A 144,179-nucleotide genomic window follows, 5' to 3' on the forward strand; every position below is an offset into this window, starting at 1 on the left:
CTGAATTTGAATATGGACATCATCCTTTTTATGACCATGTTGGGAATAGTGGTTGGGAACGCCATCCTTTGGAAGGATATGGGTCATACCTTGGTGAGCTCAATTACTATCCACACATGCATCAGTCTTACGAGAAAGAAGATTATAGTACTAGTTCTTCGTCTCTAGAGGATACAATTAAACTATTGAAAGCTAGTCCCTATTATGATCCTTATGAACCTGTTCTTCCTCTAGAAGAGTCTCTCAAACAATTAACTGAGAATACAAATAGGTTTGTGTTAGAAGTGAATAAACAAAATGCACCCATGAGTGAACCTTCTATGCACGATACCATAAGGAATTCATGTGAGTCGGCCCAAAATCTTTTGTTAGAGACCTAGAATAGAACTTCTCTAAAAGATCTAAATTTCCAAAATAGTGTTTCCAATTTTACCCTTGATGTAAATAGTGAATATTTGCCTAATTTAGAGGACGAGGTTAGAATAAAAGACACTACTTATTTAAATAAGGTTCAATCATCTTCGTACTATGATGATGAGGATAGCAGTAATGAAGAATCTGAAATATGTAGGCATAGTGATTATATTATTTTTAGTTCAAATCCAAATAATTTTTATGATTATTCACCTATTCAAAAGGACGAGGATTTGATTAGGGATACCACCGTTTTAGACGATGTAGATTTTCCTTTTGATTACGAAGCCGATAGTGGTTTAGAGGAACGGGTTCATTTCGAAAATACTGTTTTAGAGTCTAACGACTTAGAAACAATAGTGTTGGAAGAACAAGATAGACCCGTAGAGATGAGTAAAGATGCACTACCTGATAATAACTTAGAAGAATCTCTTGAATATTTTAAGGACTCTGAAGATACGGAAATTCAAGAAATAATTAGAGGTCTATCTAGAGACACTGAAAACTCTAAGTTTGGGGGTGATTATCACTTCCATAGTGCCTTACCTGTAACTCTCAGAAAGTCCCTACACTTAGGACTTGATATTTGTGCCTCGACCATTTTACAAGATTTCCTTCATACTCGTTTTACCGAGCCTAATGATGTCCATGAAGGAGTTCAGTCGTTAGAAACCCATCCTCTGGTTGATGTGGTTTGCCCAGGCTATGATCCCCAGATTGACTTTTTTTTCCCACCAAATATTTTTCTTCCAACTGTGGGAACGTTTATATTCCAAATGTGTCGAATATTAAGTTGTGAGACTAGACCTAAATTCCTTAGGAAATTAGAATCGACACATTTGCTTAAGAATGACCACTACTCTCATTGTGGTCAATTATGTAAGTCAAACCTGATTGACTTAGAGGATCCTCAGTTATTTAGGTTATTATTATTTTGTGATTCTAAGTTCTTATTTGAGTTTTTCCAGACTCTAGGACCTAATAATTTGGATCCAATCTATGAAGAAACGAAGCCAATGAAAATATTTTATTTAGACCCTTTCATAGAACCTGAACCTGAACCACAATTAGCAATAGTTATCAGGAAACTAGGTAAGGGCATGCTAGTGTTGTTCATTTCGTTGGTTCACTGCAGTTTCCTTTTGTCATCACTTTTTGGTTTTAAAGACCCACAGTTATTCCGGCTACTGTTATACGGTTCGAGTTGACTAAACCTTTCCTACGTCTGGCTGAAGACTTTAAACTTAGCACTTCTTGGGAGGTAACCCAATATTCTTGCGACACGGTAATATTTTTTCTTATCTCTTTTGCTTCAAGTGGTAACAGTTTCTCCTTGTTCATGCTTTTAATTTTATCTTTAGAACATTGAGGACAATGTTAGATTTAAGTTTGGGGGTATGGGAGAAACATTTTAATCGCATCTTTGAAACTTCTAGCGTCACATAGTACCCGGTTAGCTAAGTTTACATACTGTTTCTCACCGAAAAGATAGAAATTGGAATGCTAGAGATAACAACCTATTGAGACATTAGAGAAAAAGACATTGAGATCCTTGAAATTCAGGAGAGAACTTGTTCCTTTTTAGAGGGTAACCGTGATGGACCTAACCATCCATGATGGAAAGGCAAGTAGGTCAGAAGGAAATGCCAGAAAGACAGAGCAACCTCACAATGTAGTCTTAGTTACTGGATTACGACTCTCTCTCAGTAGAAACTTATCATCATCAACAAGCGGAGTGACATCAAAATTTATGAAAAAGTTGAAGACGTTTAAGGTTTAGAAGCAACAATAGAAAAGAATAATTCAAAAATCAAAGTTGAAGACTTAGTTACAAGAAGTTACAAGAGCAAATGATAAGTTGTTGAAGTTCATGATACCAAGACATCACAAGTTATGAAGATCCAAGTTGTAAAGTCCTTCTCTCATGGCCATGTAAATTTTTGTCTTGTAAAAAAAAAAAAAAAAAAAAAAATGAAAAAAAAATAAAATAAAAAACATCATTACGTTCTTTTTGTTCAATAACGCCATAGGGAAGAAGAAATTTATAAGTCAAGCAAGAAATCGAAGAGAAGAGTTAATTGTCAAGGTTCTATGAGGTTCGAGAGTTTATCATCAACAGTTGAAGACCGAAGAAGACGTTATTTCTACTGAGCATTGTGAGAGAATCGAAGAAAGATGCATTTTGGTTGCTTTGTTAGTCTGCTTTCAATCTGGCACAAGATCTTTCTAGCACTGGTTTAACTCATCACACGTAATTAGTCCAGCTGTGTAGCAGATGTCCCTCTCATCTTTATCTCTCTCCTAATGTTATCCAGCTGTAAAGCAGCGGACACATCTTACAATGTTTATCTAGCTGTGTAGCGGATATCTCTTTATCTAGCAGTCGTGCGGATGTGTCTCCCCTTTTCTTCAGTCAGCTTTAGAGCTGACACCTTTAATTTCTCTGGCATTCTAATTACTTGGAGATAGGTTGAGAATATGTATGTCCTCATAGCTTTTTGGATACTTGTGACCAATTAGAAGTCATGGTTTTTGTGGGTACACCTCTGTTAAACCTACCCGAGATTAACTCGGTTTTATTTTAGTTTTGCTCGAGGACAAGAAAATAATAAGTTTGGGGGTATTTGATAGACACATTTATGTGTCTATTTTCATCTCTTTTGTGTATTTTGTTAGTACCCATTTGTTCTTATTACGGTGTTTTTATGTTTGTTTAGGTGTTTTTGGAGAAAATACCCTTCTGTGGAAAGAGTTGCTCAAAAAGTGATGATTTACACCCCGGAGAAAAGTACTAAAGGCACCCCAGAAATGCACCGGAAACGTCCCAGAAATGTCCCGGAGGAACCCAGAAAAATTACTATTTCCACCCAAGAATTACTATTTCAGCCCAAATTGCTAAAGGGACACCCGTGCAGGATTAGGGGGAGGACATTTTGTTCTCAAAAAATTCAAATTTTGAGAAATGGCGGGAAACCAAGAACAGGTTCTTGCAGATTTTTGTTTCGATTTTTGAACGATCTACAAAGAGATTCAATGGCTAAAACTTGGTGGGATTGTTCCTGGGACATGTATAAATCTATTGGTTGCGCTCTGGTCGATCGAATTTGTCCAGGATTAGATAGGGAAGTCACGGGCAGAAAACAGAGTTGCACGTGCAGGAAAGGGATAATCGTGAGTTCTAGAGGATCAATGTGTGTTATGATGATGTGTGAGGGTTCGAGCAACATGTTGGGTGATGAATAGATGATTTGGAACGTGCTGGGGGATATCTAACGCGTGAAGAATCTAATTCAGAAAACTTTTGCTCAAGAAAATAAAAAAAAAAACATTCCGAGTTATGAAGATTTATACGAGTTAATGAGAGGGATTAAAGGCTTCTGGAGGGTATAAAAGGACCCCTTGGGTCGAGTAGAAGGGGGTCGAGAGTTTTGGGAGCTGGGGAGAGAGTTAGAGACGTAAAAATCAAAGAACCAGACGCTGTGAAGAAGTTCCTGCTGCTGCTGGAACTGAAGAACACGAAGAACATTGGACGAGGAAAGAAAGTCGTTAAAAACTGTCGCTTTATTGCGACACTTTTCCACTCCTTTCCGCGACTGAGTCGTTGTACCAACATCACTATCTCTGTGTCGTTGATTCTGGACTCCTTCTGTGGGTCGCAGAATCCTGTTTTATACTATTTACTTATCTTTCTCTTCATTGTAAAACACTTTTGATCATCAATGAAATTCTTTGAGAGGTTTTCCAATATGATGAGCGACTAATTCCCTCGTAACCAAGGCAATGGAGGAAGTTATTCACGCAACAGAAATGGGTAACTATTTCATTTAATTATATAATTCACCTAATCGCTGCTTTTGCAGAGTTTTAAATTATTTGAATGATTGTCTTAATTATTTGTTATTCAGTTTGATAGGTTATGCTTGGTTTAATCTCTTGATAATCTATGCTTAAGGTTTACAAATAATGTTTGAAAAATCTGTATGATTGATAGTGAATTAAAGATAAAAGAGGACTTAAGAATTAAATAGAGTTTTGAAATATTTATCATTCAATTTTGCATAATAGTGGAATCTAGTGTCTTGGTTACCTCTCGCCCAAACTGTTAATATTTTTGTATATATATTTTTAAATCTAAAAATCCATCACCTTCACAAGTTCGAGTTTGAACGATACCCCTTACCACTACAACTACAACCCCCACGAAAAATTTATAATCAGTGGATAGCCTGGTTTGACCAGTTATTAATTCCCTCATCCTTTTTTAGAATCTTTTTAACTTTATCTTCTTCTCTCCCTTTTACTGTCTTCTGCAAATTCCGGACTTGCTTCATTCTGCTTCAATGGCTCCCAAGAAGGTCCCTTCTCCTACCACATTTAAGACTTATGAGGAATTCAAAGCAGATCTTGAAGGGAGGGGTTTCTCTCTGAATCCAGCAGTCGATTCTTCAGTTTCTCCCCTCGTTACGAAAACCAAATCCATCGAATTGAATTATCGATGGATTAAAGCGGAAACCTGGACTCCTACTAGGATGCTGGTTACCGTTGTTCAGTTGAAGGCTGGCTTCTCCTTTCCTTTATACGATCCAAAGAATCCTCTTTTCTACGAGATATTAAATAAGCTTCAACGAGGTGTTTACCAATTTTCTGGGAATGCGATTCGTATTTCTAATGAGTTTGTTGTTTGATCCAAGGGGGTACTTCCCAAATCCCTCTTATGGCGCAAGAATTCGATCTCGTGGATTATAATATTGATTCTTTCTCCGCGAATTATATAGGTAGAGCTATGTCCACGAGAGCTTATCAGGAATGGGGTGTTAGGCTTTCTCGCAAGCCTCCGAATGATTCCACCAAGGTCCTCCTTTTGGACGTGGATCCTACAGGTAAGACACGAAATAACAGTCTTCTCTTTTCTAACGACGAGGACTGGATGATGTTTCCCTTGGTGATTGAGGGTCCCTTGGTGTGGGGTTTTGACGAGGATGGTAATGCTCGATCTGGTCCTCTCCCTGAGTATGCTCATCTCGCAGCATATGAACATGGTAGGCTTCACTGGCCGGAAAGAAGAGGCGAGTTTATTTCTGTTCCCTTCCAATTCCTTACCCTTAGCTCATGTTATTTCCTAACTTTTCCATCCTAATTGCAGTATCCGATGCCCCCTCCTGGTCTTCCAAAGGATCGTTCAAGGATGCATGTGGTTACCACAGATCCAACTCCTAATCAAGCACAAGTTCATATCTCGTAGCTTGGATGCATGTGGTTACCACAGATCCAACTCCTAATCAAGCAAAAGTTCATATCTCGTAGCTTCTTTTTTACCACTAATGTATTTTCTCCTAAATTTTCATTTCGCATGAACTTTCGAATCCTCAAGCCGCGACGGGCCCTTCCGGGAATTTGAGACAACGCAATCGCTCGACGTCCTCCTCTGCTGCCAATCAGGTATTTCTTTCTTTCTAGGTTTGCCTTCCTCCTTCTCGCATTGTTCTTGACTTATTGGGTTTCAGGGCGGTCCTTCCGTACCCCCTCCTGCTCAAGGTCCCTCGAAGCGTCAACGCAGAGTTCTTGACTTGGATGGTTTTACTCAATCCAACCATCCTACCCAGCCTGCTTTTCCTCAACACCAGCAACCTTCCATTTCTCGCGAGGTTACTCCTTCTCATATTGCCCCAAGTACCTCGTCAGATGAGCTTCCCAAGGATAAAATCCAAAACAAAGCTTACGAGGTGGAGGATCCATGTTACATCCCTGACATGGATTTCTTAAGGGAGATCTTCATCTCTACTCGTCAGAACCCTGCACTAAGGTCAGCTGCCGCTGAGTCTTTGACTTCTTTCAGTTCTGATACCTTCTTGGCTGAGGATCAATCCTTCATAGTGAATGCTTCTTTGAACCTCTCACTGCAGCAGCACGCCTCCATTATGGGTTTGGTGAGTTTAAAAACGTTAAGCCTGAATTTTTTTTCCTCTTCCATATTTCTCAGAATTTATTGATATGTCTTCAATTTAGGGGCACAGTCGGGACGTGGCTCATCTCGTGGAACTTCGCGCGTCCCGCGAATTACTAGAGAAGGCTAGTGTTCAGGTCTCCCAACTGAGGAGACAACTCGCAGATGAGAGAAGGAACTCGTCCAACTTGGAGAAGCAGATAAGTGAGCTTCTTGGTAGGTTCTATTTCTTGAATTGCTTTAATGTTTCCTTAGTTATTTCAAAAGTAACGTGCCCATTCTCCCATTTGGTTTGTACCTTCCTATGCTTCTTTAGGGTCTGAGCAAGGGCTTAAGGAGCAGGTTTCTCTTCTGTCTCGCGAGATAGACAATCTCTCAGAGAAGATTTATACACTTCAAGACGATGTTCGATATTTGAACGAGGATCTCACTAACATGGAAAAGGACGCAGCTAAGATTTCCAAGATAATTCGCAAAAATGCCCAAGATGACAAGGTCAAACTCTCTGTTGAGTTATGTGATTCCCGCGGCATTCCTAGCGTACCTCTGGTGCTCGAAGTATTTTCCGATGATGAACCTGCCGCAAATGAGCCAATTTCTACTGATGAGGAGACAGAAACGGATGAAGATCTTCAAGTTAATGACTCTGAAGGCAAGACCCCTTTAATTCAGAAAGTTGGCAATGTCAGGACTGGTCTTCGCCAATGTTCCCAAGATTCGGGTGGTGATGACGAGGAAGAAGACTAATGTTGTAACCTTTTCTAACTTTATTTTGACTGGGCGCTCCCAAGCTTGGGGGAAAGGATATTCTCTTTGTAAATAATGTAATTTCCTTTACTTCATGCCTCCATTGTGTCATTGTAAATAATGCTATTGTCCTTATTTTAATTGTTTTTTTTGTCAAGTATATACTTGAAAATGTTGAGTCTTGTGAAGATAACGTTAAAGAAGAACACAAAATATAAAAGTATATACTTGCCTCTTGTTCTTGTTAAGCATTAGATGACCAAAACAGAGTCATACCAGTCAGATTATCATTTGTTGTTAGCTGATCCTGGTAGTTTTTCCTTTATTGCTTTCTGGTTTACCTTCCTCGCCGGGTCCTTTATTTGTTGCTCTAATTGTCTTCCTCGCTGGGTCTGTTAAATCGATTTTTCTTAGGTAATATTTTGTTACTTGTTGCTCTACGAGGCCTTATTACGCCTCCCAGTTTAGGTATTATGGTGCCTCATCCTTTTTGAAGGATCTTAATTCGACGAAGTGTCAGGCACTTATTATTCTTTCGAATAATAATCCATCTACCTCGTCTTAACACTTATTATGAACCCCATTTCCCTACAATGTGACAGGCCTAGCCATTCCCATGAATGTTAGCCCCATGACATTGCCGTCTTTTTTGGTCACGTAGCTCCTTAATCTGGAGGGTGTCATCCCTTTATATCCCCCCTGATTTCCCCTTCAAGGAGGTTAACCCTAACATGCATGTTGGTCTCCTCCCATCCATTTATTACGACATTCAGTTGTTTTCGTGACTTCTTATCCCTTTGACGATATGGATTGGGGTTACGAAGTCACACCCTAAGGGAGGTTTATTTGGGATCGAGTGCTTTGTAGCCAAGACTTTCCATACAGAAATTGCCAGTAACGATCCAAACGTCCCAGGCACCCGCAGCTCAACCGAATACGTCGGCTCCTTGGTCATACTCCGCACTCCTTACCGAAGGCCATCATAAAAGAGACCCTCAGCGGATAGGTATTATCATTGCCCCTAGATTCCTTTCTTAGAGTTTTTCACGACATGCGTTAGGTCTTTCCTCTTGCACTTTCATGCGAACTAGGGTGCATGCCGTGGATTCTCAGCCTTCCTAGGCGAAGGGTTTAAGTTTCCCTAGAAACCATTCATTTCGTGGATCTTATTCTCCTCCTAATCTGAGGTCTTACTTGTCTGTTTCTTATGTCCTACTTCGCCGATATGTAAATTAAACACGAAAGATATTCTATTAATAATCTTTGTTCAATTACAAATTTTCTTTTGGCATTACAAATTCATCCATGGATAATACTTCTTGATATACACATGGTTCCAAGGGTGATCCAGCTTTCGATCTTGCCTTTCGATCTCGCCGTATATTATCTTCCCTTCCGTGTCCGTGCCTTTCCCCTCGCAGTCTTCCAATTCGTATGCCCCATTTCCAACTACTCTTTTCACGATGTACGGGCCTTCTCATGTGGGTTCAAACTTTCCTACCGATCCCCTTTGGTATGGTGGGATCACTCGCAGCACAAGTTCTCCTGCCATGAAACTTCGTTCCTTCACCCTCTTGTTATATTCTCTTGACAGTATTTGGTGATAGTTCGTCATATGTTGTAACGCAGTTTCTCTGTTTTCTTAGAGGTCATCTAATTTTGCGAGTATTAAATCCGTGTTTAGCCCCTTTTCCCACGCTTCTCTCCTGGTTGTCGGGAGAATGGCCTCGGCGGGAAAGACTGTGTCCATTCCATATGTCAAACAAAAGGGAGACATTCCTGTGGCGTCACGTCTAGTGTTCTATAGGACCATAACACATTTGGGATCTTCTCACACCATCTTTTATGGTGTCCTTCTAACTTTTTCTTCAGTGTGGATGCTAATGTCTTGTTCGTGGCCTCTGCTTGCCCGTTACTATGCGGGTATATCGGAGTTGACTTCCCAGCTTAGATCTTAAAGGCGTTGAATAACATTCTCACATTGTCCTCTTCGAATTGCTTTCCATTGTCCGAAACAATTAGGACCGGTAGACCGAATCTACATATAATATGCTCAAGGATGAAATCGTATACATCTCCATCTCTCGTGTGTTGCAGTGCTTTGGCTTCAACCCATTTCGTAAAATAGTCCGTTGCCACTACTAGGTATCGTCTCTGCTTAGTTCCTGTTACGAATGGTTCTACAATATCTATCCCCCACATGGAAAATGGCCAGACACTCAATACAGAGTTCAAGATAGTGGACGGGGCATGCATCCTTTTCCCATACCTTAGGCATGCTTCGCATCTCGTGGAGATGTCTTTTGCGTCCTTGTGCATGTATGGCCATAAGTAAACTTGTGTCCTCGTATTGTGAGCTAAGGATCTGGTCCCGCTGTGGTTTCCAGCTTCTCCATAATGAATCGATTTCATAATCTCGATTCCTTCTTTTTGCGACAAGCATCTCATCAAAGGGCCCATATACGACCTTCTGTACAGTATCCCTTCTCGTACCTCGTAATTCTTGGCTTTTCTTTTAACCTTGTTTACCTCTTGCCTATCTCGCGGGAGATCTCCTTTCGTCAAGTAGTTGTAGATAGGGGCTCGCCAATCATTGTCATCTATCTCCATGTCCCCTTCTTCAATGATCATAACCCACAGTTCCTTCTCTTCCTTGCTTACTGATGGCTGCATCAACCGTTCAATCCGGATATGCCCAATTTTCGGATCTTCAATCATTGAAGCTATAAAGGCTAGAATATCTGCGTGTCTGTTATTGTCTCGGCCTATGTTCCTCCAAATTATGCTTCTTATCTCGGCAGAATACTCCTTCACGAGTTGTAAGTACTTTTGCATCACTTGATCAACCGCATTATACCTTCCTTAAATTTGGCGAACTACCAGCTGCGAATCACTGGTAATTCTTACGTCGTCCAACCCCATTTCGATCGCGATTCTGAAAGCTTGTACCACCACTTCATATTCGGCATCATTATTAGTTGCCTTATATTCTAAGCGGAAGAAAAATAAAATTCTGGCCCCTGCCGACGAAGTGAATACTATCCCCATACCTCCACCGGAGCTATTTGAAGACCCATCAACGAATATCTCCCATCTTCGAGGGTGGCTTTCTTGTAGCAGATCCTCTGGGTCCGGGCATCCCTCATCTATGTCCATCATCTCCTCTACCCCTTCATCTTCTGCTGACGGGAATTCATCTAGGAATTCTGCAATGATGTGTGACTTCGTGGATGTCTGAACTTCGTATTTTAACCCAACAAATCAATCTGGGTATTCCATCTCTCGACTCTTCCCACCAAATTCGATCTCTTCAAGAATGATTCTATAGGTACCTTTGTCAAAACTTTGATTTTGTGAGTGTGAAAATAAGTTCGTAACTTTCGAGACGCGTATACTAGTGCTAATATCAATTTTTCGATCTTCGGGTAATTCCTTTCTGCTGAGTTGAACGTTTTTCTTACGTAAAATATCGGCTTCTCTACCCCTTCATCTGTTCGAAGTAGGACTGCACTAAGGCATTTGGTGTTGCTGCGAGACGAATAAGTAATTCTTCTCCCGGTTCAGGCTTTTGTAGTATTGACAAGTTGATTAAATACTCTTTGATGTTTTGCAACACTTGCTCACATTTTTGTGTCCAAGAAAATTTTGCACCTTTTTTCAAAATGTCGAAGAAGTGTTTACATTTATCTGAAGATCTCGAAATAAACCTTCATAGAGCTGCTAACTGCCCATTTAGTTTCTGCACATCTTTTATAGTGGCAGGTGACGGCATTTACAGTATGGCTTGTACTTTAGCTGGGTCTACCTCGATTCCTTTTCTCAAAACTATATGACCCAAGAACTTCGCTGATTCAACTCCAAAAATGCATTTCGCCGGATTAATCTTCATTTTGTACTTCTTCATTTGCTCAAATATTTCCTTTAAATCTTTCACCTGATCCCCTGAGTTCTTCATTTTCACGAGCATGTCGTCCACATACGCCTCCAATGTTGTATATACCCATTTGGAAAAAAAAAATCCTACCATCCGTTGGTATGTGGCTCTCGCATTCTTTAATCCGAATGGCATTCTTGTGTAACAATACAACCCTCTTGGAGCGAAGAATGTTGTATGTTCTTGATCTTCTTCGTCTAAAGGTATCTGGTTGTACCCTGAGTAACCATCCGTCGAGCAGAGTCTTTTATATCCTGCCGCTGATTCCATCATTTGTGGGATATTGGGTAAAGGGAAGCTGTCCTTTGGACATGCAGTGTTTAAATCACTAAAATCAATACATATCCTTATTCCATTATTCTTCTTTGGTATTATCACCATATTCGCAATCCACTTCGGATATTTTGCTGGTCTTATGTTACCTGCATCCATCATCTTATGAATTTCCTTTTAAATTTGTTCATGATAGGTGGTCGCGATCTTCCTTATTCGCTGTCTTACTGGTTTAATTGCTGGATCCAGAGCCAACTTATGACATGCTAATCGCAGGTCAATTCCCGGCATTTCGTCCATGCCCCACGCGAATACTTCGCGGTTGTCACATAGAAGCTGGATTAACCTCATTTCTTCGTCGGTTTCCATCTTCGTCCCGATCTTCATTATTTTCGGCTCTTCGTTAGTACCCAAATTTATATCCTCCGTTGGTTCTAAAGCTGCAAAATTCATAATTGGCTCGTTTAGCGCGGTTGGTTCCTTCAATTTTAGTATCGTGTCATCCTCCTTTTCTAGTATTTCACTGGGTATCGCCCATCCTTCCTTTGGCTTGGACATGTATACCATTATTTCTCTTTCCTTCTTTGACTCGAATACGCTCTTCCTTCTTTCCTTCCTCCTTTTCAGTCTTTCCTCATTGTTTTCAATGTCCTTTTCGTCGCAGTCCTTCGCGTCTCCCCAATTTCCTTTTATCTCGCCAATCCCACTCGGCATTGGGAATCGTATCGCCTGGTGGTAAGTATATACAACCCCTTTTATTCCATGGATCCATGTCCTTCCCATAAGGGCATTATATGGCGACTCCACGTCCACCACAATGACAGTAACTTCCGTCTCTAGTTCACCTGCAAAGATCTTCACGCATATTTCACCCTTTGGTTTTGTTACCACCCTATTTAATCCGTATAGATTGTACGCCGAGGGCACCATGTCAGAATCTGCATATCCCAAAGCTTTAAACGCATGGTAGAAAAGGACGTCCACCGAGCTTCCCATGTCCACTAAGACCTTGTCCATAACCCAGATCTTTCCCTTACCGCTTCGATCCTCTTTTCCTCGTGAGTTTTGGTAGGTTTCTAAAAAGACCTACAAACTATAACTGCAAGTGCACAGTGTCACAATGTAACACAGGGCAAGCACAGGTCGATCCTCAGGGACAAGGTGGGTGTAAGTTGATGCTTCTAATGGTCTTTACTAACTGATTCTATGTGACAAAGTGACAGATAATGAATTTTTTGTTGTGTTGAAACACAACTGAGCTGTTTTGGTATGTGACTGAAATAGTGACAGAAAGTAAAGGTAACAGTGGCAGGGTACTAAGGCTTCAAATCCACCATTTTACCTATGGTAAGGAAATCTCAGTTCAATACTGCTCTTGTCCCTTGTTAGTTATCAGTCAGCTTCTAGGCTTTCTGACTAACTAGATGGCAGTGGAGGTTCTATGCCTGCTTCTCATCAAAGGGTTGGGTTAGAAAGGAGGCTAAAGGCACTAAGATAATTCTAAACCTTGTGATAGTTGGGGCTCTCACACTGCAACTACCCGCAGAGAAGCCACTTAGGTGTTTTAACAACCTAAAGGATGTTCTTTGATTAAGACTATTCTAAACATTTCAGCACAACAAGCACAATATCTAGCTTGGATTGAATTATCAGAAGCATCATGATTTCATCTCCCCCTTAGCAATTAAACTAGAACATGATGAATTGAACAACTGAAATTTAAAATGAACTGATATTGAAAACAAAATTAACAGTTGAGGTCCTGGCTATTCCAAGCCTCTTGGTGGTGCTCTGGCTAGTCCAGGCATAACCCATTACAACACCCAAAGACCCCTATTTATACATACAATGGAAATCCCAAAAAATCCCCAATTAACAGCAAAATTAGGGTTTGTAAAAAAATACAATTAAACCCAAAATTGGTTCACCTAACCTACTGATAACAACCCAATCAACCAAACCATGCTTCAATTAGACGTACAATCATGTTCCCCCAATTATCCCCAAATTATGAAATTAGGGTTTATAAGAAATAGAAATTAGGTTTACCTAATCACTGCAAACTCTTGATAGCTCTCACCCATGCTTCCTTACGGTCTTCTGATGCTTCCCACGCCTCCAATTGATCTATATCATCAACTAATTTCACCAACTCACTCCTAGGGTTCAGAGGTGAGAGAATAGGCGAAATTAGTTGTTTGAGAGAGATTAGAACGTGATATAGGTGATGGGTCGAGTGTGTATGATGATTTGAGAAGAGATGGTGGTGGTTGAGAAGGAGTTGGTGGCGGAGCAGGTGGTGGTCGTGGAGTTGCAGAGGAGAAGAAAGGGGGAGAAGAAGGAGAAGCCGATAGTTTTAGGGTTAGGGTGTGTTTGGGTTAGGGTATATGTATTGGGTACTCGGGTGTTGAGCGGGTGTAGCAAATGTTGATGCGCAGCAAGGATGAGACGTTGGATGCGAAGATGATGGATCGATCTAACGGCGAGACAGAGGCAGATCTTGAGAGACCGTTGGATTCAAGATGCAACAATTCTGACGTTCCAGATGAGAGTTAGGTGCTATGATGTTTGACAGGAGCTTCAGAATTTGATGCACTGTGATGAAGCGACCGTTGGATGCATCTGTGGATCCAATCTGACGACTACGAGCTTAGGCAGGCTTTGGGCTTGGGATTGGACTTAGGTTAGGGTTTGGGCTTAGAAAATTCTGAGCCCGCTTCTTCTTTAAGAACAAATTCTTTCTTCCAAGCCCACTTCTAGTTGGTCCGGCTCTTGCAAACATCATTCTTCGCTGGCTTTCTGCGGGAGTCTTTGTCGTTTCTTTGCTCTTTTCACTCCATGAGTTAACCAGGCTTTATTTAGTACCTAAAAATGCAAAATTAATTAAGAAAAGTATTTATTCTTGAAAACAATGAAAATACAGAATATGGGTTAAAATGGAGAATTAGAACACAAAAGATGAGTTAATTGCCAAGAAAAATATATAGAAACATGCACTTTTTAGCACTCATCAAATACCCCCAAACCTGAATTTTACTTGTCCTCAAGTAAAACAAAACTAAGGAAATCCTACCTATACCACTGTCGCTGGTTTCTCGAATGCATTTAGCGTATGCACTAAGCCTTTTAAACCACTAAGTGTCCCTAGTGGACGAGTGAAGTCTCGTGAAGGTTTGCTTAGAACGTACCTACAAAGTTCTAGGTCAAAATATAAGCTCAGATTCCATGAAATGTGACATGTGCAAGACAGTTTAAGCTCACAGCAAAATGGAGATGTCAATCTAGCTATCAAAGGCACAATCCTAGCACTGATAACAAATAAAGACATGTGATAAGAGTGTAAAGTGTATCTACACATGTGTAAAGAAAGATCGAATGTTATGACTACTAATCACCAAGAGAGAGTTTCTCAGGCTAAGAACCAAGGTCGAAATCTAGCTAGCTGTCCGGACTTTACAAGAATTGTGAATGAGTTGGAGGTATTTCACAATTACTCGCGTTGTACATCAATGGCATGCACCCTTCCTTGCTTATTACAAAAAAAACACAAAAGATGACTCTTATTTACATTGACTACTCTCTTTTTATTTTTGGAACAAGAGAGGATGGAATTGATAAATACTTGATTCTTTTTTTTTTTTTTTTTGAATCTATAACATCGTTTTTTTTTTTTTTTTTTTTTGATTTTTTTTTTTCTGAACAAGGTAACACTTTGATACATATACAAAGGAAACAAAAAATTACATGACTCTTAGCAAGAGGTAGCCCTTTTTGATGCACCCAGTTAAATTCGATGGTTGTCTTTCTTAATGTAACCTCCACCTTCTATCCCAACCAACCAAAGAACAAGCTAGTCAAGTTTCGTTCAGTATTCTAAAGTGATTGGCAACTAAAACTTCCGATAGAACACCTCAAGGATGAGGCTATACATGTATTGGTAGATCGTGCGCGTGCAAGTTTCTTATCACTATGTGAAATGTGCTAGAATCAGGGTGCCTAAATATCTAGACTAAGACTCCTAATAAAAATACATATTTGCACAAGAGTCAACATTTCAAGGTAAATGAGCTCCATTTTTATGATTTTTTAACTTTTAATTTTTTTTGGAATTTTTAAATTTTTACAAAAGGAGTTTTTTTTTTTTTTTTTTTTTTTTTTTTTTTTTCAATTATGGCAAATTATCAAAGTATCTACTTTTCACCCCCAAACCTAAACTAAACATTGTCCTCAATGTTTCAAAATATGAACAATATTATAATACAACATATGAAGAGGATCATGCTGAGTAGACAAAAAGGAAAGAGAATACCCGATTTCGGCGAAAGCAAGATTAGAACTCCGTTATTCAAGGCAAGAATCCAACATATGTCAGCCGAGATCATATTGGATTAGCAAAATATATACAAAAGGAACAAAAGTTTTTTTTTTTTTTTTTAATCTTTTTTTTTTTTTTAAAAAAAAATTTTATCTACTGGATTATGTACAAAAAATTCACCATACACCAATAATCTAAAGAGTTGAGGATCAACCCAAAAGACGAAGTGTAGAGGTTTCAACAGCTTCACACAAATATAACAGGAAAGAAACGCAAGTGAAACTGTGAAACAAAATGAGCTACCCCCAAACCTGGATTTTTCAACGGACAAAATTTTGGAAACAAAATCTCGCACTTTTGGGGGTTCATCATGCACAAGGTCTAGCTCGAAATGAACTGTGCTAGGGACGGGCAAACATGCTAATTCCAACTGTGGTTCCTCAAATGTATTATACTTAGAAGCAAAATAGTCCAAGAGGACTTGGGAAGTACACAGTTCCAAACCTGGATTAGGGACTCTCAGAAAAGTCGGTTTGACAATATGGGTACAAACCAAATCTAGGTTGGGTGGAAGGCCATCCGATTGTGACTTATGTAGGACGATAGGCACATCATTATTAATCACATCAACATCTCCTAAGTCTTCTACACGTGTCACAACATGCTCACAATCATCAAACAAATTATCAAGTCCACAATCAGAATCATCATCATCATAAGAATTATTCTCATGCATCATCAAATCAGGAGAAATATCACAATGTGACCTAGGTAGAGAATCAGACACATCAATTATATTTTCATGCATAATAACATTAGTGTCTGCAGAAGATTCAACTATTCCTATGTCATGCTCATCTTCACAGAATAATTGTACGAATCCCATGTCAATATCAAAATCATATGAATTACAATGAGTATTAGAAAAAACAACATTCATGAAGGTCGAGGGCGAGAAGCCATATGTTATTGAACCAACAGGTTCCACAATATTTTCATGTTCTTCTAACATATCATCGTAATCATCATAATCATCATCATGGTAGCATGCATATTGGTCCTCATTAACAGTGGTCGTGTCATTAGTCGATTCATGTTCCTCTAAATTAGGTTCATATTCAACATCATTTACATGAATGGGACTAGACACTTCATTAGGGACAACATACATTTCCTCATGAATTTCCTCCTTTTGTAGGTGAAGCAAAATCTGATCTAAATATGCCTGAATTCGTGATGTAGATCTATCGAAGTTTTGCTCACTGAGTGCTTCTATGGTGGAGTCTAAATTCATGGGAGTACAAAATTCTTCATGTTCAAATTGTGGTGAATGGTACATGTGTGCATGGTCATTAGGGTTTACAAAATATTGATCGCAACCCTCAAATGATTGATTATGGTCCCAATGACTACCATTCTCACAATTTATGGGCATTTCATACATTGGATTTTCTCTAGATTGCCTAAAATTATGCAAAATATGACAATTCTCAACAGGGTGGTCTAAACTACCACATGCGGGACATGCATAGATTTCAGGTTGCCTAAGAAAATTAGATATGACAGATTCCTCATGTGATTGCATTTCTAAAGCTGCGATTCGAGCTTCTAATTGATCGATCAGTGATGATTGTGTGAGTGAGGCACTAGCAAAATGTTCATTTTCACGTTGTGATGAATGATGCATGTGTGAATAGTTATTAGGGTTCATGGATTGAGTCTCGGGACTTTGAAAATGTCCATAATAATTCCTATAACTATTGACATCATGGTCTATGGGAGGTTCATAACGTGGAGTATGTCCATACGCAAGTTCTCTAAGGGATTTGTTGTATTCCCCAACTGTAGACCAAGATCTAGACATGATTTGGCTCAAAAGCTAAGTAACTATGTTACAAAGCCCAAAATTTGGTTTTTAATAGGTTTGGATTTTTGGGAAAAATTTGGTTTTTATGGGTAACATTTGGTTTTGTCGGGTTTGAAAAAGAAATTTGGTTTTCAATGGGTTTTAGAAAATTTGGACTTAATGGGAAAAGAAAACACTTTGGTTTATTGGGTTTTGAAAACTTTGGTTTTATGGGATAAAAGGCCAAGCCCACTGTTGGGTTTTGGAAAAATTGTTGTGAAACAGAGCCCAACTTTCGGCCTAGAGTTTGGGTACACGGCCCACTAACGACTTCAGCAAGCCCAGAAACTAACGAAGCCCAGCTGAGTTGGTAGGTTCAGTTAAACTTGTTTAGGTTGTTTGTTGGGTTTTTTTGAAACCCAAAATTTTGATAGGGACAATCCCACAGTTAAGCTCAAATACAAACCCAAAAGTTAACTTAAATTACAAGCCCAACAAAAAAATGGAAAAAATTATTACAAGCCCACAAATTAAAAATGGAAGACCACAGGTTGGGTTCTCTGAATGGGTTTAGGCTTACTTGCTTAAGCACAGCCCAGCTGCTCAGTTTGGTTGCAAAAGCCCAGTTGGGCTTTGGATCATCCTAAGCTTTGGCTTCAACATTCAAGGCCCAGTTGGGCTTTGGTCTTTCTTCTTTGGCTTGTATTACAGACCAGTTTGGCTTGGTACAAATCAGCAGCCCAGTTGAGTTTGGGTTCTAGCTGCAGCTTTGGTTCAGCAAGTTTCAGCCTTAGCAGCACAGCAACAGGTGCAGAAGGCAGCAGCAGTTAGCAGCAACAGGCAGCAACAGGGGAAAGTAACAGCCTCAGTTCCACCAGTTCACCAGCAACAGCAGAGGCAGTGCAAGCAGCAGCAGCACCAGGGGCAGATTCAGCAACAAAGGTGCAAATGGGCTAAGCAGTTCACAGCAGTGCACTAAAGCAACAGGCAAGAAGATGCTCTGATGCTGTGCAAGAACAACAAGCAAACAACTAGATGAAGATGCAAACATCAAGAATGCAATGTAAACAGCAAATGATGCAAGTGCAGCTGCAAGCTAAGAGCAACAGCAAGCAAATGAGCAAGGAAAGAAAAACAACAGAAGCTGTTAAGAACATCAAGAACAGCAAGGGAAAATGATGCAAAGATGAAAAATTATGCAAATATGAAAATGCAAGTTATGATGATCTAAATGATTATACTAAATGCAAGATATGCAAGTGAAAGAAAGCAAGGAAAAACAGCAACCACACAATGCCAAGTCCCCGGAAGCGGCGCCAAAAACTTGGGGAGGATCGTTGTGAGGATCAATCCCCAGTGTAGGAGTCTCCATGACAGGACCGCTCACATCTGATGTCATCTGGATGAGGATATATCGTTTATCGCTTCTTTGATCAGGTCCATGTAGGCCCGCGCCGCTGAAGTACCTGCTCCGGGTGCGTTGAATGCGTTCCTTGTTGGCTCCAGGGGCTGTCTTGTCTCTTGTGGCAACCGATCAGTTAATATCTTGAGAAAAGTGAGTACCTCTTTCTGAGTTGCAGCCATGTACGTCTGTGCCTTAGCAAGGACTTCTTGTCTCTCCATCAAATCCACCATATTAATAGGGGGTTGTCCTCCTTTGGATCCTCCGGGATCTCGTCCTGAGGCAGGAGTGGTAGTTTCCCTGGTGACGGACGGAGGCGTTATACTCAATGAGACGCCGGGATTTGCAGCTGCTCTGTCTCTGGTGATAGGAGGCGTCACACCCAAAGGAATATCTCCTCCTGCTCCGCTGGTGCTGGTGGTAGATGACGTAATTCCACGAGATACATTGATTGCATTGACAGGTAACACCACCAATCGGGATATCAACGCCGAGAGTGTTGTCAGCGCTGGCTCCGTCGGGATTGGTTGCTGATTCAGACCTAAGATCCACCATTTTGCAATATGAACAAATTAACATGAAATTGAAAATTGATTTTGCAACCGAGAGATTAATCTCCCACTGTGGTCGCCAGTTGTTTAAGGGTGAAAACTATTTCTTCCGGTTTTGGTAATTTGGGGTGTGTGGATGAGAAATGAATATAAACCCTAAAAAAATGCATTGCACGGGAGTGCTTTTGATTCGAGAAATCAATCTTTACAATTCAGGCCTAAACCAAGAAATGGCCGTTCCAGACTTGCTTCGGTCACAAAGTGAAGGAGATAGGGTTGATCTTAGGGAGGTAAGCGAAGAAGGTGTTGATATTGTGAAGGTGTTGGCTATGTATGACTTGTATCAGAAAGCTGAAATGGCTTGCAGAATGAAAGCTATCAGTTCTAGTGTTGGAATACGTTGTATCCACACTTGATTTATGTTTCGTCTTTTTTCTTGTTCTTTGGAAATAGGGAGGAGAACCTATTTATACAAGTCATTGATCCTAACCCACGTCTCTCATGGGAAGTGGAGGAAGTGGAGTGATGGAGTAGTGGAGTTGTGTGTTAGTGTCACACGACCAGTCTTGCCCACTTCTCTCATCATCACTAACCGTCCATGTCTTCCTGACACGTTCTTTTGATGGCGCGTTGCACGCTGTAAACCGCCATACCAATACCCCAGTATGTATCCCCCGGTTTTTGACATGCTTGATGTCTCGAATGTGTGGATATGAGACCCACAGAAAGTAGCATGTGATGCTAGATTAAATAACTAAGTTATTTAGGAAGTCGATATTTATGAAATGTCGTGTGTATTCAATGCAGGTAATGCATCGAATATATTCAGCATGTATAAAGCATCGTTGTTTTAAGGATTAACGGAGTAAGTCACGAATTTAAGCGTCTTAAAATAACATCACGTCCTGCCATCTTCGAGTGGTCGTTTGGAGGCTATACATGCAAGCACTGATTCGGCCGATCACCCCATGTGGAAGAGTGGTGTACGGTGATCGTGGTGATGCCTCACTGGTTGCCTAAATCCTGTCTTAGGCTGTCCGTCCAATCCGGAGAAGTTGGACGGACGAGATGACTTGCAACCCACATCTGCGACGGTCAGATTAGGGTTTAGCAGGTGTGTAAGTACGTTCTTTCAGCTTGGTCGAATCCGTGCATGGGAGATGTTTTTGGCAAGACCGACCGGGCATGCGTGTAGACGGTTTGCCGGTGTACACGTCCGTACCTCACTGTCCCATGGAGATGTGATCTAAGCCACTCGATTTTTCCGGCAAAGTTGGCGGGTCGAGATCGGTTTGCAATTGGAACTGCGCGACCATTCCTAGTTTGGGCGCACGAATCAAGGCATCTAGCCATGGTCGGCCTTGGATTGGTCACGCATGTAGACGGGCCCACGGTGATTGTGTTGACATGCTTGGGGCCCTTTGAGTCTACATCTACACCCTCCATCTATGCCTGCAAAGATGGATGGTCGCGACTGATTTGCGACACATGTGATATGCCGCAAAGCCTAATTACGGTTTCATGTCCACGCTACTTTGGCTGGACGAATTGGAAAGCTACGCTCCTCTTTTGGGGAGGCCGACCATGTGGGGCCCACATTGGGCAGGTGGTGAACATGCCAATACCTGCCTGACGGCTATGGGTCTGATCTAAGCCATCCAAACATGCTGGTGAGGTTGGATGGTCGTGATCAATTTAAGACCTTTAGTGGAATTTCCTGCGACCCTTAAAGCATCACGTCGGCCGAACTTTGGGCGAGCATTTGCTTCTCCCTGGCTAGGTCATGAGGTGGTCGATTATGCAGGCGTGAAGGGGGCCCGCCGGTATGCAGGACAACGCTTGTCCAACCGTCCATGGGATGATCTATGCCGTCCAACCATGCTGGTGAAGTTGGACGGTCGCGATTTATTTGAGACCGACATTGGCAGTCTTGTGCGTACATGTTTTCCAAGATGCTCCATACCAGCCCAACCATCCTACTCTAGGCTGGTGTTCGGTGGTTGTTTGGGAGGCGTGGTATGTATTCGACCGACCAGGGAATAAACGGGCCCGTTGTTGATCAATAATATGGTAGCCTGCTCCTGTTGAGGATCGTCTAGGCTGGTTAAATCATGCGTCCAACTTGTGTGGTCGTGATTGTTTCTGAGACTATCAGTCCAGATACAAATATGCTCAATCGGGATAATATAACACACCGAGAGATGTATGCTCAATCGGGCTAGTATAACACACCGAGAGATGTGGCTTGTACGGGTATTTCGTGCATGCCTCACTATTAACACTTGGAGATTCGTGTTACTCTGCTGAGAGAAACACTCAGTCGTCATGCCGCACTAATAATGAGAGTTCTGCGGGAACAACACAGGAAATACAAGGCTAGTCATGCATTAATTAATAATGCTGTAAATTCACAGGGTATATGGGATTGTTGATACATGCTCCAACCTGGATGACTTTTGTGTATTTAGTTCACAAAATACTGGGATTGTTTCCATATGCTCCATTCTAGGTGAATTAGTAAAGTGAAGAAGTATTCATTACTTATCAGTGGCTTTATCCTTTGCAGGATGTCATCGCATAAATTTGGTTTTACAATTTTAGCCCTGAACTAAAATCCACCATCAACAGAATAGACACCCTCCGTCAGGACTGACGATGAGACAAGCCAAGGCACAACTGCGCATGTGTCAATACTCGGATCCTCAGAGTGATAGCTCCATTCATGAGGCAGTAAGAAAAAGTAAGATATCCCCTATAGAGATACCTTATCGAAGTAAAGAAGCCTTCGCGCTGAACGCGTAGGGTTACAGGAAAATTATTACCCACGTAGGAGCCTTCGCCACCACGGTACCTTCTGGCCATAGGATACTTTGGTAGGATGATGAATGTTCCACCAAAGGTTAAAAATAGCTTAGCACCTTGTGATAACTCGAATGTGCAAATAACTAAACGTAACACGTCTAAATATATATATATATATATATATTCATGCAATACTAAAAGTACCATAATAGTGTTACCAAAATACGACTAACACGTCTTAAAAGTTGCAGATGACAAAGGTTTAAACCGTAACAAAATATTGTTTCAAGGAAAGGAGACAACAAAGGCCCCTCAGCTGGGGGCATAACACAATAAAGAGTTCAGTTAAAGAGAGACGGAACACATCAAGGATAAGGAAGACGAGGAAAGACAACTCCTTCGGCTTGGAGCTCAGCCTCTGCAAAGGCATTGTTAATATAATAAATGGTCGAACGCTCGAACTGCACCTTCATCTGAGAAGCTTGAACCTCTAGATCCGAAGACGACTTTTTGATGAAGCTCCACCATCTGAGCACTAAGCTGATCGTTAGCTTGCTGAAGCGCCTCGACCTTAAACTTAGCAGCAACATCAAATTGGCGAGATATCTCCAACGAAGATGTTTCACCCTCAAGACGAGTAATCTTGGCATTTGCACCCACTAGCTGCTCCTGGAGACCTGCAGAAATGGAAGGTATTAGCATTAAGAAAAGGGCAATTAAAGACACGAAGGGTGCTGCGGAAAAATAAGTATCCTAAGCTACCTCATGTATGGCTAAGGGATTCTTCTAAACTATATTGAGACTCAGCAAGATCCACCTCAGCGGCATCGAGATATTCCACGAGGGTATCCCGTTCCGTCTGGAGATCATCAACATCAATCTGGAGAGAAGCATTCTCAGAGAATAAAGCTTGGTAAACATTCTCTAACTCTTCCAACCATTTTACTAAAGATGCATGAGACATGGAAGAAGACACGGAGCCATCCTCGATAAGTTTGTTCTTAAGATAACAAACCTCAGAAGATAGGACATTTCATTCTGCAGTAACCTTAGCTAAGGAAGCACAGGAATCTTTGAAGTCTGTGTGATACTTCTTGCGGATAACTTCCTGGGATGAGAGGCGTCTCTCAACTAAGGCAATATCCTCCTTTTTTTTTAATAAGACTTTCTTTCCACTTAAGGGTTTCATCACACTCCTTGTGAAACAAAGCCATCTGCTTCACTAGATCTGCATTATGCGCAGACTCTAGGGAAAGTTGGGCCTCGTTGTGAACGGTCACATTCATCAACCTATCCGATTTCTTCTGATAATACCAAACATCAGAGGATAACGTGGATACTTGTTCCCGAAGATGCCTAAGTTCGTCAGAACCACCAACTGGCAGGGATAGGTCATCTCAGGACTATACAGCCAAGCAACAATATAGATAAGGTTAAAGAAAGAGGAAAACAAACTTGTGGCTTTAGAAGACTCAGCATCTAAGGCAGAAGCGGCAGCTTTTCACCCATCTTCAGCAACCTTGGAAGCATTATTATCTCTCTCAAGAGCCAGCAGACAAGCCTCCAAGGATCTCTGAGTCTTCCTCAGATCGTCCTCCAACGAGGATATCTTAGCAACAGAAGCAGCATTACTCGACGAAGGTTTTTGCGCGATAGCAAGCGCATATTCTTTACAGGCACGTTCCAACAGAGCACCCAAGTGAGTACACTTAGCTCTATAGACCTTGAATAAGGAATAGCCAATATCGATTTGCTTGCAAAGCTTCCAACAAAGAAGTATAAGAGCAGAATGAAGGACCAAAAACATGAAGCAAAACAGTAAGGAAGGAATTACTTACTGAGAATGCTGAGAGACGAGGAAGGAAACCGGCGTTGGTTTCCATAAAAGCCTCCATCTCTTGGATACTACCCCTACGGATCTCACCAAAGCTCTGACTAGAACGAAGGCAATTCGGGTCAAAGAACAAGTCCTTAGCCGCATGGTACTGAGCAGATAGCACATCTAGCTGCGAAGCTACCTCAAAGGAACTTCCCAGATGATGGTGATCAACCCCAACAGAAAAAGGACCCTTAGAGTCCCACAGAATGGCTTAGAGGATAGCATCATTATAACTACCAAGACTCAAGTTCTCAGCAGCTTACCCTGACTATGATCAACAACAACTCCCTCAATCGCTTGAGAACGAACGTGGGGGACAACTGTTGAGACCTCACCACGACGAAGAGACGGCATGGTGGATGAGCTAGGAACTGAAGGAAAGGCTTGATAACCACCTAAGTCCATGTCACCAGCGGAAGGAAGATTACCCAGTCTGGTCTAATCTGGTGACGAAGGCTGAGGTCCAATAGCTTTGCTAACAGGGGCAATAGAAACAGACTGAGCGCTCCCTAACGAGGTCAGCGTAGCATTGAAGGAGAAGCTAGCAAGTGAAATCACAACCTTCTTCTTCGGCTGAGAGTATGAACTTCTAACCCTCACCGCTAGGGTAACAACCTTAGCAAACGAACCACTTGATTGAAGCGAGGTAGAAAGAAATGAAGGAAGACTCTTGGAAGCCACAACAACAGCTTCAGCAGTAGCCGAGACAGCAGGCAATGCTCCGCCAGGAGCAGAAAACGAAGGCATCTTCAAAGACAAAGTAGGAGTTGGAGCTTGAACACTAGCAGGCTCGACCAACTGAGCACCAGTACCAGCAAGGAGATTCTCAACCTCGACTGAGCCAGCTCGAACGGGACTGGGGGTATCCTTGGAAAAATATTCCTCAATATCATTTAAATGAGGGTTGAGGCTAGTCTCCTCGATATCCTACATGTCTTCATCATCTGGTACCTCTCCAACAGCCTTGGGATCCTCATACAAAGCCTCAAGATCAATAACAGTCTTCATCTTACCCTTTCTCTTGGAATACTATGAAAGAACACATGCGTTAGCTAAGAATCAGGGGCAAGATACTAAAGAACTTACAAACACAAAGGTATGGTAATGATCCTTACCTCTGCAGGTGTTGGTGTAGTTGTTTCAACTGAAGCTTTCCTCTTCCTAGTCCTGGTAGCCACAGAGTTACTAGCAGAGCCCGGACCAATTCCAGCAGAAGAAGCAGGGGCAGATTACAAAATAAAGCCATCAGAATATCAAACAAAGATACTAAAGTGAAAACATTCAAAGAAAAAACCTTTAAGGAAAAACGAAGGTTACCTCATGAGAAGCAGCAGGGTTGAAAATCCAAGGATTATATCCATCATACTTCTCAGGCAAAGAAAAAGTTGTGCGGGGAACGTGGGGCCCAGAGATCATCATGGTAAAAGCCGAAGCGATCAGAATTTGGCAAAGACAGCTTAGCAGAATAAGGGATGACAGTCAAAACGGTCTTATCGATCTCTTCCAACATACGAAGGCTATTACCTTCCCTGATTTGCTTAGAAGTAACATGGATACGACGAGGGCCAACACTCCAAGGAAGAAGATTACTCTTCTGAATAGCATTAGCATACGTAGCATTGAAGTTGGCGGGGGTATAATCCTCTCGCTTAGACCTCCCCTCAGCAAAGGGATCAAAAGACTCTAGAGTTGTTTTACCCTTGCTACGGTACTAGCTCTCACGAAGGATACGCCAGAAGTTACCAGTATACTGCATAACTCCTCGGACCTGAGTCTTGTTCACCGGGTCATTCCTGATAGACAAAACGTCATAGTATAAAGGATCCTTTCTACTAAACAAAGGGAGGAGCAAAACTGCAGCCAATTGGCCAACACTAATCAGGAGGTTATTCTCATCGTAAATAAAATCTCGGATAAAGGACTCGGTGAGAACATCAGGACCATTGAAGAAGGAGATCTCGAATTTATGGAGGCGAAAAAACTTGGTTATCTCAGCAATGGACAGATGATAGAAGTTATCTTTGTCACGCAATTGAAGCCTATGAAGCTCATAGTGATGAGGAGGAGGTGGAAGGTCCTCAACAGCAACTTCTTCAACCTCAGGGTCCACAACATCGTCAGGAACCATAGTCATCTCAGTGCCAGTAGGTATCTCAGGGGGCGGGGATGGCGTAGCATCAGGATGATCCATCCGCGGAGGTGGATCAGTTAACGAAGAGGTCCTCGGACCCTTACGCGCAGGCTTCTTCGGGAGTCTCATAATTCCTAACACCAACAGGGAGAACATCCCATCAACAATGGCGGAAGAAAATCACAATCCACTTCAAAAGCAAATAAAGGGCAAAAACCAGTATACTTTGGGCATGGGTTTTATTGAACCAACCAAAGAGAGGGCTTAAACTCATCTTAAGGCAGAATCAAGGATCATTCACCACCAAAATCAAGGTTGTATACGAAGAAAAATCATGGCAAAATCGTCATCAAAACGCGAAATGGGATAAAACCCAAGTTCTCATACAACATGAACAAGCGAAAAAGAGAGGGTTTAAACTCATCGTAATGCAGAATCCAGGATCATTCACCACCAAAATCAAGGTTGCAGACGAAGAATAATCATGGCAGAATCGTCATCAAAACGCGAAATGGGATAAAACCCAAGTTCTCATACAACATGAACAAGCGAAAAAGAACTATAATTCTCACATGCAAGTACAACATCAGCACCAAGCAATCAAAGAAGGAAATACGGGATTGAGCATGGAGAAATATGAAAACAACGGAAACGAGTAAGAACCACTTACTTGTACAACCAAGTGTTGAACCAGAGCCTTGAGGAATCGAAGGAGAAAGGGAACAGTTAGCAGCAGGAGAAAAATCTCTATGAAAGATATGGAGAGCGACAGTTCGAAGAAGAAAAGGAGTTAATGAAAATTCCTTCTCTTTATTCCCTTCTTATAGGCAGCTGGAGAATCCAAAAATTTGGATGTCCCGAAATTCAAGGGGAAGTTATTGCATGAAAGGACATGTAGGGACCACCCAATCGGTACGTGCAAACATGGCGGCGTAACGGAAGTTTTCTTCCAATCCTACCAAACGGTTGAATACGAAAGAAAATGGACAAACTGTGAATACAAATATTTTGCGGAGCACGTTTCACGATTTTAGTGGCCGCATACAAATATTTAATTTCTGGGTTTTATTGGTATCCACCACTATTTCTATTTAATTTCTGCAAAGAGCCAATTCTAAAAATATTTATTTGTTCTTCGTTTTTATTGACATCACCTATTATTTATATAGAGTTGCAAACACCACTGGGACACCCTAAGCATGGAACATCAAAAGACTAAACTCAAGCTTGCACCATCAAATTGTATCAGTGAGAAAATTAACGAAACTAAATATAGATTCACGAATGATATTTGATTATTCTAAGCATAACCCATCAAAGACATTTACCCAAGCATAGATTATCAAACAATGAAACAAATATATTCGCAATACTCTATCGATTATGCGCATGAGGTTTTGTGCAAACCGGCGAAGCAACAACTAATATCATCATTTATTGAATAAACAAAATTATAGAATCGATCAAATCAATGCATTATAGCCTCCAAAACATGTGTTTCAATTTAAAGTGGTCTAATGCTCAAAATGATTTCTACCATAAACCCTAGTTACAAAGTTTAGCAAAACATGGCTTTCTCAAAAGCCATAAACATATATTAACGATAATGAATTGCTAAACAAAAAGGAATCGAAAGAATAAAAACTCCAAACCCTCGAAGCTTTGTCGCCGCACTCCAGTCCAGTGTTGGCCTCTGTCTCTTCTCCTCCAATTCTCGGCTGTGCGGCCGGCCTCTAATCACCTCCAGAATCCTTTATATACCCATCAGTTCCAGAATCTCACGAAATTAAATCAACAATCTTCATGCAGTTATGATAATTTTCTCGGGAATATTTTATTTATTCTCTGCCATGCCACGAGATTTCCTCTCCTCTTCACGCGTCAACTGGTGATGATATACTTCATACACATCGATTTCTTTCCCTGGATTGATTCAATCCCCTGTTTATTCACACTCCAACTTCAGATATCTACTCGGATAACATAAGAATACACGAGATACTATCTTCTCAGTTTTCAACTTTCACACGCCTTTGGGCTGTCAAAAATCTTCTTAATCAATGTGAATTCTTGGAGAATATCTTCTTTTTCTACAGCTCACTTATCTTCCCAAAATAACACCAACAGAGAGTAACGGAAATATTTCTTCCCTGTTTTATCAAATTCATGTACATCTCCCTGTGTGCTGAAATCCCCAACGATGTATCCCAAATCTTTCGAATCCGAAGGACTTACCAGTCCTATTTTAGATTAACAGGCCCAAAACAAGCTAAATATTTGATTGAATCTCACCAGAAGCACTCCAAACCGAATCCATAAAATCTCGTGTAATATTTTTCCCGTGAATCTTTGTTTCCTTCCGACGGACATTCCAACCAATTTTAATCGATTCCAAACTCGTTACCAGGCCTGTTAAGCTCAATCGAATCCTCCCAAACAAATTCAGCCATTGAGTCTCCTTGAATCATCTCCAAATGCAAACCCTAAAATCTGTTTTTCTGAAGAACTCATTTTCCCGCCAAAAACCAGAATTTAAAAGGTAGGGGATGACCTCCCCCTAACAGAGATGAGGGGTGCGAATAACAGTTGCCAACCTGGGGGTGCAAATAGTAATTGAGGTGCACCTTAGTAATTGAGTTCCCCTTATAAACTGGGCGCCCCTTAGTAATTGAGGTGCCCCTTAACCAACACTGAGAGTCCGAATAACACGTTTCCTCTGGGGTGCAAAAACCACTTTTCGAGCAACTTTCTGCATAAGAGCTTATTTCCTTAAAAAGACTTAAAACAAGTTTATTAGTGATAAAATGAGTCCCAACTAATATATTTATGGGTGAAAATGTGTCGCACTTTCGTTCTTATCAGCTGGCGAGGGGACAAAGTTAGATGATGCATCTAATCAGCATTAAATGCACAAATCTCTTATTTACACGCATAATCAAAGCACGTGAAGAGAGATGATGTGGCGGTACCTGATTGGCGGAGGCTGGCGGTGAACGAAGGTACAACCTGTACTAAGGTTCGGAAGTTCGCGAAGGAACGTGGGTCAGCTGAGATGGCAGAATACGACTGGAGAAAGCACGCGGTGAACGAAGGTACCATTGGTACGAAAGGTATATCAGCAAACGATGGACCCAGAGGCAGCAAAAATATACCTGGAGCAGAAGGGGCTATAAATACCAAGTCTCACTAACAAACTAAGGGCATTCAAGATCGAGGAGAGAAGATCTAGTCTTAAGCTTATACCTCTTTAATGTTTAGAACTTAAGTATTTACTTCAACTTGAGTTCTCTCTATTACTTTGGGAAGCATTTAAGATCTTTGTAACCACCATACTTAATACAAAACAATCACTCATTACCTCGTGGACGTAGACAAAAGTCGAACCACGTAATCTCTTGTGTCTCATGATAACTTAGAAGCTTTTACATTATATTGTGTTCTTAGTTATTATTGTGATCTTTCATATCTTTTATTACTTAGTATTATCAGTTCAACAGAGGTATCGATACTACTTAGCATCTGATTCTCTGAGCTATATACATTACGTAGACTACGGAAAAACGAGTAGTCACAGTACCATCAGTTTATTAGAACCAGAATAATCCTTTGTTAAAAGATGAGAATCCTTTGTTAAATGACTTGTAGCACCTGAGTCAGATAACCATACTGAAGATATCTTTGGATCTGAATTAGTAAATTCTGCAGAATTAATGTGAATTGCAGCAAAGGCTTCTTGTAAAGTATTAAATGCTCCAAAGCCATCAGAAATAGATGATGAAGGTGCAAAAGTAGATTTAGAAGCAGTAACTAGGAATGTACCTAAAATGACACTTGTTTACTGTATGACCCTTCTTCTTACGAATCTGGCACTCAACTTTACTAAGATATCATTCACAGTAGTATTATGCTTATTATCAGGCTTGGATATTAATGTAGATGCACTATTATTCTTAGCATAATAAGCTGAACTATGAGAATCAATAACAGATGCAGTTTCAGCCTCTTCAGCTTTAAGCCACTGTTCATGATGCAAAAGTCTTGACATAACATCACTAAGAGAGAAATCATTATCTCTATTCTGAGCAGATATAACAAATTTCCTATACACTTTACCTAATACCATTAAGGCATACATTACTACATCATATTCATCAACTCTTTCTCCCATAGCTTCTAATGAACTAGTGATGACTTTTAATTCAAATAAGCAGAGATACTTTTATTACCTCTCTTGATGGAATGAAGTTGACTACGCAATAAAGATTTCCTTGCAAAGAATTTATGAATAAACTGTCTTTCTAGGTAAATCCAAATCTGTCTTGCAGTCGAAAATCCAATAATCCCCCTTGAAATTGTTTCATCCAAAGTGGCGTTCAAACAATACATAACAAATCGATACCTCTTTTACCAATGAAGAAATAAGGGTTTGGTAAAGTTTCACCATCAAGGTAAATTGTTTCAAACGGTTGAACACTAGAACCATCAACCATCTCATACAATTCTGTAGTAATCAAAATCGACTCAAACTGATTCTTCCAGGTCAAGTAATTAGAGCCATATTCTCTGAGTGTGACAGATACAAAATTTGTGATGTTCTGGAAAGGCAATGCAGAATTATTGTCAGCCATTGGAAAGAAATAACAAGAACTCAGAGAATTGAAAAGATATGAGAAATTCTTGTGATGAACAGAGAAACTTGCAAGAATTGAAATAATGAAACCTAATTCTTGATTTAGAATTTGAGTACTGATAAAAACAAGAATGTAGATCTAGAAATATCAGTAGAACCGATGAAGAGATACTGAAGATTTTAAGAAATCGTGGAGATAACTCGTAGAGATCAGAAGAAATTGTAGAAGCATCGGAAATTGTTTTTAGCGATTTTACAATCGAGGATGAAAGAATCAAAATCTTTCTTAGAAAACTGATACCATGAAAGAAATGTTGAACATATTTTTTTATTAAGTTTTTCATCACATGATTCAATAAAGACAAACTTTGTTAAATACAGAGACAGTTCAGACATGACAGTTTGTTATTAATGCTGTGACAGACAGCTACATGACTTGTAATATCATACACTTACATGATTCATGTGTTACACACACACAGAGACTGACGCATAAACTAACTCACTTACTGACTGAATCTGAATCCTTACAGAAAATGAACTTGGTAAACTTTTTACACGTTTGAATAACCCTCGAAGAAAAAGTCTTATTGAGACCTCCGGCTCTTAGAGGAAGGGGTTACGAGAGTTCTACTAACATTTCCACGACGGAAGTCGAACTGTCACCAAGTTAAGGCGCATAAGTTTCACGGCACTTCAACGAGGTTTAGAAATTAGATCGATTTGTTTTCTGAAATTAGATAAATGGGAAGGCATATAAATCTCTTTATGAAATAAGAAGAGAACAATGTCAAGCTACTTCAAGATGCCATCCTCCGGGATACAAGAGAACAATGTCAAGCTTTACGTATCAAACAGAATTACCCCTTTAGAAGCCAACATTTTCAATCTCAAACCCAAAAACCATTTATTCAACCTGAAAAACATCAGAGTCAGTGTTGTCAGTTGTCGCACGTACAAAAAATATCTTAATGCGCGGATCAAATAGTACTCCCTAAAATTTGTTGCATAAAATTTAATGTGCAAGTGTACGTAGTTTCATAAGATTATTAACAAAGTGACATGAGTTTTACAGAACATTTTTACAACCAAGGTCAAGGGATTTGTTAATAGCATCAATCACTATTTGTTTGTTTCTACTACTCTCAGACCATTTATCATCTGGAAAGCTCCCAAGGTTTTTAATACTCCCCACCAATCTAACAAACTCTCGCACCATTGTCGTTTCTTGAGGAACCTCCGAAACAACGTCAATCTTCTTTGGTTCCACAGTCCATCCCAAATGAAGTTCTGTAAACTGTGTACCCGATGTGAACTCAAATGAAGCATAACTTTCTTTACAAGGAATGATGTGATCCTTGAGATGAATAGTTCCATTTGTGCCATGTAAAGATAAGTCAAGACACACGTTAGAGAGGAATGAGCACTACAACGATGCCACTTTTTCCTCTTGATCATCTCCAGCCAACCAAGTTAAGGAACCTCCACAAGCCAAAAGGACACCGGCTTCATTACGAATGGGTCATGGTAGAGCAGTTACAGTGTTTGGTCGTTGGTTGCCCATAAGATGGCCCCGATGCAGTACCATCCCACATCTCCGAGTATTCCAAGAGCATCTAGTTCTGGCTTTACTCTAATGTTGTTCTCTAAGAAAGCAAGAGTTTCATTGTAGAATGTGCATGTCGAGTGTATCTAAACCAAACAAAGACAAGATGAAGTTAATTCTATCATTTGGGCCGGAGATAGTAGGTGTGCTATGAAAAATGCAAACAAGTCATCTAATTTAAGAATTTATTATGATTTTGCAGTAATTATCAACAGTTAAACATCAATTGAGGTACTAGCACACTATGTCGTCCACTACGGGAAAAACAATGATCAACTACTCGCAAAAAGAGTTGTCGTACGTCTACGATGACGTTTATCGATAGGTTGCACAGGGGTTGTAGAAAGTTCTCAAATTTATACAACTCTTCGGATGGAGTCGTAAACATAGTTGTAGTTTAGTTTTGTACAATGCTTTTGTCAGTTGTCAAAGTCTTTCGAAATTTCCTCTTAATGCCTAACACAACTCTTACTTGGGTTGTGAAAATCACTCCTACAATACACTTGTTGGGGTTGTAGAAAATTCACTGACAACTATGGTTAGAGTAGTATGTGAACTCTTTGATAATTGTGATTAGAGTTGTATGTCATTTCCTTTGACAACTTTTGTTAGAGTTGTATGTCACATCTTTGACAGCTTTTCACAGCAGTTGTGGTTGTTTTTAATTTATGAAAAAAAAAATGAAATTGGACACAACATTCATTGACAAAAATTGATTCTTAGAACAAAGTTTTCAAATTTCATAAATATAAGCATGTTACAGAGTATAGTGATCCCAACTTTCACGTAATATATAAGAAGAGATGAACCAAATTTACACAATCTCAGACTTTAATATCATGCTAAAATAGACAAGACTTGATACTTCAAATTAGACCTATACTATGCTAAATCCACGCCAGCAGTCCATTCCCAGGCCACAAAATCCTGCTAAACAATCAAAACAAACACGACCATATGCCATGTGCTTTATCTTCAAGCTTTTCTTTTCTGCCTTGGGACGCAGCAGGTTTCGATTGCACAAGAGTAAGGTCAAAAGAAAGAATCTGTGTAAATATTCCATCTTCTCTGAAGAAGAGAGTACAAAACAGAACATGAAGGAACAATTCTTCAAAGAAATGAAGGAACAAAAGTGATAAATGGAAACACTGGCCGAATGTTCTCTTTAGAACATGTCAATGCAAAGCCATCAAAAACTTCAGTCTTTATGGCCAAATCTCTGAATAAGAAACAAACTATGAAAAAGTCAAGAACTTAATGTGCTATTTGAATTTACAGACCTGATTTATTTCCCATGTAGAGGAACATTCAAGCAAACTCTGGGAGCAACAATTTGTAAAGCAAAAACCCGTACAACTGCATGTCAATAACTTCTTGATACAAATAGATATGGGCCCTCTTAACTTGTATATCCGTATACATGTTAAGGTGCATTAAATTAACATTTTTTTGCATTGGAAACAAGATTTGTTTGTTTTATTGCAATTAAAACAACAATTCTTTGCATTGGGAACATGATTTGTTGTTTTTAGTGCAAGAATTACCAATTTCTAGTAGAATAAGACAAAAAAACACAATTTCCAATACCATTAAACAATTATTTATTAAACCTTAACATGTATACGGGTATACAAGTTAACAAAACCCAATAAATTGAAAGATAAAAGAGGATTGTACTCTTACATAGCACAATCTTCAGACATACCCATCCAGTCTCTTGTAAGACCTCCAAGAGTTTCACTTGTCTACAAATATTCAACCATTAGCTTTCAAATTCCTGGAAAAAAAAAAAGCAAAATTCTTACATAGGCCATTGCACAGGCCAGAACTATTGTTGCCCTCATGGTCCTTTACAACTTCAGTTCCCTGTTCCTGCTGCACTGCACAACATTCTAGCTATTTCAGCAACAGCTTCTTAAACTTTTACCAATCAACTCAACCAAAGACAATCAATCCTCTTCTCGACTGAAATCAAACCCTTCAGTCCAGCTAAGTCTTTTGTAGCTGCACCCATTGAATCAACAGCAACACCACCAACTCCATTTAAGCTGCAACAAACACCATCTCAGCCTTGCAATCTCCCATAACTTCACTGCAACCAACATGGCACCACTTCCAACTGCAATCCCATCTAACCATAGTCACAGTACTTCTCCATCTAACCATATTCACAGTACTTCTCCATCTAACCATTTGTACTAGCCATTTATGCAGCATCCATGCAACTCAGTTTCATTTGCGCAACAACAACAGAAATGTTAGAAATGAACATTTCATTACACATACTAAAAGAGAAAGAGATAAATTGAAATTGGTCTATAAAGATCTAAAAATCAAGTAAATATGGAAGATATTGACCCACACACCCTGCATAATACCCAATATAGTCCTGCCTTTCCCTTTTCCCCTCCTCCTTTATCTGAATCCAAGCTTCTTACAACACTTGACTCTTGAATACTCTCCATTCCATCCCATAACCACTGCCATAGAATCAAGTTCGTCAATAACAACATTCTACATAAAAAAAACACACCACAAATTCAATCAAATAAGCACATCTACAACAAAAATCAAACTCATTCACCCGTTCTTATATAAAACTCATTCACCCGTTCGCAAAAAAACTAACAGGGTGTTAGTCCTCAAGGGAGTTGGGTGTAGTTGTGTTTTTTCCCGTTAGTTATTCGTGAGGGAGTTCGAGGGAGTCTCTCAAAATCCCCGTTAGTGGAGTCTCTCAAAATCCCCGTTAGTCGTGGGAGAGTTTAGAAGAGTCTCCCAAACTCCCTAGAAAACCCCGTTAGTCATGGAGGAGTTTGAAAGAAACTCTTAAACTCCCTGTTAGTGGTAAAAATTAGAATGATAGGGAGTTTGTTTTTTTTTGGGAGTTCTAGGGAGTTTATAGTATATTTTTGCCTCTCTCCAAATCTCTCAAAAAAGTAGAGATTTTGGGAGAGTCTCTCAAACTCTCTACACTCAACACACCAAACTCCCTATACTCTCTTACACTCCCTCAAAATCCCCAAAATTCAAAATACATTAAACCCCCTCCAACTCACTCGTGGACTAACCCCCTATAAAGCTCCACTGGAAAGAGATTTTTAGATAGTGAAAACTGCATGTTTAGATGGTGCCATTTTTTATTTTTATTTTGTAAATTCCGCTAGCAGCAGAAGCTCCTCTAGTTTCAGACAACATGAACTAATATTTCTAGCTTCAGTTATTCATCATCTGAAACCAATTTCACTAGCCTCAACACGTCCATCTTCAATCGACCCCATTACAACTCAAATACTGTCTTAATCTCCTCCATTGACCACGGCAAAAAACCACCAGAACCCATATCAATTCCTTGTTTTCTGTAATCGATTCCACCTACAGTGCAGTCAAAATTTTCATCTCCAATTTCTTGTTCAGACCCTAACTGTAACTCATCATCGAACTTGATTTCTAGCAGCAGCAACACCAAATCCACAAATTGAACCCATGATTAAATAAAACTTTGATCAGAGATGGAGGAGATAATGAATTTTCTGTTGTTAATTCGATGTTCAGGGATGGAGAGGTTTGGTTCAAGTTATGGATAGGTTAGATGTTGAATGAAGAACTGAAAGGGGTTCTGATATTTAATCAGTGAAAGAAGAAATCGGTAGCAGATTACGAATTGAAGTTGGGTTTCATTTGATTTAGGGTTTCATTATTAAACACCCCATCTTCGATTCAGCCAAATTTTGCCATCTAAAACAGCAAAATCCCCTTCTTATTCTTGGTTGCAACACAGATCCAGATTTGAACCAAAACACTAATCAACCACCATCAGTGGTTCGAATCAAACAAAACCCCTTCTTATTAAGATGAAAATCAAACCCAATCTAGTAGATTAGGTTTTCACTGAACGGAAATGAAACGAAAAAAAATGGTTTGCAGCTGCTTCATATTTTGGAATTTAAGATTCTAGATTTAGGGTTCTTAATACAAATCGAAGCAGATAATGATTTCAGTTGAAGTCATGGCTGATCTGTAAGTGGAAGAAGAAAAAGCAGAGAAATTTTTTTGAACTAGGGTTTTCTTCTCAGGAGGAAGATTCGAGAGATTAGAAGAGGAAAAGGAAGCTAAGTGAGGGAAATTTGTTTTGGTATTTAATATAAAAAATATTGAACGGTAGAGATTTAGTTAGGGAATATCATTTGGAAAAAAAAGGAGCTGTTTTGGATAAAGGTGAAAGAAGAATTTATAGGCAATGTCCTAATTTTATTACAGGATTTGTAGTTGTAGGATATCCTACACTACACCCCTCATATGATTTCATTAACATTTAACTCATTTTAGATTAACAATCTTAATTTTATTGATGAATCTTTTGAGCAATCTTACAAGAAAAGATAGAGGAATCAAGAATAACCACTGCTCTAGATTTTCTCTCTCCTATTTACTTGCTTCTCACCCCGAAAATATCTCTCTTTTCCTTTACAACTGAACGACTATTTATAGGGAAGTACATAGTGGATGACAGCTAATCTGTCCTTTATTTTCGGATATGGCTTGCGATATTCTCGCAACCTTACAAATGTTAATCTCGCAAACTCTCTAATTTTTGCAGGACCATCATATTTTTCTCATGATTTTAGTTGACGTCGTTTATTATGTCATTTCTGAAGTTATTCTGTGACACTGTCGTGTTGTGTTGTTAATAATTTCGCTGAGATATTATTACTGCGAGATTCTGATCCTACATCTTGCCTCTTCTCATATCTTCTCTGCGAAGTAGAGAGTGATGTGAGAAATGCCGCAGTTATCCATCATTTCATATTATGCATTTATCACACGTATCCTTTTTCCCATCTGTTTCTTGACACGTCTTTTGTAACTGCTGCTTTTTAACCGCTCACATCTTTTCGCATTAATCGTGTTTATCTTCTCGAGAAAAAATTTCCTCTTTCTCACTCTTTTTTTTGTAGGATCAGAATCTCGCAGCAATAATGCATTAGCGAAATTATCAACAACACAACACAACAGCGTCGCAGAACAATTCCAGAAATGACATAATAAATGACGTCAGCTAAAATCATGAGAAAGATGTGATAGTCCTGCGAAAATTAGAGAGTTTGCGAGATTAACATTCGTAAGGTTGCGAGAATTTCGCAAGCCATATCCGAAAATAAAGGACAGATTAGCTGTCATCCACTATGTATTTCCCTATAAATAGTCGTTCAGTTGTAAAGGAAGGAGAGAGATCTTTTTCTGAGTGAAAAGCAGTGGTTATTCTTGATTTCTTTATCTTTTCTTGTAAGATTGTTCAAAGATTCATCAATAAAATTAAGATTGTTGATCTAAAATGAGTTGAATGTTAATAAAATCATATGAGGGGTGTAGTTTAGGATTTCCTGCAACTACATAATGGCGCTAGAAACAGGGACGAATTGAAGATTATTCTAGAAAAAATTGAAGATTAATATTGAGATTTGTGAAGATTTGGTGTGATTAAGAATTTTACATAATTTCTTGCAATTTTAAATGAAGAAATGGCTAGAAGAAGAAATACATCAGAACAACCAACTACTGTTAGAAGAAGCAAGAGAATTGCTGGAAGGGAAAGAAGTGAAATGGGAGAATCTACTAGAATGAAAATAATGGAGAAAATCAAATTCAACCACCAGTTCAACAAACACTAGTACAAGGAAGGAATACAGATTATGATAGGGTGAGTATACACACTTGGCAATCAAATTCAGCAGAAGAAGTAGAAGAAGAGCAGCAAACCAGAAACCATAGACAGGTAGAGAGAAATCAAGAAGCAGATGAAGGAATAATTCATGGAGATGAGGAAATTGGAGCGTTAGAAGTTAGAAATTGAGACGAAGAATACACGAAGAAAGAAGAGCTGAGGCAGAAGAACGTGCGAATTAACAAGGCAAAATCACGAATTGAGGATGGAAAATATGAGACTACAGAGTAGAAGATCGAGAAGTATTACAAAATCATATTCAAGATCGACTAGAAGAGAATGAGGCGAAACTCACCCACAATTAATGCTGGAAACAATATTCAAGAAGAAATATCAAATCCTAATGAAGAATATCGCGAAATAGAGAAAGAACTGATGATCGTTACGTTCCACAAAATGAAACTTTTGATGATAGGAAAAATGGTAGAAATCAAGAGAATGGACAACGTCAGGGACGAAATGATCAAGATGGCGAAGGAATCGAGAGGAAGGAAGGAGAATTTTACATGAGAGAGAAACTCAAAGAAATCAACAAACGATTGAAGAAGAAATTGAAAGACATTATGCTGAACAAGCACGTTTAATTTGCGAACGTGAAAGATTGAGAGCGGAAATGGAAGAACAAGAGCTTCAGGAGACAATTCGCCAGAACAATCACGACAATCGAGAAAGAAGGCGTACACAAAACCGGAATAACGGTAATATCAATGAAGAGTATGATATGATAGAATACAGAGGATGGCTGAAAGACAGCGAATGGAATTAATAAGAAATGAACAAAATCATGAAGGGGAAAATGAGAGACATCATCATATGCGAATTCAAGATAGAGATGAAGAAGAGACTCGCAGAAGAAGACGAGATGAGGATAATGAAGAAGAAATGCAAAATTTCGCGAGAGAAGAAAGACATGAACGCAGAAGAAGGGAGGCGAAATTAAAAAGACCAATGGATCAAAATTCAGGTGTAAATAAACAAATCTTGAAAGATTAGAAGAAATGAGAGGAATGCTAAATAATAGAGAGGTAGGCAGAAGACAATTGGATGAAGCTATAGAAGAAGCTGCGAAAACTCCATTTACAAGGGAAGTACAACTAGGAGGAATACCTCCGAAATGCAATTTGCCCGCATTAACCAGCATTTTTGATGGAACAACTTGTGCAATTCAACACATTAAAGCCTACGTGAGGTGCATGTTGCAATGGGAAAATCATGATGCCGTATTATGCAAGTATTTCGCATCCAGCTTAACAGGGGAGGCGTTAAAATGGTTCGAAGGTCTACCAAAGAATACAATAACATCCTTTCATTTGCAGACTACATTCCTGGGGGCATATATAAGTAATAATTCTTCGCGACCTGGTATTGAAGACGTGTTTGGATTAAAACAAAGGATTGGCGAAAGTTTGAAGCACCTAACTAAAAGATGGAGGACTATGTGTAGCGAAATGGCTGGCCGTGTAGATGAGAGATATCTTATCTTATCATTTATCAATGCTATGTTTGCAACCAACCTATTGTATATCCAAATTTTCAGAGTCAAGAATACGATCACAATGACTGAATTGCGAGAACTTCAAGAAGAATATATTGCTCTAGAGGAAAGGCAAAATGAAATGGAATCATACCACGCAGTTGCGAACACCAGTTCACAAACAGCGAATGCAAGCTTATTACCCAAGCTAATAAACACAGTGGCGAATACTTCGCAAGTACAACAAGAGAAGGTGACGGTAACAATCAACAGAAACTGGTGGCTATGGGAAGCCGAGATCAAGAGGAGTATGAAGAGAAAGAAATTTCTACAATCGTGGTGGAAATAAAATTCAAAGACTCGATCAGCCACAAGAAACTTATGGAGGTCAAAGACAAAACTATAATAGAGGACAAGGAGGTCACAAGGTAGTATGGGAAGAAATCAAGATGCCACCTCTAAATGCAAGTGTGGAGAAAATATGGGAAGCTATAATTTTGATGGAGAATATACCAACACCATGGAACATGGGAACGGAACCACCTCCAAACCACAGAAGTCATGAGTTTTGTTCTTATCATCATTTTCATGGACATACTACAAATGATTGCAGAAATGTAAAAAGAATTATTCTGAGAATGATAGATAAAACTAAACCACTTTTTGGTAGGGCACCCACAATCTCAACCATTGCCACCACCACCAGACATCACAAAGTAAACACGATGAAAAAGAAGGAAACATTCTTCATAGAAGTTGGTGCAAAAGCAAAGAATCTATTCTGTCACTCTATCGTACATTCATACAAGACAATTGAAGATTTTCATGACAATGTTTTGAGTAGAGTGTTCGCAAGAGATAATGATGGAAGAGAAATTATGAATATTGCGAAAATCTCGCCACTAGAGGAATGGCAGAAACAGATTATTTCTTTTACCGCAGAAGAAATCCCGAAGGTGAAGAGGTACATGATAATCCATTGGTAGTAAAATTAGAAATTAATCCAAAACCGAAAGAAGATGAGGATGATGAAGCTGAAGATTCATGGGCAATTAATAGGATTCTAATCGATACTGGAAGCTCTGTGAACATCTTATTTTATCATACTTATAAAACTATGGGAGGAAGAGATGATGATCTTATACCATCAACATATAAGATATATGGTTTTAATGGTACTGCCAACAAGCCTAAAGGGGAGGTTACTATGCGAATTCCATTGAAGGGAATATCTTCTGAAATCCTATTCTGTGTCGTTGATGTAGAATCACCCTACAATGCATTAATTGGTCGACCTTGGCTACATGGGATTCTAGGTGTAGCTTCAACTTTCCACCAGTGCATCAAATTCCCTCACCCCAGCGTGTGTAGGAATCATAAAGGGAGATTGGGTTGAAGGAAAGAGGTGTTACGAAACTGAGATAGAATCTGCGAAGGAGGAGAGCAAACAAGAAGGAAAATTGGCGACACAAAATCAAAGAGACACAAAGAAGTGAGAGGTTGATGGTGGATGCAATCGAAAGAAAGAAGAAGAGATGTTGCGAAACTAATGCTAGCTCAGAATAAAAAATGGGAACATACCACTACCAAGGAACAGTACAAAAATAAAAAGAAGCAGAGGATGGCAAAGGTAATGTATGAATGATTAATTTGTTGCGACACTCTCGCAATAAATAAAATTCTCAAAAATACATTTTATTGAATGACAAAATTGAGATTGCGAAATGCAAATACAATATGATGATGTGCAAGAATCTCGCAGAGATAATGAATTCTACAAAAGACAATCAGAGAACAATGACAAAAGAGAAAGGGGCGAACCTTTATGGCGTACACCCTAGTTCGCGAATACAATTTCGCAAGAGGCAAATGTAAGACCTAAAGTACGTCATATAAGGGGGTACCTGTTGCATGGCTCAGGGAAAGGCTACACCGCCACCGGAACCTGAGTCATGGAGATTTGGGGTCAATAAAGCCCATCCGGGAGAGGCACCTTGGATTCTCAGCTTAAGCATATGACTTAGGTTGGGCGACTAAGGTAATAAGGACTCTCCCAAGGAGTGCAGAATCTGATCAAGGCGCCGAGGTACACGGTTGAGTCAAGAGTGCCAGGGGCGTTTGAAGCGTACCTTGCCATTCTTGACAAGTCTTGGCTTATACTGCACTCGGCCCGAAGAAAACCCCACTTAGGGTGCAGTCTCGTAACCAAACCCTATAGGTAAAAGGGATAAGAGGCTGCGAAAACAACTGGTTGTTGTTAAGACTGGATGGGAGGAGCTAACCTTGTATGGTAGAAGTACGCCTCCTTGAAGGGGCAACCAGGGGGAAGATAAGGGCGGCACCCTCCATTAGGGAGCTGATAAGTGTCTTAAGACGCAAATGTCATGAGGCTTTTTACTCGCAAGGGTATTAAGGCTTGTCATATTTGTGCAACAATCCTGAAGAGGCAATAATACAAAAGAAAAAGATAAGACGAGATCAATGGGTTTTCGCATGAAAGTGCGAAGACGTCCTGCGATTTCGTCGCAAGACGGCAATGTCATGGGGCTTTATTTTCGCAAGAATATTTAGGCCTGTCATATTGTCGCAACATTCCTGAAGAGGCCATAATACAAAAGAAAAAGTTAAGGCAAGATCAATGGGTTTTTGCATGAAAGTGCAAGAACGTCCTGCGATTTTGTCGCAATGACAAGAGGTGGCATAATAAGACCTTTAATTAGGAAGGCAAAATAAGACCACACAGGAATGAGATTTTGAAAAGAATCAAAATTCACTTCGCATAAGATTGCGAAATTATAAATAAACAACTGCGAAAATGAGGCACAAAACAAGAAAGATCTGCAATGTCTCTCATTTGGATACAAATAACAGAGGCAAGTGCGGGAATGAATGAAATTAGAAAATGTTATTTGCCTCCACATGATAGATTTATGCAAAAATTAAAAAATTAATGATTATATTGATTAACCATATTGTAATGAAGAATTGTTTTAATGAATGCAGGTCAAAACGAAAGAAACTCATATATTAAAGAATACTGAAAACCAAAAGAATTTACAAATATACAGAAAGGAGGGATAAATGTATAAGTATTACAGAAGATTGAAGAAATAAACAAAGACTACTTATTAGTTGATCCTTCATCATCTTTATCAGACTTGTTCCCTTGTTCGTCTGCATCAGAACCTTCATCACCATCAGAACCTTCATCACCATCAGAACCTTCATCACTATCAGATTCTTCATCATCAGCTTCGCTATCAGAAATAATCAGACTGGGAATGTTCTGTGGGATCTCCTCCAAGAGACAAGGATAATCAGAATGAGGAATACTATGGTCATCGCAAACCATTTGAATAGTTTGATTGCAAAAATGCATAGCATCATTCTTAAAGTTCGCAACAGTGATCTTGATTTGATTCTTTAATCTAGAATACTTGTCGTTGCGAGAAGAAAGATTCTTTGCGAGTTCCACTTTTTCACCTTCAAGTTCCTCAATCCTTTTGCGATGTCTACTTTCAGAATCTTTGAGCAAAAGTCAATCAATTAATAACTTGATGAAAATTCATAAGAAACAGAAGATTAGTATTGGAGAACAGTTAATAACTTTCTCTGTCAGAAATCATATCTCTAATCAAGGCTGTATGCTCAACTTGGAGACTAACATTTACACCTAAATCTTTTCTGGCATCATCTAAGATTTTCCCATCCCAAGCGAATTCATCCTCATTACTTATAAGAAGGCGAGAACGAATTTGGTTTTCTCTGTCACAGAGCTCGGTATTCTTGCGGTTAGCTTCATATCGTTCAAGTTGAACTTCAAGAAGGGTCTCTTGGAATTTCGCCAAAGCCTTAGCAACTTGATCAGAGATGCGATCCTTATCATCTATGAGACTGCTAATTTTGGTTCTCAACTCATTGATTTTCTCTTTAGAATTAAGAAAGAGACGCTTAAATCGGTTGGCTAAACCTAAACTAGATCTGTGGTCAATTTCTAAGAGGCGAAATTTGGATCTTAGTTCATTCAGGGAAAGAGATGAAATTTTATCATTTGAGAAACTATTTAAAGATTTATTAAGACGCTCAAGAAGGGTATCATTATCCAAGGCATTAGGAAATGAACGAAGAATGGTAGCTTCATCAGAAAGACCATAAATGTCTGCAAAAAGGATCAATTAAATAAGATAAAACAACAGGATGAATGAATGAAAGGAAAGGAGAAAAGTAACATACCATAGAGCTGATTATTAGCTTGTTGAAGACTAGAGATTTTGTTCTTATACGAAGAAGAATAAATTTCTGGTTGTTTGTTTTTCTCGCGAAGACATTTGACTTCATCCTCCAATTCCTCATTCTTTGTACGAAATTGAAGATTCTTCTTTCTAAGATTTTCGCATCTCCTCTCTAGATCTGAAGGAACAGCGAAATAAGCTTTTCCAGCCTGCGAGAAAATATAAAAAGTATTAAAATAGAGAGAGATTTTGAATTACAACAATGAAGAAATAAAAGGATGAAAGCATACCAGACTATTAAGAGAATGCAGGAAATTGGGAGTCACTGATCTAGAAACTCCACGAAGAGAATTATCACCAGGAACACCGCAAATTGTAGCGAGAGCTTTACAGGTGTTAGCAAATTGACTATCTCCTATTCCTTGCAAAGAATCGGAAAAGAGGCCAGAGAGCTTAGCCATAGAAGATTCAGATGGAGAATCTTCATTTGCAGCAGGGTCATCATTATCTTCATCATCCTCATCATTCTCGGAATTTTCATGAGAAGGAATATTTGAAGGAGAGGAAGAACGGACTTTTATTTTCTTTGGAGGAGGAGCAGTCGGTCTTTCCCTGCAAAGATCACCTTTGCCTTTATCACCAATCTTCGCAACATTGGCAGACTCTTCTATTTCAGCAATAATCTTCACACAACAGATATAAATAAGAAATGGAGGCAATAGTATATTGTTCAAAATCATAAGAGAATATTTCTTACCTCGTATGTGTATGAGCGAAGACCTAACAGGGTACTAGCTTTCCCAGTCCTGTTATAACTATCTTTCAGTTTTTGGATCTGTAAAATGTCGCAAGAGTCAGCGAACAAAAGAATAAAGACAAATAAAGAAATATAAAGTGAGCAAAGCTGGAAGAAACATACCTATTTCTCCTTCTCAGGCCAAGAGAATACCCAAGGTTGATAGGTAGTGATAGACACATTTATGTGTCTATTTTCATCTCTTTTGTGTATTTTTTTAGTACCCATTTGTTCTTATTACGGTGTTTTTATGTTTGTTTAGGTGTTTTTGTAGAAAATACCCTTCTGTGGAAAGAGTTGCTCAAAAAGTGATGATTTACACCCCGGAGAAAAGTACTAAAGGCACCCCAGAAATGCACCGGAAACGGCCCAGAAATATCCCGGAGGAACCCAGAAAAAAAATTACTATTTCCACCCAAGAATTACTATTTCAGCCCAAATTGCTAAAGGGACACCCGTACAGGATTAGGGGGAGGCCAGTTTTCTTCCCAAATTCAAATTCCAAAATTGGCGGGAAACTTAATTATCGTCTGCATGAGTTGGAGTTGAATTTTTGGACGTGTTTTTGCGAGATTCAACACCTGAAATCAATTGGGCTGGGCTTGAATTCACAGGACAGAGTTTGTACAAGCATTTTGATCGAGCAAAATGGGCCAAGTAAGCCTGGGAGGAAATCAAAGTTAAACAGGGGAAGATATTATCGGGTGCACTGTGAGCTAAATTTGGAAAGTTTGTGGACAAACAGGGGAAGATATCTTCTCTTATAAAGTTTGTATGTGGCTTATGGAAGTATTACAACTCATTTGCGCAGGCAGAAGAGGTGGAAAAGATCGTATCTTGGCTGACAGTGAAGAAAATAAAAAAATATTTTCCCGAGTAAATGAGAATTATATGGAGTTATTGCGAGGGATTAAATTCTGTTGTTGGGTATAAATTAACTCCTTGGGTCGAGTAGAAGGGCGGTCGAGAGTCTGGGGGGGCTGAGGAGAGCCAGAGAAGAAGAAATTCGAGTTTTCCCAAACTCGGTTTCTGCTGCTGCTGCTGCTGATGAACACGAAGAACACGAAGAACGGACTGGCAGAAACAGTCGTTTATCAACAGTGAAAGAGACTCACAGGCGTGGGTCGTAGGTGTGGGTCTTAGGGATTCAGTAACAATAGCACCTCTTCTGTGTCGTTTATGTTGGACGCCTTCTGTGGGTCGCAGAATCCTGTTTAATACTTTTTATTTATCTTTTCTCTTCATTGTAAAACACTTTTGAGCATCAATGAAATTCTTTGAGAGGTTTTCCAACATGATGAGCGACTAATTCCCTCGTAACCAAGGCAATGGAGGAAGATATTCACGCAACATAAATGGGTAACTATTTCATTTAATTATATAATTCACCTAATCGCTGCTTTTGCAGAGTTTTAAATTATTTGAATGATTGTCTTAATTATTTGTTATTCAGTTTGATAGGTTATGCTTGGTTTAATCTCTTGATAATATATGCTTAAGGTTTACAAATAATGTTTGAGAATCTGTATGATTGATAGTGAATTAAAGATAAAAGAGGACTTAAGAATTGAATAGAGTTTTGAAATATTTATCATTCAATTTTGCATAATAATGGAATCTAGTGTTTTGGTTACCTCTCGCCCAAACTGTTAATATTTTTGTATAATTATTTATTAAGTATAAAAAATTATCCTTCACAAGTCCGAGAGTTTGAACCTCATTACTACAACCACGAAAAATCAATAATAATTTTGGCGCCGCCGACGCGGATTTGTGCTTAGGTAGAATTTTTTTTTTTTAGGTTTATTATTTTTTTTAGAATTGTTTGTTCCTTTTTACGTTTCTTTTTGTCTTTATTTTGCAGGTTAAAGTGAAAACTAAGGACTTGGAGAGGAAAAAGCTTAAAGCGAAAAGAGAAGAAAAAAAAGGACAAATTTAGGATTTAATTTTTAATTTTTAATTTTTTTGAGTGTGTGAGGAAAACTGTAATTTTTTTTTATTTATTTTGGACTTTGGACTTTAAACAATTGGACTTTATTTTTTTAACCCTACGGAAGGGTATTATTATTAAAAAAAAAAAAAAATTATTATATAAACTGTGTGCAGGGAAGGACGACGATTATTATATCGTCTCGGCCCCTCGAGTTCGCACACGGCATAGGAGTCGTGGCCCGAGTCGACGACAACGGTTCATCGCCCGTCTGGTACGGGAGGTAAGTCCAATCGAAACACCCGCGAATCTCCTGCAAGCGGGTTACTGTCTGCCTTAAGGTGATAATTGTTTGAGGACGAACCGGACTGTCTTTATTTTCCTAGTAAAGGGCAAGGCCTGGCCTAAACAAGATAAGGGTTCGGATTTCATCACCGTTCCCTTCTTGCCCGCCTTAGGAAAACAAAACCTAACGCGAACCCAAGCTTAAAATTTGGAATAGAACGAGACCGATATGGTAACGAGCTTAATAGGAAACTCGTTCGAAAAATATTGGTTGCTCTTTAAGCACACTCCAAAGTTCATGATGGTTTCTGTGAGTTGAATGCGTGACTGCGCCGCCTTGTGATAGCGGTGAGGCCTTGGGTATCAAAGCTCCACTGAGCTTCCCTCGCCTCAATTCAACTTACTTTGACTCGGATTGATTCCAGAGGGGTTTGCTCAAATTGCAACGAATTCCCTTTTGAAAGATAGAAGCTGGTCTAGAAACAATCTAAGTGGAGCCATCATGCTTTTTGTTTGCTAGAAATATTTAGGTTTTCTTTGGTAGAGTCGAGTCGGCCTTGTTTGTGATTGTATAGAATCCCTCTGTAGTTTATATTTCTTCGGTGATGAATCCTTTTGAAGAGACGCCACCTGCGATGACGTTGCGAGAATATATGTCTAGAAATTCTCGTTATCAAGAGACGTCTTCGGAAATGACTCTTGGTGAATATATGCGTGGCAGCGATATATGGATACTCCAACTTTTATTCAGGAATCACCTCTAACGATCTATGAGAAATATTATAAACATAGACCATGTAGTTTGGAACAAAGATTGAGAATTCTTGAATTTCAAAAATTGTATCATGATGATGAGGATAGTGATGATGAAGAATCTGAAATATGTGGGAATAGTGATCAGGAATTTGTTACCCCAGTTGAGCCTTATAATGATTATATTATTTCTGGTTCAGATCCTAATAATTTTAAAAATTATTCACCTATTCAAAAGGACGAGGATTTGACTAGAGATACCCCGTTTCAGACGATGTAGTATATCCTGTTTACGAAACCGATGATGGTTTAGAGGAACCAGTTTATCTTGAGATCGAGTCAAACGATTTAGAAACAATAGTCTTAGATGAACTCGTAGAGATTATCGAGGATGAACCTGACTTAGAAAAATCAATTGCCGACCTAGAAATTAGGGAGGTTATGACCAGTCTATCTAGAGACGCCGAAAACTCTAAGTTTGGGGGTGAGTATCATTCTCCATGTTCTTTAACTCTTAGTAAGGTCCCTCACTTGGGACTTGACATCAATGCCTCAACCATCTTACAAGATTATCTTCATAATCGTTTTCCAGAACCTAATGATATCCAACAAGAGTCTCAAATGTTAGAAACCCATCCTCTGGTTGATGTGGTTAACCCAGGAAATAATACCAAGATTGATTTTGTTTTCCCACCAAATAGTTTTCTTCCAATTGTGGGAACGTATAGATTTCAAATGTGTCACTTATTAAGTTGTGAGACTAAACCTAAATGCCTTATAAAATTAGAATCGACACATTTGCTTAAGAATGACCACAATTCTCACTGTGGTCAACTTTGTAAGTCATATATGACTGACTTAGAGGATCCGCAATTATTTAGGTTATTACTTCGTGATTCTAAGTTCGTATTTGAGTTTTTACAGACTCTAAGACCTAGTGATTCGGATCCCATCTATGAAGAAACGCAGCCAATGAAAATATTCTATTTAGACCCTTTCATAGAACCTGAACCTGAACCACAATTAGATATAAATATCTTAATCAGGAAACTAGATAAGGGCATGTTATTCTTGTTCACTTTCTTGGGTTATTATAGTTTCCTCTGGTCAGCTCTTTTTCGTTTTGAAGACCCACAGTTATTTCGACTGTTACTTTATGGTTCGAGTTGACTAATCCTTTACTAAGTCTGGCTGAAGACTTTAAACTTAGCACTTCTTGGGAGGTAACCCAATCTCATGCAACCCGGTAATATCCTTCCTTCACTCTTTTGATTCAAATAGTAACTGTCTCTCCTTGTTCATGCTTTTAATTTCATCTTTAGAACATTGAGGACAATGTTAGATTTAAGTTTGGGGGTATGGGAGAAACTTTTTAGTTGCAATAAATAAACTCCAGAGCCTAGAAATTTATGCGTATTTAGGATAGCACTAACCAATCTAAGTGGATGGAAACATTTTTGTTTTAGGAGTTGAGGAACCAATATGACTAGATGGAAACATCTATAGAGTCTATTCATAAAAGCACAAAGCTCAGGTGTTAGAAATAACATGATAGTTTCGCCATATCTTGTCGAGTCCTTTTCACTTTCTATTTTTAGTTTTCTTTTGTTTCAAGTGATTTGGTGGGGCACACGATTCAAGTTGTTACCTTTGCTAGGGTGAAATAGAGTGACTGAGTTACCTTATCCAAAAAAAAAAAAAAAGACCGGACCAGTTAGACCAATCGGAATAAGTATTAACACTTGGATAGCAATATGCGTGTGTTCTCCCTGTTTCCGTCGCCTAAGCAAGCGTGGAATGCAGGACCCGTGAGAACTATCGTGTAATCTGCTGACAAGAAGCATGCGCTTGGATCAAAAAGATCTATTCATGCCGTTAAGTTAAAAAAAATAATAAAAAAAAATGGTTATTGTTATGTGTAGTCAACTGCTGGTTCCCTTGTATTTTCCAGTTTGTTGACCTAGAGTTAGGATTATTGTCCACTTGTTCCCTTGTATATGCCAGTGTGTTAATATTAGTCAGACCGGTATCTCAGTCATTTAGGTTAGGTTCACCTTGGCAGAGGCCTTCAGACAGATATGGGAAACACCGTTCACTTTTCAACCATCTACATTTTTCTTTTTCCATCTTCTTAATCTTTTCATGTGATTAGTCTGACTCCGAGTATGATGTCCATCGTGAAACTATCTTAGTAGAGCTCTGTCACTTATATAAATTTTAGTATGCTTGAGTGCAAACTCGTATACAGCAATTGGAATTTCGCGTCAGGGTACTTCCTCCTGTAATTAATAAGTATGCCAACCAAGGAGGTTCTTTAGTGCTTGCCAAGATTTTTCGTAGATAGCTAGGGTCTGGAGTATTGGTTTTTGTGGGTACACCTCTGATAAACCCACCCGAGATTAATTCGGTCACTTTTCAAGAATAAAATTTGCTCGAGGACTAGCAAATAATAAGTTTGGGGGTATTTGATAGACACATTTATGTGTCTATTTTCATCTCTTTTGTGTATTTTGTTAGTACCCATTTGTTCTTATTACGGTGTTTTTATGTTTTTTTAGGTGTTTTTGGAGAAAATACCCTTCTGTGGAAAGAGTTGCTCAAAAAGTGATGATTTACACCCCGGAGAAAAGTACTAAAGGCACCCCAGAAATGCACCGGAAACGGCCCAGAAATGTCCCGGAGGAACCTAGAAAAATTACTATTTCCACCCAAGAATTACTATTTCAGCCCAAATTGCTAAAGGGACACCCGTACAGGATTAGGGGGAGGCCAGTTTTCTTCCCAAATTCAAATTCCAAAATTGGCGGGAAACTTAATTATCGTCTGCATGATTTGGAGTTGAATTTTTGGACGTGTTTTTGCGAGATTCAACACCTGAAATCAATTGGGCTGGCCTTGAATTCACAGGACAGAGTTAGTACAAGCATTTTGATCGAGCAAAATGGGCCAAGTAAGTCGTGGGAGGAAATCAAAGTTAAACAGGGGAAGATATTATCGGGTGCACTGTGAGCTAAATTTGGAAAGTTTGTGGACAAACAGGGGAAGAGATGAACAGCTGCGGCATTTCTCACATCATTCTCTACTTTGCAGAGAAGATATGAGAAGAGGCAAGATGTAGGATCAGTATCCCGCAGCAATAATGCATCAGCGAAATTATCAACAACACAACACAACAGCGTCGCAGAACAATTCCAGAAATGACATAATAAATGACGTCAGCTAAAATCATGAGAAAGATGTGATAGTCCTGCGAAAATTAGAGAGTCTGCAAGATTAACATTCGTAAGGTTGCGAGAATGTCGCAAGCCATATCCGAAAATAAAGGACAGATTAGCTGTCATCCACTATGTATTTCCCTATAAATAGTCGTTCAGTTGTAAAACAAGGAGAGAGATCTTTTTCTGAGTGAGAAGCAAGTAAAGAGGAGAGAGAAAATCTAGAGCAGTGGTTATTCTTGATTTTTTTATCTTTTCTTGTAAGATTGTTCAAAGATTCATCAATAAAATTAAGATTGTTGATCTAAAATGAGTTGAATGTTAATGAAATCATATGAGGGGTGTAGTGTAGGATTTCCTGCAACTACATTTTTCTCTCTTTTTATTTTCTGTGCAACTTCATCGTTCTTCTGCAAATTCCGTTATTGCAACTTTTTCTTCTTTCTTATTCTTTCAATCTTTTTAAGTTTTTCTTCATCTCCATACTGTTCCCTCTGTAGATCTTCATCATTCGTAATTTTCTTCGAAATAATCTTCCTTCTAGTGTTTTCCATGGATTCATCAAGGTTAGTTTTCTTTTTTCTTCCTTATGGGTTTTTCTGAAATTGATCTTGCTCACTGCCTTATTTGATGTTGTTTATGTGATTCCCATACTGTTGTTATTTCAGCAAAAAACGCCTCCAACACAAAATTTACGGTTCAGAACCCTAATATTCCCAAGCCGCAGCATAAGATTGTTGTACACAAAAGAAAGTCTGTGGATCATAAGGTAGTAAGAAACATTATTCTTTTCTAATGACAATATTGTTTCCTATGTTTCTTATCTGGATTGTGATTCGCAGGGTGATAAGAATGCCAACAAACCTCTCAAGAAATCTCGCCACCTCAAAACCGTTGAAACCTCTGTTCCCTTTCACTTACTTATCCCTTTGAAATCTCATGCGACATCTTCGCAAGTTAAACCATTATCTCCAATTTGCGAAAAGGTTTCCTCGGATTTCATCCCTTCAACTGACCTTCCAATGATTGAAACTCCCCTTATTAATCCTTTTGTGAATGAAACTTCTTCTCCTCCTATTGATAATGTTTCCCAATCTTCTATTATTACCAGTTCTCTACCTGAGCCTCTTCCTTTAAATATTGCTTTCAAAGTCTTGTCTGAGGTTTTGGATGATGTTAAGAAGTCTTCCATTGATCCTGTCAAGTCTGGTGTTTGCGAAATTCTGAGTAAGTATTTTGGCCCTGATAGAGCTGCTTCGCAAACAGCTTTGGAAAAAGAGGTCGACATCTTGAATAAAGATCTCCAGATGATGACTTTAGAGTGTAATGCTCTTCGTCTCGAAAATCAAAAAGTCCAGAATGTTTCGTTGGATCGCGACAATCTTCGCAAGAAGAATGATGAACTCATAGGTATGATTTCCTTATCTGTGTCTTCAATTTGCCTCTTTAATGATTTTATCTTTTTCATATGTAATTGTCCTTGAAATCCCTTTTTCGCATGTTAAGCTTTAAACCAGAAACGAATAATGGAGATATCTCAAGAGAAGCGAACTTGTTTAAACAAGATGGAGATATCTTCGCAACAACTTAGCATTCTTCAGAAAGTATGTGATGACCAAGAAAAATCTCTTCTCTCTTTGAGAAATGAACTTAAAGAAGTAACAGAGTCATCTATCGCTGAAAGAGATACACTCATTCAAGGTAGAATAATTTTAAGTGTAAAGGCGAATCAACTTAAAGAACAATATTCCAAATTAGAAGAATCTTATTCTTCTCTTGCGAAGAAAAATTCCTTTTTTATTTCTAAAGAGAAAAATCTTCAGTCTCGACTTAAAGGTTTAGTTGGAGATAAATTTGATGACGCAATGGACCGTTGGGAGAATAGTTGTCTGACCTTGATTCAACACCTTATTTCGAAAAAGGAAGGTAGTCATAATAGTTTGACTGCCTTAACTATCTTTTCTTTGTCATGTCTTTCTGAGTTCTTCATCTTACTGAAATTTTGTATTTTACTTTTCGCAGAGTCTGAGAAAAATCTTCATTCCTCCATTTCTATTTTGGAGGCTAAATATGCCAAAATTCGCAAAGAAAATGCACTACTCGTCTTTGTCCTTACTGGTTCTCGCGACCGAGAAGAAAGAAGACTTGATTATCTTGCTTACTTTAAGGATATTCAAGATAGGAATCATCAGAGAGCACTTCTTTGTCAAATTCATCTCCGGGCTGAAGTCATTGTAAATGATATTTTATTGTCTAAATCTCTTCCTCCTACATCAATCGAACCTTTGGAAGTAGATGATGATGAATTTCCTCGTCCTGCTGACAGTGATTATGATTATGAAAGTAGTGCAGTGGATAGTCTTTATGAAGATGAAGAATAGATTCCTTCTAAGGAAGCAACTGCCGGTGCTAATCAAGATGAAAACGAAAAATAAATCTCTTCTGAAGAAGTAATTGCTGGCGATAATCAAGGTATTAATCAAGGTGAAGATCATAATCGAAATAAAGGAGAGGTTGGCGATAATGAGAACATTGGCGAAGAACGTCTATTATCTCCTTCTACTGGAATTAATACTGAAGCATGAGCTTCTTATCTAGTTCTATCTTCTTGAATTGTCTCATTTTTATTATTTTTTGCGAATAATATTCTTCAACCAACTTTGGAATCAATTTTCCCTTTTAGTATTTTGCTGGTGAGAAAGATAATGCCTCTTGTTTGATGATTCCCATACTTGCCTCTCATTATCTTTCTTACGAGAAACGATCTGTTATGAATACTTATAAATATTTTTTTTTGTCATGTGGTCTTATTTTGCCTTCCTAATTAAAGGTCTTATTATGCCACCTCTTATCATTGCGACAAAATCGCAGGACGTTCTTGCACTTTCATGCAAGAACCCATTGATCTTTCCTTAAAATTTTCTTTTGTATTATGGCCTCTTCAGGATTGTTGCGACAATATGATAGGCCTAAATATTCTTGCGAAAATAAAGCCCCATGACATTCCCATCTTGCGACGAAATCGCAGGACGTCTTCGCACTTTCATGCGAAAACCCATTGATCTCGTCTTATATTTTTCTTTTGTATTATTGCCTCTTCAGGATTGTTGCACAAATATGACAATCCTTAATACCCTTGCGAGTAAAAAGCCTCATGACATTTGCGTCTTAAGACACTTATCAGCTCCCTAATGGAGGGTGCCGCCCTTATATCCCCCCTGGTTGCCCCTTCAAGTAGGCGTACTTCTACCATACAAGGTTAGCTCCTCCCATCCAGTCTTAACAAAAACCAATTGTTTTCGCAGCCTCTTGTCCCTTTTACCTATAAGGCTTATGGTTACAAGACTGCACCCTAAGTGGGGTTTTCTTCGGGCCGAGTGCAGTATAAGCCAAGACTTGTCAAGAATGGCAAGGTACGCTTCAAACGCCCCTGGAACTCTTGACTCAACCGTGTACCTCGGCGCCTTGATCAGATTTTTCACTCCTTGGGAGAATCCTTATTACCTTAGTCGCCCAACCTAAGTCATATGCTTAAGCTGAGAATCCAAGGTGCCTCTCCCGGATGGGCTTTATTGACCCCAAATCTCCATGACTCAGGTTCCGGTGGCGGTGTATCCTTTCCCTGAGCCATACAACATGTACCCCCTTATACGACGTACTTTAGGTCTTACATTTTCCTCTTGCGAAATTTTATTCGCGAACTAGGGTGTACGCCATAAAGGTTCGCCCCTTTCTTTTATGTCATTGTTCTATGATTATATCTGGGAAAGTTTCGCACATCATGATCTTGTCTTGATATGAATAATCTCGCAATTATTCTTTCAGAATCCATTACTTCTCAAAGCTTCTTACGAATAATATATTTTTAAGTACAACCTGTTCCATGGCCTGTCAAGTCTAAGACCAACATCTCTACCTTCTGGATCCATTAATTTATAAGCTCATGTTCCAACTATCTCCTTAATGATGTAAGGTCCATCCCATTTTTTCGCTAATTTTCCACCATTTTCTCGCTGATATATTGGTGTCTCTCGCAGAACTAAATCTCCTGGTTGGAATTCGCGTACTTTGACACGTTTATTATATTCTCGGGCTAATCTTCGCTGATAATTCTCCATATGTTGTAAATCTCTTTCTCTTTTTTCTTCTAATTCATCAAGTTTGTTTAAGATCAAACCCGCACTAAGATTTTTCTCCCAAGCTTCTCTCTTTGTTGTTGGAATAACAACTTCTGTTGGTAACACCGCTTCAACTCTGTATGTTAAACAAAAAGGTGACATTCCAGTAGCTTCTCTTCTAGTTGTATTATAAGCCCATACTGCATTATGTACTTGTTCGCACCATGCTCTATGATGTCCTTCCAATTTCTTATTTAATATATCTTCCATTTTTTTGTTTGTTGCCTCTACCTACCCATTAGCTTGTGGATACAAAGGAGTAGACTTTCCACATTTTATCTTAAATGCATTAAGTAACATTTCTATCTTTTGTCCTTCAAAATGTTTCCCATTATCAGATACCAACTGCGCAGGAATTTTGAATCTTCAAATGATATTTTCGAATATGAATGTAAAAATATCTTTGTCGCGAATATGTTGTACTGCCTTCACTTCTGTCCATTTTGTGAAATAATTTGTTGCGACTATTAAGTATTTTTTTTGTCCTGAACCTGGTAAAAATGGCCCCACAATATCTAAGCCCCACTTTCCAAAAGGCCACACACTGGTTGAAGATGAAAATGGTGCTCTAGGTGCATGTATTTTCTTTCCATGCCGCTGAAAATCTTCGCAACGTCTTGATATTTGTTTTGCATCTTCGTGCATGTATGGCCAGTATTAGCCTTGCATTTTTGCTCTATGTGCCAAAGATCTTCCCCCGCTATGATTTCCAGTATCCCCACTATGTAACATTTTTAGCACTTTTTCTCTTTCTTCTCGTGTCAAACATCTGAGTGATGGTCCATTAAAGGATTTTCGGTATAGCAGCCCATCTCTTAATTCATAATTCGTTGCCCGGCTTTTTAACTTGTGTGCTTCCAATCTATTTCTTGGTGTTTCTCCTTTCGCCAAATATGCATGAAGTTCTGTTCTCCAACCTGCGATATTTGTCGTTTGTTCTTCTTCTTCACCGTCTATTATCATCACGTTCACTTCTTCTTCTTTTTTATTGATTGATGGTGACAGAAGTGTTTGTATTTTTATGCATCTCGCAGTTGGATATGTCATCATGCTTGAGATGAAAGCAAAAGCGTCTGCGAGTCTGTTATCCTTCCTTGAAATGTGCCTCCATTTTATTTTTAGGATTTTCGCTGACAATTCTTCAACGAGCTTCTTGTATTTCTTCAAGGATGGTTCATTTGTAGTGTACTCTCCCTTTATTTGGCGAATAACTAGCTGCTAATCACTAGTGATCCTGGCATTTTCTAGTTTCATTTATATTGCGAATTTTAAGGCATGTATCACAAGTTCATATTCCGTTTCGTTATTAGTGGATATGAATTCCAATCTGAATGAAAAATCCATCTTCACTCCTTCTAGAGAAATTAAAACAATTCCAACTCCATTGCCTTCTCCATTGGATGATCCATCTACCAATATCTCCTATCTATTTGGTTCTGTTAATAAGTATTTTGGATCTCCGTGTTCTTCTTCTTTATCCATCATTTCTTCTACCGCTTCATCTTCTTCTAATGGAAATTCTACCAAGAAATCTGCAACAACTTGTGATTTTGGTGAAGACAAAATTTCATATTTAATATCAAAGTGGCCTACTTGTGCATTCCATCTCTCCACTCTTCCTGATCTTTTTGAATTCTGCATCACTGATTCAATTGGTACTTTCGTTAATACCTTTATCTTGTGCGCTTGAAAATATATTCGGAGCTTAAATGATGCATAAACTAATGCTAAGATTAGATTCTCAATCTTTGAGTAATTTTTCTCGGCAATATTAAAGTTTTACTAATGTAATAGATGGGTTTCTCCACTCCTGCGTCTATTCGCAATAACAGGGCACTTAATGCATGCGACGTCGTCGCAAAATATATCAATAATTCTTCTCCTGATTCCGCTTTTTGTAAAATAGTTGTATTCATAAGATGTTCTTTGATCCCTTGAAAAGCTTTTTCACATTCATCAGTCCATTTGAATTTCGCACCCTTCTTGAGTATATTGAATAAATATTTGCATCTGTTTGATGATCGCGAAATAAATCTCCCCAGCGAAGCTAGAAGTCCTTTCAACTTTTGTACATCTTTTATTGTTGCTGGTGTTGGCATGTCACGAACTGCTTGCACTTTTTCTGGATGAACCTGTATTCCTTCCTTTGATACAATGTAGCCTAAAAATTTTCCCGATGCAACTCCAATAGTACACTTTTCAGGATTCAGTTTAATGTTATACTGCCGCATTTGTTCAAAAATATCCCTTAGGTCCTGTACATGGTCTTTGGATTCTTTACTCTTTACTAACATGTCGTCCACGTATACTTCTAATGTTTTGTGTATCCATTTCGCGAACACCTTCTCTACCATTCTTTGGTATGTCGCTCCCGCATTTCGCAAACCAAATGGCATTTTCGTGTAACAATATAAACCTCTTGGGGCGAAGAAAGCAGTATGCTCTTGATCTTCTTCAGCGAGAGGGATCTGGTTATATCCTTTGTACCCATCTAAATACGATACCCTATCATTTCCCGCTGCTAGGGCTGTTCATGGTCGGTTTTGGTTCGGTTTCTAGCCAAACCAAAACCGAAACCAATACTATTGGTTTCTAAAAATCTAAACCAAACCAATCCATTAACCATTTGTTTGGATTCCAAATGGTTCCAGTTGGTTTCGGTTTGTCCCAGTGGTTTTTGGTTAACCAATAATTATGTCAAACCAAAAAAAAAAAAAAACACACAAATCTACAGATAAAAAATCGTAGTTGCCGATAGTATTGGTTTACACAAATTTACAGAGAAAAAAAATACAAAAAATATCAAGAATAGTTAAAGCTTACTCTAATTCTAGAGATCAAAAGAAGATATATAATATATCTTAATTTAGTTATTGACAAATAAAAAAGAAGGAAGACGGGAAGAAAAAAGTCGAGTAGCAGCGGCTGTAGTTGGGGGTGGAGAAGGGAGGCGACTGAGAGAAGGAGAAAGAGAAAGAGGGAGAGTATCATAATGAAATATTAGTTTTAGGGTTTTTATTTATCCTCTAAATCAATGGGTAGAATCTAATACTTGTAAATTAAAGGTAGAAACTAAGTTTAAAAATTAATCGGTTTTCTAATGGTTTTTGGTTCGGTTTTAGAGGTCAAACCAAACCAAAACCAACACTATCGGTTTTCCACTTTCTACACCGTAACCAATCCATTAGTAAATGGTTCGGTTTGGTTTCTTCCTAATTGGTCTGGTTTGGTCCGATTCCAGCGAAAAACCGAAATTATGTTCAGCCCTACCCGCTGCTGATTCCACCATTTGAGGAATATCTGGTAACGGAAAGCTATCTTTAGGGCAGGCTTTGTTTAAATCAGTGAAATTTATGCAAATCCTTATTCCTTTGTTTTTCTTTGGAACAATGACCATGTTCGCTATCCACTCTGGGTATTTAGCTTCTCTTATAATTCCTACATCAAGCATCTTATGTAGTTCTTCTTCTATTTGGGAATCGTAGTCTGTTGTGATTTTTCTTATTATTTGTATAAATGGTATCACATTCTTGTTAATCTCCAGTTTGTGACATGCAATTGATGGATCTATTCCCGGTATCTCATCCATGCTCCCTGCGAAAATGTCTTTATATTCTCGCAAAAGGTTAACAGTTCATTCTTATTCTTCTACGTCCATCTGGGTTCCAATTCTCAATATTAGAGGTTCTTCTATAGTCCCAATGTTTACCTATTTTGTTGGTTCTGCGGCAGTGTAACTGGATTTGGGTTCTCCCATTGGTGTTGGTTCTTTTATTGTTTTCACAGGTCCTTCTCCTTCTTCCGAAATTTCGCTGGGTATTCCCCTGCCTTCTTTTGCCCTTATCGTGTACACTCTAAATTCTTCTTCTTTCTTTGCCTCTTTTGCCAACTTTCTGGGAAATTTTTTCTTTTTTGCTCGTCCTTCATAATGCTTTACTTCAATTTGATGACATAATTTCGCATTATCAACATCTCCTCTGATTTCACCTATTCCATTTGGTGTGGGGAATTTAATACATTGATGAAACGTTGATACTACATCTTTTATCGCATGTATCCATGGTCTTCTTAGCAACATATTATATGGTGATTCCATATCCACCACGCATAGCGTTACGTGTGTTTCGATCTCTCCTAGTGGAATTCGTACCACTATTCTCCTTTAGGTTTTGTTGTGGATTTTCCAAAGCCATGAACAAGATATATTGAACTTGACATTTCTTCATCTTTAAATCCCATTCCCCTGAACGCATGATAAAATATTATATCCTCTGAACTTCCTGTATCGGTTAAAGTTCTGTTCAATATCCATTCTTCCGTGGATTTTGTTGTTGTCCCCTTCTCTTTTCGCGTAATAGGTACTGTAATAACCAATGGAGATGTGTGGTTCAAATTTTCTTTTGGTATTTCTGCCGCCATGAATGTGATTTTTTGCTTTTCCCAATCTTTCAAGGGTAATGTCTTTTCTACCGCCATAACCTTCCTTCCTTCAAAATTTCGTTTATATATTCTTCCTTTGATGTTTTCATGGAATTCATTAACCATTGTTTTTGTTATCATATTACACTCCAATCTTTTGTCATCTTCATTGACTCTAATCATTTTTCTTTTAACTGGTTCACTGATTTATTTAATCACTTTCTTGATTTGAACAATCTCCAACTTTCGATCTTCAGCCTCCCTGTTTCTAGCGCCATTATGTAGTTGCAGGAAATCCTACACTACACCCCTCATATGATTTCATTAACATTTAACTCATTTTAGATTAACAATCTTAACTTTATTGATGAATCTTTGAACAATCTTACAAGAAAATATAGAGGAATCAAGAATAACCACTGCTCTAGATTTTCTCTCTCCTATTTACTTGCTTCTCACCCCGAAAAAGATCTCTCTTTTCCTTTACAACTGAACGACTATTTATAGGGAAGTACATAGTGGATGACAGCTAATCTGTCCTTTATTTTAGGATATGGCTTGTGACATTCTCATAACCTTACAATTGTTAATCTCGCAAACTCTCTAATTTTCGCATGACCATCATATTTTTCTCATGATTTTAATTGACGTTGTTTATTATGTCATTTCTGAAGCTATCCTGCGACACTGTCGTGTTGTGTTGTTAATAATTTCGCTGAGATATAATTGCTGCGAGATTCTGATCCTACAGGATTGGAAATTCCAGATTTTCCGTTAGCTCTATTTTTCCTTTCTTTTTTTACTCTTTGTTTCCCTTATGCAAGGTTAAAAATGTAATTTTGTAAACATTTTGTGTTCTTAATGAAATTTTGAGTATTATCAAGCCAAAAAAAAAAAGTTAGGAATATCATACGGATTAGGGATATCTTTGGACGGTAGATATTTGACTAGGGATTGTCATACGAATCAAGGTAAGTGTATTTTCTTTGTGTTTTCTTTGTGCTTCCGGTTTGAATTTCGACTAGTTAGGTCATGAAGTAATTTTGACTAGTCATACAGGTCATGAAGTAGCTTTAGTTCACACTGGTAGACTCAAGAAGCATACAAACTATGAACCAAGAAGCTCCAGGACGGTTTGGACTTCAAACTTAGCAGGATAAATCATCATAATCGATAAACATGGAACTTAAGTATTGATTCGAACGTTAAATATGGTATAATGGCATACAAAATATGAACCAAGAAGCTCCATGAGGGTTCAGACTTCAAACTTAGCATGATAAATCATCAAAATCGATTAATATGAAGCTCGGTGTCGATTCGAACATCAAATGTGGTATAAAACTATAAACCAAAAAGCTCCCATAGGGTTCTGACTTCAAACTTAGCAGGATACATCATCGAAATCGATAAATATGAAACTTAAGTGTTGATTCGAACTTCAAATATGGTATAACATACAAAATATGAACCAAGAAGCTCCAGGAGGGTTCATACTTCAAACATAGCATGAAACATCATCGAAATCGATAAATATGAAGCTCGGTATCGATTCGAACTTCAAATGTGGTATAACGACATTCAAACTATAAACCAAGAAGCTCCGGGAGGGTTCAGACTTCAAACTTAGCATGATACATCATCGAAATCGATAAATATGAAGCTCCGTGTGGATTCGAACTTCAAATATGGTATAACGACATATAAACTATGAACCAAGAAGCTCCGGGAGGGTTCATACTTCAAACTTAGCAGGATACATCATCGAAATCGATAAATATGAAGCTTAGTGTCGATTCGAACTTCAAATGTTATATAAAGACACATAAACTATGAACCAAGAAACTCCGGGAGAGTTCATACTACAAACTTAGCAGGATACATCATCGAAATCGATAAATATGAAGCTCAGTATTGATTCGAACTTCAAATATGGTATAACGACATTCAAACTATGAACCAAGAATCTCCGAGAGGGTTCTGACTTCAAACTTAGTCGGAAACTTGGTAAGAACGATGAATCCAACCATTCATAGGTAAGATTCCATCGGAATATTATCTGAAACCTTAAACAAACGCTTTTCTGGCGACTTCGGGAAAGAAAGTGGCTCCGATCTTGAAACGTGAGCCCGAGTTGACTATTATAAGTCGAAAAATTAATTAGAACGATAAATCTAACCATTCATTGGTAAGATCCCATGGAATATTCTCCGAAACCTAAAACAAACCCTTTTCTGGCGACTTCGAGAAAGAAAGTGCCTCCGAGCTCGAAACTTGGCCGCGAGTTGACTACTATAAGTCGCGAAATTCGAAAGAACGATGAATCCAACCATTCATAGGTAAGATTCAATGGAATATTCTCTGAAACCTTAAACAAACCCTTTTCTGGCAACTTTGGGAAAGAAAGTGGCTTCGATCTCGAAACTTGTCCCTGAATTGACTACTATAAGTCGGAAACTTCTTAAAAACGATGAATGCAACCATTCATAAGTAAGATTTTATCAGAATATTCTCTAAAACCTTAAAAAAACCTTTTCTGGCGACTTCGAGAAAGAAAGTGGCTCCGATCTCGAAGCCTGGCCCCGAGTTGACTATTATAAGTCCGAAATTTCGTTAGAACGATGAATCTAACCATTCATAGAGGTAAGATTCCAAGGAACATTCTCCGAAACCTTAAACAAACCCTTTTCTGGCGACTTCGAGAAAGAAAGTGGCTCCGAGCTCGAAACCTGGATGGGAGTTGACTACTATAAGTCGGAAACTTCTTTAGAACGATGAATCTAACCATTCATAGGTAAAATTCCATGGAATATTTTCCGAAACCTTAAACAAGCCCTTTTCTGGCGACTTCGAAAAAAAAAGTGGCTCCGAGCTCGAAACCTGGCGGGGAGTTGACTAATTTAAGTTGGAAACTTCGTAAGAATGATGAATCCAACCATTCATAGGTAAGATTCCATCGGAATATTCTCCTAAACCTTAAACAAAACCCTTTTCTGGCGACTTCGGGAAAGAAAGTAGCTCCGATATCGAAACCTGGCCCCGAGTTGACTACTATAAGTCGTAAACTTCGTAAGATTGATGAATCTAGCCATTCATAGGTAAGATTCCATCATAATATTCTCTGAAACCTTAACAAACTATTTTTCGGCGACTTCAAGAAAGAAAGTGGCTCCGAGCTTGAAACCTGACCGCGAGTAGGCTAATATAAGTTGGAAACTTCGTAAGAACGATGAATTCAACCACTCATAGTCAAGATTCCATGGAATATTCTCTGAAACCTTAAACAGGCCCTTTTCTGGCAACATCGAGAAAGAAAGTGGCTCCGAGCTCGAAACCTGGTTGGGAGTTTACTACTATAAGTCGGAAACTTCGTAAGCCCGATGAATCCAACCATTCATAGGTAAGATTCCATCGGAATATTCTCCGAAACCTTAAACAAACCCTTTCCTGGGGACTTCGGGAAAGAAAGTGGCTTCGATCTCGAAACATGTCCCCGAATTGGCTACTATAAGTCGGAAACTTCGTAAGAACGATGAATCTAGCCATTCATAGGTAAGATTCCATCGGAATTTTCTCTGAAACATTAAACAAACCCTTTTCTGGCGACATCGAGAAAGTGACTCGGAGCTCGAAACTTGGCCGCGAGTTGACTACTATAAGTCGGAAAATCGTAAGAACGATAAATCCAACCATTCATAGGTAAGATTCCATGGAATATTATCTGAAACCTTAAACAAATCCTTTTCTGGGAACTTTGGGAAAGAAAGTGGTTGCGATCTCGAAACCTGGCCCCGAATTGACTACTATAAGACGAAAACTTAGTAAAAAACGATGAATCCAACCATTCACAGGTAACATTCCATCAGAATATTCTCTGAAACCTTAAAAAAAACTTTTCTGGCGATTTCAGGAAAGAAAGTGGCTCCAATCTCGAAGCCTGGCCCCGAGTTGACTGTTATAAGTCGGAAACTTCGTTAGTAAGATAAATCCAACCACTCATAATTAAGATTCCATGGAATATTCTCCAAAACTTTAAACATGCCCTTTTCTGGTAACTTCGAGAAAGAAAGTGGCTCCGAGCTCGAAACTTGGCCGCGAGTTGACTATTATAAGTCGGAAAATTCGTAAGAACGATGAATCCAACCATTCATAGGTAAGATTCCATGGAATATTCTCCAAAACCATAAACAAACCCTTTTTTGGTAACTTCGGGAAAGAAAATGGCTTCGATCTCGAAACCTGGCGCCGAATTGACTACTATAAGTCAGAAACTTAGTAAGAACGATGAACCCAACTATTCATAGGTAAGATTCCATCAGAATATTCTCTGAGACCTTAAAAAAACCTATTCTGGCGATTTCGGGAAAGAAAGTGGCTCTTTTCTCGAAGCCTGGCCCCGAGTTGACTGTTATAAGTCGGAAACTTCGTTAGAACAATGAATCCAACCACTCATAATTAAGATTCCATGGAATATTCTCTGAAACCTTAAACAAGCCCTTTTCTGGTAACTTCGAGAAAGAAAGTAGTTCCGAGCTCGAAACCTGGATGGGAGTTGACTACTATAAGTCAGAAACTTCGTAAGAAAGATGAATCCAACAATTCATAGGTGAGATTCCATCGGCATATTCTCCGAAACCTTAAAAAAACCCTTTTCTGTTGACTTAGGGAAAGAAAGTAGCTTCGATCTCGAAACCTGCCCCCGAATTGACTTCTATAAGTCGGAAATTTCGTAAGAACGATGAATATAGCCATTCATAGGTAAATTCCATCAGAATATTCTCTGAAACCTTAAACAAACCTTTTTCTGGCGACTTCGAGAAAGAAAGTGGCTCTGAGCTCGAAACCTGGCCAAGAGACGACTACTATAAGTTGGAAATTTCGTAAGAACGATGAATTCAACCACTCATAGTTAAGATTCCATGGAATATTCTCTGAAACCTTAAACATGCCCTTTTCTGGCAACTTCGAGAAAGAAAGTGGCTCCGAGCTCGAAACCTGGCTGGGAGTTGACTATTATAAATCGGAAACTTCGTAAGAACGATGAATCCAACCATTCATAGGTAAGATTCCATCAGAATATTCTCCAAAACCTTAAACAAACCCTTTTCTGGGGACTTCGGGAAAGAAAGTGGCTTCGATCTCGAAACCTGTCCCCGAATTGACTACTATAAGCCGGAAACTTCGTAAGAACGATGAATCTAGCCAGTCATAGGTAAGATTCCATCGGAATTTTCTCTGAAACCTTAAATAAACCCTTTTCTGGCGACTTCGAGAAAAAAAGCGGCTCTGAGCTAGAAATTTGGCCGCGAGTTGACTACTATAACTCGGAAACTTCGTAAGAACGATGAATCCAACCATTCATAGGTAAGATTCCATTAGAATATTCTCTGAAACCTTAAACAAACCCTTTTCTGGCAACTTCGGGAAAGAAAGTGGCTTCGACATCGAAACCTGGCCCCGAATTGACTACTATAAGTCGGAAACTTAGTAAGAACGATGAATCTAACCATTCATAGGTAAGATTCCATCAGAATATTCTCTGAAAACTTAAAAAACCTTTTCTGGCGATTTCAGGAAATAAAGTGGCTCCGATCTCGAAGCCTGGCCCCGAGTTGACTGTTATAAGTCGGAAAATTCGTTAGAACGATGAATCCAACCACTCATAGTTAATATTCCATGGAATATTCTATGAAACCTTAAACATGCCCTTTTCTGGTAACTTCGAGAAAAAATGTGGCTCCGAAATCGAAATCAGGTTGGGAGTTGACTACTATAAGTCGGAAACTTTGTTAGAACGATGAATCTAACCATACATAGTTAAGATTCTATGAAATATTTTCTGAAACCTTAAACAAACCCTTTTCTGGCGACTTCGAAAAAAGAAAGTGGCTCCGAGCTCGAAACCTGGCTGGGAGGTGACTACTATAAGTCGGAAACTTCGTAAGAACGATGAATTCTACCATTCATAGGTAAGATTCCAACGGAATATTCTCCGAAACCTTAAACAAACCCTTTTTTGGCGACTTCGGGAAAGAAAGTGGCTCCGATTTCGAAACCTGGCCCCGAGTTGACTAGTATAAGTCGTAAACTTCGTAAGAACGATGAATCTAGCCATTCATAGGTAAGATTCCATCGGAATATTCTCTGAAACCTTAAACAAACCATTTTCTGGCGACTTCGAGAAAGAAAGTGGCTCCGAGATTGAAACCTGGCGGCGAGTAGACTACTATAAGTTGGAAACTTCGTAAGAACGATGAATCTAACCACTCATAGTTAATATTCCATGGAATATTCTCTGAAACCTTAACACATGCCCTTTTCTAGCAACTTCGAGAAAGAAAGTATTTCCGAGACCGAAACCTGGCTGAGAGTTGACTACTATAAGTCGGAAACTTCGTAAGAACGATGAATCCAACCATTCATAGGTAAGATTCCATCGGAATATTCTCCGAAACCTTAAACAAACCCTTTACTAGCGACTTCGGGAAAGAAAGTAGTTTCGATCTCGAAACATGTCCCCAAATTGACTACTATAAGTCGGAAACTTCGTAAGAACGATGAATCTAGCAATTCATATGTAAAATTCCACTGGAATATTCTCTGAAACATTAAAAAAATCCTTTTCTGGCGACTTCGAAAAGAAAGTGGTACCGAGATCGAAATTTGGCCCCGAGTTGACTACTATAAATCATAAAGTTCGTAAGCACGATGAATCCAACCATTCATAGGTAAGATTCCATGGAATATTCTCTGAAACCTAAAACAAAACCTTTTCTGGCAACTTCGGGAAATAAAGTGGCTTCGATCTCGAAACCTGGCCCCGAATTGACTACTATAAGTCGGAAACTTAGTAAGAACGATGAATCCAACCAATCATAGGTAAGATTCCATTAGAATATTCTTTGAAACCTTAAAAAAACCTTTTCTGGCGATTTCGGGAAAGAATGTGGCTCCGATCTCGAAGCCTGGTCCCGAGTTGACTGTTAGAAGTCGGAAACTTCTTTAGAACGATGAATCCAACCACTCATAGTTAAGATTCCATGGAATATTCTACGAAACCTTAAACAAACCCTTTTCTGGCGACTTCGAAAAAAGAAAGTGGCTGCGAGCTTGAAACCTGGATGGGAGTTGACTACTATAAGTCGGAAACTTCGTAAGAACGATGAATCCAACCACTCATAGGTAAGATTCCATCGGAATATTCTCCGAAACCTTAAACAAACCCTTTTCTGGCGACTTCGGGAAAGAAAGCGGCTCCGAGATCGAAACATGGCCGCGAGTTGACTACTATAAGTCGTAAACTTCGTAAGAACGATGAATCTAGCCATTCACAGGTAAGATTCTATCGGAATATTCTCTAAAACCTTAAACAAACCCTTTCGAGAAAGAAAGTGGATCCGAGATGGAAACCTGACCGCGGGTAGACTACTATAAGTTGGAAACTTCTTAAGAACGATGAATCCAACCACTCATAGTTTAAGATTCCATGGAATATTCTTTGAAACCTTAAACATGCCCTTTTCTGGTAACTTCGAGAAAGAAAGTGGCTCCAAGCTCAAAACCTGTCTGGGAGTGGACTACTATAAGTCGAAAACTTCGTAAGAACGATGAATCCAACCATTCATAGGTAAGATTCCATCGGAATATTCTCCGAAACCTTAAATATACCCTTTTCTGGGGACTTCAGGAAAGAAAGTGGCATCGATCTCGAAACCTGTCTCCGAATTGACTACTATAAGTCGGAAACTTCGTAAGAACGATGAATCTAGCCATTCATAAGTAATATTCCATCGGAATATTCTCTGAAACCTTAAACAAACCCTTTTCTGGCGACCTCGAGAAAGAAAGTGGCTCCGAGCTCGAAGCCTGGTCCCGAGTTGACTGTTAGAAGTCGGAAACTTCGTTAGAACGATGAATCCAACCACTCATAGTTAAGATTCCATGAAATATTCTCTGAAACCTTAAACAGGCCCTTTTTCTGGTATCTTCAAGAAACAATGTGGCTCCGAGCTCGAAACCAGGCTGGGAGTTGGCTACTATAAGTCGGAAACTTCATTAGAACGATCAATCTAACAGGTACGATTCCATGGAATATTTTCTGTAACCTTAAACAAACCCTTTTCTGGCGACTTCGAGAAAGAAAGTGGCTCCGATCTCGAAACCTGGATGGAAGTTGACTACTATAAGTCGGAAACTTCGTAAGAACGATGAATCCAACCATTCATAGGTAAGATTCCATCGGAATATTCTCCGAAACCTTAAACAAACCCTTTTCTGGCGACTTCGGGAAAGAAAGCGGCTCCGAGATCTAAACATGGCCGCGAGTAGACTATTATAAGTTGGAAACTTCGTAAGAACGACGAATCCAACCACTCATAGTTAAGATTCCATGGATTATTCTCTGAAACCTTAAACATGCCCTTTTCTGGAAACTTCGAGAAAGAAAGTGGCTTTGAACTTGAAACCTGGCTGGGAGTTGACTACTATAAGTCGGAACGATGAATCCAACCATTCATAGGTAAGATTCCATCGGAATATTCTCCGAAATCTTAAACAGACCCTTTTCTGGCAACTTCGGGAAAGAAAGTGGCTCCAATCTCGAAACTTGTCCCCGAGTTGACTACTATAAGTCGTAAACTTCGTAAGAACGATGAATCTAGCCATTCACAGGTAAGATTCTATAGGAATATTCTCTAAAACCTTAAACAAACCCTTTCGAGAAAGAAAGTGGCTCCGAGATGGAAACCTGACCGCGAGTAGACTACTATAAGTTGGAAACTTCTTAAGAACGATAAATCCAACCACTCGTAGTTAAGATTCCATGAAATATTCTACGAAACCTTAAACAGGCCCTTTTCTGGTAACTTTAAGAAAGAAAGTGGCTCCGAGCTCGAAACCTGGAATGGAGTTGACTACTATAAGTCGGAAACTTCGTAAGAACGATGAATCCAACCATTCATAGGTAAGATTTCATCGGAATATTCTCCGAAACCTTAAACAAACCCTTTTCTGGCGACTTCGGGTAAGAAAGCATCTTCGATCTCGAAGCATGTCCCCGAATTGACTACTATAAGTCAGAAACCTCGTAAGAACGATGAATCTAACTATTCATAGGTAAAATTCCATCGGATTATTCTCTGAAACCTTAAATAAACTCTTTTCTGGCGACTTCGAGAAAGAAAGTGGCTCCGAGATTGAAATCTGGCCGCGAGTAGACTACTTAAAGTTGGAAACTTCGTAAGAACTTTGAATCCAACCACTCATAGTTTAAGATTCCATGGAATATTCTTTGAAACCTTAAACATGCCTTTTTTTGGTAACTTCGATAAAGAAAGTGGCTCCAAGCTCAAAACCTGTCTGGGAGTTGACTACTATAAGTCGAAAACTTCGTAAGAACGATGAATCCAACCATTCATAGGTAAGATTTCATCGGAATATTCTCCGAAACCTTAAACAAACCCTTTTCTGGGGACTTCAGGAAAGAAAGTGGCATCGATCTCGAAACCTGTCCCCGAATTGACTACTATAAGTCGGAAACTTCGTAAGAACGATGAATCTAGCCATTCATAGGTAATATTCCATCGGAATATTCTCTGAAACCTTAAACAAACCCTTTTCTGGCGACCTCGAGAAAGAAAGTGGCTCCGAGCTCGAAGCCTGGTCCCGAGTTGACTGTTAGAAGTCGGAAACTTCGTTAGAACGATGAATCCAACCACTCATAGTTAAGATTCCATGAAATATTCTCTGAAACCTTAAACATGCCCTTTTCTGGTAACTTCGAGAAACAATGTGGCTCCGAGCTCGAAACCAGGCTGGGAGTTGGGTACTATAAGTCGGAAACTTCATTAGAACGATCAATATAACCACTCACGGGTAAGATTCCATGGAATATTTTCTGTAACCTTAAACAAACCCTTTTATGTCGACTTCGAGAAAGAAAGTGGCTCCGAGCTAGAAACCTGGATGGGAGTTGACTACTATAAGTCGGAAACTTCGTTAGAACGATGAATCTAACCATTCATAGGTAAAATTCCATGGAATATTTTCCGAAACCTTAAACAAACCCTTTTCTGGCGACTTCGAAAAAAGAAAGTGGCTCCGAGCTCGAAACCTGGCTGGGAGTTGACTAATATAAGTCGGAAACTTCGTAAGAACGACGAATCCAACCATTCATAGGTAAGATTCCATTAGAATATTCTCCGAAACCTTAAACAAACCCTTTTCTGGCGACTTCGGGAAAGAAAGTGGCTCCGACCTCGAAACCTGGTCCCGAGTTGACTACTATAAGTCGTATACTTCGTAAGAATGATGAATCTAGCCATTCATAGGTAAGATTCCATCGGAATATTCTTTGAAACCTTAAACAAACCCTTTTATGGCGACTTCGAGAAAGAAAGTGGCTCCGAGATCGAAACATGGCCGCGAGTAGACTACTATAAGTTGGAAACTTTGTAAGAACGATGAACTCAACCACTTATAGTTAAGATTCCATGGAATATTCTCTGAAACCTTAAACATGCCCTTTTCTGGCAACTTCGAGAAATAAAGTGGTTTCGAGCTCGAAACCTGGCTGGGAGTCGACTACTATAAGTCTGAACGATTAATCCAACCATTCATATGTAAGATTCCATCAGAATATTGTCCGAAATATTAAACAAACCCTTTTCTGGCGACTTCGGGAAGGAAAGTGGCTCCAATCTCGAAACATGTCCCCGAGATGACTACTATAAGTCGTAAACTTCGTAAGAAAGATGAATCTAGCCATTCATAGGTAAGATTCCATCGGAATATTCTCTAAAACCTTAAACAAACCCTTTCGAGAAAGAAAGTGGCTCCGAGATCGAAACCTGACCGTGAGTAGAATACTATAAGTTGGAAACTTCTTAAGAACGATGAATTCAACCACTCGTAGTTAAGATTCCATGGAATATTCTCCGAAACCTTAAACAAGCCCTTTTCTGGTAACTTCAAGAAAAAAAGTGGCTCCGAGCTCGAAACCTGGCTGGGAGTTGACTACTATAAGTCGGAAACTTCGTAAGAACGATGAATCCAACCATTCATAGGTAAGATTCCATCGGAATATTCTCTGAAACTTTAAACAAACCCTTTTCTAGCGACTTCGGGAAAGAAAGAACCTTCGATCTTGAAACATGTCCCCGAATTGACTACTATAAGTCGGAAACTTCGTAAGAACGATGATTCTAGCTATTCATAGGTAAAATTCCATTGGAATATTCTGTGAAACCTTAAATAAACCCTTTTATGGCGACTTCGAGAAAGAAAGTGGCTCCGAGATTGAAACCTGGCCGCGAGTAGACTACTATAAGTTGGAAACTTCGTAAGAACGATGAACCCAACCACTCATAGTTTAAGATTCCATGTAATATTCTTTGAAACCTTAAACATTCCCTTTTCTGGTAACTTCGAGAAATAAAGTGGCTCCAAGCTCAAAACTTGTCTGGGAGTTGACTATTATAAGTCGAAAACTTCGTAAGAACGATGAATCCAACCATTCATAGGTAAGATTCCATCGGAATATTCTCCGAAACCTTAAACAAACCCTTTTCTGGGGACTTCGGGAAAGAAAGTGGCATCGATGTCGAAAACTCTCCCCGAATTGACTACTATAAGTCGGAAACTTCGTAAGAACGATGAATCCAATCGCTCATATTTAAGATTCCATGGATTATTCTCTGAAACCTTATACAGGCCCTTTTCTAGTAACTTCGAGAAATAAAGTGGCTCCTAGCTCGAAGCCTGGTCCCGAGTTGACTGTTAAAAGTCGGAAACTTCGTTAGAACGATGAATCCAACCACTCATAGTTAAGATTCAATGGAATATTCTCCGAAACCTTAAACATGCCCTTTTTTGGTAACTTCGAGAAAGAAAGTGGCTCCGAGCTCGAAACCAGGATGGGAGTTGACTACAATAAGTCGGAAACTTCATTAGAATGATGAATATAACCACTCACATGTAAGATTCCATGAATTATTTTCTGAAACCGTAAACAAACCTTTTTCTGGCGACTTCGAGAAAGAAAGTGGCTCCGAGCTCGAACCTGGATGGGAGTTGACTTTTATAAGTCGGAAACTTCGTTAGTAGAACGATGAATCTACCCATTCATAGGTAAAATTCAATGAATATTTTTCCGAAACCTTAAACAAACCCTTTTCTTGGCGGCGAAAAAAGAAAGTGGCTCCGAGCTCGAAACCTGGATGGGAGTTGACTAGTATAAGTCGGAAACTTCGTAAGAACGATGAATCCAACCATTCATAGGTAAGATTCCATCCAAATATTCTCGGAAACCTTAAACAAACACTTTCTGGGGACTTCGGGAAAGAAAGTGGCTCCGACCTCCAAACCTGGTCCCGAGTTGACTACTATAAGTCGTATACTTCGTAAGAATGATGATCTATCCATTCATAGGTAAGATTCCATAGGAATATTCTATGAAACGTTAAACAAACCCTTTTATGGCGACTTCGAGAAAGAAAGTGGCTCCGAGATCGAAATATGGCCGCAAGTAGTCTATATAAAGTTGGAAGCTTCGTAAGAACGATGAATCCAACCGCTCATAGTTAAGATTCCATGGATTATTCTCTGAAACCTTGAAAAGGCCCTTTTCTAGTAACTTCAAGAAAGAAAGTGGCTCCGAGATCGAAACCTGGCTGGGAGTTGACTACTATAAGTTGGAAACTTTATAAGAACGATGAACTCAACCCTTATTGTTAAGATGCCATAGAATATCTCTGAAACCTTAAACATGCCCTTTTCTGGCAACTTCGAGAAAGAAAGTGGCTTCGAGCTCGAAACCTGGCTGGGAGTTGACTACTATAAGTTGGAACGATGAATCCAACCATTCATAGGTAAGATTCCATCGGAATATTCCCGAAATCTTAAACAAACCCTTTTCTGGCGATTTCGGGAAAGAAAGTAGCTCCAATCTCGAAACCTGTCCCGAGATGACTACTATAAGTTGTAAACTTCGTAAGAACGATGAATCTAGCCATTCACAGGTAAGAGTCCATCAGAATATTCTCTAAAACCTTAAACAAACCATTTCGAGAAACAAAGTGGCTCCGAGATTGAAACCTGACCGCGGGTAGACTATTATAAGTTGGAAACTTCTTAAGAACGATGAATCCAACCACTCGTAGTTAATATTCCATGGAAATTCTCCGAACCTAAACAGGCGCTTTTCTGGTAACTTCAAGAAAGAAAGTAGCTCCGAGCTCGAAACCTGGCTGGGAGTTGACTATTATAAGTCGGAAACTTCGTAAGAACGATGAATCCAACCATTCATAGGTAAGATTCCATCGGAATACTCTCCGAAACCTTAAACAAACACTTTTCTGGGGACTTCGGGAAAGAAAGTGGCATCGATCTCGAAACCTATCCTCGAATTGACTACTATAAGTCGGAAACTTCGTAAGAACGATAAATCTAGTCATTCATAGGTAAAATTCCATCGGAATATTCTCTGAAACCTTAAACAAACCCTTTTATGGCGTCTTCGAGAAAGTGGCTCCGAGATCGAAACATGTCAGCGAGTAGACTACTATAAGTTGGAAACTTCGTAAGAACGATGAATCCAACCGCTCATAGTTAAGATTCCATGGATTATTCTCTGAAACCTTAAACTGCCCTTTTCTAATAACTTCGAGAAAGAAAGTGGCTCCGAGATCGAAACCTGGCTGGGAGTTGACTACTATAAGTTGGGAAACTTTGTAAGAACGATGAATTCAACCACTTATAGTTAAGATTCCATGGAATTTCTCTGAAACCTTAAACATGCCCTTTTCTGGCAACTTCGAAAAGAAAGTGGCTCCGAGCTCGAAACCTGGCTGGGATTGACTACTATGAGTCAGAACGATGAATCCAACCATTCATAGGTAAGATTCCATGGGAATATCCTCCGAAACCTTAAACAAACCCTTTTCTGGCGACTTCGGGAAAGAAAGCAGCTTCGATCTCGAAACATGTCACTGAATTGAATACTATAAGTCGGAAACTTCGTAAGAACGATGAATCTAGCTATTCATAGGTAAAATTCCATCGGAATATTCTCAGAAACCTTAAATAAACCCTTTTCTGGCGACTTCGAGAAAGAAAATGGCTCCGAGCTTGAAACCTGGCCGCGTAGACTACTAAAGTTGGAAACTTCGTAAGAACGATGAATCCAACCACTCATAGTTTAAGATTCCATGGAATATTCTTTGAAACCTTAAACATGCCCTTTTCTGGTAACTTCGAGAAAGAAAGTGGCTCCAAGCTCAAAACCTGTCTGGGAGTTGACTACTATTAGTCGGAAACTTCGTAAGAATGATGAATCCAACCATTCATAGGTAAGATTCCATCGGAATATTCTCCGAAACCTTAAACAAACCCTTTTCTGGGGACTTCGGGAAAGAAAGTGGCATCAATCTCTAAACCTGTCCACGAATTGACTACTATAAGTCAGAAACTTCGTAAGAATGAATCTAGCCATTCATAGGTAAAATTCCATCGGAACATTCTTTGAACCTTATACAAACACTTTTCTGGCGACTTCGAAAGAAAGTGGCTCCGAGCTCGAAGCCTGGTCTCGAGTTGACTGTTAGAATTCGGAAACTTCGTTAGAATGATGAATCCGACCACTCATAGATAAGATTCCATGGAATATTCTCAAAACCTTTAACATGCCCTTTTCTGGTAACTTCGAGAAAGAAAGTGTCTATGAGCTCGAAACCAGGCTGGGAGTTGACTAAAATAAGTCGGAAACTTCATTAGAACGATGAATCTAACCACTCACAGGTAAGATTCCATGGATATTTTCTGAAACCGTAAACAAACCTTTTTCTGTCGACTTCGAGAAAGAAAGTGGCTCCGAGCTCGAAACATGGATGGGAGTTGACTACTAAAAGTCGGAAACTTCGTTAGAACGATGAATCTAACCATTCAGAGGTAAAATTCCATGGAATATTTTCCGAAACCTTAAACAAACCCTTTTCTAGCGACTTCGAAAAAAGAAAGTGGCTCCGAGCTCGAAACCTGGCATGGAGTTGACTATAAGTCGGAAACTTCGTAAGAACGATGAATCCAACCATTCATAGGTAAGATTCCATCGGAATATTCTCCCAACCTTAAACAAACCCTTTTCTGGCGACTTCGGAAAGAAAATGGCTCCGACCTCCAAACCTGGTCCCGAGTTGACTACTATAAGTCGTATACTTCGTAAGTATGATGAATCTAGCCATTCATAGGTAAGATTCCATCGGAATATTCTCTGAAACCTTAAACAAACCCTTTTATGGCGATTCGAGAAAGAAAGTGGCTCCGAGATCGAAACATAGCCGCGAGTAACTACTATAAGTTGGAAACTTCATAAGAACGATGTTACCAACCGCTCATAGTTAAGATTCCATGGATTATTCTCTGAAACCTTATACATGCCCTTTTCAAGTAACTTCGAGAAAAAAAGTGGCTCCGAGATCGAAACCTGGCTGGGAGTTGACTACTATAAAGTTGGAAACTTTGTAAGAACGATGAATTCAACCACTTATAGTTAAGATTCCATGGAATATTCTCTGAAACCTTAAACATGCCCTTTTCTGGCAACTTCGAGAAAGAAAGTGGCTCTGAGCTCGAAACTTGGCTGGGAGTTGACTACTATAAGTCGGAACGATGAATCCAACCATTCATAGGTAAGATTCCATCGGAATATTCTCGGAAATATTAAACAAACCCTTTTCCGGCGACTTCGGTAAAGAAAGTGGCTCCAATCTCGAAACCTGTCCCCGAGATAACTACTATAAGTCGTAAACTTCGTAAGAACGATGAATCTAGCCATTCACAGTAAGATTCCATCGGAATATCTCTAAAACCTTAAACAAACCCTTTCGAGAAAGAAAGTGGCTCCGAGATCGAAACCTGACCGCGAGTAGACTACTATAAGTTGGAAACTTCTTAAGAACGATGAATCCAACCACTCGTAGTTAAGATTCCATGGAATATTCTCCTAAACCTTAAACATGCCCTTTTCTGGTAACTTCAAGAAAGAAAGTGGCTCCGAGCTCGAAAGCTGGCGGGAGTTGACTACTATAAGTCGGAAACTTCGTAAGAACGATGAATCCAACTATTCATAGGTAAGATTACATCGGTATATTCTCCGAAACCTTAAACAAACCCTTTTCTGGGCGACTTCGGAAAAGAAAGCAGCTTCGATCTCGAAACATGTCCCCGAATTCACTACATAAGTCGGAAACTTCATTAGAACTATGAATCTAACCACTCACATGTAAGATTCCATGAATTATTTTCTGAAACCGTAAACAAACCTTTTTCTGGCGACTTCGAGAAAGAAAGTGGCTCCGAGCTCGAAACCTGGATGGGAGTTGACTTTTATAAGTCGGAAACTTCGTTAGAACGATGAATCTAACCATTCATAGGTAAAATTCAATGAAATATTTTCCGAAACCTTAAACAAACCCTTTTCTGGCGACTTCGAAAAAAGAAAGTGGCTCCGAGCTCGAAACCTGGATGGGAGTTGACTAGTATAAGTCGGAAACTTCGTAAGAACGATGAATCCAACCATTCATAGGTAAGATTCCATCCAAATATTCTCGGAAACCTTAAACAAACACTTTTCTGGGGACTTCGGGAAAGAAAGTGGCTCCGACCTCCAAACCTGGTCCCGAGTTGACTACTATAAGTCGTATACTTCGTAAGAATGATGAATCTATCCATTCATAGGTAAGATTCCATAGGAATATTCTATGAAACGTTAAACAAACCCTTTTATGGCGACTTCGAGAAAGAAAGTGGCTCCGAGATCGAAATATGGCCGCAAGTAGTCTACTATAAGTTGGAAGCTTCGTAAGAACGATGAATCCAACCGCTCATAGTTAAGATTCCATGGATTATTCTCTGAAACCTTGAAAAGGCCCTTTTCTAGTAACTTCAAGAAAGAAAGTGGCTCCGAGATCGAAACCTGGCTGGGAGTTGACTACTATAAGTTGGAAACTTTATAAGAACGATGAACTCAACCACTTATTGTTAAGATGCCATAGAATATTCTCTGAAACCTTAAACATGCCCTTTTCTGGCAACTTCGAGAAAGAAAGTGGCTTCGAGCTCGAAACCTGGCTGGGAGTTGACTACTATAAGTTGGAACGATGAATCCAACCATTCATAGGTAAGATTCCATCGGAATATTCCCGAAATCTTAAACAAACCCTTTTCTGGCGATTTCGGGAAAGAAAGTAGCTCCAATCTCGAAACCTGTCCCCGAGATGACTACTATAAGTTGTAAACTTCGTAAGAACGATGAATCTAGCCATTCACAGGTAAGAGTCCATCAGAATATTCTCTAAAACCTTAAACAAACCATTTCGAGAAACAAAGTGGCTCCGAGATTGAAACCTGACCGCGGGTAGACTATTATAAGTTGGAAACTTCTTAAGAACGATGAATCCAACCACTCGTAGTTAATATTCCATGGAATATTCTCCGAAACCTAAAACAGGCGCTTTTCTGGTAACTTCAAGAAAGAAAGTAGCTCCGAGCTCGAAACCTGGCTGGGAGTTGACTATTATAAGTCGGAAACTTCGTAAGAACGATGAATCCAACCATTCATAGGTAAGATTCCATCGGAATACTCTCCGAAACCTTAAACAAACACTTTTCTGGGGACTTCGGGAAAGAAAGTGGCATCGATCTCGAAACCTATCCTCGAATTGACTACTATAAGTCGGAAACTTCGTAAGAACGATAAATCTAGTCATTCATAGGTAAAATTCCATCGGAATATTCTCTGAAACCTTAAACAAACCCTTTTATGGCGTCTTCGAGAAAGTGGCTCCGAGATCGAAACATGTCAGCGAGTAGACTACTATAAGTTGGAAACTTCGTAAGAACGATGAATCCAACCGCTCATAGTTAAGATTCCATGGATTATTCTCTGAAACCTTAAACATGCCCTTTTCTAATAACTTCGAGAAAGAAAGTGGCTCCGAGATCGAAACCTGGCTGGGAGTTGACTACTATAAGTTGGAAACTTTGTAAGAACGATGAATTCAACCACTTATAGTTAAGATTCCATGGAATATTCTCTGAAACCTTAAACATGCCCTTTTCTGGCAACTTCGAAAAAGAAAGTGGCTCCGAGCTCGAAACCTGGCTGGGATTGACTACTATGAGTCAGAACGATGAATCCAACCATTCATAGGTAAGATTCCATGGGAATATCCTCCGAAACCTTAAACAAACCCTTTTCTGGCGACTTCGGGAAAGAAAGCAGCTTCGATCTCGAAACATGTCACTGAATTGAATACTATAAGTCGGAAACTTCGTAAGAACGATGAATCTAGCTATTCATAGGTAAAATTCCATCGGAATATTCTCAGAAACCTTAAATAAACCCTTTTCTGGCGACTTCGAGAAAGAAAATGGCTCCGAGCTTGAAACCTGGCCGCGAGTAGACTACTATAAGTTGGAAACTTCGTAAGAACGATGAATCCAACCACTCATAGTTTAAGATTCCATGGAATATTCTTTGAAACCTTAAACATGCCCTTTTCTGGTAACTTCGAGAAAGAAAGTGGCTCCAAGCTCAAAACCTGTCTGGGAGTTGACTACTATTAGTCGGAAACTTCGTAAGAATGATGAATCCAACCATTCATAGGTAAGATTCCATCGGAATATTCTCCGAAACCTTAAACAAACCCTTTTCTGGGGACTTCGGGAAAGAAAGTGGCATCAATCTCTAAACCTGTCCACGAATTGACTACTATAAGTCAGAAACTTCGTAAGAACGATGAATCTAGCCATTCATAGGTAAAATTCCATCGGAACATTCTTTGAAACCTTATACAAACACTTTTCTGGCGACTTCGAGAAAGAAAGTGGCTCCGAGCTCGAAGCCTGGTCTCGAGTTGACTGTTAGAATTCGGAAACTTCGTTAGAATGATGAATCCGACCACTCATAGATAAGATTCCATGGAATATTCTCCAAAACCTTTAACATGCCCTTTTCTGGTAACTTCGAGAAAGAAAGTGTCTATGAGCTCGAAACCAGGCTGGGAGTTGACTAAAATAAGTCGGAAACTTCATTAGAACGATGAATCTAACCACTCACAGGTAAGATTCCATGGAATATTTTCTGAAACCGTAAACAAACCTTTTTCTGTCGACTTCGAGAAAGAAAGTGGCTCCGAGCTCGAAACATGGATGGGAGTTGACTACTAAAAGTCGGAAACTTCGTTAGAACGATGAATCTAACCATTCAGAGGTAAAATTCCATGGAATATTTTCCGAAACCTTAAACAAACCCTTTTCTAGCGACTTCGAAAAAAGAAAGTGGCTCCGAGCTCGAAACCTGGCATGGAGTTGACTACTATAAGTCGGAAACTTCGTAAGAACGATGAATCCAACCATTCATAGGTAAGATTCCATCGGAATATTCTCCCAAACCTTAAACAAACCCTTTTCTGGCGACTTCGGAAAAGAAAATGGCTCCGACCTCCAAACCTGGTCCCGAGTTGACTACTATAAGTCGTATACTTCGTAAGTATGATGAATCTAGCCATTCATAGGTAAGATTCCATCGGAATATTCTCTGAAACCTTAAACAAACCCTTTTATGGCGATTTCGAGAAAGAAAGTGGCTCCGAGATCGAAACATAGCCGCGAGTAGACTACTATAAGTTGGAAACTTCATAAGAACGATGTTACCAACCGCTCATAGTTAAGATTCCATGGATTATTCTCTGAAACCTTATACATGCCCTTTTCAAGTAACTTCGAGAAAAAAAGTGGCTCCGAGATCGAAACCTGGCTGGGAGTTGACTACTATAAGTTGGAAACTTTGTAAGAACGATGAATTCAACCACTTATAGTTAAGATTCCATGGAATATTCTCTGAAACCTTAAACATGCCCTTTTCTGGCAACTTCGAGAAAGAAAGTGGCTCTGAGCTCGAAACTTGGCTGGGAGTTGACTACTATAAGTCGGAACGATGAATCCAACCATTCATAGGTAAGATTCCATCGGAATATTCTCGGAAATATTAAACAAACCCTTTTCCGGCGACTTCGGTAAAGAAAGTGGCTCCAATCTCGAAACCTGTCCCCGAGATAACTACTATAAGTCGTAAACTTCGTAAGAACGATGAATCTAGCCATTCACAGGTAAGATTCCATCGGAATATTCTCTAAAACCTTAAACAAACCCTTTCGAGAAAGAAAGTGGCTCCGAGATCGAAACCTGACCGCGAGTAGACTACTATAAGTTGGAAACTTCTTAAGAACGATGAATCCAACCACTCGTAGTTAAGATTCCATGGAATATTCTCCTAAACCTTAAACATGCCCTTTTCTGGTAACTTCAAGAAAGAAAGTGGCTCCGAGCTCGAAAGCTGGCGGGAGTTGACTACTATAAGTCGGAAACTTCGTAAGAACGATGAATCCAACTATTCATAGGTAAGATTACATCGGTATATTCTCCGAAACCTTAAACAAACCCTTTTCTGGCGACTTCGGAAAAGAAAGCAGCTTCGATCTCGAAACATGTCCCCGAATTCACTACTATAAGTCGGAAACTTCATTAGAACTATGAATCTAACCACTCACAGGTAAGATTCCATGGAATATTTTCTGAAACCGTAAACAAACCTTTTTCTGGCGACTTCGAGAAAGAAAGTGGCTCCGAGCTCGAAACCTAGATGGGAGTTGACTACTATAAGTCGGAAACTTCGTTAGAACGATGAATCTAACCATTCATATGTAAAATTCAATGAAATATTTTCCGAAACCTTAAACAAACCCTTTTCTGGCGACTTCGAAAAAAGAAAGTGGCTCCGAGCTCGAAACCTGGATGTGAGTTGACTAGTATAAGTCGGAAACTTCGTAAGAACGATGAATCCAACCATTCATAGGTAAGATTCCATCCAAATATTCTCGGAAACCTTAAACAAACACTTTTCTGGGGACTTCGGGAAAGAAAGTGGCTCCGACCTCCAAACCTGGTCCCGAGTTGACTACTATAAGTCGTATACTTCGTAAGAATGATGAATCTATCCATTCATAGGTAAGATTCCATAGGAATATTCTATGAAACGTTAAACAAACCCTTTTATGGCGACTTCGAGAAAGAAAGTGGCTCCGAGATCGAAATATGGCCGCAAGTAGTCTACTATAAGTTGGAAGCTTCGTAAGAACGATGAATCCAACCGCTCATAGTTAAGATTCCATGGATTATTCTCTGAAACCTTGAAAAGGCCCTTTTCTAGTAACTTCAAGAAAGAAAGTGGCTCCGAGATCGAAACCTGGCTGGGAGTTGACTACTATAAGTTGGAAACTTTATAAGAACGATGAACTCAACCACTTATTGTTAAGATGCCATAGAATATTCTCTGAAACCTTAAACATGCCCTTTTCTGGCAACTTCGAGAAAGAAAGTGGCTTCGAGCTCGAAACCTGGCTGCGAGTTGACTACTATAAGTTGGAACGATGAATCCAACCATTCATAGGTAAGATTCCATCGGAATATTCCCGAAATCTTAAACAAACCCTTTTCTGGCGATTTCGGGAAAGAAAGTAGCTCCAATCTCGAAACCTGTCCCCGAGATGACTACTATAAGTTGTAAACTTCGTAAGAACGATGAATCTAGCCATTCACAGGTAAGAGTCCATCAGAATATTCTCTAAAACCTTAAACAAACCATTTCGAGAAACAAAGTGGCTCCGAGATTGAAACCTGACCGCGGGTAGACTATTATAAGTTGGAAACTTCTTAAGAACGATGAATCCAACCACTCGTAGTTAATATTCCATGGAATATTCTCCGAAACCTAAAACAGGCGCTTTTCTGGTAACTTCAAGAAAGAAAGTAGCTCCGAGCTCGAAACCTGGCTGGGAGTTGACTATTATAAGTCGGAAACTTCGTAAGAACGATGAATCCAACCATTCATAGGTAAGATTCCATCGGAATACTCTCCGAAACCTTAAACAAACACTTTTCTGGGGACTTCGGGAAAGAAAGTGGCATCGATCTCGAAACCTATCCTCGAATTGACTACTATAAGTCGGAAACTTCGTAAGAACGATAAATCTAGTCATTCATAGGTAAAATTCCATCGGAATATTCTCTGAAACCTTAAACAAACCCTTTTATGGCGTCTTCGAGAAAGTGGCTCCGAGATCGAAACATGTCCGCGAGTAGACTACTATAAGTTGGAAACTTCGTAAGAACGATGAATCCAACCGCTCATAGTTAAGATTCCATGGATTATTCTCTGAAACCTTAAACATGCCCTTTTCTAATAACTTCGAGAAAGAAAGTGGCTCCGAGATCGAAACCTGGCTGGGAGTTGACTACTATAAGTTGGAAACTTTGTAAGAACGATGAATTCAACCACTTATAGTTAAGATTCCATGGAATATTCTCTGAAACCTTAAACATGCCCTTTTCTGGCAACTTCGAGAAAGAAAGTGGCTCTGAGCTCGAAACTTGGCTGGGAGTTGACTACTATAAGTCGGAACGATGAATCCAACCATTCATAGGTAAGATTCCATCGGAATATTCTCGGAAATATTAAACAAACCCTTTTCCGGCGACTTCGGTAAAGAAAGTGGCTCCAATCTCGAAACCTGTCCCCGAGATAACTACTATAAGTCGTAAACTTCGTAAGAACGATGAATCTAGCCATTCACAGGTAAGATTCCATCGGAATATTCTCTAAAACCTTAAACAAACCCTTTCGAGAAAGAAAGTGGCTCCGAGATCGAAACCTGACCGCGAGTAGACTACTATAAGTTGGAAACTTCTTAAGAACGATGAATCCAACCACTCGTAGTTAAGATTCCATGGAATATTCTCCTAAACCTTAAACATGCCCTTTTCTGGTAACTTCAAGAAAGAAAGTGGCTCCGAGCTCGAAAGCTGGCGGGAGTTGACTACTATAAGTCGGAAACTTCGTAAGAACGATGAATCCAACTATTCATAGGTAAGATTACATCGGTATATTCTCCGAAACCTTAAACAAACCCTTTTCTGGCGACTTCGGAAAAGAAAGCAGCTTCGATCTCGAAACATGTCCCCGAATTCACTACTATAAGTCGGAAACTTCATTAGAACTATGAATCTAACCACTCACAGGTAAGATTCCATGGAATATTTTCTGAAACCGTAAACAAACCTTTTTCTGGCGACTTCGAGAAAGAAAGTGGCTCCGAGCTCGAAACCTAGATGGGAGTTGACTACTATAAGTCGGAAACTTCGTTAGAACGATGAATCTAACCATTCATATGTAAAATTCAATGAAATATTTTCCGAAACCTTAAACAAACCCTTTTCTGGCGACTTCGAAAAAAGAAAGTGGCTCCGAGCTCGAAACCTGGATGTGAGTTGACTAGTATAAGTCGGAAACTTCGTAAGAACGATGAATCCAACCATTCATAGGTAAGATTCCATCCAAATATTCTCGGAAACCTTAAACAAACACTTTTCTGGGGACTTCGGGAAAGAAAGTGGCTCCGACCTCCAAACCTGGTCCCGAGTTGACTACTATAAGTCGTATACTTCGTAAGAATGATGAATCTATCCATTCATAGGTAAGATTCCATAGGAATATTCTATGAAACGTTAAACAAACCCTTTTATGGCGACTTCGAGAAAGAAAGTGGCTCCGAGATCGAAATATGGCCGCAAGTAGTCTACTATAAGTTGGAAGCTTCGTAAGAACGATGAATCCAACCGCTCATAGTTAAGATTCCATGGATTATTCTCTGAAACCTTGAAAAGGCCCTTTTCTAGTAACTTCAAGAAATAAAGTGGCTCCGAGATCGAAACCTGGCTGGGAGTTGACTACTATAAGTTGGAAACTTTATAAGAACGATGAACTCAACCACTTATTGTTAAGATGCCATAGAATATTCTCTGAAACCTTAAACATGCCCTTTTCTGGCAACTTCGAGAAAGAAAGTGGCTTCGAGCTCGAAACCTGGCTGCGAGTTGACTACTATAAGTTGGAACGATGAATCCAACCATTCATAGGTAAGATTCCATCGGAATATTCCCGAAATCTTAAACAAACCCTTTTCTGGCGATTTCGGGAAAGAAAGTAGCTCCAATCTCGAAACCTGTCCCCGAGATGACTACTATAAGTTGTAAACTTCGTAAGAACGATGAATCTAGCCATTCACAGGTAAGAGTCCATCAGAATATTCTCTAAAACCTTAAACAAACCATTTCGAGAAACAAAGTGGCTCCGAGATTGAAACCTGACCGCGGGTAGACTATTATAAGTTGGAAACTTCTTAAGAACGATGAATCCAACCACTCGTAGTTAATATTCCATGGAATATTCTCCGAAACCTAAAACAGGCGCTTTTCTGGTAACTTCAAGAAAGAAAGTAGCTCCGAGCTCGAAACCTGGCTGGGAGTTGACTATTATAAGTCGGAAACTTCGTAAGAACGATGAATCCAACCATTCATAGGTAAGATTCCATCGGAATACTCTCCGAAACCTTAAACAAACACTTTTCTGGGGACTTCGGGAAAGAAAGTGGCATCGATCTCGAAACCTATCCTCGAATTGACTACTATAAGTCGGAAACTTCGTAAGAACGATAAATCTAGTCATTCATAGGTAAAATTCCATCGGAATATTCTCTGAAACCTTAAACAAACCCTTTTATGGCGTCTTCGAGAAAGTGGCTCCGAGATCGAAACATGTCCGCGAGTAGACTACTATAAGTTGGAAACTTCGTAAGAACGATGAATCCAACCGCTCATAGTTAAGATTCCATGGATTATTCTCTGAAACCTTAAACATGCCCTTTTCTAATAACTTCGAGAAAGAAAGTGGCTCCGAGATCGAAACCTGGCTGGGAGTTGACTACTATAAGTTGGAAACTTAGTAAGAACGATGAATTCAACCACTTATAGTTAAGATTCCATGGAATATTCTCTGAAACCTTAAACATGCCCTTTTCTGGCAACTTCGAAAAAGAAAGTGGCTCCGAGCTCGAAACCTGGCTGGGATTGACTACTATAAGTCAGAACGATGAATCCAACCATTCATAGGTAAGATTCCATCGGAATATCCTCCGAAACCTTAAACAAACCCTTTTCTGGCGACTTCGGGAAACAAAGCAGCTTCGATCTCGAAACATGTCACTGAATTGAATACTATAAGTCGGAAACTTCGTAAGAACGATGAATCTAGCTATTCATAGGTAAAATTCCATCGGAATATTCTCAGAAACCTTAAATAAACCCTTTTCTGGCGACTTCGAGAAAGAAAGTGGCTCCGAGCTTGAAACCTGGCCGCGAGTAGACTACTATAAGTTGGAAACTTCGTAAGAACGATGAATCCAACCACTCATAGTTTAAGATTCCATGGAATATTCTTTGAAACCTTAAACATGCCCTTTTCTGGTAACTTCGAGAAATAAAGTGGCTCCAAGCTCAAAACCTGTCTGGGAGTTGACTACTATTAGTCGGAAACTTCGTAAGAATGATGAATCCAACCATTCATAGGTAAGATTCCATCGTAATATTCTCCGAAACCTTAAACAAACCCTTTTATGGGGACTTCGGGAAAGAAAGTGGCATCAATCTATAAACCTGTCCACGTATTGACTACTATAAGTCAGAAACTTCGTAAGAACGATGAATCTAGCCATTCATAGGTAAAATTCCATCGGAACATTCTTTGAAACCTTATACAAACACTTTTCTGGCGACTTCGAGAAAGAAAGTGGCTCCGAGCTCGAAGCCTGGTCTCGAGTTGACTGTTAGAATTCGGAAACTTCGTTAGAATGATGAATCCAACCACCCATAGTTAAGATTCCATGGAATATTCTCCAAAACCTTTAACATGCCCTTTTCTGGTAACTTCGAGAAAGAAAGTGTCTATGAGCTCGAAACCAGGCTGGGAGTTGACTAAAATAAGTCGGAAACTTCATTAGAACGATGAATCTAACCACTCACAGGTAAGATTCCATGGAATATTTTCTGAAACCGTAAACAAACCTTTTTCTGTCGACTTCGAGAAAGAAAGTGGCTCCGAGCTCGAAACATGGATGGGAGTTGACTACTAAAAGTCGGAAACTTCGTTAGAACGATGAATCTAACCATTCAGAGGTAAAATTCCATGGAATATTTTCCGAAACCTTAAACAAACCCTTTTCTAGCGACTTCGAAAAAAAAAAGTGGCTCCGAGCTCGAAACCTGGCATGGAGTTGACTACTATAAGTCGGAAACTTCGTAAGAACGATGAATCCAACCATTCATAGGTAAGATTCCATCGGAATATTCTGCCAAACCTTAAACAAACCCTTTTCTGGCGACTTCGGAAAAGAAAATGGCTCCGACCTCCAAACCTGGTCCCGAGTTGACTACTATAAGTCGTATACTTCGTAAGTATGATGAATCTAGCCATTCATAGGTAAGATTCCATCGGAATATTCTCTGAAACCTTAAACAAACCCTTTTATGGCGACTTCGAGAAAGAAAGTGGCTCCGAGATCGAAACATAGCCGCGAGTAGACTACTATAAGTTGGAAACTTCATAAGAACGATGAATCCAACCGCTCATAGTTAAGATTCCATGGATTATTCTCTGAAACCTTATACAGGCCCTTTTCAAGTAACTTCGAGAAAGAAAGTGGCTCCGAGATCGAAACCTGGCTGGGAGTTGACTACTATAAGTTGGAAACTTTGTAAGAACGATGAATTCAACCACTTATAGTTAAGATTCCATGGAATATTCTCTGAAACCTTAAACATGCCCTTTTCTGGCAACTTCGAGAAAGAAAGTGGCTCTGAGCTCGAAACTTGGCTGGGAGTTGACTACTATAAGTCGGAACGATGAATTCAACCATTCATAGGTAAGATTCCATCGGAATATTCTCGGAAATATTAAACAAACCCTTTTCCGGCGACTTCGGGAAAGAAAGTGGCTCCAATCTCGAAACCTGTCCCCGAGATAACTACTATAAGTCGTAAACTTCATAATAACGATGAATCTAGCCATTCACAGGTAAGATTCCATCGGAATATTCTCTAAAACCTTAAACAAACCCTTTCGAGAAAGAAAGTGGCTCCGAGATCGAAACCTGACCGCGAGTAGACTATTATAAGTTGGAAACTTCTTAAGAACGATGAATCCAACCACTCGTAGTTAAGATTCCATGGAATATTCTCCTAAACCTTAAACATGCCCTTTTCTGGTAACTTCAAGAAAGAAAGTGGCTCCGAGCTCGAAACCTGGCGGGAGTTGACTACTATAAGTCGGAAACTTCATAAGAACGATGAATCCAACTATTCATAGGTAAGATTCCATCGGTATATTCTCCGAAACCTTAAACAAACCCTTTTCTGGCGACTTCGGAAAAGAAAGCAGCTTCGATCTCGAAACATGTCCCCGAATTCACTACTATAAGTCGGAAACTTCATTAGAACGATGAATCTAATCACTCACAGGTAAGATTCCATGGAATATTTTCTGAAACCGTAAACAAACCTTTTTCTGGCGACTTCGAGAAAGAAAGTGGCTCCGAGCTCGAAACCTATATGGGAGTTGACTACTATAAGTCGGAAACTTCGTTAGAACGATGAATCTAACCATTCATAGGTAAAATTCCATGGAATATTTTCCGAAACCTTAAACAAACCCTTTTCTGGCGACTTCGAAAAAAGAAAGTGGCTCTGAGCTCGAAACCTGGCTGGGAGTTGACTACTATAAGTCGGAAACTTCGTAAGAACGATGAATCCAACCATTCATAGGTAAGATTCCATCGGAATATTCTCCGAAACCTTAAACAAACCCTTTTCTGCCGACTTCGGGAAAGAAAGTGGCTCCGACCTCCAAACCTGGTCCCGAGTTGACTACTATAAGTCGTATACTTCGTAAGTATGATGAATCTAGCCATTCATAGGTAAGATTCCATCAGAATACTCTCTGAAACCTTATACAAACACTTTTATGGCGACTTCGAGAAAGAAAGTGGCTCCGAGATCGAAACATAGCCGCGAGTAGACTACTATAAGTTGGAAACTTCGTAAGAACGATGAATCCAACCGCTCATAGTTAAGATTCCATGTATTATTCTCTGAAACCTTATACAGGCCCTTTTCAAGTAACTTCGAGAAAGAAAGTGGCTCCGAGATCGAAACCTGGCTGGGAGTTGACTACTATAAGTTGGAAACTTTGTAAGAACGATGAATTCAACCACTTATAGTTAAGATTCCATGGAATATTCTCTGAAACCTTAAACATGCCCTTTTCTGGCAACTTCGAGAAAGAAAGTGGCTCTGAGCTCGAAACTTGGCTGGGAGTTGACTACTATAAGTCGGAACGATGAATTCAACCATTCATAGGTAAGATTCCATCGGAATATTCTCGGAAATATTAAACAAACCCTTTTCCGGCGACTTCGGGAAAGAAAGTGGCTCCAATCTCGAAACCTGTCCCCGAGATAACTACTATAAGTCGTAAACTTCATAAGAACGATGAATCTAGCCATTCACAGGTAAGATTCCATCGGAATATTCTCTAAAACCTTAAACAAACCCTTTCGAGAAAGAAAGTGGCTCCGAGATCGAAACCTGACCGCGAGTAGACTATTATAAGTTGGAAACTTCTTAAGAACGATGAATCCAACCACTCGTAGTTAAGATTCCATGGAATATTCTCCTAAACCTTAAACATGCCCTTTTCTGGTAACTTCAAGAAAGAAAGTGGCTCCGAGCTCGAAACCTGGCGGGAGTTGACTACTATAAGTCGGAAACTTCATAAGAACGATGAATCCAACTATTCATAGGTAAGATTCCATCGGTATATTCTCCGAAACCTTAAACAAACCCTTTTCTGGCGACTTCGGAAAAGAAAGCAGCTTCAATCTCGAAACATGTCCCCGAATTCACTACTATAAGTCGGAAACTTCATTAGAACGATGAATCTAACCATTCATAGGTAAAATTCCATGGAATATTTTCCGAAACCTTAAACAAACCCTTTTCTGGCGACTTCGAAAAAAGAAAGTGGCTCTGAGCTCGAAACCTGGCTGGGAGTTGACTACTATAAGTCGGAAACTTCGTAAGAACGATGAATCCAACCATTCATAGGTAAGATTCCATCGGAATATTCTCCGAAACCTTAAACAAACCCTTTTCTGCCGACTTCGGGAAAGAAAGTGGCTCCGACCTCCAAACCTGGTCCCGAGTTGACTACTATAAGTCGTATACTTCGTAAGAATGATGAATCTAGCCATTCATAGGTAAGATTCCATCAGAATACTCTCTGAAACCTTATACAAACACTTTTATGGCGACTTCGAGAAAGAAAGTGGCTCCGAGATCGAAACATAGCCGCGAGTAGACTACTATTGGTTGGAAACTTCGTAAGAACGATGAATCCAACCGCTCATAGTTAAGATTCCATGGATTATTCTCTGAAACCTTATATAGGCCCTTTTCTAGTAACTTCGAGAAAGAAAGTGGCTCCGAGATCGAAACCTGGCTGGGAGTTAACTACTATAAGTTGGAAACTTTGTAAGAACGATGAATTCAACCACTTATAGTCAAGATTCCATGGAATATTCTCTGAAACCTTAAACATGCCCTTTTCTGGCAACGTCGAGAAAGAAAGTGGCTCCGAGCTCGAAACCTGGCTGGGAGTTGACTACTATAAGTTGGAACGATGAATCCAACCATTCATAGGTAAGATTCCATCGGAATATTCTCCGAAATATTAAACAAACCCTTTTCTGGCGACTTCGGGAAAGAAAGTGGCTCTAATCTCGAAACCTGTCCCCGAGATAACTACTATAAGTCGTAAACTTCGTAAGAACGATGAATCTAGCCATTCACAGGTAAGATTCCATCGGAATATTCTCTAAAACCTTAAACAAACCCTTTCGAGAAAGAAAGTGGCTCCGAGATTGAAACCTGACCGCGGGTAGACTATTATAAGTTGGAAACTTCTTAAGAACGATGAATCCAACCACTCGTAGTTATTATTCCATGGAATATTCTCCGAAACCTAAAACAGGCCCTTTTCTGAAAACTTCGAGAAAGAAACTGGCTCCGAGCTCGAAACCTGGCGGGAGTTGACTACTATAAGTCGGAAACTTCGTAAGAACGATGAATCCAACCATTCATAGGTAAGATTCCATCGGTATATTCTCCGAAACCTTAAACAAACCCTTTTCTGGCGACTTCGGAAAAGAAAGCAGCTTCGATCTCGAAACATGTCCCGAATTCACTACTATAAGTCGGAAACTTCATAAGAACGATGAATCTAGCTATTCATAGGTAAAATTCCATCGGAATATTCTCTGAAACCTTAAATAAACCCTTTTCTGGCGACTTCGAGAAAGAAAGTGGCTCCGATCTTGAAACATGGCCGCGAGTAGACTACTATAAGTTGGAAACTTCGTAAGAACGATGAATCCAACCACTCATAGTTTAAGATTCCATGTAATATTCTTTGAAACCTTAAACATGCCCTTTTCTGGTAACTTCGAGAAAGAAAGTGGCTCCAAGCTCAAAACCTGTCTGGGAGTTGACTACTATAAGTCGGAAACTTCGTAAGAACGATGAATCCAACCATTCATAGGTAAGATTCCATCGGAATATTCTCCGAAACCTTAAACAAACCCTTTTCTGGGGACTTCGGGAAAGAAAGTGGCATCGATCTCGAAACCTATCCCCGAATTGACTATTATAAGTCGGAAACTTCGTAAGAACGATGAATCTAGCCATTCATAGGTAAAATTCCATCGAAATATTTTCTGAAACCCTAAACAAACCCTTTTATGGCGACTTCGAGAAAGAAAGTGGCTCCGAGATCGAAACATGGCCGCGAGTAGACTACTATAAGTTCGAAACTTCGTAAGAACGATGAATCCAACCGCTCATAGTTAAGATTCCATGGATTGTTCTCTGAAACCTTAAACAACCTGGCTGGGAGTTGACTACTATAAGTTGGAAACTTTGTAAGAACGATGAATTCAACCACTTATAGTTAAGATTCCATGGAATATTCTCTGAAACCTTAAACATGCCCTTTTCTGGCAACTTCGAGAAAGAAAGTAGCTCCGTGATCGAAACCTGGTTGGGAGTTGACTACTATAAGTCCGAACGATGAATCCAACCATTCATAGGTAAGATTCCATCGGAATATTCTCCGAAATCTTAAACAAACCCTTTTATGGCGACTTCGGGAAAGAAAGTGGCTCCAATCTCGAAACCCGTCCCTGAGATGACTACTATAAGTCGTAAACTTCGTAAGAATGATGAATCTAGCCATTCACAGGTAAGATTCCATCGGAATATTCTCTAAAACCTTAAAGAAACCCTTTCGAGAAAGTGGCTCCGAGATCGAAACCTGACCGCGAGTAGACTACTATAAGTTGGAAACTTCTTAAGAACGATGAATCCAACCACTCGTAGTTAAGATTCCATGGAATATTCTCCGAAACCTTAAACAGGCCCTTTTCTGGTAACTTCAAGAAAGAAAGTGGCTACGAGCTCGAAACCTGGCTGGGAGTGTTGTTGTAATTTCAATGCGGTAAATACGGAGTTCGTTGCTCGGACTTGAAAAGAAAATAATTTTTAGACTTAATAAAAAATTAAAGATAAAACAAATTAAATTCAAAGGTGATGTAAATATTATGGAAAGACCAGGGGTTAGGATTTCACCATTCACCAAAATTCATGTGATTCAATAATATATTATCATGCAATTCTAGACGTTATAATGCAATTCAAAAACAATTGTGATTCTAATCATTGCCTAAATCAGATTTTCAAAACATCCATTGTTAATCGCAAGCATGAAATATCAAAAGCAATAAACCAAGCATATTTCATCAAGAGAAAACACAATTAATTAATAAAAATCATTTATTCAATTTTCATTCGGTGCAATTAATCATAAAAGGATTGCATAAATAAATTTAAATGAATTTTACCACATAACTTTTGGAAGAATGGCTTCCTCCATCACCCCTGGGATTGGGTTTTAGCTACTCATAATAATCATGTTCTAAAAATAAATATTTGATTCTCAAAATATGATTAAAAGAGTGATAAATATAATACAGAGAAACTACGACCCTCTTTAAGCGTCCAAAGAAGAACGATAAGACACCACTGCTGTAAATAACGATACTCACTGCTGCTGTTGACGCTGTTGTTTTAAGACCCACAGAAGCAAGTCGTTGTCACTGTTGATAAACGACTGTCTTGTGGAGTCTGTTCTTCGTGTTCTTCGTGCTCTTTAATGGCAGCAGCAGAACTCCTCCTTCCTGCAGCTCCCGTTCTTCGCTCCTCTAGCCTCTCTCTGGTCTCTGCTCGACCCCAAACCTCTTCTAAAACCATCTGACATAAAACCAACTATTTAGAGGCTTTAAATCCCCTTGAAACTCGATCAAACCCCTTGGAAATCTCAATTATTCTTTACGGGTTGTTTGAAGAATAATCTTCTTCTTGTTGCGTTACAGGCTGTTTCTAGCTATTCTCTCGTCTCAAATATCTTATAGGACTTTTACCCAACTGTTTTGATGTATATCCCACGCAAGATATCCCATAAATCTCTCAAACTAATCTCAAACCCTAAACAGAAACCGTGTGCACTGTCTTGACTTTGTGTGGATTTTCTGACTTATCCAGCCCAATTAGATGGCTCTAATCGCTTCTAACAGGTCCCTTATGTCTTGTAGAGTCCGTGGGTACCAAATTTTCCCATTGAATCGCCTCCTAGGTCTCTCAAATCCTTGATCCAAAACTGTTGACGCTGCTGCCTTTTTTTCCGCCAAAATCCAGTTTTGAAACTTTGAAGATGACCTCCCCCTATCCAGTTCCGGTGTCCCTTTAGTACATGCCCTGAAATGGGGTGCCCCTTAGTAATTAGGTTACCCCTTATCCAAAGTGAGAGTCCGTATAGTAATTTTCTCCCACGAGCGCAAAAACCACTTTTTAGCCAATTTCGCCGCAAAAGCTTATTTCTCCAAAAACACCTACAAAGACATAAAATAACCAAATAAGTACAAAATCGAGCACTAACAATATAAACAATTGGGACAAATTAGACACATAAATGCGTCTATCAAATACCCCCAAACTTATTATTTGCTAGTCCCGAGCAAATCAAAATAAAAATAAAATCCTAACTCACTGTCGCAGGCATCGTCGATTGCATTTAGTGTATGCAATAAGCCTTTAAACCCCTAGGTGGCCCTAGTGGCCGAGTTATAGTCTCGGGAGGGCTTACCAGAGATATACCCACAAAACCTGTACTCCTAATTGGTCACAAGTATCCAAAGAGCTATGAGGACATACATATTCTCAACCTATCTCCAAGTAAGTAGAATGCCAGAGAAATTAAAGGTGTCAGCTCTAAAGCTGACTGAAGAAAAGGGGAGACACATCTGCATGACTGCTAGATAAAGAGATATCCGCTATACAGCTAGATAAACATTGTAAGATGCGTCCGCTGCTTTACAGCTGGATAAGATTAGGAGAGAGATAAAAATGAGAAGGACATCTGCTATACAGCTGGACTAATTACGTGTGATGAGTTAAACCAGTGCTAGAAAGATCTTGTGCCAGATTGAAAGAAGACTAACAAAGCAACCAAAATGCATCTTTCTTCGACTCTCTCATAGTGCTCAGTAGAAACAACGTCTTCTTCGGTCTTCAATTGTTGATGATAAACTATCGAACCTCATAGAACCTTGACAATTAACTCTTCTCTTCGATTTCTTGCTTGACTTATAAATTTCTTGTTCCCTATGGCCTTATTGAACAAAAAGAACGTAATGATGTTTCATTTTTTATTTTTTTTTCATTTATTTATTTATTTATTTATTTTTATTTTTTTCATTTGGCTAAAATAGAATAAATTACAAGACAAAAATTTACATGGACATGAGAGAAGGACTTTCAAAACTTGGCAACTTGTGATGTCTTGGTATCATGGATTCTAACAACTTATATCATTTTCTCTTGTAAGTTCTTGTAACTAAGTCTTCAACTTTGATTTTTTGAATTATTCTTTTCTATTGTTGCTTCTAAACCTTAAAACGTCTTCACTTTCTTCATAGATTTTGATGTTGCTCCGCTTGTTGATGATGATAAGTTTCTACTGAGAGAGAGTCGCAATCCAGTAACTAAGACTACATTGTGAGGTTGCTTTGTCTTTCTGGCATTTCCTGACCTACTTTCCTTTCCATCATGTATGGTTAGGTCCATCACGGTTACCCTCTAAAAGGAACAAGTTCTCTCCTGAATTTCAAGGATCTCAATGTCTTTTTCTCTAATGTCTCAATAAGTTGTTATCTGTAGCATTCCAATTTCTATCTTTTCGGTGAGAAACAGTATGTAAACTTAGCTAACCGGATACCATGTGACGCTAGAAGTTTCAAAAGTGCAACTAAAAAGTTTCTCCCATACCCCCAAACTTAAATCTAACATTGTCCTCAATGTTTCTAATGATAAAATTAACAGCATGAACGAGGAGAAATTGTTACCACTTGAAGCAAAAAAAGATAAGGAAAGACATTACCGTGTCGCATGAATATTGGGTTACCTCCCAAGAAGTGCTAAGTTTAAAGTCTTCAGCCAGACTAAGCAAGGATTAGTCAACTCGAACCGTATAACAGTAGCCGGAATAACTGTGGGTCTTTAAAACCAAAAAGAGCTGACAAAAGGAAACTGCAGTGAACCAAGAAAATGTACAAGACTAGCATGCCGTTACCTAGTTTCTGGATAACTATCGCTAATTGCGGTGCAGGTTCAGGTTCTATGAAGGGGTCTAAATAGACTATTTTCCTCGGATGCATTTCCTTATAGGTAAGATCCAAATTATTAGGTCCTAGAGTCTGGAAAAACTCAGATAAGAACCTGGAATCACAAAATAACCTAAATAATTTAGGATCCTCTAAGTCAATTAGGTATGACTTACATAGTTGACCACAGTCAGAGTAGTGGTCATTCTGAAGCAAATGTGTCGATTCTAATTTCCTAAAGCATTTAGGTTTAGTCTCAAAACTTAATATTCGACACATTTGGAATATAAACGTTCCCACAGTTGGAACAAAACTATTTGGTGGGAAAACAAAGTCAATCTGGGGATCATAGCCTGGGCAAACCACATCAACCAGAGGATGGGTTTCTAACGACTGAACTTCTTCCTGGACATCATTAGGCTCGGGAAAACGAGTATGAAGGTAATCTTGTAAAATGGTTGAGGCACAGATATCAAGTCCTAAGTGTGGGTACTTTCTGAGAGTTAAAGGTAAGGCACTAGGGAAGTGATAATCACCCCCAAACTTAGAGTTTTCAGTGTCTCTAGATAGACCTCTAATTATTTCTTGAATTTCCGTATCTTCAGAGTCCTTAAAATATTCAAGAGATTCTTCTAAGTTATTATCAGGTAGTGCATCTTTACTCATCTCTACGGGTCTATCTTCTAATTCTTCCAAGACTATTGTTTCTAAGTCGCTAGACTCTAAAACAGTATTTTCGAAATGAACCCGTTCCTCTAAACCACTATCGGCTTCGTAATCAAAAGGAAAAACTACATCGTCTAAAACGGTGGTATCCCTAATCAAATCCTCGTCCTTTTGAATAGGTGAATAATCATAAAAATTATTTGGATTTGAACTAGAAATAATATAATCACTATACAACTCAATTGGATTACTAGATTCCTGATCACTATGCCTACATATTTCAGATTCTTCATCACTACTATCCTCATCATAATCATCATTAAAACATGAAAAATATCGAACCTCATCAAAACAAGTAGTGCTACCAATTCTAACCTTATTATCTTGATTATGTAAATAACTATCTTCATTCTCAAGGGTATTATTGGATACACTATATTGGCAATTCAAGTAATTTCGAGCAATTCTTTTGTTCGTCTCAGCTATCCGCTTGAGGTGGTCTTCTAAAGAAGGTTCACGCATTATTGTAGTTCTTTCGTCTATAATTATACTATTCATATCAGCTAACTTACGCGTCGACTCAGCTAACTTACGTGTTGACTCTAGTAAAGAGGAATTATCAGAAGGATCATAAAAAGGACTACTTTTCAATAGTTTGATTGTATCCTCTAGAGACGAAGAACTAGTACTATAATCTTCTTGCTCGTAAGACTGATGCATGTGTGGATAGTAATTGGGCTCACCATGGTATGAACCATAACCTTGAAAAGTTTGGCGTTCCCAACTACTATTCCTACCATGGTCATAAAAATGATGATGTCCATATTCAAATTCAGGTCGATATTCATTGTATTGGCTTCTATCATACCAGTTCGACATTCTTAATTGTAAGGGAATTCTACACAATCACAAACAAGTCCGACTCGACTCCACCAAAACAAACCTAAATATTTCTAGCAAACAAAAAGCATGATGGCTCCACTTAGATTGTTTCTAGACCAGCTTCTATTCCTTCGAAAAGGAATTCGTTACAATTTGAGCACACCCCTCTGGAATCAATCCGAGCTAATGTAAGTTGAATCGAGGCGAGGGAAGCTCAGTGGAGCTTTGATACCCAAGGCCTCACCGATCCAATGCGGCGTAGTCACGCATTCAACTCGCAGAAACCGTCAAGAACTTCGAGGTGTGCTTAAAAGAGTAACCAATATTTTTCGAATGATTGTCCTGTTAAGCTCGATACCCTATAGGTCTCTTTCTATTCCAAATTTTAGGCTTAGGTTCGCTTTAGGTTTCGTTTTCCTAAGGCGGGCAAGAAGGAAACGGTGATGAAATCCGAGTCCTTATCTTGATTTGGCCAGGCCTTGCCCTTTACTAGGAAATTAAAAACAGTCCAAATTCGTCCTCAATCAATGAATCACCTTAAGGAATACAGTAACTCGCTTACAGGAGATTCGCGAGTGTTTCGATGGACTTACCTCCCGTACCAGACGGGGGATGAACCGTTGAAGTCGACTCGGGCCACGACTCCTATGTCATGTACGAACCCGAGGGGCCGAGACGATATCGTAATCGTCGTCCTTCCCTGCAAACAATTTATTTCTTTTTTTTTTATTAATAATAAGACCCTTCCGTAGGGTTAAAAAATAAAAATAAAAAAAATGTCCAAAAGTCCAGAATAAAGTCCAAATAAAAAGTCCAAAAATTACAAAAATTATGAAAAATAAAGCCTATTTACAAATTCTAAAAAAATAAATAAATAAAAGCTATATACAAAAAAAAATAAAATAATAATAATAAAAATTACATCCTAAAAAAAAATTATGTCTTTTTTTTTCTTCTCTTTTAGCTTTTAGCTTTAAGCTTTTTGTTCCCAAGTCCTTAGTATTCCACTTCGAACCTGCAAATCAAAGGCACAAAAAGAAACGTAAAAAGGAACAAATAATAATAAATAAAAATAATAATTAAACCTAAAAACAAATCTATATACAAGTCCGCGTCGGCGGCGCCATTTTGTTGTTGTAATTTCAATGCGGTAAATACGGTGTTCGTTTCTCGGACTTGAAAAGAAAATAATTTTTAGACTTAATAAAAAATTAAAGATAAAACAAATTAAATTCAAAGGTGATGTAAATATTATGGAAAGACCAGGGGTTAGGATTTCACCATTCACCAAAATTCATGTGATTCAATAATATATTATCATGCAATTATAGACGTTATAATTCAAATCAAAAACAATTGTGATTCTAATCATTGCCTAAATCAGATTTTCAAAACATTCATTGTTAATCGCAAGCATGAAATATCAAAAGCAATAAACCAAGAATATTTCATCAAGAGAAAACACAATTAATTAATAAAAATCATTTATTCAATTTTCATTCGGTGCAATTAATCATAAAAGGATTGCATAAATAAATTTAAATGAATTTTACCACATAACTTTTGGAAGAATGGCTTCCTCCATCACCCCTGGGATTGGGTTTTAGCTACTCATAATAATCATGTTCTAAAAATAAATATTTGATGCTCAAAATATGATTAAAAGAGTGATAAATATAATACAGAGAAACTACGACCCTCTTTAAGCGTCCAAAGAAGAACGATAAGACACCACTGCTGTAAATAACGATACTCACTGCTGCTGTTGACGCTGTTGTTTTAAGACCCACAGAAGCAAGTCGTTGTCACTGTTGATAAACGACTGTCTTGTAGAGTCTGTTCTTCGTGTTCTTCGTGCTCTTTAATGGCAGCAGCAGCAACAGCAGAACTCCTCCTTCCTGCAGCTCCCGTTCTTCGCTCCTCTAGCCTCTCTCTGGTCTCTGCTCGACCCCAAACCTCTTCTAAAACTTTCTGACATAAAAACAACTATTTAGAGGCTTTAAATCCCCTTGAAACTCGATCAAACCCCTTGGAAATCTCCATTATTCTTTACGGGTTGTTTGAAGAATAATCTTCTTCTTGTTGCGTTACAGGATGTTTCTAGCTATTCTCTCGTCTCAAATATCTTATAGGACTTTTACCCAACTGTTTTGATGTATATCCCACGCAAGATATCCCATAAATCTCTCAAACTAATCTCAAACCCTAAACAGAAACCGTGTGCACTGTCTTGACTTTGTGTGGATTTTCTGACTTATCCAGCCCAATTAGATGGGTCTAATCGCTTCTAACAGGTCCCTTATGTCTTGTAGAGTCCGTGGGTACCAAATTTTCCCATTGAATCGCCTCCTAGGTCTCTCAAATCCTTGATCCAAAACTGTTGACGCTGCTGCCTTTTTTTCCGCCAAAATCCAGTTTTGAAACTTTGAAGATGACCTCCCCCTATCCAGTTCCGGTGTCCCTTTAGTACATGCCCTGAAATGGGGTGCCCCTTAGTAATTAGGTTACCCATTATCCAAAGTGAGAGTCTGTATAGTAATTTTCTCCTATGAGCGGAAAAACCACTTTTTAGCCAATTTCGCCGCAAAAGCTTATTTCTCCAAAAACACCTATAAAGACACAAAATAACCAAATAAGTACAAAATCGAGCACTAACAATATAAACAATTGGGACAAATTAGACACATAAATGCGTCTATCAGGGAGTTGACTATTATAAGTCGGAAACTTCGTAAGAACGATGAATCCAACCATTCATAGGTAAGATTCCATCGGAATATTCTCTGAAACCTTAAACAAACCCTTTTCTTGGGACTTCGGGAAAGAAAGTGGCATCGATCTCGAAACTTGTCCCCGAATTGACTACTATAAGTCGGAAACTTCGTAAGAACGATGAATCTAGCCATTCATAGGTAAAATTCCATCGGAACATTCTCTGAAACCTTAAACAAACCCTTTTCTGGCGACCTCGAAAAAGAAAGTGGCTCCGAGCTCGAAGCCTGGTCCCGAGTTGGCTGTTAGAAGTCGGAAACTTCGTTAGAACGATGAATCCAACCACTCATAGTTAAGATTCCATGGAATATTCTCCGAAACCTTAAACATGCCCTTTTCTGGTAACTTCGAGAAAGAAAGTGGCTCCGATCTCGAAACCAGGCTGGGAGTTGACTACAATAAGTCGGAAATTTCATTAGAACGATGAATCTAACCACTCACAGTTAAGATTCCATGGAATATTTTCTGAAACCGTAAACAAACCTTTTTCTGGCGACTTAGAAAAAGAAAGTGGCTCCGAGCTCGAAACCTGGATGGGAGTTGACTACTATAAGTCGGAAACTTCGTTAGAACGATGAATCTAACCATTCATAGGTAAAATTCCATGGAATATTTTCCGAACCTTAAACAAACCCTTTTCTGGCGACTTCGAAAAAAGAAATTGGCTCCGACCTCGAAACCTGGCTGAGAGTTGACTAATATAAGTTGGAAACTTCGTAAGAACGATGAATCCAACCATTCATAGGTAAGATTCCATGGAATATTTTTCGAAACCTTAAACAAACCCTTTTCTGGCGACTTTGAAAAATAAAAGTGGCCCCGAGCTCGAAACCTGGCTGGGAGTTGACTACTATAAGTCGGAAACTTCGTAAGAACGATGAATTTAACCATTCATAGGTAAGATTCCATCAGAATATTCTCCGAAACCTTAAACAAACCCTTTTCTGGCGACTTCGGGAAAGAAAGTGGCTCCGACCTTGAAACCTGGTTCCGAGTTGACTACTATAAGTCGTATACTTCGTAAGAATGATGAATCTAGCCATTCATAGGTAAGATTCCATCGGAATATTCTCTGAAACCTTAAACAAACCCTTTTATGGAGACTTCGAGAAAGAAAGTGGCTCCGAGATCGAAACATGGCCGCGAATAGACTACTATAAGTTCGAAACTTCGTAAGAATGATGAATCCAACCGCTTATAGTTAAGATTCCATGGATTATTCTCTGAAACCTTAAACTAGCCCTTTTCGAGTAACTTCGAGAAAGAAAGTGGCTCCGAGATCGAAACCTGGCTGGAGTTTGACTACTATAAGTTGGAAACTTTGTAAAAACGATGAATTCAACCAATTATAGTTAAGATTCCATGGAATATTCTCTGAAACCTTAAACATTCCCTTTTCTGGAAACTTCGAGAAAGAAAGTGGCTCCGAGCTCGAAACCTGGCTTGGAGTTGACTACTATAAGTCGAAAACGATGAATCCAACCATTTATAGGTAAGATTCCATCGGAATATTCTCCGAAATCTTAAACAAACCCTTTTCTGGCGACTTCGGGAAAGAAAGTGGCTCCAATCTCGAAACCTGTCCCCGAGATGACTACAATAAGTCGTAAACTTCGCAAGAACGATGAATCTAGCCATTCCCAGGTAAGATTCCATCAGAATATTCTCTAAAATCTTAAACAAACCCTTTCGAGAAAAAAAAATGGCTCCGAGATCGAAACCTGACCGCGAGTAGACTACTATAAGTTGGAAACTTCTTAAGAACGATGAATCCAACCACTCGTAGTTAAGATTCCATGGAATATTCTTTGAAACCTTAAACAGGCCCTTTTCTGGTAACTTCAAGAAAGAAAGTGGCTCCGAGCTCGAAACCTGGCTGGGAGTTGACTACTATAAGTCGGAAACTTCGTAAGGACGATGAATCCAACCATTCAAAGGTAAGATTCCATCGGAATATTCTTCGAAACCTTAAACAAACCCTTTTCTGGCGACTTCGGAAAAGAAAGCAGCTTCGATCTCGAAACATGTCCCCAAATTGACTACTATAAGTCGGAAACTTCGTAAGAATGATGAATCTAGCCAATCATAGGTAAAATTCCATCGAAATATTCTCTGAAACCTTAAATAAACCCTTTTCTGGCGACTTCGAGAAAGAAAGTGGCTCCGAGCTTGAAACCTGGCCGCGAGTAGACTACTATAAGTTGGAAACTTCGTAAGAAGGATGAATCCAACCACTCATAGTTTAAGATTCCATGGAATATTCTTTTAAACCTTAAACATGCCCTTTTCTGGTAATTTCGAGAAAGAAAGTGGCTCCAAGCTCAAAACCTGTCTGAGAGTTGACTACTATAAGTAGGAAACTTCGTAAGAACGATGAATCCAACCATTCATAGGTAAGATTCCATCGGAATATTCTCCGAAACCTTAAACAAACCCTTTTCTGGGGACTTCGGAAAAGAAAATGGCATCGATCTCGAATCCTATCCCCGAATTGACTACTATAAGTCGGAAACTTCGTAAGAACGATGAATCTAGCCATTAATAGGTAAAATTCTATCGAAATATTCTCTGAAATCTTAAGCAAACCCTTTTGTGGCGACTTCGAGAAAGAAAGTGGCTCCGAGATCGAAACATGGCCGCAAGTAGACTACTATTAGTTGGAAACTTCGTAAGAACGATGAATCCAACCATTCATAGTTAAGATTCCATGGATAATTCTTTGAAACCTTAAACATGCCCTTTTCTGGCAACTTCGAGAAAGAAAGTGGCTCCGAGATCGAAACCTGGCTGGGAGTTGACTACTATAAGTTGGAAACTTCGTAAGAACGATTAAATCAACCACTTATAGTTAAGATTCCATGTAATATTCTCTGAAACCTTAAACATGCCCTTTTCTGGCAACTTCGAGAAAGAAAGTAGCTCCGTGATCGAAACCTGGCTGGGAGTTGACTACTATAAGTCGGAACGATGAATCCAACCATTCATAGGTAAGATTCCATCGGAATATTCTCCAAAATCTTAAACAAACCCTTTTCTGGCGACTTCGGGAAAGAAAGTGGCTCCAATCTCGAAACCCGTCCCTGAGATGATTACTATAAGTCGTAAATTCGTAAGAACGATGAATCTAGCCATTCACAGGTTGATTCCATCGGAATATTCTCTAAAACCTTAAAGAAACTCTTTCGAGAAAATTTGCTCCGAGATCGAAACCTGACCGCGAGTAGACTGCTATAAGTTGGAAACTTCTAAGAACGATGAATCCAACCACTCGTAGTTAAGATTCCATGGAATATTCTACGAAACCTTAAACAGGCCCTTTTCTGGTAACTTCAGAAAGAAAGTGGCTCCGAGCTCGAAACCTGGCTGGGAGTTGACTACTATAAGTCGGAAACTTCGTATGAACGATGCATCCAACCATTCATAGGTAAGATCCATCGAATCTCTGAATTCTGAAACCTTAATAAACCCTTTTTGGCGACTTCGAGAAAGAAAGTGGATCCGAGCTTGAAACCTGCCCCGAGTAGACTACTATAAGTTGGAAACTTCGTAAGAACGATGAATCCAACCACTCATAGTTTAAGATTCCATGGAATATTCTTTGAAACCTTAAACATGCCCTTTTCTGGTAACTTCGAGAAAAAAGTGGCTTCAAGCTCAAAACCTGTCTGGGAGTTGACTACTACTATAGTCGGAAACTTCGTAAGAACGATGAATCCAACCATTCATAGGTAAGATTACATCGTAATATTCTCCGAAACCTTAAACAAACCCTTTTCTGGGACTTCGGGAAAGAAAGTGGCATCGATCTCGAAACCTATCCCCGAATGTACTACTATAAGTCGGAAACTTTGTAAGAACGATGAATCTATCCATTCATAGGTAAATTCCATCGGAATATTCTCTGAAACCTTAAACAAACCCTTTTATGGCGACTTCGAGAAAGAAAGTGGCATCGATCTCGAAACCTGTCCCCGAATTGACTACTATAAGTCGGAAACTTCGTAAGAACGATGAATCTAGCCATTCATAGGTTAAAATTCCATCGGAACATTCTCTGAAACCTTAAACAAACCCTTTTGGTGACCTCGAGAAAGAAAGTGGCTCCGAGCTCGAAGCCTGGTCCCGAGTTGACTGTTAGAAGTCGGAAACTTCGTTAGAACGATGAATCCAACCACTCATAGTTAAGATTCCATGAAATATTCTCCGAAACCTTAAACATGCCCTTTTCTGGTACTTCGAGAAAGAAAGTAGCTCTAAGCTCGAAACCAGGCTGGGAGTTGACTACAATAAGTCGGAAATTTCATTAGAACGATGAATCTAACCAGTCACAGGTAAGATTCCATGGAATATTTTCCGAAACCTTAAACAAACCCTTTCTGGCGACTTCGAAAAAAGAAAGTGGCTCCGAGCTCGAAATCTGGCTGAGAGTTGACTACTACTAAGTTGGAAACTTCGTAAGAACGATGAATGCAACCATGCATAGGTAAGATTCCATGGAATATTTTTCGAAACCTTAAACAAACCCTTTTCTGGCGACTTTGAAAAATAAAGTGGCCCCGAGCTCGAAACCTGGCTGGGAGTTGACTACTATAAGTCGGAAACTTTGTAAGAACAATGAATCCAACCATTCATAGGTAAGATTCCATCAGAATATTCTCCGAAACCTTAAACAAACCCTTTCTGGCGACTTCGGGAAAGAAAGTGGCTCCGACCTCGAAACCTGGTCCCGAGTTGACTACTATAAGTCGTATACTTCGTAAGAATGATGAATCTAGCCATTCATAGGTAAGATTCCATCGGAATATTCTCTGAAACCTTAAACAAAACACTTTTATGGCGACTTCGAGAAAGAAAGTGGCTCCGAGATCGAAACATGGCCGCGAATAGACTACTTTAAGTTCGAAACTTCGTAAGAATGATGAATCCAACCGCTTATAGTTAAGATTCCATGGATTATTCTCTGAAACCTTAACTAGCCCTTTTCTAGTAACTTCGAGAAGAAAGTGGCCGAGATCGAAACCTGGCTGGGAGTTGACTACTATAAGTTGGAAACTTTGTAAAAACGATGAATTCAACCAATTATAGTTAAGATTCCATGGAATATTCTCTGAAACCTTAAACATGCCCTTTTCTGTAAACTTCGAGAAAGAAAGTGGCTCCGAGCTCGAAACCTAGCTGTGAGTTGACTACTATAAGTCGAAAACGATGAATCCAACCATTCATAGGTAAGATTCCATCGGAATATTCTCCGAAATCTTAAACAAACCCTTTTCTGGCGACTTCGGGAAAGAAAGTGGCTCCAATCTCGAAACCTGTCCCCGAGATGACTACTATAAGTCGTAAACTTCGTAAGAACGATGAATCTAGCCATTCACAGGTAAGATTCCATCGGAATATTCTCTAAAATCTTAAACAAACCCTTCGAGAAAGAAAGTGGCTCCGATCGAAACCTGACCGCGAGTAGACTACTATAAGTTGGAAACTTCTTAAGAACGATGAATCCAACCACTCGTAGTTAAGATTCCATGGAATATTCTCTGAAACCTTAAACAAGTCCTTTTCTGGTAACTTCAAGAAAGAAGTGGCTCCGAGCTCGAAACCAGGATGGGAGTTGACTACTATAAGTCGGAAACTTCGTAAGGACAATGAATCCAACCATTCAAAGGTAAGATTCCATCGGAATATTCCCGAAACCTTAAACAAACCCTTTTCTGGCGACTTCGGAAAAGAAAGCATCTTCGATCTCTAAACATGTCCCCGAATTGACTACTATAAGTCGGAAACTTCGTAAGAACGATGAATCTAGCTAATCATAGGTAAAATTCCATCGAAATATTCTATGAAACCTTAAATAAACCCTTTTCTGGCGACTTCGAGAAAGAAAGTGGCTCCGAGCTTGAACCCTGGCCGCGAGTAGACTACTATAAGTTGGAAACTTCGTAAGAACGATGAATCCAACCACTCATAGTTTAAGATTCCATGGAATATTCTTTGAAACCTTAAACATGCCCTTTTCTGGTAACTTCGAGAAAGAAAGTGGCTCCAAGCTCAAAACCTGTCTGAGAGTTGACTACTATAAGTAGGAAACTTCGTAAGAACGATGAATCCAACCATTCATAGGGTAGATTCCATCGGAATATTCTCCGAAACCTTAAACAAACCCTTTTCTGGGGACTTCGGGAAAGAAAGTGGCATCGATCTCGAATCCTATCCCCGAGTTGACTACTATAAGTCGGAAACTTCGTAAGAACGATGAATCTAGCCATTCATAGGTAAAATTCTATCGAAATATTCTCTGAAACCTTAAACAAACCCTTTTGAGGCGAGTTCGAGAAAGAAAGTGGCTCCGAGATCGAAACATGGCCGCAAGTAGACTACTATAAGTTGGAAACGTCGTAAGAACGATGAATCCAACCATTCATAGTTAAGATTCCATGGATTATTCTTTGAAACCTTAAACATGCCCTTTTCTGGCAACTTCGAGAAAGAAAGTGGCTCCGAGATCGAAACCTGGCTGGGAGTTGACTACTATAAGTTGGAAACTTCGTAAGAACGATTAAATCAACCACTTATAGTTAAGATTCCATGGAATATTCTCTGAAACCTTAAACATGCCCTTTTCTGGCAACTTCGAGAAAGAAAGTAGCTCCGTGATCGAAACCTGGCTGGGAGTTGACTACTATAAGTCGGAAACTTCGTATGAACGATGCATCCAACCATTCATAGGTAAGATTCCATCCGAATATTCTCTGAAACCTTAAATAAACCCTTTTTTGGCGACTTCGAGAAAGAAAGTGGATCCGAGCTTGAAACCTGCCCGCGAGTAGACTACTATAAGTTGGAAACTTCGTAAGAACGATGAATCCAACCACTCATAGTTTAAGATTCCATGGAATATTCTTTGAAACCTTAAACATGCCCTTTTCTGGTAACTTCGAGAAAAAAGTGGCTTCAAGCTCAAAACCTGTCTGGGAGTTGACTACTATAAGTCGGAAACTTCGTAAGAACGATGAATCCAACCATTCATAGGTAAGATTACATCGTAATATTCTCCGAAACCTTAAACAAACCCTTTTCTGGGGACTTCGGGAAAGAAAGTGGCATCGATCTCGAAACCTATCCCCGAATGTACTACTATAAGTCGGAAACTTTGTAAGAACGATGAATCTATCCATTCATAGGTAAAATTCCATCGGAATATTCTCTGAAACCTTAAACAAACCCTTTTATGGCGACTTCGAGAAAGAAAGTGGCATCGATCTCGAAACCTGTCCCCGAATTGACTACTATAAGTCGGAAACTTCGTAAGAACGATGAATCTAGCCATTCATAGGTAAAATTCCATCGGAACATTCTCTGAAACCTTAAACAAACCCTTTTCTGGCGACGTCGAGAAAGAAAGTGGCTCCGAGCTCGAAGCCTGGTCCCGAGTTGACTGTTAGAAGTCGGAAACTTCGTTAGAACGATGAATCCAACCACTCATAGTTAAGATTCCATGAAATATTCTCCGAAACCTTAAACATGCCCTTTTCTGGTACTTCGAGAAAGAAAGTAGCTCTGAGCTCGAAACCAGGCTGGGAGTTGACTACAATAAGTCGGAAATTTCATTAGAACGATGAATCTAACCACTCACAGGTAAGATTCCATGGAATATTTTCCGAAACCTTAAACAAACCCTTTTCTGGCGACTTCGAAAAAAGAAAGTGGCTCCGAGCTCGAAATCTGGCTGAGAGTTGACTACTATAAGTTGGAAACTTCGTAAGAACGATGAATGCAACCATGCATAGGTAAGATTCCATGGAATATTTTTCGAAACCTTAAACAAACCCTTTTCTGGCGACTTTGAAAAAATAAAGTGGCCCCGAGCTCGAAACCTGGCTGGGAGTTGACTACTATAAGTCGGAAACTTTGTAAGAACAATGAATCCAACCATTCATAGGTAAGATTCCATCAGAATATTCTCCGAAACCTTAAACAAACCCTTTTCTGGCGACTTCGGGAAAGAAAGTGGCTCCGACCTCGAAACCTGGTCCCGAGTTGACTACTATAAGTCGTATACTTCGTAAGAATGATGAATCTAGCCATTCATAGGTAAGATTCCATCGGAATATTCTCTGAAACCTTAAACAAACACTTTTATGGCGACTTCGAGAAAGAAAGTGGCTCCGAGATCGAAACATGGCCGCGAATAGACTACTTTAAGTTCGAAACTTCGTAAGAATGATGAATCCAACCGCTTATAGTTAAGATTCCATGGATTATTCTCTGAAACCTTAAACTAGCCCTTTTCTAGTAACTTCGAGAAAGAAAGTGGCTCCGAGATCGAAACCTGGCTGGGAGTTGACTACTATAAGTTGGAAACTTTGTAAAAACGATGAATTCAACCAATTATAGTTAAGATTCCATGGAATATTCTCTGAAACCTTAAACATGCCCTTTTCTGTAAACTTCGAGAAAGAAAGTGGCTCCGAGCTCGAAACCTAGCTGTGAGTTGACTACTATAAGTCGAAAACGATGAATCCAACCATTCATAGGTAAGATTCCATCGGAATATTCTCCGAAATCTTAAACAAACCCTTTTCTGGCGACTTCGGGAAAGAAAGTGGCTCCAATCTAGAAACCTGTCCCCGAGATGACTACTATAAGTCGTAAACTTCGTAAGAACGATGAATCTAGCCATTCACAGGTAAGATTCCATCGGAATATTCTCTAAAATCTTAAACAAACCCTTTCGAGAAAGAAAGTGGCTCCGAGATCGAAACCTGACCGCGAGTAGACTACTATAAGTTGGAAACTTCTTAAGAACGATGAATCCAACCACTCGTAGTTAAGATTCCATGGAATATTCTCTGAAACCTTAAACAAGTCCTTTTCTGGTAACTTCAAGAAAGAAAGTGGCTCCGAGCTCGAAACCAGGATGGGAGTTGACTACTATAAGTCGGAAACTTCGTAAGGACAATGAATCCAACCATTCAAAGGTAAGATTCCATCGGAATATTCTCCGAAACCTTAAACAAACCCTTTTCTGGCGACTTCGGAAAAGAAAGCATCTTCGATCTCTAAACATGTCCCCGAATTGACTACTATAAGTCGGAAACTTCGTAAGAACGATGAATCTAGCTAATCATAGGTAAAATTCCATCGAAATATTCTATGAAACCTTAAATAAACCCTTTTCTGGCGACTTCGAGAAAGAAAGTGGCTCCGAGCTTGAACCCTGGCCGCGAGTAGACTACTATAAGTTGGAAACTTCGTAAGAACGATGAATCCAACCACTCATAGTTTAAGATTCCATGGAATATTCTTTGAAACCTTAAACATGCCCTTTTCTGGTAACTTCGAGAAAGAAAGTGGCTCCAAGCTCAAAACCTGTCTGAGAGTTGACTACTATAAGTAGGAAACTTCGTAAGAACGATGAATCCAACCATTCATAGGGTAGATTCCATCGGAATATTCTCCGAAACCTTAAACAAACCCTTTTCTGGGGACTTCGGGAAAGAAAGTGGCATCGATCTCGAATCCTATCCCCGAGTTGACTACTATAAGTCGGAAACTTCGTAAGAACGATGAATCTAGCCATTCATAGGTAAAATTCTATCGAAATATTCTCTGAAACCTTAAACAAACCCTTTTGAGGCGAGTTCGAGAAAGAAAGTGGCTCCGAGATCGAAACATGGCCGCAAGTAGACTACTATAAGTTGGAAACGTCGTAAGAACGATGAATCCAACCATTCATAGTTAAGATTCCATGGATTATTCTTTGAAACCTTAAACATGCCCTTTTCTGGCAACTTCGAGAAAGAAAGTGGCTCCGAGATCGAAACCTGGCTGGGAGTTGACTACTATAAGTTGGAAACTTCGTAAGAACGATTAAATCAACCACTTATAGTTAAGATTCCATGGAATATTCTCTGAAACCTTAAACATGCCCTTTTCTGGCAACTTCGAGAAAGAAAGTAGCTCCGTGATCGAAACCTGGCTGGGAGTTGACTACTATAAGTCGGAACGATGAATCCAACCATTCATAGGTAAGATTCCATCGCAATATTCTCCAAAATCTTAAACAAACCCTTTTCTGGCGACTTCGGGAAAGAAAGTGGCTCCAATCTCGAAACCCGTCCCTGAGATGATTACTATAAGTCGTAAACTTCGTAAGAACGATGAATCCAACCACTCATAGTTTAAGATTCCATGGAATATTCTTTGAAACCTTAAACATGCCCTTTTCTGGTAACTTCGAGAAAAAAGTGGCTTCAAGCTCAAAACCTGTCTGGGAGTTGACTACTATAAGTCGGAAACTTCGTAAGAACGATGAATCCAACCATTCATAGGTAAGATTACATCGTAATATTCTCCGAAACCTTAAACAAACCCTTTTCTGGGGACTTCGGGAAAGAAAGTGGCATCGATCTCGAAACCTATCCCCGAATGTACTACTATAAGTCGGAAACTTTGTAAGAACGATGAATCTATCCATTCATAGGTAAAATTCCATCGGAATATTCTCTGAAACCTTAAACAAACCCTTTTATGGCGACTTCGAGAAAGAAAGTGGCATCGATCTCGAAACCTGTCCCCGAATTGACTACTATAAGTCGGAAACTTCGTAAGAACGATGAATCTAGCCATTCATAGGTAAAATTCCATCGGAACATTCTCTGAAACCTTAAACAAACCCTTTTCTGGTGACCTCGAGAAAGAAAGTGGCTCCGAGCTCGAAGCCTGGTCCCGAGTTGACTGTTAGAAGTCGGAAACTTCGTTAGAACGATGAATCCAACCACTCATAGTTAAGATTCCATGAAATATTCTCCGAAACCTTAAACATGCCCTTTTCTGGTACTTCGAGAAAGAAAGTAGCTCTAAGCTCGAAACCAGGCTGGGAGTTGACTACAATAAGTCGGAAATTTCATTAGAACGATGAATCTAACCAGTCACAGGTAAGATTCCATGGAATATTTTCCGAAACCTTAAACAAACCCTTTTCTGGCGACTTCGAAAAAAGAAAGTGGCTCCGAGCTCGAAATCTGGCTGAGAGTTGACTACTATAAGTTGGAAACTCTCGTAAGAACGATGCAACCATGCATAGGTAAGATTCCATGGAATATTTTTCGGAAACCTTACAAACCTTTTCTGGCGACTTTGAAAAATAAAGTGGCCCCGAGCTCGAAACCTGCTGGGAGTTGACTACTATAAGTCGGAAACTTTCGTAAGAACGATGAATTTAACCATTCATAGGTAAGATTCCATCAGAAATTCTCCGAAACCTTAACAAACCCTTTTCTGGCGACTTCGGGAAAGAAAGTGGCTCCGACCCGAACCTGGTCCCGAGTTGACTACTATAAGTCGTATACTTCGTAAGAATGATGATCTAGCCATTCATAGGTAAGATTCCATCGGAATATTCTTGAAACCTTAAACAAACTTTTATGGCGACTTCGAAAAGAAAGTGGCTCCGAGATCGAAACATGGCCGCGAATAGACTACTTAAGTTCGAAACTTCGTAAGAATGATGAATCCAACCGCTTATAGTTAAGATTCCATGGATTATTCTCTGAAACCTTAAACTAGCCCTTTTCTAGTAACTTCGAGAGAAAGAAAGTGGCTCCGAGATCGAAACTGGCTGGGAGTTGACTACTATAAGTTGGAAACTTTGTAAAAACGATGAATTCAACCAATTATAGTTAAGATTCCATGGAATATTCTCTGAAACCTTAAACATGCCCTTTTCTGAAACTTCGAGAAAGAAAGTGGCTCCGAGCTCGAAACCTAGCTTGGAGTTGACTACTATAAGTCGAAAACGATGAATCCACCATTCATAGGTAAGATTCCATCGGAATATTCTCCGAAATCTTAAACAAACCCTTTTCTGGCGACTTCGGGAAAGAAAGTGGCTCCAATCTAGAAACCTGTCCCCGAGATGACTACTATAAGTCGTAAACTTCAAGAACGATGAATCTAGCCATTCACAGGTAAGATTCCATCGGAATATTCTCTAAATCTTAAACAAACCCTTTCGAGAAAAAAAGTGCTCCGAGATCGAAACCTGACCGCGAGTAGACTACTATAAGTTGGAAACTTCTTAAGAACGATGATCCAACCACTCGTAGTTAAGATTCCATGGAATATTCTGAAACCTTAAACAAGCCCTTTTCTGGTAACTTCAAGAAAGAAAGTGCTCCGAGCTCGAAACCATGTGGGAGTTGACTACTATAAGTCGGAAACTTCGTAAGGACAATGAATCCAACCATTCAAAGGTAAGATTCCATCGGAATATTCTCCGAAACCTTAAACAAACCCTTTTCTGGCGACTTCGGAAAAGAAAGCATCTTCGATCTCTAAACATGTCCCCGAATTGACTACTATAAGTCGGAAACTTCGTAAGAACGATGAATCTAGCTAATCATAGGTAAAATTCCATCGAAATATTCTATGAAACCTTAAATAAACCCTTTTCTGGCGACTTCGAGAAAGAAAGTGGCTCCGAGCTTGAACCTGGCCGCGAGTAGACTACTATAAGTTGGAAACTTCGTAAGAAGGATGAATCCAACCACTCATAGTTTAAGATTCCATGGAATATTCTTTAAACCTTAAACATGCCCTTTTCTGGTAATTTCGAGAAAGAAAGTGGCTCCAAGCTCAAAACCTGTCTGAGAGTTGACTACTATAAGTAGGAAACTTCGTAAGAACGATGAATCCACCATTCATAGGTAAGATTCCATCGGAATATTCTCCGAAACCTTAAACAAACCCTTTTCTGGGACTTCGGAAAGAAATGGCATCGATCTCGAATCCTATCCCCGATTGACTACTATAAGTCGGAAACTTCGTAAGAACGATGAATCTAGCCATTCATAGGTAAAATTCTATCGAAATATTCTCTGAAACTTAAACAAACCCTTTTGAGGCGAGTTCGAGAAAGAAAGTGGCTCCGAGATCGAAACATGGCCGCAAGTAGACTAAAGTTGGAAACGTCGTAAGAACGATGAATCCAACCATTCATAGTTAAGATTCCATGGATATTCTTTGAAACCTTAAACATGCCCTTTTCTGGCAACTTCGAGAAAGAAAGTGGCTCCGAGATCGAAACCTGGCTGGGAGTTGACTACTATAAGTTGGAAACTTCGTAAGAACGATTAAATCAACCACTTATAGTTAAGATTCCATGTAATATTCTCTGAAACCTTAAACATGCCCTTTTCTGGCAACTTCGAGAAAGAAAGTAGCTCCGTGATCGAAACCTGGCTGGGAGTTGACTACTATAAGTCGGAACGATGAATCCAACCATTCATAGGTAAGATTCCATCGAATATTCTCCAAAATCTTAAACAAACCCTTTTCTGGCGACTTCGGGAAAGAAAGTGGCTCCAATCTCGAAACCCGTCCCTGAGATGATTACTATAAGTCGTAAACTTCGTAAGAACGATGAATCTAGCCATTCACAGGTTTGATTCCATCGGAATATTCTCTAAAACCTTAAAGAAACTCTTTCGAGAAAATGTGGCTCCGAGATCGAAACCTGACCGCGAGTAGACTGCTATAAGTTGGAAACTTCTTAAGAACGATGAATCCAACCACTCGTAGTTAAGATTCCATGGAATATTCTACGAAACCTTAAACAGGCCCTTTTCTGGTAACTTCAAGAAAGAAAGTGGCTCCGAGCTCGAAACCTGGCTGGGAGTTGACTACTATAAGTCGGAAACTTCGTATGAACGATGCATCCAACCATTCATAGGTAAGATTCCATCCGAATATTCTCTGAAACCTTAAATAAACCCTTTTTTGGCGACTTCGAGAAAGAAAGTGGATCCGAGCTTGAAACCTGCCCGCGAGTAGACTACTATAAGTTGGAAACTTCGTAAGAACGATGAATCCAACCACTCATAGTTTAAGATTCCATGGAATATTCTTTGAAACCTTAAACATGCCCTTTTCTGGTAACTTCGAGAAAAAAGTGGCTTCAAGCTCAAAACCTGTCTGGGAGTTGACTACTATAAGTCGGAAACTTCGTAAGAACGATGAATCCAACCATTCATAGGTAAGATTACATCGTAATATTCTCCGAAACCTTAAACAAACCCTTTTCTGGGGACTTCGGGAAAGAAAGTGGCATCGATCTCGAAACCTATCCCCGAATGTACTACTATAAGTCGGAAACTTTGTAAGAACGATGAATCTATCCATTCATAGGTAAAATTCCATCGGAATATTCTCTGAAACCTTAAACAAACCCTTTTATGGCGACTTCGAGAAAGAAAGTGGCATCGATCTCGAAACCTGTCCCCGAATTGACTACTATAAGTCGGAAACTTCGTAAGAACGATGAATCTAGCCATTCATAGGTAAAATTCCATCGGAACATTCTCTGAAACCTTAAACAAACCCTTTTCTGGTGACCTCGAGAAAGAAAGTGGCTCCGAGCTCGAAGCCTGGTCCCGAGTTGACTGTTAGAAGTCGGAAACTTCGTTAGAACGATGAATCCAACCACTCATAGTTAAGATTCCATGAAATATTCTCCGAAACCTTAAACATGCCCTTTTCTGGTACTTCGAGAAAGAAAGTAGCTCTAAGCTCGAAACCAGGCTGGGAGTTGACTACAATAAGTCGGAAATTTCATTAGAACGATGAATCTAACCAGTCACAGGTAAGATTCCATGGAATATTTTCCGAAACCTTAAACAAACCCTTTTCTGGCGACTTCGAAAAAAGAAAGTGGCTCCGAGCTCGAAATCTGGCTGAGAGTTGACTACTATAAGTTGGAAACTTCGTAAGAACGATGAATGCAACCATGCATAGGTAAGATTCCATGGAATATTTTTCGAAACCTTAAACAAACCCTTTTCTGGCGACTTTGAAAAAATAAAGTGGCCCCGAGCTCGAAACCTGGCTGGGAGTTGACTACTATAAGTCGGAAACTTTGTAAGAACAATGAATCCAACCATTCATAGGTAAGATTCCATCAGAATATTCTCCGAAACCTTAAACAAACCCTTTTCTGGCGACTTCGGGAAAGAAAGTGGCTCCGACCTCGAAACCTGGTCCCGAGTTGACTACTATAAGTCGTATACTTCGTAAGAATGATGAATCTAGCCATTCATAGGTAAGATTCCATCGGAATATTCTCTGAAACCTTAAACAAACACTTTTATGGCGACTTCGAGAAAGAAAGTGGCTCCGAGATCGAAACATGGCCGCGAATAGACTACTTTAAGTTCGAAACTTCGTAAGAATGATGAATCCAACCGCTTATAGTTAAGATTCCATGGATTATTCTCTGAAACCTTAAACTAGCCCTTTTCTAGTAACTTCGAGAAAGAAAGTGGCTCCGAGATCGAAACCTGGCTGGGAGTTGACTACTATAAGTTGGAAACTTTGTAAAAACGATGAATTCAACCAATTATAGTTAAGATTCCATGGAATATTCTCTGAAACCTTAAACATGCCCTTTTCTGTAAACTTCGAGAAAGAAAGTGGCTCCGAGCTCGAAACCTAGCTGTGAGTTGACTACTATAAGTCGAAAACGATGAATCCAACCATTCATAGGTAAGATTCCATCGGAATATTCTCCGAAATCTTAAACAAACCCTTTTCTGGCGACTTCGGGAAAGAAAGTGGCTCCAATCTAGAAACCTGTCCCCGAGATGACTACTATAAGTCGTAAACTTCGTAAGAACGATGAATCTAGCCATTCACAGGTAAGATTCCATCGGAATATTCTCTAAAATCTTAAACAAACCCTTTCGAGAAAGAAAGTGGCTCCGAGATCGAAACCTGACCGCGAGTAGACTACTATAAGTTGGAAACTTCTTAAGAACGATGAATCCAACCACTCGTAGTTAAGATTCCATGGAATATTCTCTGAAACCTTAAACAAGTCCTTTTCTGGTAACTTCAAGAAAGAAAGTGGCTCCGAGCTCGAAACCAGGATGGGAGTTGACTACTATAAGTCGGAAACTTCGTAAGGACAATGAATCCAACCATTCAAAGGTAAGATTCCATCGGAATATTCTCCGAAACCTTAAACAAACCCTTTTCTGGCGACTTCGGAAAAGAAAGCATCTTCGATCTCTAAACATGTCCCCGAATTGACTACTATAAGTCGGAAACTTCGTAAGAACGATGAATCTAGCTAATCATAGGTAAAATTCCATCGAAATATTCTATGAAACCTTAAATAAACCCTTTTCTGGCGACTTCGAGAAAGAAAGTGGCTCCGAGCTTGAACCCTGGCCGCGAGTAGACTACTATAAGTTGGAAACTTCGTAAGAACGATGAATCCAACCACTCATAGTTTAAGATTCCATGGAATATTCTTTGAAACCTTAAACATGCCCTTTTCTGGTAACTTCGAGAAAGAAAGTGGCTCCAAGCTCAAAACCTGTCTGAGAGTTGACTACTATAAGTAGGAAACTTCGTAAGAACGATGAATCCAACCATTCATAGGGTAGATTCCATCGGAATATTCTCCGAAACCTTAAACAAACCCTTTTCTGGGGACTTCATGAAAGAAAGTGGCATCGATCTCGAATCCTATCCCCGAGTTGACTACTATAAGTCGGAAACTTCGTAAGAACGATGAATCTAGCCATTCATAGGTAAAATTCTATCGAAATATTCTCTGAAACCTTAAACAAACCCTTTTGAGGCGAGTTCGAGAAAGAAAGTGGCTCCGAGATCGAAACATGGCGCGAGTAGACTACTATAAGTTGGAAATTCGTAAGAAAGATGAGTCCAACCACTCATAGTTAAGATTCCATGGAATATTCTTGAAACCTTAAACAGCCCTTTTCTGGTAACTTCAAGAAAGAAAGTGGCTCCGAGATCGAAACCAGGCTGGGAGTTGACTACTATAAGTCGGAAACTTCGTAAGAACGATAAATCCAACCCAAAGGTAAGATTCCATCGGAATATTCTCGAAACCTTAAACAAACCCTTTTCTGGCGACTTCGAGAAAGAAAGCAGCTCGATCTGCGAAACATGCGAGGACTACTATAAGTCGGAAACTTCAAAGAACGATGAATCTAGCATCATAGGTAAATTCCATCCGAATATTCTCTGAAACCTTAAATAAACCCTTTTTGGCGACTTCGAGAAAGAAAGTGGCTCCGAGCTTGAAACCTGCCGCGAGTAGACTACTATAAGTTGGAAACTTCGTAAGAACGATGAATCCAACCACTCATAGTTTAAGATTCCATGGATATCTTTGAAACCTTAAACATGCCCTTTTCTGGTAACTTCGAGAAAGAAGTGGCTCCAAGCTCAAAACCTGTCTGGGAGTTGACTACTATAAGTAGGAAACTTCGTAAGAACGATGAATCCAACCATTCATAGGTAGATTCCATCGGAATATTCTCCGAAACCTTAAACAAACCCTTTCTGGGACTTCGGGAAAGAAAGTGGCATCGATCTCGAATCCTATCCCCGAGTGACTACTATAAGTCGGAAACTTCGTAAGAACGATGAATCTAGCCATTCAAGGTAAAATTTATCGAAATATTCTCTGAAACCTTAAAAAACCCTTTTGAGGCGAGTTCGAGAAAGAAAGTGGTCCGAGATCGAAACATGCCGCGAGTAGACTACTATAAGTTGGAAATTCGTAAGAACGATGATCCAACCACTCATAGTTAAGATTCCATGGAATATTCTCTGAAACCTTAAACAAGCCCTTTTCTGGTAACTTCAAGAAAGAAAGTGGCTCCGAGATCGAAACCAGGCTGGGAGTTGACTACTATAAGTCGGAAACTTCGTAAGGACGATAAATCCAACCATGCAAAGGTAAGATTCCATCGGAATATTCTCCGAAACCTTAAACAAACCCTTTTCTGGCGACTTCGGGAAAGAAAGTGGCCAATCTCGAAACTGTCCCCGAATTGACTACTATAAGTCGGAAACTTCATAAGAACGATGAATAGCTAATCATAGGTAAAATTCCATCGAATATTCTCTGAAACCTTAAATAAACCCTTTTTGGCGACTTCGAGAAAGAAAGTGGCTCCGAGCTTGAACCCTGGCCGCGAGTAGACTACTATAAGTTGGAAACTTCGTAAGAACGATGAATCCAACCACTCATAGTTTAAGATTCCATGGATATTCTTTGAAACCTTAAACATGCCCTTTTCTGGTAACTTCGAGAAAGAAAGTGGCTCCAAGCTCAAAACCTGTCTGAGAGTTGACTACTATAAGTAGGAAACTTCGTAAGAACGATGAATCCAACCATTCATAGGGTAGATTCCATCGGAATATTCTCCAAAATAAAACCAACCCTTTCTGGGGACTTCGGGAAAGAAAGTGGCATCGATCTTGAATCTTATCCCCGAATTGACTACTATAAGTCGGAAACTTCGTAAGAACGATGAATCTAGCCATTCATAGGTAAAATTCTATCGAAATATTCTCTGAAACCTTAAACAAACCCTTTTGTGGCGACTTCGAGAAAGAAAGTAGCTCCGAGATCGAAACATGGCCGCGAGTAGACTACTATAGTTGGAAACTTCGTAAGAACGATGAATCCAACCACTCATAGTTAAGATTCCATGGATTATTCTCTGAAACCTTAAACATGCCCTTTTATGGTAACTTCGAGAAAGAAAGTGGCTCCGAGATCGAAACCTGGCTGGGAGTTGACTACTATAAGTTGGAAACTTTGTAAGAACGATGAATTCAACTACTTATAGTTAAGATTCCATGGAATATTCTGTGAAACCTTAAACATGCCCTTTTCTGGCAACTTCGAGAAAGAAAGTAGCTCCGAGCTCGAAACCTGGCTGGGAGTAGACTACTATAAGTCGGAACGATGAATCCAACCATTCATAGGTAAGATTCCATCGGAATATTCTCCAAAATCTTAAACAAACCCTTTTCTGGCGACTTCGGGAAAGAAAGTGGCTCCAATCTCGAAACCCGTCCCTGAGATGACTACTATAAGTCGTAAACTTCGTAAGAACGATGAATCTAGCCATTCACAGGTAAGATTCCATCGGATTATTCTCTAAAACCTTAAAGAAACCCTTTCGAGAAAGTGGCTCCGAGATCGAAACCTGACCGCGAGTAGACTACTATAAGTTGGAAACTTCTTAAGAACGATGAATCCAACCACTCGTAGTTAAGATTCCATGGAATATTCTCTGAAACCTTAAACAGGCCCTTTTCTGGTAACTTCAAGAAAGAAAGTGGCTCCGAGCTCGAAACCTGGCTGGGAGTTGACTACTATAAGTCGGAAACTTCGTAAGAACGATGCATCTAACCATTCATAGGTAAGATTCCGTCGGAATATTCTCCGAAACCTTAAACAAACCCTTTCTGGCGACTTCGGGAAAGAAAAGCTCGATCTCGAAACATGTCCCCGAATTGACTATATAAGTCGGAAACTTCGTAAGAACGATGAATCCAGCTATTCATAGGTAAAATTCCATCGGAATATTCTCTGAAACTTAAATAAACCCTTTTTGGCGACTTCGAAAGAAAGTGGCTCCGAGCTTGATCATGGCCGCGAGTAGACTACTATAAGTTGGAAACTTCGTAAGAACGATGAATCCAACCACTCATAGTTTAAGATTCCATGGAATATTCTTTGAAACCTTAAAGATGCCCTTTCTGGTAACTTCGAGAAAAAGTGGCTGCAAGCTCAAAACCTGTCTAGAGTTGACTACTATAAGTCGGAAACTTCGTAAGAACGATGAATCCAACCATTCATAGGTAAGATTCCATCGAATATTCTCGAAACCTTAAACAAACCCTTTTCTGGGGACTTCGGGAAAGAAAGTGGCATCGATCTCGAAACCTATGCCCGAATGTACTACTATAAGTCGGAAACTTTGTAAGAACAATATCTAGCCATTCATACGTAAAATTCCACGGAAATATTCTCTGAAACCTTAAACAAACCCTTTTATGGCGACTTCGAGAAGAAAGTGGCATCGATCTCGAAACCTGTCCCCGAATTGACTATAAGTCGGAAACTTCGTAAGAACGATGAATCTAGCCATTCATAGGTAAAATTCCATCGGAACATTCTCTGAAACCTTAAACAAACCCTTTCTGGCGACCTCGAGAAAGAAAGTGGCTCCGAGATCGAAGCCTGGTCCCGATTGTCTGTTAAGTGGAAACGTCGTTAGAACAATGAATCCAACCACTCATAGTTAAGATTCCATGAATATTCTCCGAAACCTTAAACATGCTTTTCTGGTAACTTCGAGAAAGAAAGTGGCTCCGAGCTCGAAACCAGGCTGGGAGTTGACTACAATAAGTCGAAACTTCATTAGAACGATGAATCTAACCACTACGTAAGATTCCATGGAATATTCCGAAACCTTAAACACCCTTTTCTGGCGACTTCGAAGAAAGAAAGTGGCTCCGAGCTCGAAACCTGGCTGGGAGTTGACTACTATAAGTCGGAAACTTCGTTAGAACGATGCATCTAACCATTCATAGGTAAATTCCATGGAATATTCTCTGAAACCTTAAAAAACCCTTTTTGGCGACTTCGGAAAGAAAGATCGATCTCGAAACCTGCCCCGAATGACTACTATAAGTGGAAACTTCGTAAGAACGATGAATCTACCATTCATAGTTAAATTCCATGGAATATTCTTGAAACCTTAAATAAACCCTTTTTGCGACTTCGAGAAAAAAGTGGCTCGAGCTCAAACCTGGTCGGAGTGACTACTATAAGTGGAAACTTCGTAAGAACGATGAATCCAACATTCATAGGTTTAAGATTCCATCGAATATATTCTCCGAAACCTTAAACACCCTTTTCTAACTTCGAGAAAAAAGTGGCTGCAAGCTCGAAACCTATCGATGACTACTATAAGTCGGAAACTTTGTAAGAACGATGAATCTATCCATTCATAGGTAAAATTCCATCGGAATATTCTCTGAAACCTTAAACAAACCCTTTTATGGCGACTTCGAGAAAGAAAGTGGCATCGATCTCGAAACCTGTCCCCGAATTGACTACTATAAGTCGGAAACTTCGTAAGAACGATGAATCTAGCCATTCATAGGTAAAATTCCATCGGAACATTCTCTGAAACCTTAAACAACCCTTTTCTTTTCTGGCGACCTCGAGAAAGAAATTGGCTCCGAGCTCGAAGCCTGGTCCCGAGTTGACTGTTAGAAGTCGAAACTTCGTTAGAACGATGAATCCAACCACTCATAGTTAAGATTCCATGAAATATTCTCCGAACCTTAAACATGCCCTTTTCTGGTAACTTCGAGAAAGAAAGTAGCTCTGAGCTCGAAACCAGGCTGGGAGTTGACTACATAAGTCGGATATTTCATTAGAACGATGAATCTAACCACTCACAGGTAAGATTCCATGGAATATTTTCCGAAACCTTAACAACACCCTTTTCTGGCGACTTCGAAAACAGAAAGTGGCCCCGAGCTCGAAATCTGGCTGAGAGTTGACTACTATAAGTTGGAACTTCGTAAGAACGATGAATGCACCATGCATAGGTAAGATTCCATGGATATTTTTCGAAACCTTAACAACCCTTTTCTTGGCGACTTTGAAAAAAGAAAGTGGCCCCGAGCTCGAACCTGGCTGGGAGTTGACTAATATAAGTCGGAAACTTTGTAAGAACTATGAATCCAACCATTCATAGGTAAGATTCCATCAGAATATTCTCCGAAACCTTAAACAAACCCTTTTCTCTTGGCGACTTTCGGGAAAGAAAGTGGCTCGACCTCGAAACCTGGTCCCGAGTTGACTACTATAAGTCGTATACTTCGTAAGAAGATGAATCTAGCCATTCATAGGTAAGATTCCATCGGAATATTCTCTGAAACCTTAAACAAACACTTTATATGGCGACTTCGAGAAAGAAAGTGGCTCCGAGATCGAACATGGCCGCGAATAGACTACTAAGTTCGAAAACTTCGTAAGAATGATGAATCCAACCGCTTATAGTTAAGATTCCATGGATTATTCTCTGAAAACTTAAACTAGCCCTTTTCTAGTAACTTCGAGAAAGAAAGTGGCTCCGAGATCGAAACCTGGCTGGGAGTTGACTACTATAAGTTGGAAACTTTGTAAAAAACGATGAATTCAACCAATTATAGTTAAGATTCCATGGAATATTCTCTGAAACCTTAAACATTGCCCTTTTCTGGAAACTTCGAGAAAGAAAGGGCTCCGAGCTCGAAACCTCTGGCTGGGAGTTGACTCTATAAGTCGAAAACGATGAATCCAAACCATTCATAGGTAAATTCCATCGGAATATTCTCCGAAATCTTAAACAAACCCTTTTCTGGCGACTTCGGGAAAGAAAGTGGCTCCAATCTCGAAACCTGTCCCCGAGATGACTACGATAAGTCGTAAACTTCGTAAGAACGATGAATCTAGCCATTCATAGGTAAAATTCTATCGAAATATTCTCTGAAACCTTAAACAAACCCTTTTGAGGCGAGTTCGAGAAAGAAAGTGGCTCCGAGATCGAAACATGGCCGCGAGTAGACTACTATAAGTTGGAAAATTCGTAAGAACGATGAATCCAACCACTCATAGTTAAGATTCCATGGAATATTCTCTGAAACCTTAAACAAGCCCTTTTCTGGTAACTTCAAGAAAGAAAGTGGCTCCGAGATCGAAACCAGGCTGGGAGTTGACTACTATAAGTCGGAAACTTCGTAAGGACGATAAATCCAACCATGCAAAGGTAATATTCCATCGGAATATTCTCCGAAACCTTAAACAAACCCTTTTCTGGCGACTTCGGAAAAGAAAGCAGCTTCGATCTCGAAACATGTCCCCGAATTGACTACTATAAGTCGGAAACTTCATAAGAACGATGAATCTAGCTAATCATAGGTAAAATTCCATCGAAATATTCTCTGAAACCTTAAATAAACCCTTTTCTGGCGACTTCGAGAAAGAAAGTGGCTCCGAGCTTGAACCCTGGCCGCGAGTAGACTACTATAAGTTGGAAACTTCGTAAGAACGATGAATCCAACCACTCATAGTTTAAGATTCCATGGATTATTCTTTGAAACCTTAAACATGCCCTTTTCTGGTAACTTCGAGAAAGAAAGTGGCTCCAAGCTCAAAACCTGTCTGAGAGTTGACTACTATAAGTAGGAAACTTCGTAAGAACGATGAATCCAACCATTCATAGGGTAGATTCCATCGGAATATTCTCCGAAACCTTAAACAAACCCTTTTCTGGGGACTTCGGGAAAGAAAGTGGCATCGATCTCGAATCCTATCCCCGAGTTGACTACTATAAGTCGGAAACTTCGTAAGAACGATGAATCTAGCCATTCATAGGTAAAATTCTATCGAAATATTCTCTGAAACCTTAAACAAACCCTTTTGAGGCGAGTTCGAGAAAGAAAGTGGCTCCGAGATCGAAACATGGCCGCGAGTAGACTACTATAAGTTGGAAAATTCGTAAGAACGATGAATCCAACCACTCATAGTTAAGATTCCATGGAATATTCTCTGAAACCTTAAACAAGCCCTTTTCTGGTAACTTCAAGAAAGAAAGTGGCTCCGAGATCGAAACCAGGCTGGGAGTTGACTACTATAAGTCGGAAACTTCGTAAGGACGATGAATCCAACCATGCAAAGGTAAGATTCCATCGGAATATTCTCCGAAACCTTAAACAAACCCTTTTTTGGGGACTTCGGGAAAGAAAGTGGCATCGATCTCGAATCCTATCCCCGAGTTGACTACTATAAGTCGGAAACTTCGTAAGAACGATGAATCTAGCCATTCATAGGTAAAATTCTATCGAAATATTCTCTGAAACCTTAAACAAACCCTTTTGAGGCGAGTTCGAGAAAGAAAGTGGCTCCGAGATCGAAACATGGCCGCGAGTAGACTACTATAAGTTGGAAAATTCGTAAGAACGATGAGTCCAACCACTCATAGTTAAGATTCCATGGAATATTCTCTGAAACCTTAAACAAGCCCTTTTCTGGTAACTTCAAGAAAGAAAGTGGCTCCGAGATCGAAACCAGGCTGGGAGTTGACTACTATAAGTCGGAAACTTCATAAGGACGATAAATCCAACCATGCAAAGGTAAGATTCCATCGGAATATTCTCCGAAACCTTAAACAAACCCTTTTCTGGCGACTTCGGAAAAGAAAGCAGCTTCGATCTCGAAACATGTCCCCGAATTGACTATTATAAGTCGGAAACTTCATAAGAACGATGAATCTAGCTAATCATAGGTAAAATTCCATCGAAATATTCTCTGAAACCTTAAATAAACCTTTTTCTGGAGACTTCGAGAAAGAAAGTGGCTCCGAGCTTGAACCCTGGCCGCGAGTAGACTACTATAAGTTGGAAACTTCGTAAGAACGATGAATCCAACCACTCATAGTTTAAGATTCCATGGATTATTCTTTGAAACCTTAAACATGCCCTTTTCTGGTAACTTCGAGAAAGAAAGTGGCTCCAAGCTCAAAACCTGTCTGAGAGTTGACTACTATAAGTAGGAAACTTCGTAAGAACGATGAATCCAACCATTCATAGGGTAGATTCCATCGGAATATTCTCCAAAACCTAAAACCAACCCTTTTCTGGGGACTTCGGGAAAGAAAGTGGCATCGATCTTGAATCTTATCCCCGAATTGACTACTATAAGTCGGAAACTTCGTAAGAACGATGAATCTAGCCATTCATAGGTAAAATTCTATCGAAATATTCTCTGAAACCTTAAACAAACCCTTTTGTGGCGACTTCGAGAAAGAAAGTAGCTCCGAGATCGAAACATGGCCGCGAGTAGACTACTATAAGTTGGAAACTTCGTAAGAACGATGAATCCAACCACTCATAGTTAAGATTCCATGGATTATTCTCTGAAACCTTAAACATGCCCTTTTATGGTAACTTCGAGAAAGAAAGTGGCTCCGAGATCGAAACCTGGATGGGAGTTGACTACTATAAGTTGGAAACTTTGTAAGAACGATGAATTCAACTACTTATAGTTAAGATTTCATGGAATATTCTCTGAAACCTTAAACATGCCCTTTTCTGGCAACTTCAAGAAAGAAAGTAGCTCCGAGCTCGAAACCTGGCTGGGAGTAGACTACTATAAGTCGGAACGATGAATCCAACCATTCATAGGTAAGATTCCATCGGAATATTCTCCAAAATCTTAAACAAACCCTTTTCTGGCGACATCGGGAAAGAAAGTGGCTCCAATCTCGAAACCCGTCCATGAGATGACTAATATAAGTCGTAAACTTCGTAAGAACGATGAATCTAGCCATTCACAGGTAAGATTCCATCCGATTATTCTCTAAAACCTTAAAGAAACCCTTTCGAGAAAGTGGCTCTGAGATCGAAACCTGACCGCGAGTAGACTACTATAAGTTGGAAACTTCTTAAGAACGATGAATCCAACCACTCGTAGTTAAGATTCTATGGAATATTCTCCGAAACCTTAAACAGGCCCTTTTCTGGTAACTTCAAGAAAGAAAGTGGCTCCGAGCTCGAAACCTGGCTGGGAGTTGACTACTATAAGTCGGAAACTTCGTAAGAACGATGCATCTAACCATTCATAGGTAAGATTCCGTCGGAATATTCTCCGAAACCTTAAACAAACCCTTTTCTGGCGACTTCGGGAAAGAAAGCAGCTTCGATCTCGAAACATGTCCCCGAATTGACTACTATAAGTCGGAAACTTCGTAAGAACGATGAATCCAGCTATTCGTAGGTAAAATTCCATCGGAATATTCTCTGAAACCTTAAATAAACCCTTTTTTGGCGACTTCGAGAAAGAAAGTGGCTCCGAGCTTGAAACATGGCCGCGAGTTGACTACTATAAGTTGGAAACTTCGTAAGAACGATGAATCCAACCACTCATAGTTTAAGATTCCATGGAATATTCTTTGAAACCTTAAAGATGCCCTTTTCTGGTAACTTCGAGAAAGAAAGTGGCTCCAAGCTCAAAACCTGTCTGAGAGTTGACTACTATAAGTAGGAAACTTCGTAAGAACGATGAATCCAACCATTCATAGGGTAGATTCCATCGGAATATTCTCCAAAACCTAAAACCAACCCTTTTCTGGGGACTTCGGGAAACAAAGTGGCATCGATCTTGAATCTTATCCCCGAATTGACTACTATAAGTCGGAAACTTCGTAAGAACGATGAATCTAGCCATTCATAGGTAAAATTCTATCGAAATATTCTCTGAAACCTTAAACAAACCCTTTTGTGGCGACTTCGAGAAAGAAAGTAGCTCCGAGATCGAAACATGGCCGCGAGTAGACTACTATAAGTTGGAAACTTCGTAAGAACGATGAATCCAACCACTCATAGTTAAGATTCCATGGATTATTCTCTGAAACCTTAAACATGCACTTTTATGGTAACTTCGAGAAAGAAAGTGGCTCCGAGATCGAAACCTGGCTGGGAGTTGACTACTATAAGTTGGAAACTTTGTAAGAACGATGAATTCAACTACTTATAGTTAAGATTCCATGGAATATTCTGTGAAACCTTAAACATGCCCTTTTCTGGCAACTTCGAGAAAGAAAGTAGCTCCGAGCTCGAAACCTGGCTGGGAGTAGACTACTATAAGTCGGAACGATGAATCCAACCATTCATAGGTAAGATTCCATCGGAATATTCTCCAAAATCTTAAACAAACCCTTTTCTGGCGACATCGGGAAAGAAAGTGGCTCCAATCTCGAAACCCGTCCATGAGATGACTAATATAAGTCGTAAACTTCGTAAGAACGATGAATCTAGCCATTCACAGGTAAGATTCCATCCGATTATTCTCTAAAACCTTAAAGAAACCCTTTCGAGAAAGTGGCTCTGAGATCGAAACCTGACCGCGAGTAGACTACTATAAGTTGGAAACTTCTTAAGAACGATGAATCCAACCACTCGTAGTTAAGATTCTATGGAATATTCTCCGAAACCTTAAACAGGCCCTTTTCTGGTAACTTCAAGAAAGAAAGTGGCTCCGAGCTCGAAACCTGGCTGGGAGTTGACTACTATAAGTCGGAAACTTCGTAAGAACGATGCATCTAACCATTCATAGGTAAGATTCCGTCGGAATATTCTCCGAAACCTTAAACAAACCCTTTTCTGGCGACTTCGGGAAAGAAAGCATCTTCGATCTCGAAACATGTCCCCGAATTGACTACTATAAGTCGGAAACTTCGTAAGAACGATGAATCCTGCTATTCGTAGGTAAAATTCCATCGGAATATTCTCTGAAACCTTAAATAAACCCTTTTTTGGCGACTTCGAGAAAGAAAGTGGCTCCGAGATTGAAACATGGCCGCGAGTTGACTACTATAAGTTGGAAACTTCGTAAGAACGATGAATCCAACCACTCATAGTTTAAGATTCCATGGAATATTCTTTGAAACCTTAAAGATGCCCTTTTCTGGTAACTTCGAGAAAAAAGTGGCTGCAAGCTCAAAACCTGTCTAGGAGTTGACTACTATAAGTCGGAAACTTCGTAAGAACGATGAATCCAACCATTCATAGGTAAGATTCCATCGTAATATTCTCTGAAACCTTAAACAAACCCTTTTCTGGGGACTTCGGGAAAGAAAGTGGCATCGATCTCGAAACCTATGCCCGAATGTACTACTATAAGTCGGAAACTTTGTAAGAACAATATCTAGCCATTCATACGTAAAATTCCATCGGAATATTCTCTGAAACCTTAAACAAACCCTTTTATGGCGACTTCGAGAAAGAAAGTGGCATCGATCTCGAAACCTGTCCCCGAATTGACTACTATAAGTGGGAAACTTCGTAAGAACGATGAATCTAGCCATTCATAGGTAAAATTCCATCGGAACATTCTCTGAAACCTTAAACAAACCCTTTTCTGACGACCTCGAGAAAGAAAGTGGCTCCGAGATCGAAGCCTGGTCCCGAGTTGTCTGTTAGAAGTCGGAAACTTCGTTAGAACAATGAATCCAACCACTCATAGTTAAGATTCCATGAAATATTCTCCGAAACCTTAAACATGCTCTTTTCTGGTAACTTCGAGAAAGAAAGTGGCTCCGAGCTCGAAACCAGGCTGGGAGTTGACTACAATAAGTCGAAAATTTCATTAGAACGATGAATCTAACCACTCACAGGTAAGATTCCATGGAATATTTTCCGAAACCTTAAACAAACCCTTTTCTGGCGACTTCGAAAAAAGAAAGTGGCTCCGAGCTCGAAACCTGGCTGGGAGTTGACTACTATAAGTCGGAAACTTCGTTAGAACGATGAATCTAACCATTCATAGGAAAAATTCCATGGAATATTTTCCGAAACCTTAAACAAACCCTTTTCTGGCGACTTCGGGAAAGAAAGCAGCTTCGATCTCGAAACATGTCCCCGAACTGACTACTATAAGTCGGAAACTTCGTAAGAACGATGAATCTAGCTATTCATAGGTAAAATTCCATCGGAATATTCTCTGAAACCTTAAATAAACCCTTTTTTGGCGACTTCGAGAAAGAAAGTGGCTCCGAGCTTCAAACCTGGCCGCGAGTAGACTACTATAAGTTGGAAACTTCGTAAGAACGATGAATCCAACTACTCATAGTTTAAGATTCCATGGAATATTCTTTGAAACCTTAAACATGCCCTTTTCTGGTAACTTCGAGAAAAAAGTGGCTGCAAGCTCAAAACCTGTCTGGGAGTTGACTACTATAAGTCGGAAACTTTGTAAGAACGATGAATCTATCCATTCATAGGTAAAATTCCATCGGAATATTCTCTGAAACCTTAAACAAACCCTTTTATGGCGACTTCGAGAAAGAAAGTGGCATCGATCTCGAAACCTGTCCCCGAATTGACTACTATAAGTCGGAAACTTCGTAAGAACGATGAATCTAGCCATTCATAGGTAAAATTCCATCGGAACATTCTCTGAAACCTTAAACAAACCCTTTTCTGGCGACCTCGAGAAAGAAAGTGGCTCCGAGCTCGAAGCCTGGTCCCGAGTTAACTGTTAGAAGTCGGAAACTTCGTTAGAACGATGAATCCAACCACTCATAGTTAAGATTCCATGAAATATTCTCCGAAACCTTAAACATGCCCTTTTCTGGTAACTTCGAGAAAGAAAGTAGCTCTGAGCTCGAAACCAGGCTGGGAGTTGACTACAATAAGTCGGAAATTTCATTAGAAAGATGAATCTAACCACTCACAGGTAAGATTCCATGGAATATTTTCCGAAACCTTAAACAAACCCTTTTCTGGCGACTTCGAAAAAAGAAAGTGGCTCCGAGCTCGAAATCTGGCTGAGAGTTGACTACTATAAGTTGGAAACTTCGTAAGAACGATGAATGCAACCATGCATAGGTAAGATTCCATGGAATATTTTTCGAAACCTTAAACAAACCCTTTTCTGGCGACTTTGAAAAAAGAAAGTGGCCCCGAGCTCGAAACCTGGCTGGGAGTTGACTAATATAAGTCGGAAACTTTGTAAGAACGATGAATCCAACCATTCATAGGTAAGATTCCATCAGAATATTCTCCGAAACCTTAAACAAACCCTTTTCTGGCGACTTCGGGAAAGAAAGTGGCTCCGACCTCGAAACCTGGTCCCGAGTTGACTACTATAAGTCGTATACTTCGTAAGAATGATGAATCTAGCCATTCATAGGTAAGATTCCATCGGAATATTCTCTGAAACCTTAAACAAACACTTTTATGGCGACTTCGAGAAAGAAAGTGGCTCCGAGATCGAAACATGGCCGCGAATAGACTACTATAAGTTCGAAACTTCGTAAGAATGATGAATCCAACCGCTTATAGTTAAGATTCCATGGATTATTCTCTGAAACCTTAAACTAGCCCTTTTCTAGTAACTTCGAGAAAGAAAGTGGCTCCGAGATCGAAACCTGGCTGGGAGTTGACTACTATAAGTTGGAAACTTTGTAAAAACGATGAATTCAACCAATTATAGTTAAGATTCCATGGAATATTCTCTGAAACCTTAAACATGCCCTTTTCTGGAAACTTCGAGAAAGAAAGTGGCTCCGAGCTCGAAACCTGGCTGGGAGTTGACTACTATAAGTCGAAAACGATGAATCCAACCATTCATAGGTAAGATTCCATCGGAATATTCTCCGAAATCTTAAACAAACCCTTTTCTGGCGACTTCGGGAAAGAAAGTGGCTCCAATCACGAAACCTGTCCCCGAGATTACTACTATAAGTCGTAAACTTCGTAAGAACGATGAATCTAGCCATTCACAGGTAAGATTCCATCGGAATATTCTCTAAAATCTTAAATAAACCCTTTCGAGAAAGAAAGTGGCTCCGAGATCGAAACCTGACCGCGAGTAGACTAATATAAGTTGGAAACTTCTTAAGAACGATGAATCCAACCACTCGTAGTTAAGATTCCATGGAATATTCTCTGAAACCTTAAACAAGTCCTTTTCTGGTAACTTCAAGAAAGAAAGTGGCTCCGAGCTCGAAACCAGGCTGGGAGTTGACTACTATAAGTCGGAAACTTCGTAAGGACAATGAATCCAACCATTCAAAGGTAAGATTCCATCGGAATATTCTCCGAAACCTTAAACAAACCCTTTTCTGGCGACTTCGAGAAAGAAAGTGGCTCCGAGCTTGAACCCTGGCCGCGAGTAGACTACTATAAGTTGGAAACTTCGTAAGAACGATGAATCCAACCACTCATAGTTTAAGATTCCATGGATTATTCTTTGAAACCTTAAACATGCCCTTTTCTGGTAACTTCGAGAAAGAAAGTGGCTCCAAGCTCAAAACCTGTCTGAGAGTTGACTACTATAAGTAGGAAACTTCGTAAGAACGATGAATCCAACCATTCATAGGGTAGATTCCATCGGAATATTCTCCGAAACCTTAAACAACCCTTTTCTGGGGACTTCGGGAAAGAAAAGTGGCATCGATCTCGAATCCTATCCCCGAGTTGACTACTATAAGTCGGAAACTTCGTAAGAACGATGAATCTAGCCATTCATAGGTAAAATTCTATCGGAAATATTCTCTGAAACCTTAAACAAACCCTTTTGAGGCGAGTTCGAGAAGAAAGTGGCTCCGAGATCGAAACATGGCCGCGAGTAGACTAGTATAAGTTGGAAAATTCGTAAGAACGATGAATCCAACCACTCATAGTTAAGATTCCATGGAATATTCTCTGAAACCTTAAACAAGCCCTTTTCTGGTAACTTCAAGAAAGAAAGTGGCTCCGAGATCGAAACCAGGCTGGGAGTTGACTACTATAAGTCGGAAACTTCGTAAGGACGATAAATCCAACCATGCAAAGGTAATATTCCATCGGAATATTCTCCGAAACCTTAAACAAACCCTTTTCTGGCGACTTCGGAAAAGAAAGCAGCTTCGATCTCGAAACATGTCCCCGACTACTATAAGTCGGAAACTTCATAAGAACGATGAATCTAGCTAATCATAGGTAAAATTCCATCGAAATATTCTCTGAAACCTTAAATAAACCCTTTTCTGGCGACTTCGAAAAGAAAGTGGCTCCGAGCTTGAACCCTGGCCGCGAGTAGACTATAAGTTGGAACTTCGTAAGAACGATGAATCCAACCACTCATAGTTTAAGATTCCATGGATTATTCTTTGAAACCTTAAACATGCCCTTTTCTGGTAACTTCGAGAAAGAAAGTGGCTCCAACGCTCAAACCTGCTGAGAGTTGACTACTATAAGTAGGAAACTTCGTAAGAACGATGAATCCAACCATTCATAGGGTAGATTCCATCGGAATATTCTCCAAAACCTAAAACCAACCCTTTCTGAGGACTTCGGGAAAGAAAGTGGCATCGATCTTGAATCTTATCCCCGAATTGACTACTATAAGTCGGAAACTTCGTAAGAACGATGAATCTAGCCATTCATAGGTAAAATTCTATCGAAATATTCTCTGAAACCTTAAACAAACCCTTTTGTGGCGACTTCGAGAAAGAAGTAGCTCCGAGATCGAAACATGGCCGCGAGTAGACTACTATAAGTTGGAAACTCGTAAGAACGATGAATCCAACCACTCATAGTTAAGATTCCATGGATTATCTCTGAAACCTTAAACATGCACTTTTATGGTAACTTCGAGAAAGAAAGTGGCTCCAGAGATCGAAACCTGGCTGGGAGTTGACTACTATAAGTTGGAAACTTGTAAGAACGATGAATTCAACTACTTATAGTTAAGATTCCATGGAATATTCTGTGAAACCTTAAACATGCCCTTTTCTGGCAACTTCGAGAAAGAAAGTAGCTCCGAGCTCGAAACCTGGCTGGGAGTAGATACTATAAGTCGGAACGATGAATCCAACCATTCATAGGTAAGATTCCATCGGAATATTCTCCAAAATCTTAAACAACCCTTTTCTGGCGACTTCGGGAAAGAAAGTGGCTCCAATCTCGAAACCGTCCCTGAGATGACTACTATAAGTCGTAAACTTCGTAAGAACGATGAATCTAGCCATTCACAGGTAAGATTCCATCGGATTATTCTCTAAAACCTTAAAGAAACCCTTTCGAGAAAGTGGCTCCGAGATCGAAACCTGACCGCGAGTAGACTACTATAAGTTGGAAACTTCTTAAGAACGATGAATCCAACCACTCGTAGTAAGATTCCATGGAATATTCTCGAAACCTTAAACAGGCCCTTTTCTGGTAACTTCAAGAAAGAAAGTGGCTCCGAGCTCGAAACCTGGCCGGGAGTTGACTACTATAAGTCGGAAACTTCGTAAGAACGATGCATCTAACCATTCATAGTAAGATTCTGTCGGAATATTCTCCGAAACCTTAAACAAACCCTTTTCTGGCGACTTCGGGAAAGAAAGCAGGCTTCGATCTCGAAACATGTCCCCGAATTGACAACTATAAGTCGGAAACTTCGTAAGAACGAGAATCCAGCTATTCATAGGTAAAATTCCATCGAATATTCTCTGAAACCTTAAATAAACCCTTTTTGGCGAATTCGAGAAAGAAAGTGGCTCCGAGCTTGAAACATGGCGCGCGTAGACTCCTATAAGTTGGAAACTTCGTAAGAACGATGAATCCAACCACTCATAGTTTAAGATTCCATGGAATATTCTTGAAACCTTAAACAAAACCTTTTCTGGGGACTTCGGGAAAGAAAGTGGCATCGATCTCGAAACCTATGCCCGAATGTACTACTATAAGTCGGAAAACTTTGTAAGAACAATATCTACCATTCATACGTAAATTCCATCGGAATATTGTCTGAAACCTTAAAACAAACCCTTTTATGGCGACTTCGAGAAGAAAGTGGCATCGATCTCGAAACCTGTCCCGAATTGACTACTATAAGTCGGAAACTTCGTAAGAACGATGAATCTAGCCATTCATAGGTAAAATTCCATCGGAACATTTTTCTGAAACCTTAAACAAACCCTTTTCTGGCGACCTCGAGAAAAGAAAGTGGCTCCGAGATCGAAGCCTGGTCCCGAGTTTGTCTGTTAGAAGTCGGAAACTTCGTTAGAACGATGAATCCAACCACTCATAGTTAGATTCCATGATATTTCCGAAACCTTAACATGCCCTTTTCTGGTAACTTCGAGAAAGAAAGTGGCTCCGAGCTCGAAACCAGGCTGGGAGTTGACTACAATATGTCGGAAATTCATTAGAACGATGAATCTAACCACTCACAGGTAAGATTCCATGGAATATTTTCCGAAAACCTTAAACAAACCCTTTTCTGGCGACTTCGAAAAAAGAAAGTGGCTCCGAGCTCGAAACCTAGATGGGAGTTCACTACTATAAGTCGGAAAATTCGTTAGAACGATGAATCTAACCATTCATAGTAGGAAAATTCCATGGATATTTTCCGAAACCTTAAACAAACCTTTTCTGGCGACTTCGAAAAAGAAAGTGGCTCCGAGCTCGAAACCTGGCTGGGAGTTGACTACTATAAGTCGGAAACTTCGTAAGAACGATGAATCTAGCCATTCATAGGTAAAATTCCATCTGAATATTCTCTGAAACCTTAAACAAACCCTTTTCTGGCGACTTCGGGAAGAAGTGGCTCTGACCTCGAAACCTGGTCCCGAGTTAACTACTATAAGTCGTATACTTCGTAAGAATTATGATCTAGCCATTCATAGGTAAGATTCCATCGGAAATTCTCTGAAACCTTAAACAAACACTTTTATGGCGACTTCGAGAAAGTGGCTCCGAGATCGAAAACATGGCCGCGAGTAGACTACTATAAGTTCGAAACTTCGTAAGAACGATGAATCCAAAACGCTCATAGTTAAGATTCCATGGATTATTCTCTGAAACCTTAAACTAGACCTTTTCTAGTAACTTAGAGAAAGAAAGTGGCTCCGAGCTCGAAACTGGCTGGGAGTTGACTACTATAAGTCGAAAACGATGAATCCAACCATTCATAGGTAAGATTCCATCGGAAATTATCTCCGAAATCTTAAACAAACCCTTTTCTGGCGACTTCGGGAAAGAACGTGGCTCCAACACGAAACCTGTCCCGAGATTACTACTATAAGTAGTAAACTTCGTAAGAACGATGAATCTAGCCATTCACAGGTAAGATTCCATCGGAATATTCTCTAAAATATTAATAAACCTTTCGAGAAAGAAAGTGGCTCCGAGATCGAAACCTGACCGCGAGTAGACTAATAAGTTGGAAACTTCTTAAGAACGATGAATCCAACCACTCGTAGTTAAGATTCCATGGAATATTCTCTGAAACCTTAAACAGGCCCTGATCTGGTAACTTCAAAAATAAAGTGGCTCCGAGCTCGAAACCTGGCTGGGAGTTGACTACTATAAGTCGGAAACTTCATAAGGACGATGAATCCAACCATTCAAAGGTAAGATTCCATCGGAATATTCTCCGAAAACCTTAAACAAACCTTTTCTGGCGACTTCGAAAAAGAAAGCAGCTTCGATCTCGCGAAACATGTCCCCGAATTGACTACTATAAGTCGGAAATTCGTAAGAACGATGAATCTAGCCATTCATAGGTAAAATTCCATCGGAACATTTTCTGAAACCTTAAACAAACCTTTTCTGGCGACCTCGAGAAAAAAGTGGCTCCGAGATCGAAGCCTGGTCCCGATTGTCTGTTAGAAGTCGGAAACTTCGTTAGAACGATGAATCCCACCACTCCATAGTTAAGATTCCATGAAATATTTTCCGAAACCTTAAACATGCCCTTTTCTGGTAACTTCGAGAAAGAAAGTGGCTCCGAGCTCGAAACCAGGCTGGGAGTTGACTACAATAAGTCGGAAATTTCATTAGAACGATGAATCTAACCACTCACAGGTAAGATTCCATGGAATATTTTCCGAAACCTTAAACAAACCCTTTTCTGGCGACTTCGAAAAAAGAAAGTGGCTCCGAGCTCGAAAACTAGCTGGGAGTTCACTACTATAAGTCGGAAAATTCGTTAGAACGATGAATCTAACCATTCATAGGTAAAATTCCATGGAATATTTTCCGAAACCTTAAACAAACCCTTTTCTGGCGACTTCGAAAAAAGAAAGTGGCTCCGAGCTCGAAACCTGGCTGGGAGTTGACTACTATAAGTCGGAAACTTCGTAAGAACGATGAATCTAGCCATTCATAGGTAAAATTCCATCTGAATATTCTCTGAAACCTTAAACAAACCCTTTTCTGGCGACTTCGGGAAAGTGGCTCCGACCTCGAAACCTGGTCCCGAGTTAACTACTATAAGTCGTATACTTCGTAAGAATTATGAATCTAGCCATTCATAGGTAAGATTCCATCGGAATATTCTCTGAAACCTTAAACAAACACTTTTATGGCGACTTCGAGAAAGTGGCTCCGAGATCGAAACATGGCCGCGAGTAGACTACTATAAGTTCGAAACTTCGTAAGAACGATGAATCCAAACGCTCATAGTTAAGATTCCATGGATTATTCTCTGAAACCTTAAACTAGACCTTTTCTAGTAACTTAGAGAAAGAAAGTGGCTCCGAGCTCGAAACCTGGCTGGGAGTTGACTACTATAAGTCGAAAACGATGAATCCAACATTCATAGGTAAGATTCCATCGGAATATTCTCCGAAATCTTAAACAAACCCTTTTCTGGCGACTTCGGGAAAGAAAGTGGCTCCAATCACGAAACCTGTCCCCGAGATTACTACTATAAGTCGTAAACTTCGTAAGAACGATGAATCTAGCCATTCACAGGTAAGATTCCATCGGAATATTCTCTAAAATCTTAAATAAACCCTTTCGAGAAAGAAAGTGGCTCCGAGATCGAAACCTGACCGCGAGTAGACTAATATAAGTTGGAAACTTCTTAAGAACGATGAATCCAACCACTCGTAGTTAAGATTCCATGGAATATTCTCTGAAACCTTAAACATGCCCTGATCTGGTAACTTCAAGAAAGAAAGTGGCTCCGAGCTCGAAACCTGGCTGGGAGTTGACTACTATAAGTCGGAAACTTCATAAGGACGATGAATCCAACCATTCAAAGGTAAGATTCCATCGGAATATTCTCCGAAACCTTAAACAAACCCTTTTCTGGCGACTTCGAAAAAAGAAGCAGCTTCGATCTCGAAACATGTCCCCGAATTGACTACTATAAGTCGGAAACTTCGTAAGAACGATGAATCTAGCTATTCATAGGTAAAATTCCATCGGAATATTCTCTGAAACCTTAAATAGACCCTTTTCTGGCGACTTCGAGAAAGAAAGTGGCTCCGAGCTTGAAACCTGGCAACGAGTAGACTACTATAAGTTGGAAACTTCATAAGAACGATGAGTCCAACCACTCATAGTTTAAGATTCCATGGAATATTCTTTGAAACCTTAAACATGCTCTTTTCTGGTAACTTCGAGAAAGAAAGTGGCTCCAAGCTCAAAACCTGTCTGGGAGTTGACTACTATAAGTCGGAAACTTCGTAAGAACGATGAATCCAACCATTCATAGGTAAGATTCCATCGGAATATTCTCCAAAACCTTAAACAAACCCTTTTCTGGGGACTTCGGGAAAGAAAGTAGCATCGATCTCGAATCCTATCCCCGAATTGACTACTATAAGTCGGAAACTTCGTAAGAACGATGAATCTAGCTATTCATAGGTAAAATTCCATCGGAATATTCTCTGAAACCTTAAATAGACCCTTTTCTGGCGACTTCGAGAAAGAAAGTGGCTCCGAGCTTGAAACCTGGCCACGAGTAGACTACTATAAGTTGGAAACTTCATAAGAACGATGAGTCCAACCACTCATAGTTTAAGATTCCATGGAATATTCTTTGAAACCTTAAACATGCTCTTTTCTGGTAACTTCGAGAAAGAAAGTGGCTCCAAGCTCAAAACCTGTCTGGGAGTTGACTACTATAAGTCGGAAACTTCGTAAGAACGATGAATCCAACCATTCATAGGTAAGATTCCATCGGAATATTCTCCAAAACCTTAAACAAACCCTTTTCTGGGGACTTCGGGAAAGAAAGTAGCATCGATCTCGAATCCTATCCCCGAATTGACTACTATAAGTCGTATACTTCGTAAGAATGATGAATCTAGCCATTCATAGGTAAAATTCCATCGGAATATTCTCTGAAACCTTAAACAAACACTTTTATGGCGACTTCGAGAAAGAAAGTGGCTCCGAGATCGAAACATGGCCGCGAGTAGACTACTATAAGTTCGAAACTTCGTAAGAACGATGAATCCAACCGCTCATAGTTAAGATTCCATGGATTATTCTCTGAAACCTTAAACTAGCCATTTTCTAGTAACTTCGAGAAAGAAAGTGGCTCCGAGATCGAAACCTGGCTGGGAGTTGACTACTATAAGTTGGAAACTTCGTAAAAACGATGAACTCAACCAATTATAGTTAAGATTCCATGGAATATTCTCTGAAACCTTAAACATGCCCTTTTATGGAAACTTCGAGAAAGAAAGTGGCTCCGAGCTCGAAACCTGGCTGGGAGTTGACTACTATAAGTCGAAAACGATGAATCCAACCATTCATAGGTAAGATTCCATCGGAATATTCTCCGAAATCTTAAACAAACCCTTTTATGGCGACTCGGGAAAGAAAGTGGCTCCAATCACGAAACCGTCCCCGAGATTACTACGATAAGTCGTAAATTCGTAAGAACGATGAATCTAGCCATTCACAGGAAGATTCCATCGGAATATTCTCTAAAATCTTAAACAAACCCATGAGAAAAGAAGTGGCTCCGAGATCGAAAACCTGACCGCGAGTAGACTAATATAGTTGGAACTTCTTAAGAACGATGATCCAACCACGCTTAGTTAAGATTCCATGGAAATATCTCTGAAACCTTAAACAGGCCCTGATCTGGTAACTTCAAGAAAGAAAGTGGCTCCGAGCTCGAAACCTGGCTGGGAGTTGGACTACTATAAGTCGGAAACACGTGAAGGACAATGAATCCAACCCATTCAAAGGTAGATTCCATCGGAATATTCTCCGAAACTTAAACAACCCCTTTTTCCTGGCGACTTCGAAAAAGAAAGTGGCTCCGAGCTCGAAACCTAGCTGGAGTTCACTACTATAAGTCGGAAACTTCGTTAGAACGATGAATCTAACCATCATAGGTAAAATTCCATGGAATATTTCCGAACCTTAAACACACCCTTTTCTGGCGACTTCGAAAAAAGAAAGTGGCTCCGAGCTCGAAACCCTGGCTGGGAGTTGACTACTATAAGTCGGAAACTTCGTAAGACTGATGAATCTAGCATTCATAAGTAAAATTCCATCTGAATATTCGCTGAAACCTTAAACAACCCTTTTCTGGCGACTTCGGGAAAGAAAGTGGCTCCGACCTCGAAACCTGGTCCCGAGTTAACTACTATAAGTCGTATACTTCGTAGAATTATGAATCTAGCCATCATAGGTAAGATTCCATCGGAATATTCTCTGAACCTTAAACAAACACTTTTATGGCACTTCGAGAAAGTGGCTCCGAGATCGAAACATGGCCGCGAGTAGACTACTATAAGTTCGAAACTTCGTAAGAACGATGAATCCAAACGCTCATGTTAAGATTCCATGGATTATTCTCTGAAACCTAAACTAGACCTTTTCTAGTAACTTAGAGAAGAAAGTGGCTCCGAGCTCGAAACCTGGCTGGGAGTTGACTACTATAAGTCGAAAACGATGAATCCAACCATTCATAGGTAAGATTCCATCGGAATATTCTCCGAAATCTTAAACAAAACCCTTTCTGGCGACTTCGGGAAAGAAAGTGGCTCCAATCACGAAACCTGTCCCCGAGATTACTACTATAAGTCGTAAACTTCGTAAGAACGATGAATCTAGCCATTCACAGGTAAGATTCCATCGGAATATTCTCTAAAATCTTAAATAAACCCTTTCGAGAAAGAAAGTGGCTCCGAGATCGAAACCTGACCGCGAGTAGACTAATATAAGTTGGAAACTTCTTAAGAACGATGAATCCAACCACTCGTAGTTAAGATTCCATGGAATATTCTCTGAAACCTTAAACAGGCCCTGATCTGGTAACTTCAAGAAATAAAGTGGCTCCGAGCTCGAAACCTGGCTGGGAGTTGACTACTATAAGTCGGAAACTTCATAAGGACGATGAATCCAACCATTCAAAGGTAAGATTCCATCGGAATATTCTCCGAAACCTTAAACAAACCCTTTTCTGGCGACTTCGAAAAAGAAAGCAGCTTCGATCTCGAAACATGTCCCCGAATTGACTACTATAAGTCGGAAACTTCGTAAGAACGATGAATCTAGCCATTCATAGGTAAAATTCCATCGGAACATTTTCTGAAACCTTAAACAAACCCTTTTCTGGCGACCTCGAGAAAGAAAGTGGCTCCGAGATCGAAGCCTGGTCCCGAGTTGTCTGTTAGAAGTCGGAAACTTCGTTAGAACGATGAATCCAACCACTCATAGTTAAGATTCCATGAAATATTTTCCGAAACCTTAAACATGCCCTTTTCTGGTAACTTCGAGAAAGAAAGTGGCTCCGAGCTCGAAACCAGGCTGGGAGTTGACTACAATAAGTCGGAAATTTCATTAGAACGATGAATCTAACCACTCACAGGTAAGATTCCATGGAATATTTTCCGAAACCTTAAACAAACCCTTTTCTGGCGACTTCGAAAAAAGAAAGTGGCTCCGAGCTCGAAACCTAGCTGGGAGTTCACTACTATAAGTCGGAAAATTCGTTAGAACGATGAATCTAACCATTCATAGGTAAAATTCCATGGAATATTTTCCGAAACCTTAAACAAACCCTTTTCTGGCGACTTCGAAAAAAGAAAGTGGCTCCGAGCTCGAAACCTGGCTGGGAGTTGACTACTATAAGTCGGAAACTACGTAAGAACGATGAATCTAGCCATTCATAGGTAAAATTCCATCTGAATATTCTCTGAAACCTTAAACAAACCCTTTCTGGCGACTTCGGAAAGAAAGTGGCTCCGACCTCGAAACCTGGTCCCAGTAACTACTATAAGTCGTATACTTCGTAAGAATTATGAATCTAGCCATTCATAGTAAGTTCCATCGGAATTTCTCTGAAACTTAAACAAACACTTTTATGGCGACTTCGAGAAAGTGGCTCCGAGATCGAAACATGGCCGAGAGTAGACTACTATAAGTTCGAAACTTCGTAAGAACGATGAATCCAAACGCTCATAGTTAAGATTCCATGGATTATTCTCTGAAACCTTAAACTAGACCTTTTCTAGTAAACTTAGAGAAAGAAAGTGGCTCCGAGCTCGAAACCTGGCTGGGAGTTGACTACTATAAGTCGAAAACGATGAATCCAACCATTCATAGGTAATTCCATCGGAATATTCTCCGAAATCTTAAACAAACCCTTTTCTGGCGACTTCGGGAAAGAAGTGGCTCCAATCACGAAACCTGTCCCCGAGATTACTACTATAAGTCGTAAACTTCGTAAGAACGATGAATCTAGCCATTCACAGGTAAGATTCCATCGAATATTCTCTAAATCTTAAATAAACCCTTTCGAGAAAAAGTGGCTCCGAGATCGAACCTACCGCGAGACCGCGATACAATATAAGTTGGAAACTTCTTAAGAACGATGAATCCAACCACTCGTATTAAGATTCCATGGAATATTCTCTGAAACCTTAAACAGGCCCTGATCTGGTAACTTCAAGAAAGAAAGTGGCTCCGAGCTCGAAACCGGCTGGGAGTTGACTACTATAAGTCGGAAACTTCATAAGGACGATGAATCCAACCATTCAAAGGTAAGATTCCATCGGAATATTCTCCGAAACCTTAAACAAACCCTTTTTCTGGCGACTTCGAAAAAGAAAGCAGCTTCGATCTCGAAACATGTCCCCGAATTGACTACTATAGTCGGAAACTTCGTAAGAACGATGAATCTAGCTATTCATAGGTAAATTCCATCGGAATATTCTCTGAAACCTTAAATAGACCCTTTTCTGGCGACTTCGAGAAAGTGGCTCCGAGCTTGAAACCTGGCCACGAGTAGACTACTAAGTTGGAAACTTCATAAGAACGAGTTCCAACCACTCATAGTTTAAGATTCCATGGAATATTCTTTGAAACCTTAAACATGCTCTTTTCTGGTAACTTCGAGAAAGAAAGTGGCTCCAAGCTCAAACCTGTCTGGAGTTGACTACTATAAGTCGGAAACTTCGTAAGAACGATGAATCCAACCATTCATAGGTAAGATTCCATCGGAATATTCTCCAAAACCTTAAACAAACCCTTTTCTGGGGACTTCGGGAAAGAAAGTAGCATCGATCTCGAATCCATCCCCGAATTGACTACTAAGTCGGAAACTTCGAAAGAACGATGAATCTAGCTATTCATAGGTAAAAATTCCATCGGAATATTCTCTGAAACCTTAAATAGACCCTTTTCTGGCGACTTCGAGAAAGAAAGTGGCTCCGAGCTTGAAACCTGGCCACGAGTAGACTACTATAAGTTGGAAACTTCATAAAACGATGAGTCCAACCACTCATAGTTTAGATTCCTGGAATATTCTTTGAACCTTAAAATGCTCTTTTGGTAACTTCGAGAAAGAAGTGGCCCAAGCTCAAAACCTGTCTGGGAGTTGACTACTATAAGTCGGAAAATTCGTAAGAACGATGAATCCAACCATTCATTAGGTAAGATTCCATCGGATATTCTCCAAACCTTAAACAAACCCTTTTCTGGGGACTTCGGGAAAGAAAGTAGCATCGATCTCGAATCCTATCCCCGAATTGATACTATAAGTCGTATACTTCGTAAGAATGATGAATCTAGCCATTCATAGGTAAAATTCCATCGGAATATTCTCTGAAACCTTAAACAAACACTTTTATGGCGACTTCGAGAAGAAAGTGGCTCCGAGATCGAAAATGGCCGCGAGTAGACTACTCTAAGTTCGAAACTTCGTAAGAACGAGAATCCAACCGCTCATAGTTAAGATTCCATGGATTATTCTCTGAAACCTTAAACTAGCCATTTTCTAGTAACTTCGAGAAAGAGAAAGTGGCTCCGAGATCGAAACCTGCTGGGAGTTGACTACTATAAGTTGGAAACTTTGTAAAAAACGATGAACTCAACCAATTATAGTTAAGATTCCATGGAATATTCTCTGAAACCTTAAACATGCCCTTTTCTGGAAACTTCGAGAAAGAAAGTGGCTCCGAGCTCGAAACCTGGCTGAGTTGAAGTTGACTACTAAGTCGAAAAACGATGAATCCAACCATTCTAGGTAAGATTCCATCGGAATATTCTCCGAAATCTTAAACAAACCCTTTATGGCGACTTCGGGAAAGAAAGTGGCTCCAATCACGAAACCTGTCCCGAGATTACTATAAGTCGTAAACTTCGTAAGAACGATGAATCTAGCCATTCACAGGTAAGATTCCATCGGAAATTCTCTAAAAATCTTAAACAAACCCTTTCAGAAAGAAGTGGCTCCGAGATCGAAACTGACCGCGAGTAGACTAATATAAGTTGGAAACTTCTTAAGAACGATGAATCCAACCACTCTTAGTTAAGATTCCATGGAATATATTCTCTGAAACCTTAAACAGGCCCTGATCTGGTAACTTCAAGAAAGAAAGTGGCTCCGAGCTCGAAACCTGGCTGGGAGTTGACTACTATAAGTCGGAAACTTCGTAAGGACAATGAATCCAACCATTCAAAGGTAAGATTCCATCGGAATATTCTCCGAAACCTTAAACAAACCCTTTTCTGGCGACTTCGAAAAAAGAAAGTGGCTCCGAGCTCGAAACCTAGCTGGGAGTTCACTACTATAAGTCGGAAACTTCGTTAGAACGATGAATCTAACCATTCATAGGTAAAATTCCATGGAATATTTTCCGAAACCTTAAACAAACCCTTTTCTGGCGACTTCGAAAAAAGAAAGTGGCTCCGAGCTCGAAACCTGGCTGGGAGTTGACTACTATAAGTCGGAAACTTCGTAAGAACGATGAATCTAGCCATTCATAGGTAAAATTCCATCTGAATATTCTCTGAAACCTTAAACAAACCCTTTTCTGGCGACTTCGGGAAAGAAAGTGGCTCCGACCTCGAAACCTGGTCCCGAGTTAACTACTATAAGTCGTATACTTCGTAAGAATTATGAATCTAGCCATTCATAGGTAAGATTCCATCGGAATATTCTCTGAAACCTTAAACTAGCCATTTTCTAGTAACTTCGAGAAAGAAAGTGGCTCCGAGATCGAAACCTGGCTGGGAGTTGACTACTATAAGTTGGAAACTTTGTAAAAACGATGAACTCAACCAATTATAGTTAAGATTCCATGGAATATTCTCTGAAACCTTAAACATGCCCTTTTCTGGAAACTTCGAGAAAGAAAGTGGCTCCGAGCTCGAAACCTGGCTGGGAGTTGACTACTATAAGTCGAAAACGATGAATCCAACCATTCATAGGTAAGATTCCATCGGAATATTCTCCGAAATCTTAAACAAACCCTTTTATGGCGACTTCGGGAAAGAAAGTGGCTCCAATCACGAAACCTGTCCCCGAGATTACTACTATAAGTCGTAAACTTCGTAAGAACGATGAATCTAGCCATTCACAGGTAAGATTCCATCGGAATATTCTCTAAAATCTTAAACAAACCCTTTCGAGAAAGAAAGTGGCTCCGAGATCGAAACCTGACCGCGAGTAGACTAATATAAGTTGGAAACTTCTTAAGAACGATGAATCCAACCACTCTTAGTTAAGATTCCATGGAATATATTCTCTGAAACCTTAAACAGGCCCTGATCTGGTAACTTCAAGAAAGAAAGTGGCTCCGAGCTCGAAACCTGGCTGGGAGTTGACTACTATAAGTCGGAAACTTCGTAAGGACAATGAATCCAACCATTCAAAGGTAAGATTCCATCGGAATATTCTCCGAAACCTTAAACAAACCCTTTTCTGGCGACTTCGAAAAAAGAAAGTGGCTCCGAGCTCGAAACCTAGCTGGGAGTTCACTACTATAAGTCGGAAACTTCGTTAGAACGATGAATCTAACCATTCATAGGTAAAATTCCATGGAATATTTTCCGAAACCTTAAACAAACCCTTTTCTGGCGACTTCGAAAAAAGAAAGTGGCTCCGAGCTCGAAACCTGGCTGGGAGTTGACTACTATAAGTCGGAAACTTCGTAAGAACGATGAATCTAGCCATTCATAGGTAAAATTCCATCTGAATATTCTCTGAAACCTTAAACAAACCCTTTTCTGGCGACTTCGGGAAAGAAAGTGGCTCCGACCTCGAAACCTGGTCCCGAGTTAACTACTATAAGTCGTATACTTCGTAAGAATTATGAATCTAGCCATTCATAGGTAAGATTCCATCGGAATATTCTCTGAAACTTTAAACAAACACTTTTATGGCGACTTCGAGAAAGTGGCTCCGAGATCGAAACATGGCCGCGAGTAGACTACTATAAGTTCGAAACTTCGTAAGAACGATGAATCCAAACGCTCATAGTTAAGATTCCATGGATTATTCTCTGAAACCTTAAACTAGACCTTTTCTAGTAACTTAGAGAAAGAAAGTGGCTCCGAGCTCGAAACCTGGCTGGGAGTTGACTACTATAAGTCGAAAACGATGAATCCAACCATTCATAGGTAAGATTCCATCGGAATATTCTCCGAAATCTTAAACAAACCCTTTTCTGGCGACTTCGGGAAAGAAAGTGGCTCCAATCACGAAACCTGTCCCCGAGATTACTACTATAAGTCGTAAACTTCGTAAGAACGATGAATCTAGCCATTCACAGGTAAGATTCCATCGGAATATTCTCTAAAATCTTAAATAAACCCTTTCGAGAAAGAAAGTGGCTCCGAGATCGAAACCTGACCGCGAGTAGACTAATATAAGTTGGAAACTTCTTAAGAACGATGAATCCAACCACTCGTAGTTAAGATTCCATGGAATATTCTCTGAAACCTTAAACAGGCCCTGATCTGGTAACTTCAAGAAAGAAAGTGGCTCCGAGCTCGAAACCTGGCTGGGAGTTGACTACTATAAGTCGGAAACTTCATAAGGACGATGAATCCAACCATTCAAAGGTAAGATTCCATCGGAATATTCTCCGAAACCTTAAACAAACCCTTTTCTGGCGACTTCGAAAAAGAAAGCAGCTTCGATCTCGAAACATGTCCCCGAATTGACTACTATAAGTCGGAAACTTCGTAAGAACGATGAAT

This window comes from Papaver somniferum, chromosome 4 (assembly GCF_003573695.1).
Source record: "Papaver somniferum cultivar HN1 chromosome 4, ASM357369v1, whole genome shotgun sequence".
NCBI lineage: Eukaryota > Viridiplantae > Streptophyta > Magnoliopsida > Ranunculales > Papaveraceae > Papaver > Papaver somniferum.